This window comes from Zootoca vivipara, chromosome 1 (genome assembly GCF_963506605.1).
Source record: "Zootoca vivipara chromosome 1, rZooViv1.1, whole genome shotgun sequence".
In the NCBI taxonomy this organism is placed as follows: Eukaryota; Metazoa; Chordata; class Lepidosauria; order Squamata; family Lacertidae; genus Zootoca; species Zootoca vivipara.
Window position 1 is genome coordinate 122,936,122 of NC_083276.1, and position 122,221 is coordinate 123,058,342.

At 43.9% G+C, this 122,221-nt stretch overlaps 3 protein-coding genes across 4 annotated transcripts in view; 1 reads left to right on the top strand and 2 right to left on the bottom strand.

Moving 5' to 3' along the window:
* The window catches only part of HECW2 (HECT, C2 and WW domain containing E3 ubiquitin protein ligase 2), a 189,295-nt gene extending 183,862 nt beyond the window's left edge, over positions 1 to 5,433 (bottom strand). The window contains exon 1 of the mRNA XM_060273161.1: positions 4,453 to 5,433. The gene's annotated coding sequence lies outside the window, so the exon portion shown is untranslated. The remainder of the gene's footprint in view (positions 1 to 4,452) is intronic.
* Positions 5,434 to 47,942: 42,509 nt separating this feature from the next.
* Positions 47,943 to 87,736, top strand: CCDC150 (coiled-coil domain containing 150). Of its 2 annotated transcripts, XM_060281499.1 has the most exons (28): positions 47,943 to 48,030; positions 49,869 to 50,040; positions 51,783 to 52,003; positions 52,952 to 53,130; positions 54,783 to 54,851; positions 55,466 to 55,582; positions 57,433 to 57,562; positions 58,993 to 59,036; positions 59,327 to 59,419; positions 60,641 to 60,748; positions 63,244 to 63,368; positions 64,353 to 64,530; positions 66,176 to 66,244; positions 66,718 to 66,810; positions 69,179 to 69,262; positions 72,367 to 72,474; positions 73,123 to 73,185; positions 76,652 to 76,780; positions 78,315 to 78,484; positions 79,891 to 79,981; positions 80,314 to 80,483; positions 80,788 to 80,914; positions 82,272 to 82,466; positions 84,238 to 84,306; positions 84,400 to 84,561; positions 84,845 to 84,931; positions 85,859 to 85,984; positions 86,857 to 87,736. In XM_060281499.1, exons 2-28 carry the CDS (start codon positions 49,880 to 49,882, stop codon positions 86,959 to 86,961), a joined length of 3,273 nt encoding a protein of 1,090 aa, XP_060137482.1. In that variant the 5' UTR covers positions 47,943 to 48,030; positions 49,869 to 49,879; the 3' UTR covers positions 86,962 to 87,736. The 2 variants fall into 2 exon arrangements, with proteins under 2 accessions (XP_060137482.1, XP_060137480.1); XM_060281497.1 differs by lacking the exon at positions 47,943 to 48,030 and having other exon boundaries at positions 48,760 to 50,040.
* Positions 87,737 to 87,812: 76 nt separating this feature from the next.
* Positions 87,813 to 116,376, bottom strand: GTF3C3 (general transcription factor IIIC subunit 3). The gene is made up of 18 exons (XM_035136563.2): positions 116,184 to 116,376; positions 114,098 to 114,203; positions 112,476 to 112,663; positions 111,491 to 111,614; positions 109,645 to 109,836; positions 108,415 to 108,580; positions 107,558 to 107,705; positions 105,071 to 105,140; positions 103,877 to 103,980; positions 100,786 to 100,957; positions 99,035 to 99,237; positions 98,330 to 98,431; positions 97,730 to 97,865; positions 96,970 to 97,207; positions 96,622 to 96,812; positions 94,869 to 94,993; positions 91,616 to 91,768; positions 87,813 to 89,682 (listed from the first exon to the last, which is right to left on the bottom strand). The coding sequence occupies exons 1-18, from the start codon at positions 116,283 to 116,285 to the stop codon at positions 89,560 to 89,562; spliced, it is 2,643 nt and encodes an 880-aa protein (XP_034992454.2). The 5' UTR covers positions 116,286 to 116,376; the 3' UTR covers positions 87,813 to 89,559.
* Between the last annotated feature and the right edge of the window lie 5,845 nt (positions 116,377 to 122,221).

Sequence of the window (122,221 nt, forward strand, 5' to 3'; positions counted from 1 at the left end):
GAGGCAGTGAGAGATTTTACTTTCTTGGGCTCCTTGATCACTGCAGATGGTGACAGCAGTCCCGAAATTAAAAGACGCCTGCTTCTTGGGAGAAAAGCAATGACAAACCTAGACAGCATCTTAAAAAGCAGAGACATCACCTTGCCAACAAAGGTCCGTATAGTTAAAGCTATGGTTTTTCCCAGTAGTGATGTATGGAAGTGAGAGCTGGACCATAAAGAAGGTTGATTGCTGAAGAATTGATGCCTTTGAATTATGGTGCTGGAGGAGACTCTTGAGAGTCCCATGGACTGCAAGAAGATCAAACCTATCAATTCTGAAGGAAATCAGCCCTGAGTGCTCACTGGAAGGACAGATCCTTAAGCTGAGGCTCCAATACTTTGGCCACCTCATGAGAAGAGAAGACTCCCTGGAAAAGACCCTGATGTTGGGAAAGATTGAGGGCACAAGGAGAAGGGGACGACAGAGGACGAGATGGTTGGACAGTGTTCTCGAAGCTACGAACATGAGTTTGACCAAACTGCGGGAGGAAGTGGAAGACAGGAGTGCCTGGAGTGCTATGGTCCATGGGGTCACGAAGAGTCGGACACGACTGAACGACTAAACAACAACAACAAGGCGCCACAAGGCAATTTTTTTACTATGGTTGGTGATAACATAGTGAAAGGTTATTAAATTGAGAACAATGTAATATAAACATACGGAGAGAAGCATTGCTCACACTCTTCATTAGTCACAGTGCTGGGATGCAGTTTTGCCATGTGCACTGTTCTTTATTAAAGAGGTTTGCTGAAGTGTGCAAAGTTCACATGGAAGACTATGGCAATGAAACGGGTCAGCAAGCCCATTAGCTGTACCTGAACAGTTTGCATCACAAGAGTGGAGGTGCTGATCTCTATTAAAACTACCTAAGCTGACTGTGGAAAGATTTATATTACATTGCAAGAGTGAGCATTCTTGCCTCTGTTACAGCTGCCTGTAACCATACTAATTGGAGCAGAGATTATTGTGGATTTACACGTTATCACAGGGGTGAAAGCATTTTTGCTGACTTAACTACCTTTTTAAATTAATCACTGCCATTCATTCCCTATGAAGCTCGTAGTAATGGACTTCAGATTTAGATGGGTTGTAAGGGCTGTGGTCCTGCTGTAGAAATATTGTTCTAATGCAACACATATTTGCCTTTGCAATTAACGCCGTTGCTTTTTTTATAGTACAAAAAAATTGCATGCCTGAGAACTTTTTGTTTTAATTATCAGCATTTGCCTACCAGTGCTCTCGAAACATTTTTTCGTTCAACTTACAGATTGAGCAGTGGTAGAAGCAGACAAAACTGTTACAGAGTATGAGTCAAAACAACATTTCCCCCCTAAAATCCATGTTTTGTCCAAGCTTTTGTCACCAAGCTTAGCGTTCCATATAGTATTATGGCTCTTCCAGAAAAAAAACAAAAAACATTTCCATATTTGTAGTTAACAGTAAGAGACCTCCTGCAAAATTTAAATCACAATATCAAGGAAGAGCCTTTTCCACTGAATAATGCAAGCAGGGAAAATCTAAAACAATTTGGAACAAATTGCAAAAAAAGGGGGGTATCTGAATCAGGGACAGAAATTCCCCAGGCACCAGCCATATGTCTAATTACAACCACATGGATGATATACAGATGCCAGGTTGGCAACTGACTTCCCCATCTGGCTGCCCCCTCCAGCTTTCTTAAGCAGGTAAGCAGAAGAGCTTGTTTACTGTATTCATATCCCACTTTTCTCTCCAATGAGCATATGGTTCAATCCCCCTTATCCTACAACGACCCTGTGGAGTAGGTTAGGAGGCTGTGACTGGCCCAAGGTCACCCAGCGAGCTTCATGACTGAGTGGGGATTTGAACTCTGATCTCTCAGGTCCTAGTCAGACACTAATCACTAACACCACACTGGCTTCCTGGAACACTTCTGCTGCAGGGCATCTATATAAATTAAGTAGATAAATATGGGGAAAGCAAAATTTCCCTTAGAGAAGGATCTGAAATATTTTCCTTGAAGCTTGAATTTGTTTTATTCCGGATTGTTTTATCTGATCATGTTTTAATGTGTTGCAAACCTGAGATTTTTTTTCTCTTTAGAATATAAAGCGGCATAGGAATGAAATAAATAATAATGTACTAATAATAACTTTAATTGTAAAAAAATGAATTGCCTAGACATTCTGTTGCGATAACTGTAAGCTAAGGTGCCATGGGGGGGGGGGGGGGCAATTGGCTAATACAGTATATGAGTTTCCAACAATGATCTGATTTAAACGAAAAGGCAGAAGTCAATTACAACATGCCCATTCAGAGAGAGTCAACATGTTTGAAAAACTAAATTCTTTCATCAAAGGCAACCAAAATGTAGGTTCTGCTTCACCATTTAGTGAGTCAGTTGTTTACTAGAATGTAAGCCTGAAAATATATTGACTAGAAAAGGAGCAATTTGTTAAAAGCAGTGGGGGGAGCAACTCATCATTTGAAAGGCCAGCAAGAAAACCATCATCAGTTTCAATCACATTTACATTTTACTTCTCAAGTTTAAGGAGTACATTTTCTCTCCTAAAAGCAAAAGCACATTTTAAAATGATTTTTTATATAAAGCACTTGATCCCACTTGGCATTAGGGAATTAAGAGTCATTTCATTTATGTATTAAGTAAAAGATTTTTATACATTTGTCATTTCAATTATTATTTGTTCTTTTCTGCTTTCTTTCCTTGTGAAGCTGTTCAGAATGGAAAAGATGCACTGAAAATTAGTGGCACAGTCAACGTTCCAAGTAGCTTGTCAATGAAAAAAAGGCAAGCTAAACAGAAGGAACCACCAGAAATATGGTTAAATGTGTACAGAGCTTTTAAAGTAAAGCCCATACGGCCTAGGGAAGACAATTATGTATTGGGTGTTTTATAGAAAAAAATTTGTTGCAAAACTTAAAGCTTCTTAACATATTGACTAAAAGGGGGCATCAAAGAAGTCTATTTTCAATAAAGAAGCAAACCATTTAAATTGTCGCACAGAGGCTATCAACAGCACCCAGTTATATAACAGCCATCCCATCCAAAATGAAGTGTTAGTGACACCATTAACCTTCCCAAGGAAATACTTCCTTTCCTTTCTTTAAATATTTCCTGGTTTTTGTGTAAGGTTGGTTCAAAAGAGCCCAAAGAAATTAAGATCTCCAGCAAGCTAATTCTCCAGCAAAATGAGATAAGAACAAAGCTCAGAATCAAAATAAGCCAAATCCTAAACATTGCCAGCTGGTTCATATTTTTATATGGCAGCTATATTTAAGCAAAAAGGCAAGTAAGTCCCTGCACAGTACAAGGCCCTATACAAAAATCTAGTCATTTGTAGCCTCGCACCCAAGAATTTAACGAAGACATCAACCTGGTGTCAGAAGCAAAACATTGAAGAAAGGCAACTGAACTATACATAACGTATAAACTGAAAGGCTGCCTATGACTGGCTTATGTCCAATACAACACGCTCAGATGCTTTCAACTAAGCCAGTTGACAGAACGCACTCCTGAGCCACCTTTCTCCTTTTCCCTGCAAATTCCTTCTGAATTTGACTCCTCACCACCGGAAACCTCAAAAGCCAAATGCTTCCACAGATTCAGAGGCTGATTGAACTACGTCTGGGTTTCAGGAGTTTCCTGCCGTTTTTTCAGACCGTAATTCTAAGTCCCAGGGCAGCCAACCCCGGACTGGCCTCTCATAAGGAAATCCTTGTGTAATCGCCCTGTATGTGCGCACGCACACATGTGCGTGTGTGCATTAAGCACAGAGCGTGAGTTCTGTAGGAGACGATGGCCATAACGGTACAGAGGAACCTGACACACCTGCCATTATCCTGCATGCTGCGGGAAACCGCACACAGGAAAGGCCAGGTGACTTTGTGCCAGGGGTGCCAGCTTGATTAAAATATGGGGCAGGAGGGCAGGTAAGCCCCACCCCACATAACAACAGAGGTGTGGCACATGCACACCATTTGAATGGTAATGCCTGTCAACTTTAGGGGGCCCCACCCCCTCCAATATCTTATGGGGGGAAGGGCCCTCGGGCCCCTGGGAGTTGGCTCCAGGTATCCTCTGCCCAACAGTTCCCCCTTTCCATGGATGCAAAGGATGCCGCCAAGACTCTGGCTGCCTCGAGGAAATGACATAACAATGCCATGGGTGCGTGTGCGTATTCGTCCTCCTCCACCAGCAAAACTGACTCACGTTTGCATCCTGTATCTTCCCCTGTGGCCAAGATGCTGTGGGAAGGGCGAGCGCGCGCCTAGCGGCGCCCAGCAATCAAGCAACCCCCCACGCAAACAAAAGCAGCATCTTTCCCTCCATCCTCCTACCTGCCGTGGGAGGAGGAGCAGCAGCAGCAAATAAACCAGCACCCACCCCAGGCATCCTTCCATTCAACTCACCTCCAGCAACGCCGTCTGCAGCCGGGCACCTGCGCGAGGGGTGGAAGGAGAAACAAGGCCCCGGGGGGAGGGCGGAGAGGTTGCCAGCCGCCGCTGCTGCGCTCCGCTAGGCGAGGACTCGGCGCCCGCCTTGCTCTCCTCCATGCAGCGAGCGACACCTCTCTCTGGCGAAGGATGCTGAGGAGAGGAATGGAGGAAGGGAGAGGCTGCCCCAGTCCTGGAAGAGCAGCCCCCACCCTTTCGTCTTCCCTTCAACCTGAGGCGCTGCTGCTGCTGCTTCCTAATCCTTTTTTTTCCTGCCTCCCCTCTCTTCTCTCTCTCGCGCGCTCCCGGCAGCCGCCTCAAAGTCCCCTCAGCCTGCGCCTTCTCTGGCGCCTGGGCGCGGGCATCTTCCTTGTTGACGAGGCTCCTCCGTCCTGGAAAAGGCGGGAGAGAAAGGAGGGAGGGAGGGAGGGAAGGGAAGGCGAGAGACCCGCCTGTGCTCAAGGGAGCGGCAGGCCCAAGGAAGCAACCGCAGCAGCAGATTTCGACTCAGCGAAAGGCTGCGGGCGGCGAAGGCGAGAGCGCCAAAGCGCGACTCGGTGCCATGTTCTCCGGAGGCAGCGCCGAGGAGGAATGGAGAGAGACGGGTTGAGAGGCGCGCGCGGCGTTTAGCTGTCCAGGGAGGAAACGGGAGGGGCGCGTGGCCGTGGCGTTGCCTACGCTGAGGTGTGTGTGAGAGAGAGAGGCGAGACGGAGCTTTAAGGAGAACCGCAGCAGCTTGCGCAAACAGACGCTCTCCAAGCGCGAAAGCCGCCGCCGCCGCTACATTCCTTCCCCGTCGCCTCTGCCTTCTTGCTTCCCTCCCAGCTGCTGCTGCTGCTGCTGCCGCCTGTGGGTGGGGAGCTAACCCTAACCTCCACCTCTTTGCAGGGGCTGCGGAGGGAGAATTGTGGGTAATCCAGCTGCGCTCCTTCTCTCGCTCTCTTGGGGTCTCTCTGCCTCTCCTCGTCGAACCCGCCTACCCCCTCGGAAGCCACGGCGGACGCCGCCCCCTAGAGCAGCTGCCCGGGAGCGCGGCAAGGCGTCGGGGCTCCGCCAGGAGTCTCCCTCCGCTCCCTCCCATAAGCGGAGACCTTCCCGTGTGTGGCTGTTTCTTTCAATTGTTTTTGCGTGTGGAGACCTTTTAACCACCCCCAGAAATAAATTCAGGCAAGACTCAAATTTTAGGTTTGGTTCTTTTGGCAGAATTTAGGCCACAACTTTATTGATTACAATCAAGTGAGTGGTTGCATAGGCTCTGGTTCCACTAGCTCCCTGCACCCTTGCAGGTAGCGCTGACCCAGGGCTCCAACCATAGATCAGCCTTGGGTGAACACCTGAGACAGTGGCAAGCAGGAGCCCTGCTAGGCCTCCACCCAGATGTCCCCTGGACTCAGGCTCCGGGCACAACCCCTCACAGGGAAGACCAACCATGAGTCCATGGATTCCTTTTAGAGCAGTGGTCCTCAACCCCCGGGCCACGGACCGGTACCGGTCCGTGGATCAATTGGTACCGGGCCGCCCAAGGAACATTTAAATATAATTAAATTAAAATTATTAAATCAAAACAATCTAAATAAAATATAAACAATCAACGTTCCCCCCTCAGCGGGCCGTGGTAAAATGATCAAACATTGACTGGTCTGCGGCAATAAAAAGGTTGGGGAGCACTGTTTTAGAGGGATACCCAACGCATAGGGATAGCTAGGCATCCTGCCACCCCTATCCACCTGAACTAGAGCCTATCCACAACCTTACAAGTTGTGACGATTTGCTACACGGCAGGTGAAACCCAAATGGCACCAGCCAATCAGCGAAGTGGGGAAAAGTCCTGCCATGCCCCTGTCCAAAGACAGACGACCCACAACGGCATAGCAAGGGCAACCCCTAAATATAGGGAGAGGTGGGCGGGTGTTCCGATGCACTGGCCCAAAAGAGGAAGCTCAGGGACACGTGCATGGGCTTATATAGAGGTCCCTCGATTGCTTTGACTGGCGTCCCTCTGGCCCAATTGCACCCAGGATCGAGGGACCTCCAATAGGGTGTTGTGGCTATCCAAATGTTCCCACCCACAACACAGGGTCTGGTTGCCAGTCACACCACAACACGTGCCCTCTTCTTAGGAAGGATCCCTCCAACATTTCTCTGATGAAAATAGGGATGTCCTATATATCTCTTATACATTTTAGCAAGCCTACTCTGATGTAAATACCACCTGTAAATCATTTTCAAGTACCGGTAGTTCTTCAAGGTATAACGTGCTGCACAAGTGCTGGAGATGCAATGAGGTCTTTCATAGGTGGTGGACCTGTAAAAGGCTAATAGAGTATTGGGAAATAATTTATACAGTGGTTCCCCGGTTCTCAAATTTAATCCGTTCCGGAAGTCCCTTCCAAAACCAAAGCATTCCAAAACCAAGGCGCCCTTTCCATAGAAAGTAATACAAAATGGGTTACCGTAATTCGTTCCAGACTTTTAAAAACAACCCCTAAAACAACAATTTAACATGAATTTTACTCTCTAACGAGACCATGAAAGCAATAATCAATGTACTGTGCTATAAAATAAATAAGACAGTATTGTAGATGGTGAAAATTAAAATTAATTATTTTTCCTACTTGCTCTGATGCTAGTCATTGTTTGGAGGGGTGGACTTTTATCCATTTCCGCAGTCACACAATCAATCAATCAGCTGAACTGGGTTCCACACAGCCACAAAAACAAATTAACCAAAAAAGCTTCAAAAACAAAAACGCAAAATAGATAGCAAAACCAAAAGCACCAAATACAGTGGTACTTTGGTTCTCGAACTTAATCCGTTCCAAAAGTCCATTTGACTTCCGAAATGTTCGAAAACCAAGGTGCAGCTTTTGATTGGTGCAGGTGCCTCGGAAACAATAGCTGGCAGCCACATCGGACGTTCAGCTTTTGAAAAACGTTTGAAAACAGGAGCACTTCCGAGTTTTCGGTATTTGGGAACCAAGGCGTTTGAGAACCAATAACCAATAACCACTGTAGTTCTCCTTCAAGGAATAACATGCTGCATAAGTGCTGGAGATGCAGTTAGGTATTTCATATGTGACGGACCTGCAAAAGGGTAAGAGTATTGGGACATAATTTGTAATGAGTTGGAAAAAATGTTTCCAAAAAAAAAACCAGAGTCCTTTTTGTTGGGGATAATTCAGATGGCAATTCCCAGATTTCAAAAAAGGTTATTTATGTACGCCATTACAGCGGCCCGTGTTTTGGTAGCCGGAAAATGGAAAACGAGTAAAGTCCCGACTAAAAAAGAATGGCACCTTAAACTGATGGAATATGCGCAGCTTGCAGATCTAGCATATAGAATAAGAGAACAAGAAGAGCATTTATTTAAAGAAAATTGGAAAATGTTTATTGAATATATGGGGAGAACTGTGTACACTTGAAAACGTTGGCAGCTCTAAGAGATTCAACAGTGTGAATACGTTTTGATGGAAGTAATGGAATACTGAATGGTTTAGTTTATATAAAATATGCAGGGATTTATGCTATGCAAAATGAACCATGGAAAGAGAAGAATTATTATTATTTCCCATGACCCTGAAATTGAGTCTCATTCTCTCCTCACTGAGCTAATCCAGTGATTTTCGATATATATATAGATGTCTTCTAAAGGTTGTATACTTATCTCCTTGGCTCAAAGGTCACATAACTCTGTACCCTCTGATGGAAATATGGATATCCTACCATACATTTTTATGATGAAAATAGGGGTGTCCTTAGGAAAATCAGAACATTCTGGGATCAAATCAGACACCGGGACAGCTTCTGTAAATTCAGGACTGTCCCTTTATTATTAAACATTTTCTTGGGTTACAAAAGCACATACATCATCTCTATTTTCAGTTCTTAAAGTCCTTTCTAAAGCTGAGTTCTATTCTATCCCCAAGGTTATTGATGCATTTTAAATGGACAAAAAAAAGCTGAAATAATTGAACCCAGTGAGACTTTCTTCCAAATAGACATGCAGAGGGTGACACTTGTAGGATTTCTTAACAGTGAAATCTTAACTAATCTGAGTTATGTGACCCATAATACGAACTCTTGCTTAAGCAGTGCTTTATTTTGTCAGAAGGATGTCAACACAGACTGTGTACACATTACCCTTTTAAAGCGAAGTGGTCCTGTCCCCCCCCCCTCCACTGCACTTCAAATCGCATTTGCACATCGTTGAACACATCAGTACGGTTAGATGTGTTTTCCATGTGGCCTGTCCACACACACACACACACACACACAGGGAGTAGAGAGAATACATAGATATATTCATATGATGTACGTTTCAAATCGGAGTGAAAATGGTTTGGTGGGAAAATGCATCAAAACGCGGGATTTCTCATGAATGCAAGATAGATGTGGATTGTGGCTAACGTACATACAGTGGTACCTCGGTTTACAAACACAATTGGTTCCGGAAGTCTGTACTTAACCTGAAGCGTACTTAACCTGAAGCGAACTTTCCCATTGAAAGTAATGGAAAGTGGATTAATTCGTTCCAGACGGTCCGTGGAGTACTTAAACTGAAGAGTACTTAACCTGAAGCAAACTTTCCCATTGAAAGTAATGGAAAGTGGATTAATCTGTTCCAGGCGGGTCCGCGGAGTACTTGAACTGAAAATACTCAAACCGAGGCGTACTTAAACCGAGGTATCACTGTACATGGCTTCACAAACCAGCGGTGAGAGTATACTGGATACAGAGTAAACAGGTAAAAAGATAAAGGTAAAGGACCCCTGGATGGTTAAGTCCAGTCAAAGGCGACTATGGGGTTGCTGCGCTCATGTCGCTTTCAGGCCGAGGGAGCCGGCGTTTGTCCACAGACAGCTTTCTGGGTCATGTGGCCAGCAGTACTAAACCACTTCTGGCGCAACGGGACACCGTGACAGAAACCAGCATTCCTTACGATGGTTTCAGGGTACACACACGCACACCCCGAAAGTGGCTAGTGGTCATCACGGAACCTCATTTTACCACGTGGGTGGCGCAGGGCACCGTGGCGCCGGCCTGCCAGGAGGGCGCCGCGAGTTGCGCCTGCCCGCTGGCCGCCGGTCCGCCGGTCCACCGGTCCACCGCGCAGCTGCGCGCTGCGCCCACCCGCCCACCGCGCTGGGAGACGGGGCAGGAGGGCGCCGGAGAGATCACGCTGTGCCTGCCCGTCCGCCCACCGCGCTGGAAAACGGGGCGGGAGGGCGCCGGAGAGATCCGGTGCACCACGGCGCGAGGGGCGCTTAAGACGGCCCTGCCTTAACAGAAGAGGGGGTTGATCTTGGATCTCCCTTCTGAAACCTCAGGCCTGGCTGAACCCATGCTGCTGAACCCATGATTTGTTTTGTTGTGGGTTAGCATGACTGGCTGGTTATAAAGGTCTTAACATCCAGCTGGGTTTGGCTTATCGCCAAATACAGGGATTGGTGCTTTTGAGTGCAAAACAGAGCAATGAGGATAAATGGTTCGCCGTTTATTTTTTTATAAGTTATGGGCTGTACCCTTTAATAGCAGCTAAGCAAGGCTCTCCTGTCTGCCTCGACAGTGGGATCAGTCAAGGCCATGTCTAGCAGTCAGGAAGAAAGCACTTCTGTGATGGACAGGCTACAGACACACAGGGAAACTGTTGCCCAAGGGTTGACAGACTTGCGTCCCCAACAACACACCATATAAAACAGAGATGGCACTTCCTTCTGTTGTACCTCAGGCAGAAACAAGGAAAGGGGGAAAGAGCAATGTGGGTGACATTCACTGAATATTGCAATACTACCTGAGGTTGAAAAGATGAGAGTTGCAGGCATTCATGCCATTGTGGAGCCCAGCAATGTGCTCTCGGGAGGTGGTAATCCTATACGTGCTTACCTGGGATTAAGTTGCATTGAACTCAATGGGACTCACTTCTGAATAAACATGCATAGATTGTGATCAGAGTCGTAGCTCAACAACATGGCAGCGGCCGGAGACCATAAAGTTGGCTACCTCTGCTTAAAGTCTCGTTCTTGTTTTGATGTTGTTTCCGTTATTATGAGTCAACCTCTGAATGCAAACCCAGCTTTGGCCTTTCTATCACTATACAGTGCTCTAAACCATGGGTCTGCAAACTAAGGCCTGCGGGCTGGATCAGGCACAATTGCCTTCTGGATCCGGCCTGTGGACGGTCTGGGAATTGCCACGTGAATCGCCAGCATGCGCGTTCTTTCCCTCTCCCTCATACGGCGGTGGCAGCAGCCCCTCCTCCTGGCTTCTCCCCGCCCTGCCTAGAGAAGGAAGGGGGCTGGGCTTTGTTGGTGCCAGCAGCAGCAGCGCTCAAGCGGATGCCATTTTAAGCAGCCCCTCTCCAGAGCCCTCATTGTCCTGCCGCCACCGCCACCAGCCCCTGCCACTCGCAAGACACAGGTAAGCAGCCACCGGGGCTCGTGGTGCTCTTGCATCATTTTTTATTTTTTATTTTCAAAATATAGACCTGCCAACCACAAGGTCTGAGGGATAGTGGACCGGCCCCCTGGTGAAAAAGGTTGCTGACCCCTCCTCTAGACCCTCCCCTTATATATATAAAGATCATGTTGGAATTCTGGAAGCCAAGACTGAAGTTTGAGGCAAGCATTATTTGGTGAGAGAACCCTACCCTAGTGTCGTAGTCCTTTGGCCAGCCACGGCAGAGCTCGGTGGAGGAAGAAGCCAGCCAACCAGCCGAAGCTCAGGGTACTTGCCTGGAGGCAGAGTCCGTATACAAGGTCCAGTCCAGTCCTAAGTTCAGGAGTATCTCAGTTCACATAGTCTGACGATCTGGGGTCAAGAAAGATGAGAGTCCAAGGTCACAAGAAGCAAGAAGCAGCAAGGTCTGGCCAGGAATGACAGATGTTGTTTCCAACAACTGACTGAGGTTGGAAGCCCTGCTTAAGAAAGTTGGTTCTGCTCAGGAGCAAGAAGGCTGATCAGCAGCAGGTGGAGTCACTCTGGCTTCTGCTCCTTCAACTCTTGGCCCGTGACACCCAGCGAAGCTTTACCATCACACAACATGTAGCAAAGTAAAGGGTGGAAATATAGTCTGTAAAACCTTTAAAATGTGCCCTTCCAGTGAGCCCCCAAATATCCCCCTTTAAAAGCTATTTCCAAGCTATCATCTATATCAGTGGGTCCGCGAGCTATGCCAGAGGGGTCCGCAAGATGCTATTAGAATAAAAAATATATTAAATATATTTCATATGATAACAGATTTTTTGTTTTGGCCGCTTCCTGCATGAGAAGAGTCTAGCGCAAAACTAGAATTAGATAGAGGCAGTAGTTCTGCTGTATGCCGTTAGGTGGCGCTTTACAAACACTACTGTTTTGCAAAGAGGCAGCGCACGCATTCTACTAACACTCACCTCCCCAAGATGCTTTGCGCGCGTCGGCTTCATTTGTGCGCTACTGCACAGGTACCCTGTCTTCTCCATTCCCCTCCCTCCTCCCTGGCGTGCGCTGCCTCTTTGCAAAACAGTAGTGTTTGTAAAAAAAGCATTGTTTTTCACGGAAGCTACAGTTCGCGTAGTTAAAAATGGACCGTTGGTTAAAAAGTGGTTCGTTAAAACGACAAAGGCCTACAGATGAAGAGGAAGAACTGTAAAAAATGTATAAATATAAAATATAAAAAGACTCTTAATTTGGCTCTCACTTTTTAATTTTAGGATTAGGAATTAATGGGGGTCCTTGTCACAATAGCGGCTCGATGAGGGGTCCTCGAGAAAATTTTGTTGGGAACCCCTGATCTATATATAATCAATTTTGAACGAGAAAAATGGGGGAAAGGATTTTAAGATTAGGATATTCTCCTTTTACAAAACAGAATATAAAAATATGACATAGAAAAAAGAATAAGAACATCCTAAAAGTTAACAAAAAATGAGAAACTACACCCCACCCCCACCACTTGTGACTTCTAGCCCCTCCTATATAGGGTTTATATTACCCTATTGTATTGCATACCTCATTCTTTTATCATTTCCTTTTTTTTACTTTTTGCGCCCTTCATACATCTGCTACAAGATTCGCTTTTTCTACCTGCTTCTTTAAATATTGTTTAAATGATTTCCAATCCTTTCCCGCTCTCTCTTCACTTAACCCTTTCAATACCCCAACTTTTATTGCTAAATTTTGATATGTTGTTAATTTAATTAGCCAATCTTCTTTACTCGGAATTTTATCACTTTTCGCGAGGAATTGGAAAGGTGTGAAAATCATTAGATGTGGTTGATGGAAGTCTCAGGCTAAAATAGCCAAAATGTTGTATAAGATAAGATGAGATTATATAATAATAATAATAATAATAATAATAATAATAATAATTTATTATTTATACCCCGTATACCCCGCCCATCTGGCTGGGTTTCCCCAGCCCCTCTGGGCGGCTTCCTACCAAATATTAAAACTGTACAGCATTAAACATTAAAAACTTCCCTAAACAGGGCCGCCTTCAGTTGTCTTCTAAAAGTAAAATAGTTACTTATTACCTTGACATCTGCAGGGAGGGCGTTCCACAGGACGCGTGCCACTATATGTTCTGTTTGGAAAATATATGCAAAAACTAATAAAAATGTATATTAAAAAAGAACAGAAAATAACTTTACTACCCTATTCCAAATTTTGAAGAGAGAAAAAAAATGTACATGGAAGCTATATTTGTATGAAACCCTTAAAATATAAAGATTGTGTATGTGAAAAAAATATCAGTGCAAACAATATGCTTTTAACCAGTAATAAGTACACATTTCAAGATTTCTAGAGTCATTTTATGGATAGAAAAGGCACTAGGCCATTTGTGCTACTTGCTTCTGAGTTCACTTTGAGGAATTTCTCTCACACCTAAATGTATGTGGTACTCAGCTTCATCTGACAAATGCTGGAGAGCACAATAAATTTTATAACATCAAGTTCAGAGAGGGGTCATGTCAGGCCAGGATTGTGCCTGGGCATCAAGCACACAGGCTCCAGCATGGGGATAAGAACAGGCTAGATCATGGCAATAATTCATTTAAAAAACCAAAAATGAAAAGAGAATCTGTAATATTTTTTAGCTAATGAAAACAACTGCAAAAGATGGGTCTATTTGTATTATAATATGTTTGCCAGGGCAGAGACACCCAACTATAGTGAGATCTATCTCCACATGAAAAATGGCTATTGCCCAAAAGATAAGCTTCTAGGATTAGATCCTTTTAAGCTGTTTCTAGTTTTTGCGTGTGTGTTTTCAATGGACTAAATATGATTATTCAAGTACATTCAAATAAGATGCTGCCATCTGCTCTGTACGTACGATAATTGATATAGTCTGAGATAGAGTTCTACGGTATGGATAATCAAATACTGATTCATACCCGCTGCAGATCTTATTTCTCAGATTGCCATGTGGATCCTACAGCTGATGTTCACGGATGATGTACATGATAAATAGCTTAGAAATGGACTATTTCTACCCATACTGATGTGTCCTTATAACTAGAGGTGTGTCTGTGCTGGCTGCTTTTGCCAGGATAGTTTTGGTGGCCAACCAGTGTCTGCCATACACGCTACAGGAAACAGGCAAAAATACAGCCATACCTCGGAAGTCAAGCGCCTTGTGAATCGAACATTTTGGCTCCTGAACACCGCAAACCCAGAAGTGAGTGTTCCGGTTTGCGAACGTTCTTTGGAACCCAAACGTCCGGTGTGGGTTCCGTGGGTTCCGATTGGCTGCAGGTGCTTACTGCAGCCAATAGGAACCCGCGCCTTGGTTTCCAAACGTTTTGGAAGTTGAACGGACTCCTGGAATGGATTCCATTTGACTTCCGAGGTATGACTGTAAGGACAACATGGGGGGGGGGACACAAATTCCCCTCCCCACCCAAAGTTTGGGAAATTGACAAAGAGTTTATTTCTTATAAAAACAATAAAACCAGGAAGACAGCAAAAAATGTTGGGGGGAGAAGAAAAAGCCTTACCCCCCCCCCACTTTAAGAGTTAACTTGAAACTGGGAATGAAGATTCACTTACGAGAAAGTGTTTCTTTCAACTTGCTCTTTAAAGCAACAGAATGGCAGCTCTTCTGCCACGAGCTTCACAAATATGGACCCCGTTATGCCACTCAAAGTGGCAGATAGGGGAGCTTACTCATTAGCAATTCCTGTGCTACTGCTGGTGCATATGGATCAGACTGTAAGCATCATCAGATCAAGGAAGGGCCATCTCAAGAAAACTTTCCCTCCTGTTGTTGTTGTTTTTCTGGAAAAGAAACAAGGCAACTAGCTAGTGATTGCTGGAAAAAGAAGACGCCACCATGGGTGTAGCCAGTCGGCGGGCTGGGGGGGGGCAGCTGCCTCCCCTAAATCAAGTAAATAAATTAAAATACTTAACTAAAAGTAGACATAATCAGAATATTTGAAATTGAAATGCTCGCTGAGGTCACTGGGATGATGTCGTGGCGCATTCTAGCAGCTGGTGACATGACTGAACGGTAGCCGTGGCTTCCACAAACTGACCAAGTGTGACTTGGTTCTGGAAGCTTCTCATAGTTTCCAGCATTTTTCCCTGAGAGGGCGCACCTTCAGGGCCTGTCTAGAAACGACTGGAAGTTTCCCAGTGTCCTGTCCCTTCGCTCCATAAATTCTGGCTATGCCGATGGGCTACACTAGTGGGGTTTTCTTTTTGCTGTGGGTCAGAAAGCTCTTACATATATCATAGGTCGTTTCCTGTCATAGCTGGCTTGACTTACCAGTATAAATTATTTCATTGGAAGTGGAATACACAGCAGAGAGCCAGTGTGGTGTAGTGGTTAAGAGCGGTGGACTCGTAATCTAGGGAACCGGGTTCTTGTCTCCGCTCCTCCACACGCAGCTGCTGGGTGACCTTGGGCTAGTCACACTTCTCTGAAGTCTCTCTGCCCCACTCACCTCACAGAGTGTTTGTTGTGGGGGAGGAAGGGAAAAGGAGATTTGAGACTCCTTCGGGTAGTGATAAAGCGGGATATCAAATCCAAACTCTTCTCTTCTTCTTCTTCAGTGTGATAGAGCTAGTGGACATGGGCTGTGTACACATTTGCACTTACTCTGCATCCAGTGTGATGGTTTGGGAAGCTGTTTACATAAAAGGTAGCAGCACATCGATCCTGTAGTTCAGGCATGTCAAACATGCGGCCCTCCAGATGTTTTGGCCTACAACTCCCATGATCCCTAGCTAGCAGGACCAGTGGTTGGGGAAGATGGGAATTGTAGTCCAAAACATCTGGAGGGCCGCATGTTTGACATGCCTGCTGTAGTTCATTGTGAAATACTGTGTTTTGATGTGTTTCCCCCTCCTCACAAACCAGCTTCAATTCGAACTGAGAACATCTCAATTCGAGGCAGATTTAGGGCAGCATGACCGACTTCGCCACACCGGGTGCCAAGCTTACTTTTACACCACCTGTCCGTTACTCAGGCGAGGGAATGGCTTTTCAATAAAAGAATTGAGCAGAACAGAAGGCAAGAGAGGGAGGTGCACTGCTGAAATTTGAAAAACCCCTGCAGCTGATCAGGTAAAGACATCCCCACCTAGTCACTACACAATGGCAAAGACATGCACCTGTTTCGCAGCTTAATACAGTGTTACTGGGCTGAAGTCTGGCACTGGTCACCCTTTCCAAGCATTCAGTCAAGATAGAAGGAAAAGTTAAGAATGACAGCAGTCCAATTACTTCCTAACGCCCTGGGGTTTTCTTTCCCAAAGTGTGTTGCAGAAAGATTGCATGCAGGCAACAACTTTCAAGACCTAGCTTTGTTGAGGGGAGACATATGGAACTATTATTCAAAGGCATATGGAGATATATAGTAAAAAGAAAAAAGGAAAAAAGTTAAAGGACCCCTGGACAGTTAAGTCCAGTCAAAGGTGACTATGAGGTTGCTGCGCTCATCTCGCTTTCAGGCCAAGGGAGCCAGCGTTTGTCCACAGACAGCTTTTCAGGTTATGTGGCCAGCAGTACTAAACCTCTTCTGGCGCAACGGGACACCGTGAGGGAAAACCAGAGCGCACGGAAACGCCGATTATGTTTCCGCCACAGCTGTACCTATTTATCTACTTGCGCTGGCGTGCTTTTGAACTGCAAGGTTGGCAGGAGCTGGAACAGAGCAACGGGAGCTCACCCCGTAGTGGGGATTCAAACAATCGACCTTCTGATTGGCAAGCCCAAGAGGCTCAGTGCTTTAGACCACAGTGCCTCCAGAAGATGGGCGTCCTGGTTTTCTGCTGCAACACGTTGGAGGGTATGTAGGCGCTGCTGCAATGAATAATCAACTTCTTACAAATGCAGAAGGGGTGTGGATTCCTACTCATCCCAAGGGAAAAAAGTTGCAAATTGCACGCTGATCGGTTGCTGTTTCACTAAGCTGGCAACGGTCAGCCTTGTGAGCAGGCCTCCCTCCCTCTCCTTCCTCTACATCAGGGCTGCTTCTCAGCTGTTCAGCAGTTATCAGAGTTATGAGGGACACAGCTGGCTGTCACATAAGCCAGAGTTTCATAAAAGAAAGATGGAAGCAACTTGACAATTTCAAACACTTATGAGCAAGATGGTTCAAGAGCACAGGCTAAATATATTTCCTGAATGAGAATACACACAAATAGAAACTGAAGCTTTGTTACCTTTTATAAGAATGGCTCTGCACTTCCTTTTTGTCACATTCTTGTTTTCACAGGCACTCGGGACCAAATTACTCATGATATGGCAGATTTACAATTGTGTCTTCTGACATTTTGTATGTATATATCAAAACCAAACTGCAGTCTCTTGCAGAGCTATAAATTAAATTAGCATGCAGAATGAGAAGCGTGGTATTATTTAATTTGTAAACTCCTCCCGTCTGTATTTGATGCCCGAGTCCTATAAACAGTCGCCCTATAAACTCAGAAACAGGACCCATTGAGTTCAATAAGACTTCAATGGAAATACATATAGGATTTGTGGGATGTTCCATGTGTTAGCAGAAGTGGCTGCCTGTCCGCAGTCACTTAGGAACTAACTCCCTTATGGTATAGTTCCGCGTGTATATATAGTTTTGCAACCTAAGTCTGCCTCCAGGGATCCAACTGTGAACTGAATGACTGTGAGTAAACTACTTTTATATTGACTTTAATAAGACTGTCATGTCTATTCCTTTTAAGAGGGACAAGAAGGGATCTTACCAGGAATCTTATATAGAGAGGCTCAGACGAGCCTGCAACAAGCAAACCATTGTGCGTTTAAAGGGGGATGTTACTCTGCTAAGATATAGAACTTGCTAACGCAAATTAGGAAGGATATCATCAAACAATATATCCTCTCCTGCATCCCTGAACATTCCCACAGGATTGCAGCCTTTTTCATCTGAATAGAGAACATTAATGGGGGGTACGTTGTAATGTGGTATGCACAATTTTCACAATACTTATTTGATAAATGTATAACCCACATTTCACATTTCCAAGGCAGCTTTGTACTAGGATTACAGTCCTGGCCTCTCTCTCTCTCTCTCTCTCTCTCTCTCTCTCTCTCTCTCACACACACACACACACACACACACACACACAGACAGCACCCTAACACTTGTTTAATATAATGACTTCAGAGGAGCCAGTTTCACTGAAGAGTTCAAGGATGTGCCACTTCATATATTATCAGCATACAGAGAATGCAAGAAGCTATGTTCTCCTCCTTCCTGGGACAGAATGTCTTCAGCATGAGGGAGCTTTTAAATCCTCCATACTATTAATGGGAAGCTCTGATACATCACATTATTACAACAGCTTTCTGACCTTTCATGATCCCTTGAGGCACCCTAGGGCAAGTTGCAGTAATGATGTCCTTCAGTGTAAGAACTCTACTATCCATTTCTGGATATCGAAACTTTTATCATTAGGGGGACTGCATCTCTTGAGTGAGCTAAGAATCCATTTGAATAGGGAATATAAAGTTTCCTCTACAGATCTAGCTCCACAGATCATAACACCTTCCTTTCCTAGAGTTTGTTCACACTCCTCTAGCATCTTAACATCCTAACATCAGAAGGTGTCTTCACATGTACGCACAGGTACACACATCTTCCCGTTATTGGATTCATGACATTTGATTCATGGCACTTGATCTGCCACTCCCAAGTCATTAACTCATCTTTCATAGATAGATCTATGCTTTAGATTCAGCCAGTAATGTGTAACAATATAGAGCTGACCTGTTTTCAACGTGGCCTTAAGAGTATCGGGGAACCAGCCATATGATAGGAATCTGGGCATTCCAACAGTAGCATAGCGTGGGTTGTTGGTGCCTGGGGCAGGCAAGCTGCTGACGCCGGCGGAGTGCCCTTTCACTGGAGCCAAGTGGGGCTCCACTGCACTGCCTGCCTGCCCGCGCAGGAGGGAGCCTAGCCAGCCGACACAGTTATTGGCAGATGAATCACCCTAATGCCAGTGGAGAGGAACGCCGGGCTGGGGTTGCCCCTTGCCCACCTCCCTCCATGCCCGCTCACCATGGGCCTGGGTTCCTCTCAATTTTCTGCCCAGGGTCCCACCCGCCTGCTTCCGACGCTATGCCACTGCATCCCAAATTTAGGAATTCTGAGTCTCTAGTACTGCACATATTGTTGGAAGGTTGCCTCAGGCAAATAGGTCTGCTAATTCTTCTTATGACATATACATCAAAATGCACCTGCTTGCTACACGTTTTATAACCTAAGAAGCTAACCACAGTATTAAATCGAAATGTGACTTGGGTAATTTTGTGATCCTATGGGCTCGGTGAACATCTGTAATGCATGGCTGGCCTGTTTCTACTGGGTCAACCTTCCAGTGGGTTACTCTTGGTCCTCTGAATGTGTTTTCTTTGTAATATTATGACAGAAACTGGGCATGCCATGGTTAGGCTGAAGTCTACTTTTTTGGGGTGTTTGGAAAGGAATGATGTCTGGGTTTTCTGAAACCCTATTCCGAAACACTGTTTGTTGAGTTTTCCCCACCCAACTGCCTGGTCTCTTGATTCAGTTATGCTTATGGGAGAGAAACAGCAACATTTTTCTGCTGCTCTATTTTGAGCCTGCCATGTCTTTTCCATACCAGGAGTACTAAAAATACTTTTCGGTGTGACCTTTATTTTCGCTTGCCTGAGAAACAGAACAGACATATCATAATAGTCTCTGATGTTATCTTCACTAACTCCCGTTCCCAAACGGAAACGAGCAGAATGGCACTTTGTTATTTGGGTATCCTCAAATAAAAGTGAGCAATGGAAAGGGGTGCACACACACGAGGAAGTTGCAGTCTAGAATTGAGGCTAAGTTTCACTCCCCCCCCCCAACAAAATAACTTTTTGTGGTGCTTCCTAACTTTGGAAACTGCCTCTGACTGCTTCTGCAGCAGGGTACTACATCTAATAATTATTATAATATTTTATTATTTTATTATTTATTTATTTATTTATTTATATCCCACCCATCTGACTGGGTTTCCCCAGCCACTCTGGGCAGCTTACAGCATATATAAAAACATGAGAAAGCATCAAACAATAAAAAAACCTAGAATATCTTATGCAGGCAAAGAAACAAACCAATAAATCAATAGAAACCAACAATAGCAACAATAATAAACAGTTTGCAGTTATACCTAAATTAAACTAAACCCAACTAAACATTTATCCAACCCCAACCCGACAGAAATAAAACAGAGGAACCAAAATTAGAACTGTTGCCGCAACACAAGAGTTGTTCCAGCAATGTCTCAGTGGCCTCCCAGGAGCCTCTTTTGGCTGTTCAAGGTGAGTCTGGGCCCCGCCTCCTAGACCAGGTGGAAATGGGCCTTGCAGCAAGGAGCCGTCTTCCTTCCAGTGCTCACAGCAGCGGCAGCCTGGTTCCCCAGATCTTCTGGGAACAAAGATTATGTGGGATGTGAAACACATAGCAGTCAAGTACAACATTCCTAGAATGGACATGCTAGGAGAAGCTTTGTACCTGCCAGAATAAAACTTCCTGTTTCCTCCTGAGCTGGGACAAACTTCCTCTGCATGTGTCTAGAGTGTGTGTGTGGCCTAACCTGGGGAAGAGGAGCACACCATCTTCTTTTGCTCCTCTCTTCTCCATTTTGTCTTTTCCATGTGTAAGCAGAAGTGACTTCCTGTCTGCAGTCACTTGGGACTGATTCCCTTATGGGATAGTTCCACACATATATATATACCTTTGTAACCTAAGTCTGCCTTCAGGGATCTAAGTGTGAACTGAATGAATGTGAGTAAACTACTTTTATATTCACTTTAATAAGATTGTCGTGTATATTCTTTTTAAGAGGGACAAGAAGGAATCTTACCAGGAATCTTATATATAGTAGAGAGGTTTAGACGAACCTGCAACAAGCAAAGCGCTGTGCGTTTAAACGGGCATGTTTAAACTCTGCTAAGACACTGAACTTGCTAATGCAAGTTAGGAAGGATATCATTAAACAATATATCCTCTCCTGCCTCCCTGAACATTCCCACAGATTAAGCTTGTAGCCACCTCTTCTGACGCTGATGTTCCACTGACCTCTGAAACCGAAATTATGGTGCAGACCAACAAAACAGATAAAGATGTCCAGCCCCCACATTCTGGTTCTGATTCTCAAATGGCTGCTGTAGCTGACAAGCTCCATACAGAAGTGGGATGAGCAGTTCAGATCACTGGAGAGGGAAAAAACTCCACTTTAGCAACCTGTATGGAAGAAGCTAACAGAACGGTGAGGGAAACCCTAGAACTAGGGATCTGCCATACAGGCCGCATCAGATGTCTCATAAACATAGACACCCAGGTACATTTAGACAACCAGCAAACAGGAGGAGATAGTGAAATATTTGCATTAGAGGTGGGGCGACCTTTGAAGGTGACCCAGAAACTACAATTAATCCAGAATGCGGCAGCTAGACTGGTGACTGGTTGCCGAGACCATATAACACTGGTCCTGAAAGACCTACATTGGCTCCCAGTACATTTCCGAGCACAATTCAAAGTGTTGGTGCTGACCTTTGAAGCCCTAAACGGCCTCGGCCCAGTATACCTGAAGGAGCATCTCCACCCCTATCATTCAGCCCAGACACTGAGGTCCAGCTCCGAGGGCCTTCTGGCTGTTCCCTCCCTGTGAGAACTGAGGTTACATGGAAACAGGCAGAGGGCCTTCTCAGTAGTGGTGCCCTTCCTGTGGAAGTCAAGGAAATAAGCAACTATCTGACTTTTAGAAGATATCTGAAGGCAGCCCTGTATTTTTAATGTTTGATGTTTTATCGTGTTTTTAATTTCTGTTGGGAGCCACCCAGTCAGATGAGCGGGGTATAAATGATAAGTTGTTGTTGTTGTTGTTGTTCTTTGTTGTTCCTTTAATCCAGATGGGTTCTGCAACTTAAGGCAGAACTGGAAATATATACTTTTCCAGTCCTTAAGAGGCAATAGTAAAACCCTGTTACACAAAATACATCACAACTCTCTCTTTTCTTAGCACCATGTGCTTTGATCAGATATGCTGCTGTCTGGGTGAACCACATTAAAAAAACAAAAGCAGAAGGGGGGAACCTTCTGCAACTTTAATGTGTTATATTTCTGTTGGCACCATCTCTTTCGACTGAATGGCACCTTCTCAAACAAAACGGGGGAAAGAAACGGAGATCAATTTGCTCTTTACTGAAAGCCAAATGATGAACCTTGTTTCAACTGACAGAATTCATTGCAAAATCCTAGTTACAGGTAGGTAGCCGTGTTGGTCTGAGTCGAAGCAAAATAGAAAAATCCCTTCAGTAGCACCTTAAAGACCAACTAAGTTTTTATTTGGGTACCCAAATAAAAACTTAGTTGGTCTTTAAGGTGCTACTGAAGGAATTTTTCTATATTGCAAAATCCATAAGGGTGCTTTTTAAAAACGAGAGTCCTTTGCCAAATATTGTCACTGAATATCTAGCTCAAATTAGGATCGCACCTTCAAAAGTTTTGATTTGACCTAAATAGAAGTTGCTTTTTATACTCTTGGTATAGCGGTTTATTTAGGCTGCTATTAGACCTCTAGACTGCAGCTTCCTCAGGGACTGAAAGTATCGGTGGTTGTGGGGAGTAACCTGATATAGAAGAGGTACCAGCTAAAATGGGGATGTTCCACAGTCCCTATTTTGCACAAAGATAGATACACACACCATGTTGTGCAAGTACCAAATGAGTGCTGCTGATCCTTTAAATATTTTCTTCCAGTGCTTTGAGGCCTAGTGAAGAGGAACAGAAAAATGCATACCACACGCATGCAAAAACAAAACTGAAACCTTTTTCTTTTCTGGTGACAACAGCACCCCCTAAAGGAAGAAATGTATCTTGTTCTTGCATTGGAAGAGTTCAGTTTGTAACCTAGGACTTGCTTGCCCTCACAGAAATTAGAATAATCTGATACCATACATATTTTTTTAGAAATGATATATAAAATATTTGAACCCCTTATCTTAAAATATTTTATTCATCATGTTAAAATAAAACATTCCATAATCTATGTTTTATTTTTTTCAATTTTTTTTTTGGGGGGGGGGGGAAACAAGGCTTCAGGAAAAAAATGGGGAAAAACCGTTTTTTACCCGAATTTTCCTGGCGTTTTCCCGGGCCTTCACATCTCTATTCCTGGCCCCAACACTGAACAACAGCCCTGCAGTGCTTTCCTGCCAAGTAGGTTCTGTCACCAAGCACTTGAGGTTCACTGAGAGCCCTAGAAAAAATGGTGGGAAATGGGGTGAACAAAACATGGTCAGATTGGGGGGGTCCGGGAGCAGCACCCCTTATGCCTCCAGCCAATCCCTTTGCATTTTTGCAGAGGCTAAAAGCGTCTCCCTCCCGTTTGCACCTTCTCCCGAAAAAGAGAGGAAATTCCTGACTTTACCTCTTGTGGACTTGGAACTCCCAAGACTGTGAAACCCAAAGCAACCTAAGCCCAGGGGGATACCAATCACAAACACACTCCAATCATCAAACTGTGAAACTTTATTTGAATAAAGGGTAGGCAGGAAGGAAGAAAAGAGGTCAAACAGATTACAAGATAAAGCAAGGTACTGTATCTCGTAAAAATGGTCTAATCATGGTCTATTGACTAACAATATAACATTCAAAGCTCACTCAAAGCGCACAGGGCATGGTCAGTGTTCCAGTGTTATGGAAAATGCAGCCGATGAGTTATAAAATGCCAAATGATTTTTTAGTACAGAAACCTTTTCATTCAGCTGGAAAATCGTATTATAAAAATTGTATTCAAAGGATTATGCAAAGTTCAGGTAGTGAGCCCTTGTATCTCAACAGTGGTGCCGATTGAAAGGACAAGGTAGGTCCATCATTTGGGCAGTGAAAAGGGGGCATCAAAACTCAGCTCACTCACCACCAAGACCCCAGATTCACACCCTCTCCATATTATCTAGCATGACCGCTTGTGCACTAGTGCCTACAAATACGTCTGCCTACATACAAACACCAGACCACCACACAAACTCCATACATTTAAACTTGATTTTCCCCTTTATGAGTTTGTAGATGTTTAGTAAGTCCTGGCCCATCCCTAAAGCCCTTTCCACACTCCATACATTTAAATGGTTTCTCCCCTGTGTGAGTAAGTTTGTGTCTTCTGCAATTTGCCCTACAAGTGAAGCTCTTTCCACACTCCATACATTTAAATGGCTTCTCCCCAGTGTGGGTTCGATGATGTAAAGTAAGTGTGCGGTTATAACTGAAGCTCTTTCCACACTCCATACATTTAAATGGCTTCTCCCCAGTGTGAGTTCGATGATGTAAAGTAAGGTGTTCACTCCGATTAAAGCTCTTTCCACACTCCATACATTTAAATGATTTTTCACCTGTGTGAGTAAGTTCGTGTCTTCTGCAATTTGCCCTACAAGTGAAGCTCTTTCCACACTCCATACATTTAAATGGCTCCTCCCCAGTGTGAGTTTGATTATGTAAAGTAAGGTGTTCACTCCGATTAAAGCTCTTTCCACACTCCATACATTTAAATGATTTTTCACCTGTGTGAGTAAGTTTGTGTCTTCTGCAATTTGCCCTATTAGCGAAGCTCTTTCCACACTCCATACATTTAAATGGCTTCTCCCCAGTGTGAGTTCGTTGGTGCGAAGTAAGGAGTTCCTTCAGCCTAAAACATTTTCCACATTCCATACATTCAAAAGGCTTCTCTCCTCTGTGAATCCGTTGATGTACCCTTAGGTATGAACGATGATGGAAGCAAAATCCACATTCCACACATTTGAAAGCTATCTTCTTTACTCCCAATGAAACTACAGGTGGCCCTCTAGAGTTCCGACTGTCTTCTCCATCACCTGCATGGCGAGGGAAAGAAAATCTTGTTAGGCTTTCAAGGTAGACAAGAAACGTACCAAACACACAAGCCCATTTAGCACATCTCTTATTTTAACAGACTTTCCACCTCTTCCTGTCTATGTTCCAAGTTTTTAGGAAAGGAAATTCTGTCAGATTATAACAACAACACTCGCTGGTGTCTTCAAAGGTTCCAATTATTAGTGAAGCTCTTGCCGCACCCCTGTGTGAGTAACGTTTGTAAACTGACTGAAGCACTTTCCACACTCCATGAATTCAAGTGGTTTATCCCCTATTTGAGAAGGCGAGGGATCTCCTGGGGAGGGAGGTCCAGAGATTAACTATGCATTACGTCTGAGCTTTCCAACGTGAGTGTCACAGTTTGCTAGTAAAACTGAATTACCGTGTCGCAAAATGAGGCATGAGTAAAAACTGTTTCACCAACATGAAAAGTTTGGAAAGCTCTGCATCATGTTAAAAACTGCTTTCTTTTATTCATATTTTTGCAGTAGAAAACCATCTGAGGGTCACTTGAAGGCTGATAAACATGTTTTGAAATATATACACAAAAAAAGTAAAATGTCCAGTAGCACCTCAGAGACCAACTAAGCTTGTTCTTGGTATAAGCTTTCGTGTGCACGCACACTTCTTCAGATACCAACATGTTTTGGTTACGCAGGGAACTTCACCCCCAATCCGTCCTTTCCACTCGCCTGGGAGTTTTCCTTTGCCCACCTGGTACTCACCAGATCTCTCTGAGGGTCCTGGGAGAGACCGGTCAGAGGTTGTGGGGAGGGACGCAGAAGACAGACGGACCAGGTCAACCGTCCATCTTCCACCTTCCATCCCTGCTAGGTTTGTAGGGTCAGTCTCTCAAATCCTTCTGGAGGAACTCAGATGCTAAAACGAGCTTTAGATTCCTGGGAGGGAGGAAGAAGAGAGTCTCAGAGCTCTTGCAAGGATTTTGCAATTTCCATCATCATCATCCTGCCTTTTCCCCCCTGACAGGGGCTACAGCTGTCTTATAGCAATAATTCCCTTTCATTCCACTGATCTGTTGAAGAGGCTGTGCGTGGTCCCTTCCCTTCCACATTTTCCCTCCACAACAATCCTGCGAGGTAGGTTAAGATGGGACCTTGCAATTGTCTCAAGGTGATCATGGTAGTTTCCGGGGAAGCTGGGATTTGAACCTAATAACTGAGGGTGTAACTATGTGCATTGGGCAGGCAGGGTGCGGGCAATGCACAGCTCACACAATCATCCCCGATTATCGGAAGTGCCATGAAAAGCCGGGCAGTTATTTCCACTGCTGGTGGAAATGTACAAAGGTTTTAAGGTTTTGGAGTGAAATCTATGAAAAATTGGGAAAAGATGCTGAAAGTGACATTTGAGGGGAAAACCAGAGGCTTTCCTTTTAAGCATGACTCCCGATAATATCCCGGATGATAGGAAAAATATTTTTTTGTATGCATGTGCAGCAGCCAGGATGTTGATAGCTCAGAATTGGAAAGGGGAGAAAATCCCAACAGTTCAAGAATGTCAGATTAAATTAGTGGAGTTTATGAATCTAGCAAGGATGACGGCAGCAATCAGAAATATTTCAAAACAAAGATCCAAAGCTGAGTGGGAATATGTGGAAGATATTTGAAAAAAAAGGTATAACATCTGAGTTGGTGACTTGCTTGGATTGATATACACAAGGGGATATATATATATAAAAGAGTGAATTATTTTTATTTTCAATTTTTATTTGAGGAATAGCAAGTTATGTATAATGTTTAAGGGAAACAATATGCAAATGATGGGAAGTTAATTTTAAAGTGTTGCTTTTTCTTCTTTTTTCTTTTTGGTAGGTATGTTTGTACAGTATTTGTATTTCATGATTTGTGTTTTTGGTTTGTTCGTAGGCCTATATGTTTGTATTTTAAAACTTAAATAAATATTGTTAAAAAAAATTTTTAAAAAAAGAACTAGTGACCTCTTGAAATTTCCAGAGGGCACCAAACACTACAACCTGGTTTTTGTCTTTTTTCGTTGTGCGGGGGTTTCTGTGTGGCGTGGCCTGGAGTTGTGTTTAGAAGTCTGCTTTTCTACTTTTTCCAGAGAAAGCAACATTTCCTCCACAACACCACCTCCAACTCACTAAGCAGGGGGCAGGTGGCAGGGACTGGGCCGAAATGTTTTGGGCAGGCCCTGTCGGCATATTCCTCCTCTTTTTATGCGCAGGAGGGGAAATCTCTGTCCCTGCAGGGATTTTCCTGCTGGAGGGGATGGCTCTGCATGCGTGGGGGCCACCAGCCCCTGCTTCCACAGTAAAAGAGGGGAAACTCCCTCCTGAACCCCACCATGCAAGGAAGGCAAGAGTCGTGCCTGGCCTCCCATCCTGGACTCCACCCTCTCTTTGCAAAGCCCCCCCCCTCCTCTTTCTGTTTGCAGATACCCCATTGACTGTCTCACCGGAAATCCAGATAGCAGCAGCAACAGAAACTCTGGAAAAGTGCGCGGGGGGGGGGATCTCAGCCCACGTGGGGGAGCCAGGAAGAGGGACCCTAACACACCCTCCTCCGGACGCCTCCTTTGGAAGAGTATCCCCTACAGCGCACCACCTCCTTCCTTGAAACTTTGCATTCAATTCTGGAGAGGAAGTTTCTTTCACTTCCCCCATTAAAAAAGAGCTGACTTTCATTCTTCCCTTTCGGAACGTTTGCTTGGCTGCCCCCGACCCGTGCCCTGGGCTTCTCATCTTGGACTCCCCCCTCTCTTGCAAAGCCCCCTCCCTGCCCTTCCTTTCTCTTTGCACTCCCCCCATTGACTTTGCACTCACCAGAGATCCTTGCAGCAGCAGCAGCAGCGACCCTGTGTAGCGTGGGATGTTGCGCGTCCCCTCCCTTACAATGCACCGACCTGACCCCACCCACCCACTGCGCAGTCGCCTCCCGCTTCTAGCCTCTTTCCTTGCAACGCCCTCGATTCTATCTTATCTAGCTTTATATTGCTTAGGTATCTCTGGTTCCACTCTCGCCCCTTTCAATGCGTGCAGAGATGGGCTCCGCTCTCAGGCTGGCCAAAAGGGACCCAGCAAGCAAGGCGGCCAACAGACGAGAGAGAAGCTGCTGCTGGCTGGTCCCACAAGAGGGAGGTGCAAGAGAGGGGTGTGGTGTAGTGAGTGGAAACACCTGTTCTCTGCTCCTTCCGCAGACGCTCACCCAAAGCCGGTTCCTTTATTTTGGGTTGTGCGCGTCGGCTAATTCTTATTTATTCCTTTCATAAAATCAAGACTCCGTTATGTGGCAGGGGAAACTCTTCTAAGTGCTCTACCAAAACAAAAGCAGGTTAAAACGATAGAAACGGCACTAAGAAAGAATGTACCAGCAGCCTCCTTGGTAATCACAAGGCAGGGAGTTCCACAGGATAGATGCTGCCACATGAAACGGCAGTGTCCTTAGAAATGTGGCAGGGGTGTTAGGTGGCACGGGGGGGGGGGCAGCATAGATTCTGAAGCGGTTGTATGGAGCACAATCTCACAGCTCAACGGGTCCTCAAGTTGTTAAGGGCTTTATACCCAAAGTCGAATTCGACTGGACTGAACCATCCAGGGGTCCATTAGCTATACCTTTAAAAACACTCAAACATAAATACTGTAAATAAGACGTTTGCTTGGAATGTCACTGGCTATAGAGGCTCGTATTATGATTCTGCTGCCTGATTGATGTACTGTATCATAGAATTATAGAGTTGGGACCACGAGGGTCATCTAGTCCAACCCCCTGCAATGCAGATCCCCCCCAATGTGGCGCTCGAATCCATGACCCTGAGATTAAGAGTCCCATGCTCTACCAAAACAAAAAACAAAAATTCATTCCAGTAGCACCTTAGAGACCAACTAAGTTTGTCATTGGTATGAGCTTTCGTGTATCTGAAGAAGTGTGCAGGCACACGAAACTCATACCAATGACAAACTTAGTGGTCTCTAAGGTGCTATTGGAAGGATTTTTTTTAAAAAAAAATCGACTGCGGCAAACCAACACGGCTACCTTCCTGTAACATGCTCTACCTACTCAGCTATGTATGCCAGTTTATTCCATTCTACCCTTTTGTTGGTCCAATGTGTACTCTTTTGTTTATTCATTTATATCCTGCCTTTCCGCCAATCCACTCAGGGTGGTGTACACCCTCTGCTACATTTCACCCTCACAACAACCCTGCGAGGCACTTCAGGCTGAGAAGCGGTGACCTGCCCAAGGGCACCTAGTGGGCTTCATGGCCAAGTGGGGATTTGAACCCGGGTCTCCCGAGTCTTAGTTCAATATTCTAGCCAGTGCGCCATACTGCGGTAGGTTTGAGTGTGGGCAGTACGGTAGGGCACCTTATGGTATTTGACATTTTTTGTGGCATTCATACACTATTATAGAATTGGAGGGGGTTGAGATTTGATGATATATAAGGGTCTCTTTTGGGCCTGTGATTCTTCATTGGTGAGGAAAAATATGCAGCTAAATACAGCATGGAAATATAGGCGTTTAGACCTTTAAAATATGCCCTTGTGAGTTCCAATGCTTCGCTCTTCCCTTGGCATACAAAAGACCACATGTTTGGTAAGCTAAAAATGGTTTACTTACAAACTCTCCAATTGTGTGTATCTGAAGAAGTGTGCATGCACACGAAAGCTCATACCAATGACAAACTTAGTTGGTCTCTAAGGTGCTACTGGAAGGAATTTTTTAATTTTGTTTCAACTACTCCAGACCAACACAGCTACCTACGGTACCTGTAACTAAAACTCTCCAAAGTTCAGGTTCATGTGTTTTTCCATACATGTCCAAAAACACAGGCAGTAAAATTGGGCTTAGCTACACTGGTAAAAGTTCCTAAACTATAATAATATTGTGCAAGAGCTAGGTGAGCTTTTGTTTTTACACATTTAGCTTCTCAGGGAGACTGGGAGAGAACAGCAAGTCCGATTGCCTAGTTCAGGCACGTCCAACAGGTAGATCGTGATCTACCGGTAGATCACTGGGCATCTGTGGTAGATCACTGGTAGATCACTGGCTCCCCCCAAAGCAGCTCCCCTAAAAAAAAGCTCAACATTTTTGCCCTGCATCCCCAAAAATGTGGCTTCCTCCTCCCTAAAAGAAGGTCAACAACTTTGAACTGAACCCCAAAAAACAGGGCTTTCCTCCTCCCTAAAAAGCTCAACAACCTCGACCTGAACCCCCCAAGAGGGGGTAGATCACTGCCAGTTTTTAACTTTCTGAGTTGATCTTGGGAGTTGGCCACCCCTGGCCTAGTTCTTCCCAAGGTGAGGTAAACATCTTTCCACAAATTTAGAATTAGACAAATATTTTAGACTATCAACTCACACGTGTTATTAGTCCTGGTCTCTAAACTAATGCAGGGTGAGCCAACTCAATCATTCTTGTAATTCTACTCTCTCTTCAGCTCTGGCAACATGGCCAATGATCAGGGATGATAGACAAATCAGTGCTAGCTCTCCTGTGCATAGACCCACTGAAATTGATGTCGATTACTAAAAGGATAAATATTGGAAGAGAGACAAGCAGTCTGATACAAGCTATGTCTGAAACTGCATCTTTATTCTGCCTCAGTAGTTACATAAAAATGTAGCTATAGCTACCATAACTATGAGAGAACTACTGCTCTTTATTTTCACTTCCACAATAATCACTGCATGTAATTGGGGTGCATATGTGCTTTCAAGATCCCCAAGTACGGTAAGCCTGCTTCCTCCAAAAGCTGGAGAATCCTAGCCATATAGGGTGAAGCTCCTTGGTTTGCCTCCCTGCAAGCTCCCTGGTGTTTCAGAAGATATCCTAAACATTTTAATAGTTAGTGCTGTGTCTGTATACTTTCATGTCCTCTATTCCAGGGGTGGCCAACTCCTAAGAGACTGCGATCTACTAACAGAGTTAAAACTCCCTCTTTTGGGGTTCAGGTCAAAGTTGTTGAGCTTTTTTGGGGGGGAGGAGGTAAAATGTTGAGCTTTTTTTAGGGGAGCCACAGTTGTTCAGCTTCTTTGGGGGGAGCCAATGATATACCAGTGATCTACTGCAGACGTCCAATGATCTACCGGTAGATCACAATCAATCAATATCATCATTTATTGCATTAGCCGTATGGCCATAGCACAAGTACAGGCAGGCAACTGTCACACAACAATAAAACTACAACAAATACAATTAGAACATTAAATATAAAAACCAGGTAAATGCAACTGGTTGGGTGAAGGCGAAAGGAATGTGTGTTGGGTAAAAATATAACTGGAATTTACATAGGACTAGGGCCTGGCTGGTTGGCCAGGAAAGTGGCCCTGAGTTTAAGGGCCTGTAAAATATAGATAGCTACGTCACGTGAAACCAAGGGGTTGGCGTCCACCAGTAAAAACTTCAAGCGATCGATGTCCCGTAAGATGGTCATTGGGATTGAAAGGAGAAGCCTGGATCTTACAGGGTCATATAGGGAACAGTAAAAGAAACAGTGTATATAGTCTTCTATTATTCCCTCATTGCATGGGCAGAGTCGGAGGTTCGGTGGTATGTTGGAATCACAATCTACCTGTTGGACATGCCTGCAAAGCCCAACTTTGTGTCGGTTTAATATGGCTGAGTTCCTACTTGGAGAGCGGAGACCTTGCCTTGGTAATTATGCAGATTGACTACTGCAATGTGCTCTTCTACGGGCTGCTCTTAAAGACTAGAAACATCTGATGGTGCCAGAGGTGACAGCCTGCCTAGTCAGAGTGCCTCTATCAGCAAAAGATAAATGCTAGCTTCAGACACAATACAAATAGCTGCTTATTATCTATAATCCTCTGAGTGGCTTTCAATATGTACGTGTGTGTGTAAAATTTTAAAGAGCATTTCTCATGCCAAGGGATTGCTGCATATTATCATTCATACATCAGCAGCAGCATAAAGCAAATACAACATCCTTCCATTTTTATGTTTTATTGTTAATCCTTGGGCATGCAGCTATTGAAACACTGTTGAGAAAGAGCGTCATAAATATAGCCCAACCTTCTGATCTCTCCCCCACCTCCCTCTTCCCTGCCACAAATGTTCCCTGCTGCCTATCTCCCAAACCACAAATCACAAAGTCCAGATGCATCTCGAATAAATCCCAGCCGTTTCAAACCAGAAATACCAGATAATTTAATTAATCGGAATACAGCAGATTGGTTATCGGATTATGCAAAGCCCGAGACAGGGTGAAATGCCAAGGGGTGTCCAGAACTACTTTAGTGGAATCTAATGCCCACAGCTCTCATCAGCCTTGGTACTAATTGATGGAGCTGAAAGCTTTGTCTCTCTCTTTCTTTCTTTCTTTCTTTCTTTCTTTCTTTCTTTCTTTCTTTCTTTCTCTCTCTCTTTGGCGATCACACGTAGCCAAGTAAGATTGTCTTCCATAAACACGGTTTTAACAATGGGTCCGTAAGTGACTGTGGAGGCCAATTCTGGATCCACACGTCCTTCCACAGTGGGGACATTGGTTTCCAGGCAGGAGTTGATCATGGTGTGGATTTGCCAATCCTGAGATCGAGTTTCTTCAAAGCCCATGACACCTTTGGTAAAGGCTGTTCTCCAACTGGAGCACTCGCAGGCCAGTGTTTCCCAGTTAGATAGATGGCAGGCCAGCCTCAAAATATGGTAGCCGAAGCATTTCTGTCTGCTTCCCTTGTGACCTGAGTTTGACAATCCACGGACAACATGAATTTTGTTTGCATTTCATTCTGAATTCAAATGCTCTTTAATGGTATTTAATTCAAATGTTCTTTAAATAAGGGGAACGTGATGGTTTCCCCATGAAATAGACTATTCTAAAACGTCAACATATTGACTCTGCCAACTACTTTCCATGGAGTGAAAATGAAATGTACATACGGTATAACATTCAGGCAAGTCTTCCCACTCTAGAACACATTTTGTAATTTCAAGCGTGACTTTAGGAAGTTCGCAAATCTAATCAGCAGAAGCACTAGAGCCAACTTGTGCATTTGCCAACCAAGAAATCTAATTGTTTATTAGATACATTTATGCTTATGATATATTTGTATATCATGCTTTAAAAAAAATGTATAAAACCTCTTTATTCTATCCTTTTATTTTTAAAAGTTGAGTAAGCAATGTTTCTAAACCACTTGGATTGAAAACTTAAGTTGTGAGCTTTGCAGAGCAGAATGTATCAATTTTTATAAGAAATACAATGTCATACCTTGGTTTTCGAACAGCTTCGTTCCCGAACGTTTTGGCTCCCAAACATCGCAAACCCAGAAGCGACTGTTCCGGTTTGTGAACTACTTTTGAAAGTAGAACATCTGACAGGGCTTCGGCGGCTTCTGATTTCGCTCTGAACCTGCGATTTGGTTTTTGAATGTTTTGGAAGTCAAATGGACTTCTGGAACGGATTCCGTTCAACTTCCAAGGTACGACTGTAGTTCAAGCCTTGGCAACTGCTTGGTACCCAGGACAAAGCGGTTACATTTGTGTTTGCGTTTGTATGAGAGAGTACTTTTTGCTTACAGGAAGAAATGTGAGGTCCGGCATGTGCCCATCAAATTGGGCCTTTGGCACAGGGAATCTGTCCTGCCCCTTGTAACATAAATCCTGGCTACACCTGTGTCTAAACCAGCACCTTCCCCCCCCCCCCACAGCAGGTGATCAGATGCAGGCCATAAAGTAGGGTTCCCATAGTTCAAGAAGTAAAATTATTGAAAAGGCACTTCCTGGCTCTGTTGTTGGACAATTTGCTGATTTTCCGAAATTCTTACCAGATGTTATTTTCTGTGGGATGTGAAACACAAGAGCAGTCAAGTACAACATCCCTAGAGTGGACATAAAAGGGGATGTCTGGATCAGCCAGTTGGAACTTCCTGTTTCTCCTAGGCTGGGACAGACTCAGGGCCATTGTAAGCCCACCCAATGCCGTGGTGCAAAGGTCCCTCCGCCCCCCCCCCCCCGTTTCCCAGAGTTGCTGACATTTTTTAAGGGGGGGAACCCCAAAGTAAGTTGTACGCCACTTTCTCCCCTGCTCCATTTTATCCTCACAACACCCCTGTAAGGTAGGTCAGGCTGAGAGGGAGTGATTGGCAAAATCGCTTCCCAAAAGTGGCTTTCCACGTGAGAAAGGATTGAAAGTTAAGTGGGAAGATGTGAAATGCAGGAGGGACAGAGAGAGAGAGAGAGAGAGAAAGAGAGAGAGAGAGAGGAGGAGGAGGAGGAGGAGGAGGAGGAGGAGGAGGAGGAGGAAAGAGTCATCCTGTTGATTTGTTCACTTCAAAAACACAGCCCATTACTCAGGAAAAGAAACCCATGAATACCCGCAGGCACATTGTGAAGACTTTACACAGAGAGGAACCCCACGGTTTCCCCGCACATAACGTAACAGGCAGGGAGCCAGCTCAGATAGAAAGGCAGCAACTATTTTATTCCCCTTTTAGTGCCGCTTCCGTCACACCCCACCTCTCCTCCTTTGCGTTCCAGGGTTTGGGTCCTGAGTTGAGGGAGCTTTTGCTTCTCTCCTTCCAGGTCCCCAACCCAATGGGACTTCCTTATTATTATTATTATTAAAGGTTTTCTTGATTTACAGAAATATATGCAATGTCTCTCTTAACATTTTTACAAATTGGTTTCATTTGTTGAGTCATTGGGGAAAAAGAAGTAGATGGGGGGAAATGGGACTTCCTTTTGAGCTGACAAGTCTAGACTTGCCCAATAAACTGCATTCTTGGGAGTGGTGTTTGTTTGTTTGTTTGTTTGTGTGTGTGTGTGTGATATATACCCAGTGTTATTAATTGCTGTAGTCTACCTCCCTAAGTAGTAACACTCCTTTTAATCAGTTTTCTTTAAACAATTGTTAAAACCTATATTTATTGCCTATTTTTAGATTATTACTGTTTTCCTTTTATTGTTTTATGTATTGCATATTTATGTGTGCTGGTCAAGAACCGTAATAAATCAATCATATATATATATATATATATATATATATATATATATATATATATATATGAGAGATGTTACAATGGTGCAGGCACCTGTAGTTATGTAGTGCCACAATTTCTTACAAGGGAGTATGAAATTCCAATTTTCAGTACGTGTCCTTTGTGCTTAGGCAATTAATCTGCCTTGAATATAGAAAATATTAACCTTTAGGCGGCTTCAATCAGATTATCTGAGTGTTATTAAATCCAGCAGGTCTGCGTCAACATACTGCAAGATCCCTTTTGCGTTTGCAGTGCCGCCCCTGAAGTGACCCTTTAAATCCACTTGGTAGTCCAGCTGTAAGCGATCGTCTTTCAGGCAGAATGAAAGGCACACCCACCGATCCCACTTCCTTCCTTTCCCCTTCCCGCCCTCTCCGTTGTTTCCTCGTCTGCCACCTTCCCGTCCTCTCCCCTGCCTGCCTGCCTCCTCCAGCCGGGAGCGCAGGGCAATGGTGCGCCGAATGTCACCCCCCCCCCAGGGATGACACCCGGGGCGAACCGCCCCCACTGCCCCCTTCCTCCGCCACTGCTGGCAAGGCAACCTGAAAGGCATTGGGAGAAATGGTGCAGCCTGACACAGCCTAGCGGAAGGCCAACCCGAAAGGAAGAAAATGCAGAGGGTCTTGTTCCCACCTATTCCTTGCTCGCCTTCTGCAATAGGTAGACTCTCCCCAGGGAAGTTTAGAACATCAATTGGAAATACCAGTTATTTGTGCTTATTAGAATTACAGTAATTAACCATGCTAAAGATCTGCTTCTTGTATCATTGCTTATTGCATGCTTTTCTTATGGTACAGTTACTGACAGGGCATAGAGAGAGAAGAATGTAAAGGAACTGAAGGAGACCGAGGTCAGATAAGACTGGTTGGAGAAATGTAACAATATGATGGACCAGTAAAAGCTCTGCAGAGATAACATGGCAGATGCTCTATCCTGCACAGAATGAACTGAACTTGGCAAATGTTTGTTTGCTTGATTGTTTTACCAGTATACCTTTGTATTTATTTCAGTATGCAATGTAGTGTTAGGCACGTAGCTTGGGACACTTTCTAAAATAAGTCACTGGCCATTGTTTAGAGTATCCTTTTGGCTTTTAAATACTGGTCAGGAAAACAAATGATGTAAAAATAGATGAGTAACTTTTGATTAAAAGAAATAAAAATGGATTTGCATCTAAAAGTGGAAGAAATGAAGTACTTTAACCTTTTCACCAGACAATGTGGCAATATACATTATATTGTTGGTTTGAGAAGGCAGTTGGAATTATATGACATAGAAAATTATAAATTACAATTAGTTTCCATAGTCTACACACACACACAAGCCTGTAAAACAAAGACTGGTTTAAAACTTACAAATGAAAAACTCCACATGAACTGTAATTACATGAGCAGCATGGGTATTTCATTATATTTAGTTTATTTGTCAAAAGGGTTACAGTGTTTTAAATATGAAGATTTTTCCAAAAATGTTTAACTTTATAATGCCCTGAATTAAAGTACATCTTGGTGAATCTTGGGTTAAAAAAGGTGAATCACTTAAAATACACAACAAGCCATGTGCACTTCAAAAATATTCTAGTGCTTCAATTAAACAAGACTTAACAGAATGTATGGCTTTACAGTAACATCAATTTGTCAACATAATTGTAGCAAGAAATACTTAAAATCTCTATCTATACACTTACATTTTGATCTGGTTTAAACAATACAGAAAACAAATACCAACGGAAAATATGCTGTAAAATGTTGAACGCTCAAAAATCTTTAAAAATAATTTTTCAAAATCTAAACCCAAAACATTTAAAGGGCATTACAAATTATTTGTGAATGGGGGGGGGGCAGGAAGGAGAGCATGTAACCCGAGTGGAAGGACGACGGAAGGGGTTCAATTTTTACAAGATCTTTATTTTTTCCCTTTGTTGCTTTTTCTTTACTTGATCTTCCTTCGGAAGAAATCTGAAAGGCAAGCATGGACATGACTCAGAATGAATCCACCCGCATTTTTATTATTAGCATAGCATTCATAATGTTAATTGATCCACTATCTAGCACAGTTCGCTATGCAGGTGCTAACCGCTGATAGGCAACTTCAAGGCCCATCAGCCTTCAAGGAAATTTTCTTTCCTGAAAGTAAAGAAGGAAAATGAATGTGGTTCTTTCTCCTGCTAAATATAAACAATCTGAGTGCTAAAGAGTGGTTTCGCTCCGGGGAAGTGTGCCTGAGCCTTAAGTGAAACCCTGACTCAAGTGCAGCAGGACCAGAGGAGGAGCAAAGCAACTCCTGCTCTTCGCTCCAGGAAGCCCCACGTGGCGCCTTTGTGCTGAGACACGGCTTGACTTGGTGTTCTGGGCGCACTGGATCTGGCTGGGCAGAGGGCTCTCTATGCACAGAGTGCAGTCTTTGGGACAAAGCCAAAGGCACTGAAATAAAAATACTCACCTGAAATAAAATGCAGAAATCCCAATGATCAGTTTTGGGCTTCTTACATTGATGGAAATTCTGAAGAGAGTCCAAGTGCATTCGGAATAACTAAAGCTGACTTTGGGAGAGTCTGAAGCGAAATGGCAGAAAAGGCTTGAATTATTCACAAGTATGGAATGATTTAGCCGATAATGGAGGGAATCACCCTGGCTACATTTAATATAACCTGTTTGGTTTCTGAATTATTACCATTTGAGAGCAAAAATATGGAAAGATGGTAACTGTAAATAGCCCCCAAACATAGAATAACCTAAAGCTATGCAGCCGGAACAACTTACAACTTTTAACTTGAGACAGCTTGGGGTGACTGCAGTAAAGTGAAGGAAAACAGGGAGAGTAGGATTATCATTGGACATGTTCCAGGTCTCTGAAATCTGATTTTATTTGGACATTTTACATCTTTTATCCTATTGCTACCACCAGAATGGGTCATAACTTTAAATAAATGATTTTCAGAGCAGAGCAGAGCTAATTCTTAAAATACACTTCTATCCCAAGGCATGCCAGACCCTGCAGTTTGGATGGCCTTACTCATTAATAATAATAATAAAATGGTTTATTTTTGGCCATCTCACCCCTTGCTTTTTCCTGTAAGACCAATTGCAGCCATTAACAGTCGTCAGCAGGTTTACCACACCTATCAGCCAATCAATCACCCATGCTCACCACCCTTCAGAGTAATACCCCTCCCCACCCTCTCACTATATATAAGCGTCTGGTGACTTCTGTTTCAGTGTATCTGAAGAAGTGTGCATGCACGCGAAAGCTCATACCAATGACAAACTTAGTTGGTCTCTAAGGTGCTACTGGAAGGATTTTTTTTATATTTTGTTTCAAAAGCAGGAAAACTTACATGTGTGGCTGGTGGGGGAATCTTGATGGAGACACTTGATATCTTAACTGTCTTTTCACCTGTTATAGAAAATATGAGGAATTAACAGGTTTTTTTAATCAACATTCAGCTCTTCTGGACTCTATAGCAAATGCTTCTCGGCAGGGGCGTAGCGACGGGGGGTGCGGTAGGGGCGCTACGCCCTGGGTGCCACCACTAAGAGGGGTGACAAATCCCAGGCGGCACACTGGGCGTGCTCAGGCTCCGCTACCCAAAAGGTTTGCCTGCTGCCTCCCCCCAAGCTGTAGGGCGGCTGAGGAGGAGGAGTGACTCGTGGTGTGCTTAATTGGACATAGAAGGTCCAAGCATAGGAGAGGCTCGCCCCGGCCCCATGGGCCGATTGTCCCGGCCCCACCAGCAGATTGCCCTGCCCCCATGGGTGGCTCGCGCTCGCCCCACCCCGGCTGCATGACACGCCCCCGCACCAGGCACCCAAGTGGTTAGCTATGCTGCTGGGTTGGACTATAAGACCCTCATGGTCCCTTCCAACTTCACAATTCATGAAGCAGGCACAACAGTAGTCAGTACCTCCAATTCTCTGGGAATAGCTCAAAGTGGAAGGAGCCGCCTGCCTTAGGGACAGCGCAAAAACAAAACTATACCGTGATAAATCCCTGAAACGAGATATTGATAAAGTGAATAATAATAAAACTAAACTAATAATTGTTCAAAAACAACAACAAAATTTGCTTAAAAATATTTAGGCTGTAAAAGCTCTCCTAGTTGCTCTCCTAGAGCAGTCTTAGCAATGGCGTTATAACATCACAACTAGGAGAGCTTTTACAGCCCTCTACCTAATCTTTTTCAAATAGCTATGATAGTCATTATTTGAACTGTCTCATAGGATTAGCTAACCTTTGGTTTAAACAAAATTAGAGTCTTATTTTGGGGAATTTTACCCCAGACTGTGGTGTAACTTTCAGTTCTTTTCAGAGTCTACAGTTCCTGTCTAGTTTTTGATAAGAAAACCTCAGCCCCTAAATATTTTCCTTCCGAGGAAACAGATGAGAGATTTTCCAGTGAAACGAGTCACTCAGCCGGCACCTCGTCAAGGTTTACTTTATTTAGAGGTTTCTTTGAGAAATTTATGTTTTTTTTTTCTATATCAAGGTTTCTTTTGGGAGATTTAAGCAAATTTTGGTTTTTTGAACAATTATTAGTTTAGTTTTATTATTCACTTTATCAATATCTCGTTTCAGGGATTTATCACGGTATAGTTTTGTTTTTGCGCTGATTACATATTCCCGTGATTGTCTTTTTTTGCCATTTTGCCTTAGGGCTAGAGCATTTTGTTAACGCCAGATAAATACCATAGGAGTGGAAGTACGAACTCATATGATCATCCCGCTATTCATTCATTATGAAGCCAGGTCGACTTGTGCCTGAGCTGCACTACTTCAGCCCCATACAGCCTCCATTAGTATTTTCATCCCTCCTTTTCTGTCAATCTCCTCATTCAGTGGAGATGGGGGGGGGGAGGGAGGAGTCTTCCTTGGTAACTGTCATTCCTGTCAGTTCTGGAGAGTGTGTTCTGAGGTAAAGATGCGTTCTTACTTATGTTAGATGACTGAAACTCACACAGTCTGTATATTATAGTTACTGTGCTTCTCCGAAAATAAGCCATAGTGATAGGCAGTTTAACCTTGTAGGTTAAACTGTACCATACTTAATTAAAAAAAAGTAAGACATCCCCTCAAAATAAGCCACCGTGGTTGTTGTTTTTTTGAGGAAAAATAAATATAAGACGGTGTCTTATTTTTGGAGAAACATGTTTAGTTTATTAAAATAAAAGAAGAATTACTTCAAAACCTCTGAAGCGGAACTTCATCTGTTTATTGGTGCTCACAGCTAGAAGTTTGTGAGTCCGGATATATGATTTAAATCCATCAGCCTCTGCACTTAGAAAGCTACTATGTCAGGGAAAAGGCTAGAGTAGGACCCTTCTCCTTGAAATCTAGTGGTTTTTATGGCAGATCCTACCTGAAGTCTGAAACAGTACAGCTCCGGCACAAGTTTATGATAACTAGTCCTAGCTGCTAAGTAAAAAACATCCATCAGGCCAAACCCTCATAGCAGCATGTGAAATTCCCAAGACTTAAAAGAAGCACCAGCTTCGAGTTTGTTTGTTTGTTTGTTTGTTTTAAAAACGCTTATCTCAATTTATTCCACAGAAACAGACAAACACCACCTGGACAACATGACCAAATAGGCACCACATTGCCAATTCAGATGTGTCAGGCTTTGCGTACATGAGCAGTTACAGCAATTGCCAAGAAAAGTCTTTAAAGCTTCCTTGCATTTAAAGACAGGTGTAATGTCTCCATATTGTGGGTCCCATTTATTCTAAGGCTGGGGAAATAGAGGGAATACAGCAGGGGGCACTTTTACAAAATCAATGTGCTCAGAAGCATTTTGGGTTTTTAAAAAAACATTCCCCCCCCAAGTGCAGCCTCACGCCTCTAAGAGTCCTATAAATTGCTGTAATTGGTGAGAGCAAATTTAAATTGCAGGGCTGTGAGTTGGGAGTGCATTTGCTTCCCTTCTGCAGTCAAATGCTCTCCACTGAGCTATACCCCCTCATTTGCTTCCCTTCTGAAGGATCCCGTTTCCAATGAACAACTACACTGCCCACTCTGGCAGTCTCTCGGCTGGATTACTGCAATGCTATATGTATGGGGCTACCTTTGAAGACAGATCAGAAACAGCAGACGGTGCAGAATTCAGTGGTCAGGTTGCTAACTGGGGCAAGACAGTCCAAACATGTAACCCCAATTCTAGCATGACTGCCGTGGCAACCAATTACCGGTAGTTTCTGGTCCTTGGTGTGTTTTATTTGTGCATTTTATATAATTAAGAGCTGGGGGGGGGGGGCTTAACATAATTCTGACAGTGGAGGGAGATATGGGACCAAATAAGTAATTCTACTTACTTCCACAACTGGGTCGTAGACCTTCCTCCGTCTTGGCTCCATAGTCTCTACAGTTATAGAAAAAAAATGCTATGAAAAAGCTATTTACAGTAAAACGTTATAAAATTATAACCTATATTAATGATTCTGCAGTCACTTAAAAATAGGAAAACATGTGCCTGAGAGTTTGGCACCTACTTGGATACAGGCATTCTGATATAACAAAGCAGGGCCAAAACAAGGCTTTCTGTCACCTGGGTCAAAGACCCAGTTTGGCACCCCACCCTCCAGATGTGTGTTTGCAAATGTATACACACACACACACACACACACACACTTATTTGGAAAGGGCATAAAAAGTCAGCATTATATCATTTGAATACAAAGGACTGTATGATTAAAGGGGGAATGAGAATCCCTTCCAGTAAAAGCAAACTGTTTGTCAAAAGTAGAACATCCATGGGGGAAATACAAAATATGTGCTGATACAAAAATATAAAATTAAAGTGCCAGACTCTCAGGCACTTATTTTAAAATGAATACAGAATCATTTCAGAAAAAAAGGAAATGATTGCTGGCTAGGGTTCTATTTACAACTCTTAACACCCCTGTGTTAAAATGGATGCAGTGGTTGCCATTGCTAATTTGTTTCTGAGTCAAATTCAAGGTGCTCACACTAGTGTTCAAAGTCTGAAATGACTCGGGTCCCAAATATCTGACAGACAGCCTCCTTCCCTACAGACACTCTCAGGTGTTGAGATCAGCAGAGGGAGCCCTCTTGGCAGTTCCACTGTCCTCAGAAGCTCGGCAGGGTGGCCCAGCAGAGGACAGTCCCTAGGTTGTGGCACCCCCTCCCCACAGACGCAGGTCTGCCCCCCTTTCCATCTCAAGCTCAGTACCATGACCTACCTGGACAAGAACTCTGACGGAGTACAGTTGAAGAAAAAGATTGGCCCTTCTTTCTAAACTGATGCTGTATGATGTCATCGCATTCCACAGGTGTCCAGTGGTCCTTGTGTTCTAGATGTGGTTCTTGAGCGCTGCCATTTGATCTCGCAAGGACAGGGCTTAGGTGCTCATTCAGGTCAAAACACAAACGCACCACAATTCCTGTTCAGCAAAGCACATACCCTCACCCTTTTTGAACTGGGCAGCGACCTTCTCCTGTGCTGATGGGGACTTGAGTTCAGTCCGGGCCAGACCTGTTTTCCTTCCTATATATTTTTGGAAAACTAAGCCAGCCTTCCCCAACTGGGTGCCCTCCAGGTGTTGGGGACCACAAATCCCATAAGCCCCAGACTGCACAACAGAAAGGCAGCAGGTGGGGGGGGGGCTGATCTACAGAATAATAATAATAATAATAATAATAATAATAATAATAATAATAATATTTTTTATTTATACTCCGCCCTCCCCAACACCCCCCCTTCTGGGTGATTGTGCCCTGACTCTGGGAATCTGTTCGCCTGGGCCTTTGGAGGAGTTGCTTAGCCTACCCTGGGATTTCACCTGAATCTGTATTGACATTCCACTCCCTCCTATTAATGTCAAGCTACCATAGGTGATACATGGAGAAATATAGTCAGCCTATTGTAATTTGTAGCTTTTCCTCCCAGTTCCGATTGCTCTCTCCTGCCATCTAGAGAGCATATGTAAAGATCCACATTGAAAAATAATTTTCAACTCTTAACATTCACAGTACAGTGGTACCTTGGGTTACATATGCCTCCGGTTACAAACGCTTCGGGTTACAAACTCTGCTAACCCAGAAGTAGTTGCTCTGGGTTGCGAACTTTGCCCCAGGATGAGCACGGGGGTGCAGTGGCAGTGGGAGGCCCCATTAGTGAAAGTGCGCCTCGGGTTAAGAATGGACCTCTTGAACGAATTAAGTTCGTAACCTGAGGTACCACTGTGCTCGGTTTGACCAGGAACATGTTATATCCTCAAGAGAGACCAGCAGCAAAGGAGGTGAATGTATGTCAATAAGGAGACGTCTTCTGTCTCTTTCTCCTGAAATGGAGGGTTGGCTTTTTCGGAAGGCACAGCTCCTGCTCACAACAGTGTTGCAGTGACTGCAAGTGAGCAGTGCAGGGATGACCTCCAACCAGCATGGCTAGGAACAGGGCCAGCCCACACATGAGGCAAGGTGAGGCTACCGCCTCAGGTGGCAGAATCCACAGGGGCAGCAGATCCCATGATAGATATTTCTTCCCCCTCTCGTTCCTGATCTCTTGAGGAGGGGGACACACCATTTTGTGGTTCCCCTCAGGTGCCAAAAATGTCTTGGGAATGATCGCATACCCTCCAACATTTCTCTGAATTATTATTATTATTATTAATTGAATTTGCATACCACCTACCGTGTTTCCCCCTTTTTAAGACACCGTCTTATAACTTTTCCCCCCTCAAAAAATCACATGGTGTCTTATTTTCAGGGGATGTCTTAATTTTATTATGTTTTTATGGTACCTATGGTTCCGGGCAGTGGGGCGGCAGGCCTCCTCGGCATGGCCAGGAAGAGGCCAGGCCGCTGGCTCGGCGCTCCGCCCGGTGATGCCTTTGTTGTGGTTTTTTAAATCTTTCTCCCACCCCACCCCCTGCCAACCGCTCCGAGGTTCCTGCTGCTTTATTTTGGGGGGGGGGGCTTGTTTCGCGAAATAAACGCATGAGGATGAGGAGGGCTGAGGGATCCCGCCCGGCCTTAGGCAGGCCACCCGCGCGCCTTCCACCCACCGCATGAGGCCGGCCTCCGGGGAATGCGGGGCCCGGGCAAGGCAGCACCGAGAGCCCCCACGGCCGCTGGGAGACGTGACGCAGCCGCCGCCCGCGCAGCCATCACCCTCGCCGCTGCGTCCCTTTCATGCCTCTTGCTCAAAGCGAGGCGCGGCGTTCACTGCGTTTGGAAGGAGCCGGGTGCCCATGGATCATGCAGCAAGGGCCCTCCCGACTCCTTCCCAGGCGCCCCTTTCTCCTCCTCCTTGCCGGTTCCGGGCGGTGGGGTGGCAGGCAGGAAGAGGCCAGGCTGCTGCGGCGCTCTGAGCGTTCGGCGCTCTGCAAGGCGCTGCAGGGCGCTCCGAGCGCTCGGCGCGGCAGAGCGCTCCGCTCTGCAGCCGCCGGTACCGGGCGCTGGGGAGGCAGGCCTCCTCGCCGGGTGCTCTGGCGGCGCAGAAGGGGCCAGCAGTGCTCCCGCCGCCGCCTGTTGCCCTGGTGGCGCAACACCGCTCTGCCTTGGGCCATGCAGCCCACGACGCTCAGGCGGCGCGGAAGGGGCCAGCAGCGCTCCCGCCGCCGCCCGTCACTCCAGCCGTGCAGAAGCGCCCGCGGGCCTCCCGCCGCCGCTCAGCCTTGGGCCATGCAGCCCCCAGGGGCGAGCAGCGGCCTCGCCTCCGCCTGGCCCAGCAGCAGCAGCAACAGCAACAGCAGCGGGAGGACAAGGACAGCGCTGCTGCTGGGTCCCGCTGCCTCAAGGCGAGCGGCGCTGCTGCGTGAAGGCATGGCTTATTTTCAGGGGGTGTTTAATATTGAACAAATGCTTTAAAAGCCTGCTATGGCTTACTTTCTGACTACGGATTAAAAAAGGGGAAACACGGTATACCCTTGGGTCCCTATGAAAATAGGGACTTCCTATTTAATAAACAACAACAACAACAACAACAACAACAACAACAACAACTTTATTTATACCCCACCCATCTGACTTGGTTGCCCCCAGCCACTCTGGGTGGCTTCAAACATATATATAAACATAATAAAACATTTCTTAAAACTTCCCTGCGTTCAGATTTCTGCAGAAGGTTGTACACATTTTTTAAAAACTTCCCTGCATTCAGATTTCTTCAAAAGGTTGTACACTTTCTTATCTCCTTGTCTTAGAGATCCCATAACGCCATACCCCTCCAACATTTCTCCGATGTTCGGACGTCCTAAGGAAAAGCGGGACATTCTGGGATCAGATCAGAAACTGGGACGGCTTCTGTGAATCCAGGACTGTCCCTGGAAAATAGGGAGACTTGGATGTTCTGTGATAGGAGCTGTAGTCAAGTAGCACCTGCAGGGCTACAGGTTGCCCACCACTATTTGAAGGGTTGTCAGACAACAGTCAGATAACACATGAATTTGCTAATCTGCCTGTGCTTGGCTACCCAGAGCTCAAATACATGCCCTTTCAAACGCATGCATTTTGAGAGGATCCCTAACTTGGCAGAGAGAGAGAGAGAGAGAGAGAGAGAGAGAGAGGCAGGGGACCTGAAATACAGGACAAAACTAGAACACTACAAGATGTAGCATTTTACATGGAAATGCAGGACAATCGTGTATTATACAGGACAGGTGACAACCCTAATACTGGGATTAAGCCTGAACTGATTGCTAAAAGAAAGAGGAGATAAAAACGGGAAACATGATGGGAGATGTGTAAAAAAATCACAATCCCGTTGTGCCTTTTTCGATAATACAGTATATATTTTTTGATAATATTTTAATTGGTTTTCAATTGCATTCTAATAATAGCCTCATTATAACAATGACAAATTATATTACAATTACTAATGCCAATCATTCAAACACCAAATTACAGTATATAATTTAGGTGCCCCCCCATGTGCTAGAATTGATGATTTGATGATTTACTTTATTTCTGCATTCCAGAATCTGCTTAATTTCAATTACACTCCAGTCACAATAACAATCCCTTAAACAACAGCTGCAATATTGACAACTTCCATTTGTATTGACGCATTAAATAATGTGTCAAGTGAGGCGCTCAAACTGTATCCTTGTGTGTGACAACCTTTTTGTTTGTGATGTTTCTGCATCTTTTTTGAGTTGTGGGAATGAGCTTTCCCACAGCTGCAGTAAAACATTTAAAGAGTGTTGTCAAGCGCAATACGGTATACAAACGTGACACTAGATGGCGACAGTGAGCTATGGCAAATACAATTCCCCCCCCAAAAATGTGTTTGTTTTTAAAGCTTTTTAAAATATAGAACCATAGAAGTGTAGAGTTGGAAGGGCCATCTATAGTCCAACCCCCTGCAACGCAGGAATCTTTTAGCCAATGTGGCTCTCGAACTCACAACCCTGAGATGAACAGTCTCATCCTCTACCAACTGAGCAATCCCAGCCTCAAAGAAGGGCACTCTCTCTCTCTTGGGTATTGTAGCAGCTCACACCAAAAGCAAGCAAGATTAAAGCGTATGCAAGCTGCCTTCAGCCAAAAGCCAGGGCTGAACCATATACCCCCCATTGGCTGGAAATCTTACCCACGCAGGAGCATCCGTGGATCTAAGCATTTTCTCACTTCATTTAGCTGGAGTGTCCTCCATTTTAGGAGCAATCAATTTTATTACTACCTGCATTAATATAGAACACCCTAATATAACACAGTACCAAACCCCTTTGTTTGTGTCGCCTGTCTTAATTACACCTGTAGTACTCTTTCTATCCCTTCCTGTTTTAATAATAATAATACGTAATAATAATAATAATAATAATAATAATAATAAATTTTTATTTATACCCTGTCCTCCCCAGTCAAAACCAGGCTCAGGGCAGCTAACACCAATAAAATTACAATAAGACATAAAAGAAAAGAAAATAATTAATTAAAATACAGATTAAAATACAATTTTAAAATTTAAAATGCAGCCTCATTTTAAGTAGTCCATAAATCAAACCCATGAGGGAGGAAAACACAGGGGTCAGACTGAATCCAACCCAAAGGCCAGGTGAACAGCTCTGTCATGCAGGCCCTGCGGAAAGATGACAAATCCCACAGAGCCCTGGTCTCCTTGTGAAAGAGCGTTCCACCAAGTCGGGGCCAATACTGAAAAGGCCCTGGCCCTAGTTGAGACCAATCTAACCACCTTATGGCTCGGAATATCCAGAATGTTGTTATTTGTGGACCATAAGGTCCTCCGCAGGGCATACCAGGAGAGGTGGTCCCGTAGGTATAGGAATCACAATACCAGGCACCCCCAAACTTGGCCCTCCAGATGTTTTGGGACTACAACTCCCATCACCCCTAGCCAACAAGACCAGTGGTCAGGGATGATGGGAATTGTAGTCTCAAAACATCTGGAGGGCCTAGTTTGGGGATGCCTGCACAATACCGTACTGCTAACAGACCGAAATCTAAATACAGTACCTCATTTTCTGACCCAGGAGGAGGAGGAGACCCAATCCTTTACCAACAATTATTCTGATTCTTTGGTCACCCAGAAGTGTATATCTTGATTCGTCCTGGTTTTGGTATAATTTCCCACATTGTTACTTATTATGCGGGGGGGGGGGAGAGAACTATTCGGCTATATGGGTATAGTGTGAGCCAAGCATAGCCAAACTCGGGCCTCCAGATGTTTTGAGACTACAATTCCCATCATCCCTGACCACTGGTCCTGTTAGCTAGGGATGATGGGATTTGTAGTCCCAAAAATCTGGAGGCCCGAGTTTGGCTATGCCTGGTGTGAGCCATAATATCCATTGGGTTTCTAGGTTTTTGTTGTATGAGCCTACCACATATTTACCGTGGGAGACCTTCAGCTGTTGAGTTCCAGAGAAACACTTTCTGAAATCCAGCTAGAACTGCAGCGACAAAAAACCAAAAAAAACCCCGCGCAAACCCAGAAACGACCCATCCTGGTGCGCTTCTCTGCATTGAACTTGATCCTGCGCGCAGCTTTCCCCTTTACAGTACCCCCTTTAAGATCCTGCTACGTTGGTAAAGGGACTTCAAGTCCCATAATGCAGCGAAAGTGTCCGCCCCTTTGGGGCAAAGCATGTCGGTTTGAAGCCGGGGAGGAGCTCCATGGAAACATATTCCGCGCGCAGCAGCGCGGGGCGGAGAGGAGGAGGAGTCCGCGGCCGCTGCGCTCCGGAGGTAGCCGGGGAAGAGAGAGAGCCGGGGCGCTTCCCGCCGCCTCTAGTAGGAAGAGAGGTAAGTTGCAAAGAAGGAGGGAAGTGGACCCGGAGTGGGCAGGGCGAGGCGAGGAAAAGGAGGATCAGCTGCACATTTCGGGGCCGGTGCGATCAATAATCAGTAATCCATCAATTAGGCCAACTCGGACGCAGTTGTCGTCTATTGACCGTTGAGGGGCACTGTTTCTATACAGATTAGCTTTTGCTCTCTCTTAAAAAAACCCAGCTCTGGTGATGTTTTGCTTTTATATTTCCAAGAATCTTATCGCTTCTAATTTTTTTGGAAATGGAAGTTAGCAATTTTTTTTAATTTTTACCCCCTTCCAGGTTGGGGTGTGTGCAAGTAAGTTAGCCTCGCCTGGGACGCAAAATAGCCAGGCACCAGCACACTGGGTGCGCTGCTTAGGGGGTAATAATAATAATAATAAGGGTGATTTAATTAAGTGGTGGGGATTAGGGAAAGGTGGGTATATCTGTTTTGTTATCATCTGTATTGGCCTTTTGCAGCAAGTCTTGTGGATTTGAAAACGGCAAGCACTTGCAGTTCTTAAGTGACGGTTTTGTTGTTTTTGCATCTTGGCAATATCGGTTTTGTAAGCATGGGCGTAGCTAAGGGGGGGTGGGGGTCAGGGGGCAGCTGCACCCCCTCCCCAATCAAGTAACTAAATAAAAATACTTAACTGACCAATATTGTTGCAGGTAGCACGGTTCTGCCCCAGCCCCCACCCCCACATAAATCTTAGCTACACCCATGTTTTAAAGTTTAGATTAATAGTATTTTTTTGAAATGAAATTATTATATACACCAAAAGAATAGAGAGGGTCACTAGGGAGAGAGAGGGGTGGGTGGGTTGGAGTCTCGGGTGCAGGGAATGGTTGGAAGGAGGAAGAACACAGGGGGAAATGATACCGCTGGGATGGATTGAAAACGATATCGCTGCTTTAATCTTACTAATTTCAATTACACTCCAGTCGAGATAACAATCCCTTATACAACAACTGCAGTATTAACAACTTCCATTCTTATTGACGCATCAAATGATTTATGAAACCACAAGTGCGGCACACAATCTATAACCTTATTCTTCCTGTGTGTGGCAGTTATTCTGTCCGTGATGTTTCTTCCTGATATCGCTTCTGCCTGCAAACAGGGGCCAACCAGGTGACCCTGGAACCTTAAACGCAAAAGCATCAAGGTGATAGCAGCTGACTTCCACTCAGTTGTTTCTCCCTGGGATCTGTTTTGTAAGGAAAGTGTGAAGCTGCCTTTGAACACCAAGGATGTTTCAGCTGTATTGTCTGCTTTGACTTTAGGAGTGTCTCTCTCTCTCTCACTCACTTAGAGGCATTGCCACCTCCTTAACTGGTCCTTTCCAGTGGAAACACCTGGGATTGAAAGGAGGGGGGGGGGGAGCTGTCAGCAGGAAGAGTCTGCCACCAAGCCTGTCCCATTCCTCCGATAAATGGGAGGTGTGCTGTTTCTGAGGCAGGTGTTCCAAATCGCAGCCACTGATTTAAATTAATTGCGTGTTGTCGGAAGAAGTCTTTTCTTTGGTTTATTATGCTCCGTCTACTGCCAATCAGTTCTAGTGTTTGGCGAGACCATGCGTTTTGTGAGAGCGGAGACTGGGATTTTAAATAGAGAATTTTTAGCATCTTCGCCAAATTCAAAATTCCCAGGATTCTTAAGGGTAAGCCATGGCATAGATATTCCTCTGGGCCCTATTAGAGATGGAGTAAACTCTTTGACTCTGTTCTCTTTTTTGATGTTCAGCTTTTCTCTCTTTCCATTGACTGAGCAAGAGGTTTTAATGCCTCATAACTGCTGGATATCTATGGCTTTTATTATGTTTGCAGTTGGATGTTGAATGCTGAGTCCTATGATGGCAAGGCCAATAATCTTCCCAGTGAGTGTCCATTCAACAGCTCCTGAAACCTTTGTGGTGCTGAACCAGAGGATGAAAGTAGTTGAAGAGCAGACAAATGCGCTTTTGAAGGAACTGCATACGCTGGGCATTGATGGACAAAGGTATAGTCAAAATAAATGCTTTGAACCACAAATGTATGAATGTTTACATGGAAGTAAGTTCCACTGTTATTTCCAGGGATGTAAACACAGGACTGCAACCTTCTTTCTGCATTTTCCTTTATTTGTGTGATCTTCTCTCTCTCTCTGAACATCTGACTGGCCTTTGCTACCAGCACCCAAGTTATTAAGAAGTTGATGTATTCGGATTTTAATCAGTCTTCTGAATCAATACTGTATTGTTTTGAGTCGACGTAGTTGAGTTTCGTTGCAGGTGAAGGGCACCGAAGTGAATGAGGTATTGGCATAAAGATAAGACTTTTTTATTTATAGTCATGGGGGAAAAGAAAGTGCACCCTCTTTGAATTCTGTGGGTTTACATATTGGGACATAATGGCAATCATTTGTTCCTTAGCAGGTCTTAAAATTAGGTAAATGCAACCTCAGATGAACAACAACACATGACATATTATACCAGACATCCCCAAACTTCGGCCCGCCAGATGTTTTGGACTACAATTCCCATCATCCCTGACCACTGGTCCTCTTAGCTAGGGATCATGGGAGTTGTAGGCCAAAACATCTGGAGGGCCGCAGTTTGGGGATGCCTGTATCATACCATGTCATGGTTTATTTAACAGAAATAAAGCCAAGATGGAGAATTCATGTGTGAAAAAGTAAATACACCCTTACTATTTCCATAAGAATTAAGAGGCTAAGTAGCAGACAGGGGCTGCTAATCAAATGCCCTTGCTTAATTGATCATTGGCAAGTGTGGCCACCTGTGCTCCTGCTAACTAGGGATGATGGGAGTTGTAGTCCAGCAACAGTTGGGGATACAAGTTTGAGAAACGCTAATGCAGGGTTTCCCAAACTTGAGTCTCCAGCTGTTTTTTGGACTACAACTCCCATCATCCCTAGCTAGTAGGACCACGGGTCAGGGATGATGGCAATTGTAGTCCAAAAATGGCTGGAGACCCAAGTTTGGGAACTTGCCCTAGCGCAGTGGTGGTGCCCTACCAATGTTGCTGGACTACAACTCCCATCATCCCTGGCCATTGGCCATGCTGCCTGGTGCTGATGGGAGTTGGAATCCACGTATACCTGGAGGTGGAAGTTGGCTTGTTTCAAGAAACCATAGCTGAGGCTAACCACAGTTTTACCATGTTTGGATATAATAATAAACTGCTGTAATTAAAAACAGGAGAAAGCCTCTGATCTCCTCTTTGCGGCTGTGCTGGAAGTGGGAGGTGATGGCGAGGAAGCATTTGAGCCTGTGACACTTTTGCCTGTGATGCTAAACTGAAGTTGAGCTTTGCATCCAAATGAGGGAACTCTCTGTGCATGTTCATCTTCCATGGATTCCCTCTTGGTGAGAGTAGATTATCTTCTTTCAGGGCATGGGCATAGCCAGGATTTTTGTTGGGGAGGGACAGGACTTTTGTTGGGGGGGAGAACCAACCTGATTGGTCAGTTAGTTAAGTATTTCTATTGTTTTACTTGAAACACCCATGTTTCAGGGGTGATGAGTAACTGTAGTTTCCATCTATGGGATTTCCCACAGCTTATTTGTATGGCAAAAAGGGAAGGAGGTATATTCCCTGCACAATTTGCAGTGAGAAATGGGTTTTGCCTCTCAGCTGTGTTCCAGTTTGCAGCCACGCATGCAGATAATGTGCGCATAATACCGAGGATATATGCACATGTGGAATTGCAGCAACAAATGAGCATCTTGTTTCTTCCAGCATGGAACTCTTCCCTTCGAAACCCTCGGAGACCTCTGAAGGCCACCAGACCATCAGCCCCGTCCGTGCCAGAACGGCATTTGGCGGAGCAAAGGACACGCTGTGGCAGACGTGCGAAAGTCTCGTGAATCGGATGTGCCGGCTCGAAAGCGTTGTGCAGACCATGAAGCTGAGTATGTTCCGGCTGCAGACGGAAAAAGAGCTCAACCCAAAGCATGCAGGTAACTGTAGGGGGTGGGAACCAAAGGCTGGTGCATGCAATGGCGTTAGATTCGTGGGTAGGCAAACTAAGGCCCGGGGGCTGGATCCGGCCCAATCGCCTTCTAAATCCGGCCCGCGGACGGTCCGGGAATCAGCGTGTTTTTACATGAGTAGAATGTGCCCTTTTATTTAAAATACACCTCTGGGTTATTTGTGGGGCCTGCATGGTGTTTTTACATGAGTAGAATGTGTGCTTTTATTTAAAATGCATCTCTTTACGTTTTAGCGACTGTAACCCTGGTTTAAGGAGCCATTTGGCACCTAACATATTTCTGAGTTTTAATAATAATAATAAATAAATTGTTTATACACCGCCCATCTAGCTGGGTTTCCCCAGCCACTCTGGACGGCTTCCAACAGAAATATTAAAATACAATAATTTATTAAACATTAGAAGCTTCCCTAAACAGGGCTGCCTTCAGATGTCTTCTAAAAGTCAGATAGTTGTTTATTTCCTTGACATCTGATGGGAGGGTGTTTCACAGGGCGGGCGCCACTACCGAGAAGGCCCTCTGCCTGGTTCCCTGTAACCTCATGTCGCTCAGGGAGGGAACCGCCAGAAGGCCCTTTGAGGAGGAGACGCTCCTTCAGGTATCCTGGGCCGAGGCCGTTTAGGGCGTTAAAGGTCAGCACCAAGACTTGAATTGTGCTCGAAAGTGTACTGGAAGCCAATGTAGGTCTTTCAGGACCGGTGTTCTATGGTCTCGGCGGCCACTCCCACTGGCTGGTTCCAAACTGCAGACCACCAGTCCCCCACCTTTGCTCTGAACCATTTTTGGGTGTGGCATTGAAGCATACTTCACATTTCAAATCGGGCAAAGAAACCGGCAACGTGGTGTCTGCTCTCGGAAGCCTGAGAAGCCGGGCTCGGTGCAATGTGCCTCTGTTTCTGCCTTGCTGTCTTGCAGCCAATTTAGAGCAGCGCCTGAACGCAATACAGGAGGAGCACATCGGAGAAGTGAAGGTGCTTCAGATGGAGGGAAGAGTGCTGTGCCAGCAGCTGAGGGAGTCCCGGGAAGAGGAGGAAAAAGCCAGAGGCCAGGTTCAAAAGCTGAGCGCTGCTCTGGAAATTGCAACTGCCACGAAGGTACTGAAGCTTGTGATGATCTAGTCCAGGCTTCCTCAACCTCAGCCCTTCAGATTTTTTGACTACAATTCCCATCATCCCTGACCATTGGTCCTGCTAGCCAGGGATCATGGGAGTTGTAGGCCAAAAACATCTGGGGGGCCGAGGTTGAGGAAGCCTGATCTAGTCTGTTAACCAGGGTGGATTTGATTTAAATCAAATCAAATCGATTTAGATCATGATTTAAATTGCTAGTCAGTAAGCCTTGATTTTTTTATTTTTTTTTACTGAAAGACTTATTCTTGCTGGTATAATCTTAATATTTACAACTAGATGAAGGTTTCAATTTTGGAATAATGAATTTTCAGAGTAGCTTTGACAGTTATATCAAAAATTACTGATTTGGCTATGCTGTTAGAAATACATAGACAAATAATTATGAAATTATTGTGAGGTTTAATAAGTTAACTGTTTATATTTGGACAACTTTTCTGCTGTACTTTATCGGAAGGGGGAAAATAATCATTTCCTTAATAACAATTTAAACAATTTATTTAACTAAAAAAAGTAGCATCATAGCATTCTACAGTTGGAAGAGAGCCCAAGGATCATCTAGTCCAGGCACCCCCAAACTTCGGACCTCCAGATGTTTTGGACTACAATTCCCATCATCTCTCACCACTGGTCCTCTTAGCTAGGGATCATGGGAGTTGTAGACCAAAACATCTGGAGGCCCTCAGTTTGGGGATGCCTGATCTAGTCCAACTTCCTGCAATGCAGGAATCTCAACATGCGGTCTCCCATCCAGTATTGCAACCATACCAGACCCTGCTTAGCTTTGCAAATGTGCTAGCTGTTACTAGAAATTGCAGGTAGGCTTCCTCTCTTAATCAGCATTCTTGGTTTGGTCCTCTATCACACGACACCAGTCCCAATTATTAATCCTATTTTATTTTCCAGGGAGCTAGACTTTGTTCTAGTTCCAAATTGGGGGGCAGGGGCGTGAGGGAATAATAATAATAATAATTTATTATTTATACCCCGCCCATCTGACTGGGTTATCTCAGCCACTCTGGGCGGCTTCCAACAAAATATTAAAATACAATAGACTGTCAAACATTAAAAGCTTCCCTAAACAGGGCTGCCTTCAGATGTCTTCTAAAAGTCTGGTAGTTGTTTTTCTCTTTGACATCTGGTGGGAGGGCGTTCCACAGAGCGGGTGCCACTACCGAGAAGTCCCTCTGCCTGGTTCCCTGTAACTTGGCCTCTTGCAGCGAGGGAACCAACAGAAGACCCTCGGCACTGGACCTCAGTGTCCAGGCTGAACGACGGGGGTGGAGACGCTCCTTCAGGAATTGCCCTTAATGTTAAACATATGTATTATGATAAACTTATACTCAGACTTACATATATTTTACAAACTTGGGGGTAGAGGGAAATGTCATTTGATAACTGCATTCCCCGTTTCTAAGCTGTCTGATGGTGTGGCTTCAGACACCAGGCTCGGAGTTCTGCGAAAGTTGTTTACTGCCACATCAAGTGACAGAAAAGTTTGTTGGAAACGCAGATCAGTTGAAGAGCAATTGGGATGTGTTACAAAGAGCCCAGCTTTGGGGAAAAACAAAAACATTTGCACATCCAGCCCACCCATGCACTGCTGTTGGTTTTTGCAGAGAGATGTAACCGTTGCTGCAGATGAGTTGAGGGCAGCGAAAAATAAGATGAACCGTAAACTGCAAGAGGTAAGGGCAGAAGGGTATTTGGGTTACCATGGGGGGATGGGGAATGAAGAAGATGAGCTCCCTAACAATTCAAGAAGGCATGGCAGTTGAAACAAGGAAATAAATCTGCTGGCGATGCTCAGAAAATTCTCCATGAGGTGCCCCACTGCGTGGAGAGGTTGCATCCGTTTTGAAGGCCAGCGCGTGTTTTGTATATTTGAGATAAAACTGTTTCAAGCTATGGGCAGGTGTAGAATTTTTGCTAAGAGTGTTCTGCCGTCGTCTACATTGCGATAGGCAAATACAGCCGTACCTCGGATCCCAAACGCCTTGCGACTCAAATGTTTTGGTTCCCGAACGCCGCAAACCCGGAAGTGAGTGTTCCGGTTTGCAAACGTTCTTTGGAACCCAAACATCCGGCGCAACTTCTGCTGCTTCTGATTCGAACAGACATCCGGAACGGATTCTGTTTGACGATTGCATGCAGCGTGGCCCTCAGGCTCGCGTTTCCAGTGCTCCCTCCCAGTGCCAAGCAAGTTGCTTAGCCTAGAAAGAGAAGTTTAGAGGTCTCTCACTCTCGTAACCCTGGTTTGAAACAGAACTGGTTTTCCAAATGCCTGCTTTGTCGCTTGCAGCTGACAGAGAAGCTGTCCAAGGAGTCCGGCATGCGCCAGTCCTTGGAAGAATCCCAAGCAGTCTTGCTTTATCGGATGCATGAAATGGAAGCCACGGTGGAAAACGAAAGGAAGCAGGTGGGTGAAGCGTCCGTTCTCGTTTTAGGATTTCACCAGAACAATACAGTTTTGCAGGCTATCGACAGACTACTGTAGTTCAAAAAGTTACTACAGCATACTATTCATATTAATTGATCAATTAAATTTGCATGCTGCCCTATGCCTGTAGATCTCAGGGTGGTTTTATGTATAAAATCTTATAAAATACATAAGATATAGTAAGAATAGAAGCAAACCAACAGTCTCCCCTTCCGCAGCACATTTAAATATCACAATGCTCCTCCTCCTCCTCCTGCAGGGAGGCTTGGCTGGGGCCTTGATTTAGGTGCCAGGCAAAAAAAAGTTCCTCTTTAACCAAACCTTTAACCAAACCTTTGGCTGATTGACATCAAATGCCCTTTTAAAATGTGCTGTGGGGGGATTATTGGATTCTTCTTGTTTTTTATTACGTATTTTGCATTTTTAATATTGTGATTCTATGTAGTGAACCGCCCTGTGACTTGCAGGTATGGGGAGGTGTAAAAATTTATTTAATAATAATATAATAATACAGCAATTATTTGGCATAATAATAATAATAATAATAATACATATTTTAAAAAGGAAGGTCTACAACTTTTCTCCAGACCTACTGCATGACCATCCCCTGCTGTGCAGGCAAGAATATACCGGTATATACATTCTTGCATACCAGTAAACGGATTAATAATAATAAGAATAAATTTATTTATACCCTGCCCATCTGGCTGGGTTTCCCCAGCCACTCTGGGCGGCTCCCAACAGAATATTAAAAACACGAATAAAACATCAAACATTAAAAACTTCCCTACACAAGGCTGCCTTCAGATGTCTTCTAAAAGACAGATAGTTGTCTATTTCCTTGACATCTGATGGGAGGATGTTCCACAGGGCGGGCGCCACCACTGAGAAGGCCCTCTGCCTGGTTCCCTGTAACCTCACATCTATCAGCTGCATAGATGCTGCAATGTGACTACTGTGGGATTGGAACTTGGTAGGCTTCTTCTCACTGTAGCTACTCTGCCTGCTTCCCTGTAACCAAGATGGGTGGGGTATAAATAATAAATTAGTAGCAGTAGTATCAGTAGTCTATACTGGTAGGCACGCTTTGCAGGTTCATGCAAGGTTCTTTTCCAGCCCTTTTTGAAGTTGCTAGGGGTCTTTTGCATGTGAAAGATGGCCTCTGACACTGAATCACAACCCAAGATTCCCAGTGTTCTCTCCCTGAGCCTTAAGGGTGTGTTTGGGAGGGGAGATTAAGAGTGTGTGGTGATTTATTACCTGCCCTTCACCATAAGGTCCCAGGGCAGGTTACAGCATAAAAAAATAATATTAAAAACAACTTTAAACTTTTTGGTTGCCGAAATGGCAAAAACGACCAGAAGAATCAGAAATCAGGAAGACCAAAATTTTAATAAAGAATGGGGGAAATTTATAACTTAAGACCATTGTAAACAGTTAGAATTGTTAGCAGGATTGGAATAACACTTGTAGTTTAATGGTAAATTTTGGACATAATGGAGATGTAAAAGATTTGGATTATCATAAAAGATGCAGGAGGGAATAGCTAACAATAGGACCCACAAAGGGGAGGAGGGAAGTCCAGGAGATACTTTGGAATCCTGTTTGTTGTTGTTGTTGTTGTTGTTGTATGTTGGATATGTGACTGTAAAACTGAAATTTGAAAAACCAAATAAATAAAATTTTAAAAATAAAACTTTTCGGGTTGCAAACGGTACAGCTATAGGTTTTTCATTCTTCAGCTGTCTAGCTCAATGAAAGCCTTTGTTGGTGGTTATTTTTTTTTTTTTAAAGAAAATACTGAATGCATTATTTGGATGCCATTACAGGTTCACATTCTGCAGCAGGACTGTAACAGCCTCCGCCAAGATATTGAGATATCTCGGGAGAGGCTGCAAAGGGAGGAAGAGAGGGCTCTTCAGCTGGAACAGCAGTGTGCACGGCTTAAATTGGATCTAGGTATGCAAGTCGTTTTGGGTCTTTTTCATGCCTTGAGACCAGTCCACACTCCATGCGCTGCACCTGTAATAATTGGCAGTTTAATGTGTGAAGTGACTCGCTGAAAAGCATTGCAGTGTGCAAGCTCTGCCTGTGGTATTAAATCTGCAACTGCCTGTTCCCCAGGACTGTGAGACCAGCTCAGGTCTTAAGAATGGGCCTTTCCAGCCTGCTTGACGAAATAGGAAGTTATGTCTTAGCAGGTCTGGAGCCTAAACGTTTGGAGCCTATAAATGTTAATAATAATAAATTTATTATTTATACCCTGCCCACCTGGCTGGGTTTCTCCAGCCACTCTGGGCGGCTTCCAACAAAAGATTAAAAATACATTAAAACATCAGACATTAAAAAACTTCCCCAAACAGGGCTGCCTCCAGATGTCTTCTAAATGTCAGATACAGTAGTTGTTTATTTCCTTGACATCTGGTGGGAGGGCGTTCCACAGGGCAGGCGCCACTACAGAGAAGGCCCTCTGCCTGGTTCCCTCACTTCTTGCAGGGAGGGAACCGCCAGAAGGCCCTCGGAGCTGGACCTCAGTGTCCAGGCTGAATGATGGGGGGTGGAGACGCTCCTTCAGGTATACTGGACCGAGGGTGTTGAGGGCTTTAAAGGTCAGCACCAAACATTAACATTGGAGTGAAGTCACTGCAATAATAGTGGGATAGGCATTGGCAAATTGAATGAGAACAAATATATTTAGAGATGACACAAAACATAGCAAGTGGCTACGCCCCCGACTGCTAAGGATGTTGTAGTGACTGTTGGAGATGCTGAAAAGAGAGTTGATTGAGCTTTGAGGGAATTGTTTCTTTGCTGGCTGCATAGTTATTTGGACATTTCAACAACAAAAATTACAGATGATCGGTTTCATCGGCGGATTTTCATAAACACTTAGCAGGGCCAGGTAATCTTCCACATGATAAACCGCAGTACTATCAGAGAACGCAACAGAATTAGTCTCACCGGGTACATTTTATGAGTTTAAAGACCTATTTTTTCGAAAAATGAAAGACAAACTACCGCTTTGGCTTGTGTGACAGCGTTATCAGTCCACAGCCCAGCCCTGTAGATCTTACTCAGAAGGAATTCCCTCTGGGTCCAATGGAATGTATTTGCAAACAAGCCTGCATAAGGTTTCAGCAGCTAATCCTTTCTTAGGTTTACCATAAGAAAAGTCATCTATCTAATATTTGTCCTTGCTTGTCGGTCCAAAACAGTATTCTAGGAAAAGAGGAGCTTGGCGCAGCAGTTTCTGTAGCAGAGTTCTATATTTGGTATTTTGATTCGGAGGAAAAAAACAAAACCCAACAACATCTAAGTGATGATGGTTAACATTTTGATTAATAGCTTCAAAATCTGGTGACGCTTTCTTTCTGTGGGTTCTGTTCTAGAATCCCGAGAGAATACCATCTCCAGGCTCAGCGAAGAAGGGAAAGTAAGTTTAAAAACGGGAATTTGGCAGGATTCGCCCCCCCCTCCTTTTTTTAAATGTCTTGACCCTATATACAGTATATCTACAGTTCAGGTAAGTGCAGCTGATACAGCAAGGGCATGAGGCTAATAATTCAAGAGCTGTACTAATTTTAACTGGACTGCCCCATTACATGAAAAATGAGATGGAAAAACCAGATGCATTGACACACCTGGTTGAACTGCCTGCAATGCTTTGCCTGTTTGAAACGTTTCCCCCTAGGGAGTCCTTTCTTTCCTCTTCTTTTCCTTTAGACTGCACGACTGTCTCTGAGCAGGGAACATGAGGAGAACACGCAGCTGCGATCAGAAATAGCCTCTTTGCGAGAGGTGGCAGAAAAAGTGCAAGTAATGGGATTTTGTTTTATTTTTTTAAGGTAAGGTAAAGGTAAAGGGACCCCTGACCAATAGGTCCAGTCGTGACCGACTCTGGGGTTGCGCGCTCATCTCGCATTATTGGCCGAGGGAGCCGGCGTACAGCTTCCAGGTCATGTGGCCAGCATGACAAAGCCGCTTATGGCAAACCAGAGCAGCGCACGGAAACGCCGTTTACCTTCCCGCTGTAGCGGTTCCTATTTATCTACTTGCACTTTGACGTGCTTTCGAACTGCTAGGTTGGCAGGAGCTGGGACCAAGCAACGGGAGCTCACCCCGTCACAGGGATTCAAACCGCCAACCTTCTGATCAGCAAGCCCTAGGCTCAGTGGTTTAACCACAGCGCCACCTGGGTCCCTATTTTTTTTAAGGACTTTTTTTTAAAGGACTTGGTTCAAAATTACCGTATTTTCCCGTGTATAAGACTAGGTTTTTTCCCTTAAAAATAATGTCCCAAATTTGGGGGCGTCTTATACATGGATAGATCTTCCCCCATTTTCCTAAATCAGAGTCCCCCAAAATAGGGGGTGTCTTATATATGAGGGCCTCTTATAGACGAAAAATATGGTATACAGTGGTGCCTCGCTTAACGAATGTCCTGCTTAACGAAATTTCCGCTTAACGAAAGGTTTTTTCTAGTGGAGGTTGCCTCGCTAGATGAATTCGTTTTACAAAAAATTCGTCTAGCGAATCGCAGTTTCCCATAGGAATGCATTGAAATTCAATTAATGTGTTCCTATGAGAAAAAATTCAAAAAAATTCAATGCATTCCTATGGGATTCGCTAGAACGAATTAAATTCGTCTAGCGAGGCACCACTGTATGTAGCAGAAAAGAGAGATTGCTTTGCCAAGGTCTGGATAAATTTTGCATGTGCCATTTTGTATATGTGTGGAATATGGGTGCTGTAGAACTACAAACACGGTAGAGGCTGGGGAACAGTCCCCCAGGAATGTCTGGTTGAGGTTTTTCCTTGAGGGCAAATGTGGTGCTACCCCTACAACCTCCTATTTAGTCCCAGTTTTGCCCTTGTTGAACTCGGCAGCGAGGAGGATGGGGACAAAATCAGAAGAAGTTGAATCCTGCCTGGCATTGGCTGTACGACCTAGTGACCTAAGGCCCATAGAATTTCCCCCCTTAAGGAAGAAAGCTGGGAATAATGAATTGATAGAGACTTCTTGTGTCCCTCCTCAAGGTGCTTAATGAGCAGCTGACCCAACAGTGTGCAGAAATGAACGACACCCTTCGAAGCGTTACCATGGGGAACGCTCAACTCATCTCGGATCACCAGGCCGCCCTGAAGGTTTGGAGCCATTTTCACGCACATTTCAGAAACCGTCCTATTAATCTGCAATGTGTATGCCATTCACCATTTCCTTAGGTTGACGACAGGGTTATCTGGGTTGGGTTCGATCTCTGAGCGCGTTACAAAGGCAGGAACAAAGAATTGTGGGAGGCAAGCCCATTCTCCTCTGTCGTTGTCCCCCCCAACAGACTTTTGTACCCACTAACATTTTGTAATATGTGAAGTGGGCTTCGTGTAACGCGGTGTTTCCTCAAACTTAGGTTGCCTGAAGTTGTCAGACTACAACTCCCATCATCCCTAGCTAGCAGAACCAGTGGTTGGGGATGATGGGAGTTGTAGTCCGACAACAGCTGGGGACCCATGTTTGAGAAACACGGATATAGCAGGATCAGAAGAACCTGCCGTTCCCTGTTTTGTGCATATGGAAAGGGGTCTGTTCCAGATAGTTACCCACAATTTATTCACCCAGGTGGAGAACCGGTGGTTTGTGTGACTTCTCCATCCAGCCCATAGAATTGCCCTCACCTGTGCAGGTTTTAACTTTGGAGGGGAAAGCTTTGTATTAGAATCAGCTTGGCTTTTTTTAAGCATAATTGTGGCACGGGGTGTTTAGAGAGGTTGCGCCTAGGGAGAGAAAACGTAATCGTCTCCAGCTTCAGCCTCCATGAAGATGTTCAGAGAGAGAGAGCAATTAGGTTTCCGGAAAAGCTAGCCTGCTTCTGCATTTGTCTGTGTGAGGACGATGACTTGAGTGAGGGAAGTGGCTATGGCCATTTTGACCCCACTCAACACTTAGCACAGGGATACCAACCTGCGGCCCATGGGCCAGAAGCAGCCCACGGAGGCTGTTTAACTGGTCCACGAGCCACCTCCGAACCAAGCTGCCCATTTGGTGAGTCCCTGCGCGCTGCGCTAAACTGACACAGCGTGGCGCGGGGACTCTCTTCCACGGCTCCGGAAATTGCTTCTGCGCATGCCCAGACGCTGAAAATCATTTCTGCGCAGGCGCGATTTCCAGCATCTGGGCATGCGCAGGGGCAATTTCCGGCGTTGCGCTGCACTGGTCCGGCCCACGGAGGATCTTACCATGCTTGGTAAGCCTTGCCGACCCCTGATTAGCATGTGGCTCCCAGAGGATCAGCCAAGAGAGAATGAATCCCTCCAATCGAAAAAAGGTTGCCCACTTCTGCCCTAAGCCTGTAGCAGGTTTTCCCAATCTTGGGTCTCCGGCTGTTTTTGGACTGTGATTCCCATCATCCCTGACCACTGGTGCTGCTAGCTAGGGCTGATGGGAGCTGTAGTCCAACGATAGCTGGAGACCCAAGTTTAGGAAACGTTGGTCTGTAGGATTGTAAGCTCCAGAGGTCCTTTTGCACCAGGTGATTTTGAACCACAGTGATTTGCTCTCACAATCGCAGGAGGGAGCCATGCTGAAAATGTCCTTTCTAAGACCAGCCCTTCTGTTTTAGAAACAGAACTGGATATAAAGGCATAGTAAATGAATGTTAAATGTGTAACACGGTAGTCAGCTCTTGTTTATTATTGTTGTTGTTATTACTGCTATTCGTTTCACTTCTAAACCGCTTTATTTTTAAGAAGAAGAAAATCTCAAAGTGGTTTACAACTCATTAAAACATCAAACAAAGTCCAGAATGAAACATTACTGAAGAAAGTCAAGTGCAAAGTATACATTCAAAGCAATGTAATTAACAGGAAACTAAAATATTATCTTGAATATTTCAAAATAAAACATTGCAAAGGAGGTCAGCTACAGAATGCACTTTTAACACAGCAGAGTTTGCACACACAAAAAAAAAACCAAAACAGCCCTAAACATATCAAAAGAAACCATTACTGAAGGAAATCCAATATAAAATGCATGTATAAAATGCATGTTTGAGACAGCATACCATACTTTTCCATGTATAAGACGAGGTTTTTTGACTGTAAAATAATCCGTCTTATACACGGATAGTGCATACTGGGGACGGGTGATTGGTTGCAGCCGTGAGCAGGAGCTTGTCAGTGGCGGTTTGGTGTGTGATTGGTGGCAAATCCCCCCCCCCCAAAGCTCAACAACTCTGGGCCAACTCCCCCTATTTTCTTAAATTGGAGTCCCCAAAAATAGGGGTAGCCTTATACACGTGGGTGTGTTATACATGGAAAAATGTGGTAATTAGCAAGAGAATAAAAAATTAAAAGCATAGAACATAATCTGCTGCTGTTGCTACAGGCAACAGCTGTGGAAGCTCAAGCTCAATAGCCTGGGTCTCCACTAAGAAGCAGCCACGGTGTTCTGGCCCTCTTCACCAGCTGCAGCTTTTGTAGCTGGAGTCAGTCTGGGCCCTGCCCTCTCAGGCCAGGTGGGAAAATGCCTGCAAAGCAATGAGCAAGCTCTTCCAGCTCTTCACGGCCAAGATTTTCAGGCTGAAAATGTTGGGGATTCATTTTATCATTATATGCGCCTTCATAATTCCTCCTTTCCTTTTTAGGTGGAGCAGGATAAAATCAGTCAGAAGCTGCAAGAGCAGGACTTGATTCTGGATGCTGCCCGGGCCAGTATTACGGCGGAACTGCAGATTGTGCAGAATGAAAACGCTCGGCTCCAGAGAGAGATGTGAGAGCTAAAGTATTGCTTTCCTTTCCTATGTGTGGCCTGGCTTCCTTTTATGCCATATCCCCTCCTCTCTTTTTTTAAACATCTTAATACAAGCTCTACTTCAGTCTTAGATGTAAGGCGTCTCATTCTGTGGCATATACCTGCTGTCCGAAATGTGAGGCCTTTGGCTGCTTTTGAAGGTCGCAGAAGTAATAATAATAATAATTATTATTATTATTATTATTTATACCCCACCCTTAGGGTATAAATAATAATAAATTTAGAGATTTTTTTTTAACAAACAACAAAAACATACAAAAATACAAAACACAAAAAATACAAAATACAAGAAATACAAAAACAAAAATTCTAACTTATAACCCTTATTTCTAATCTATTGACTTCCTCATTCCACCTCCTTCTGCGTTTCTTTACATATCATACTTAGTAAACTCTAAATCTTATATAACCTCTAATTATTACTTTAATATTACCTTATTTCTCTATCCTTTTACACTCAATCTATATCTTACCTCTTAATTAAATTATAATTATCTTCTAACAATACTTATTTCATACCATTATATTCTCTACAACCTCTTTGTATCTCCCTCACTTCCATTGGTTCTAATCTATTATACGCTTGTTCTTTAAATAAAATTTTAAATTTCTTCCAATCTTCTTCCACTGCTACTTCAATCCGATCCCGGAGTCTCCCGGTCAACTCAGACAGTTCCATAAATTCTATGAGCTTCTTCTGCCAATCATATACCCCAGCCACTCTGGGCGGCTCCCAACAGAATATGAAAAGCACAATAAAACGTCAAACATTAAAAACTTCCCGATCCTGGGCTACCTTCAGATGTCTTCTAAAAGTTGTGTCATTATTTATCTCCTTGACATCTTATGGGAGGGCGTCCCTACCGAGAAGGCCCTCTGCCTGGTTTCCAGGTCACCTCCAAAGGTTTGTAATGGATTTGTACTTGCTGCTTTGCTCCTCAGAGAAGCCTTGCGTGCAGAACGCGCTGCCTGCGGGCATGAAGCATCCGAACTCCAGGAGACCACAACCGCTCAAAAGGAGCTCCTGGAGTCCACCGTTGCCAGGATCGGAAGCGAACTGGAGGCAGCTCTGCAGGAGAGGGACTCTCTGCTGAAGGAGAAGGAGAGGCTGGAGGAACAGGTACCACACACACATTTCCCATGTTCTTATTTTTAAAATATTGGGTTGCATCCTAGTGTTAAGGTCTACCCAGAGTAAATCCACTGAATTTAATGGGCATGCCTGACTTAGGTCTGTTTAATATTGTGGGCCCACTCTTGGTTGGAGACAAGCCATTATATTAAATGTCAGTTTAGGCATTAAACACTCTTCAGAGAAATGTGTGGCCTTCCCCCAACAGCAGCCTACAAGGACCAAGATGTACCGCTTAGTGTACCACAGAGTGCTATGGTTTATAACAGAGAGGGGGACATTTCTGTACGAACTCAATTTTGTGCAGCCTGTCGCTGAAAGCAGCACAGAGAACTGGTATATTTAGCATACATATCAGGTTATGAACTGTCAATGGTATCTGGGAGTTGCCCCACCCCTGGGAAAAGAAGATCGACATGAATTTGACAGGTCATTAAAGATACATGAACCGTGTGTTTCATTTGCACAAATGTCTCTGTTGCTGGCCATTAATATACCTTTCCTTGTTACTGTCCTTTCTTAACTAAAAAGTAGCTTTTTGCCAAATATACCTGTCAGGGGTTCTTGCGACTACTCTAGAGTAACGATGTTCCGCATGCTTGTCTTTAAACAGTTTTTATTAGTGCAGTCTATTTACAGTGAGACAGGTGTGTAAAACATGTCTGCTCATTCCGATGCAGAATCCGGCACTGCCCCCCACGTGATCTTCTCCAACATAGGAGTCTTGGGACAGTGAATCTCCTCCCTTTCTTTCTCCTCCATAATTCCGGAACCGGAGGAAAGGGTCTACGCTCCATGCTTTCATTTTCTCCCTTCTCCCCCTTTCTTTCCTCCGTCCTGTGTTGCCGGGGCTCTCCCATGCTGCTGGAGCCCTGGCCCTCTCTCTCCACTTACTCACTAGCCTCCTCAGAGCCCTCGCTTCCATCGCTGCTTGGGGAGGAGCTACTTCTGATGCAAGGGGGCGGTTCTCTGTACTTTCTCCCCTTACAATACCCTTTCATCATAGCTGTTTTGAAGGGTTAGGAAGATTTCTCCATTAGTATCTTTAAAAAAAGAAAAGTTGCTTTTAATTTTTTTTAAATTACATGAGCTATTGATTGCCCACATGGGACCCATAGATGTGTCTGCAGAGGCCTTCCCTGACAACCCCGCAGGGTCATTCCCCCCCCCCCCCAAACACACACACCTCCGCCTTAAATTATGCTGGAAATAAGCATTCTGTATTAGCCAGTAGAGTTAGGTTACTGTGTGCATTTGGTTGTGGAATGTATGGTGTGCACATGACAATTTTTCTTGCTAACCTTTTTGGGTCTGCAAGGCATATTGGTAAAGAACCCTTGATGGGAGGGCAACATATTTAATTTCACCAATTTGAGATTATTTTGTAAAAGTTCAAGGGGAGCCCGTTGTCCTCCAGGGAGGAAGTGCAGGCAAATGGATCACATGTGAAGATCAATAGTGGGATAAAACGAAACATAAGGAGCAGTGCCGGTACAAAGTTAGAAGCTGGCAGGCTGGGGTTTAGTAAGTTTATTTTCTCTCTCTCAAATACCCAGGGAGGTAAAATAGAACAGCTTGGTTCTTTCTTTGGTGAGATTGATGATGGAGCTGTTTTTTTAATCCTTGGTGGCAGATGCAGAAAACAATACATGAAATAACGGAAGAGAACAAAAGATTGGAAGCGGAACTAACAGAACACAAGGTACGATGGTCATTCATACCACGGCTGCCGACAAGACAGGTTTACACTCTGTTGGTATTGGGGATGCATCAGAATTAAGTGGATTGTAGCTGGTCGGTTCTGGATCCAGTACGGTTCTTCTAAATGAATTCAGTCAGAATAAGTGAAGTTAAAATGAATTCAAAGCCATATGAGGCCTCACTTGGCTTGGGGCATCAACAGCCTTTGTTGGTGGTGTACCAGCAGCTGGGAGGCGGGTGGCGCTGTGGTCTAAACCACTGAGCCTCTTGGGCTTGCCGATCAGAAGGTTGGCAGTTCGAATCCCTGCCACGGGGTGAGCTCTCGTTGCTCTGTCCCAGCTCCTGCCAATCTAGCAGTTCAAAAGCACGCCAGTGTGAGTAGATAAGACTTTTTTTGTGAGCTGCCTTGAATTTGCCTGGTGAAATAAAGAAGCAAGCAAATAATAATGGCAATTTCCCTTCTTCTTTTTCAAGTTGGAAATCGGTCCTCTCAAAGATACCGTGAAGGTGTTGGAAGAAGAAAACAAGAAATTAATGGAGCGGGAAGCTGCCTTGGAACACCAACATGTAATTTTCAGTCTCGGCAGAAATAATTTCATAATATTAGAACGAGGTTCTCCCTTTAAAAAAAAGTAATCTGTAAAAAGAACAAATAATAAGCGACACAGAACCAAAATGCTAAGAGTTTTGCAGTTTCTTTGGGAAATCAGTCTTTAATATCCATGTTCAATACATCTTTAATTAGTTGAGGGGGGGATAGCCAATGTTGTGGCCCCAGATGATGTTGGACTACAACTCCCATCATCCCTGACCATTGACCATACTGGCTGGGGTTGATGGGAATTGTAGTTCCACAACATCTGCAAGGCACACCCCACACTGCCTACTCCTGAGCTAAGGCAAATGTCCTGTTTCATTTGACTTGCTTCTCTTATTTCAAGTGTCCCACCATGATGCTATACCACAGTGAAGATCTTGGTTTCTCCATCTGTCCAGCAAGAGAATCAGAACCTGAGATCTGAGGGCTCTTACCAGTGGTCCTTTAGATGGCTCTTGACCAGCCTGCACACAAATTATTGAACAATGCTACAGTTAGGAAACGGATTCCCTTTTAGAAAGGGAAAGGGAACGACCCAGTAATGGTTGCTGCTGTTGCACACCACAGCCCCGGCCTCTTCTCCCATTCCTTCTAAATGAGCAATGCAGACATCAGTGGCTGTAGCATGAAAACAAAACAGGGGGCTTTATGTTGTTAAGAGGTGGAGCAGATAGTCCACTGTTGCATTCAAGTGGAATCAACATTTCTGGTGGAAATAAATCCCTGGGCTTCTCTTGAATGGGCCGTTTGGCTCTCCACCCCATGTGTTTGACCTCCCTATTGCGCAGACTGTATGTTCTGGTTTCCTCCTGCCTATATTTCAAAAAGGCTTCCTGACCTTGAAATCCCCTGGAGAGTCTCCGGTTTCCGCCTGCAGGAATGGCGGACCTGTTTTCCATCTCTCTGACCTTCGTAAGGAATTTGGCGGTTGCTAGGGGAGTAAATGGCAACCCCCTACCCTCTCCGGGGGTTACGGAGAGGGGCCGCTGGCCCGCGATGCCCCCAGACCCACTCCGACTGTTTTTGGAGTGGGGGGAGCTTGGGCTGAGCACTTACGAGGGCCAGGACTCCCGGACGCTAATCTGCATGGCGGGGATTTCCATGGTTAAAGAAGATAATTAGGCTTAAATCTATGGACATACTTCAGAAGGAGGGGAAGAAGCGCTGTTTACTGCTGAGAAATTTATGCTGCTGAGGGAGAGGAGTCAAAAGACTGTACTGCATCTGGAAGAAGGATTGATGGGGACGGAGCGATAAGGGAAGTGAGTTTTTATTTTTTTTTCTTCATATTGTTGCCTCGTACCTTCCCGGACGCGATGTCCTGGCTTGTTTGGAGTGAAAGAGAAGCAAAAGACTGTGTGAGTTGAACTTTATAATTGTTGTTACTGAGCATATTTTTTAAAGATGTGGAGTTGCCGATGAGAAAAGCCCCCCCCTAGTCGGACGGAAGAAGTTCTGGACGCGTTCGGAGGATTTATGAGCTGTGACGCACTTTAAATTGGAGCAGCGACCTGAAGCTAAGTTCAGCTATAGGGCAAGGAGATCCATTAATTTACCAAGAGTTTATGGTTTGATGTTTGGGTCTCCTGCCTGAAAAAGCTGTAAATTCTATAATGATCGTAAATCTTCATGGCTATGAGAGAAAACGAAAGTGATTTGAGCTTTTTAAGATGGCGCTACTTCGAGCTGCTTCGACGCAACAGGGAGCTCCATTAAGAAGATTTATGGGGAGGCTGGACTGATTAACTCACACAGGAGAAAGAACATCTGTGAAACTTTGTTTGATATTTATCTCAGCAGCTGGGAAACAATCGGATGAAAGTGGAATACATCTATGTGACTGTAAGGGGAAGATCTGGATTATTATGAACTTGGAGGACGATTTGAACTTTAGAAAAAAGACGGCAGTGGACAGTGGCGAGGAATTCCCAATTTCTTGAAGCATGGGAACCCAAATAAAAAATTCTTTAGATGATTTGGCATAACATTCGGTTTGATTGATATATATATGTGTATAATTTGAAATATTGAATGTGATATAATTGGTTTTAATTGGAAAATTAATAAAAATATTTTTAAAAAAAAAAGAAATCCCCTGGAGAGTCAAGTCATACTGAGGCTCAACATTCCTATTGATTGAGTCGGAGAGTGTGATCGCTGTATCTCTCCTCCTTTTGGCTACTTACATACACAACTGAAAGCTCCTGAAACACATGTTTTTGTTCTTCCATTCAAGGAGAGAGAAAAATACTGGGCCTGGCTAAGCAAAGACAAGATGCTTTTTGAGTGTGTGTGTGTGAGTGAATGAGAATGACATCTGCTTTTGTTTCCCCCCAGCATGCCCAACAGCAAGTACAGCAAGTTCTGGAAGAGCTGGCGGACACCAAAAATAAACTGGCTTACGAGAAAGGGAAACTTGAGGTATGTCAGCCTTGTGGAGTAAGGCCGGCCACTGGCTGTTTGCCTTCTCTGTTCTTCCCCGCTGATAGACCTTTGCTCTTTTCAGTGCTGCTGTTTCCTGGGTGGGGATGAACAACTGTCTCAGCCCCGCTCCCACCCAGCTTAAAAGGACCCAAGAGTAGAATGCATCAGAATACTAGAGCTTTAGTCTTTTGGTGTTAACACAGCCCGAGTTGTGGTAGTGCTGATCATGGAGCCATCCTTTTGTCTCTTGAAAGGCTGCTGAGTGAAGACTACGCAGAAGAGCAGCAAAGTCCTGGGGCCAACTGTGGTTTTATTGCTGAGGGCCACTTGGCTGTTTCGTTTTAGTTCCCAGCCTTTTGTACCTTTATCAGGGCTTTTTTTCAGCCAGAACTCACCGGAACTCGGTTCCGGCACCTCTCAGGTGGGCACCATCGCCATTCTAAGAGAACAAGGGTGGTGTTCAGGTTGAGTTCCAGCACCTCTTTTTCTAGAAAAATGGCACTGTTTAGTATGAATGATTATTATTATTAAAATTTATATGTTGCCCTTCTTCATAAGATCACAGGGTGGTTCACAGAATGAAATACAGGATGTTGTTGTTGTTGTTCAGTTGTCTTAGTCGTGTTCGACTCTCCATGACCCCATGAACCCGAGCATGCCTTGGAAACTCTCACTTTCTTCTCAAAGCTTCTCCTTTTTTATGTCCATGGAGTTTTCTTGGCAAAATACTGGAGTGGTTTGCCAGTTCCTTCTCCAGGTGGGTCACATTTAGTCTAAATTCTCGGCTATGGCCTGTCCGTCTTGGGTAGCCCTGCACGGCACATAGCTCATAGCTTCTTGGAGTTATTCAAGCCCCTTCACCACGACAAGGCAGTGATCCATGAAGGGGAAATACAGGATTTGAACAAGTAAATAATTAAAACCCAAACAGCAATAATTTGCAGAGAGGCAACTCGCAAGTGCATGATTAAAAAGGCTCTTCATCCAAGCAAAATGGCAGATTGTACCCCTGAGGTAGCTTTGTATTGTTACGAGATAAAATTATTATTTTTTTAAGAAAGGAAAAGGAAAGAAGGCTCCATCATGCTGAATGCATTTGAGCTTGTTAATCGGGGGGGGGGGGGGAGCTGTGGCTCTCGATGGTGGTGGACTACAACTCCCATCATCTCTGCCCATTGGCCATGCCAGCTGTGGTTGATGGGAAGTGGTGTTAAACAGCACCTGGAGGCTCCTTGGCCCTGCTTCAAAGCGTTACAAGAGTACCATGTGAACTACTTTTCGGCAAGGTGGTGCTTCTATGGTAAGAAACGGAGAAACTGGTCCTTCTGCTGTGGTTTTTCATACTTGTTTAACATTGGAGCAGCATCTGGAGATGGATCAATGGGAACATTCCCTCCAGGGCACCCCTGAAGCTTTCAAAGGGAGCCTGAAATTTGATTTTGGCTCCAGCCAGACTGCACTGGACTTCTGCTATGTTGTTGTCTTTTCAGTTCCAAGTGTGCCTATAAACAACAAAGCAACCAGATTTTCTTTCTTTTGCCAACTTATTTTGATCGATATTCCATAATTTTAAACAAATTGTCACCAAATCAATACAAATTCAAAAGTTGGGCTTTCCCCCCCCCCCAGATGTCTGCTCTGTTTTCCTCCCTCCTTTGCTGCTTCCAAAAAAATAACTTTTTTCCAACTATCATTTCAAAATAAATTCATCCCTTCTCCCTACACATCACCTGTTCAGTTACCAGTTTCTGCTATGGCTTTTTATGCATTGTTATAACCTCTCCTCAAAATAGTCGAGTCTGGAGTAAACCCCTTCTGTCTATCTGTAATAGTTGTTCATAAATTTTCAAACATTTCCTTCTGATACCTCTTGAGTAACACTTTGAAAAACAGATCTTGCTTCCTCCCAGACAACATATACACATTCATCCTTAACATGGCCTTGAATATTGCTGTCTGACACCTGGCCCCAGTAATCAACAACTTGGCCTCACTGGTTTGGCATGCAGAGGGTGAAAATGAAACCCCTAGGGGTGTGTTGTTGTTGTTGTTGTTGTTGTTATTTGTATAAATATATACAAGGGACCCAGGTGGCAGAGTCTAGGGCTTGCTGATCAGAAGGTCAGCGGTTCGAATCCCTGCAACGGGGTGAGCTCCCGTTGCTCGGTCCCAGCTCCTGCCCACCTAGCAGTTCGAAAGTACATCAAAGTGTACTTCCAGCTTCCAGCGGAAAGCTAAACGGCGTTTCCGTGCGCTGCTCTGGTTTGCCAGAAGCAGCTCTGTCATGCTGGCCACATGACCCGGAAGCTGTCTGCGGACAAACGCCGGCTCCCTCGGCCTATAGAGCGAGATAAGCGCCGCAACCCCAGAGTCAGACACGACTGGACCTGGACCCTTTACCTTTACGTTTATATAATATACATCCCCCCCCCCTCATGCTGCCAATCTCCCAGCATCAGAAATTAACAGGTAGGCTTTACAGAGGCAGAAGGAAGGGGAAAAGTCTTACGGTAATTTAAACCAGGCATAGGCAAACTCCAGTCCTCCAGATTTTTTGAGACTACAACTCCCATCATCCCTGACCACTGGCCCTGTTAGCTAGGGATGATGGGAATTGTAGGTCCAAAACATCTGGAGGGCCAGAGTTTGCCTATGCCTGATTTAAACGATGCCTTGCATTTGGAGTCTATATGACTATTTAGACAGGAAGACGAGGATGGAGACAGAAATAAATGACCAGGAGGATGAACCTAGCTAGGAAGCACACATTATCAAGGTCATGGGGAGCTGCCAAGTATCGCATCAGACCCCATTCACTTGGAATCATGTCTCATTCCTTTAAATGGGTCTTAGCTTTCACGTATGTATGTTTAGGAGAGCATTCGCAAAATAGCTTTTCTCAGTTGAAAACAAGGCACCTGCACAAACTCACAGAAAAATAGCTGTAAGCGGTCAGTGTGGGTTCTATTTAAATAGCACCCGAATTGTGCCTTCATTGGACCTCTTTTTCTCCAGGTTTGGCAAACGCCAGTGCTGTTTCCAGATTGCAGGTGCGTATTTTAGAAGGCTCTGGAACATGTGTCGTCTTTTGTTTATCACAGACTAGAGTGAAGCAGCTGGAAGAAAAGATGCAGCCTCTCCAGGACACACGTTCAGAAAACAGTCGGCTTCGCAAGCTGAACACCGCCTTGGAGACAAAGTGTAATCAGGTACCAGTTATATTGACCTACAGCGTGGGTTGCCAGTCTTTCTGTGTTGCCAGTCTTTCTGGGTTGAAGGACAAGCTGGGGAAAATCTTCTTTGTGCCATGACATAATTAGATTCTGTACTCAGAAAGCGCAAAGATCTCTGCTTGCGCAACAGAGCTTCCCACTCTCCTCCTCCTCCTCCTCCTCCCTCTGTGTGCCCCTGAAATCTGTTCTAGGGGTTCCCCCAACCATTTGGAGCAGATTTGGGAAGGTTGCAGGATGCATTCAGGAGAAGGGGTGGGGAGTCCCACTGTGCTAGTGGAAATCCTTGCACTGATAGTAGAATACTGCAATTATACTTGGTGCATATTTACATAGTATCTGCATTAGTGAAACAGCAATATTTTGGATTTCCTTGCATTTGGAAGCAGAGTGCTATAAGTCTTAATCAAGCTTTCGGAGCATAGGTCAGGTATTGTTATTCTGTTTTGCAGCTACTCTGCACTAGCATTAGGACTGGAAAACAATAATTCGGTTTTTCCAAAAGAAACTACCTAAATTCTGGTGTTAATGGATGCATGGAATGCAGAGAACTCAGAAGAAATTGCTGGTGGAAATGAGCTGTCTTTGAAGAGCCTCGTTTCAGCTTTTTATTGCTCCACTTTTCAGATGAATGCCGAACTTGCCTCCATTAGGATCAACACACAGAGGATGGAAGCAAAGCTAAAACAGGTACTGGAACAATGGCAATGCCTTTCAGTTAACACCCTCATGTTTTGGACAGCAAAGAATCCACAGCAAAGGACTCTATTCTTTCTGACAAATAATCAGAATAAGAATAAACGGTGGCTGTTCAGATAAACGTTCTGCCGTTGTAAGGCCTGCCTGACTGCTTTCGAAATGCACGACCTACGCTGGGACTTTATATTCGGCCTCACCTGAATATATGATTTCTCGGTACGGCTAGTAAGTGAAGAAATATTGCAGGGGGAAGGGGAGAAACTCGGCCAAGAAAGATGGAAGGCTTTCCACCTTGTCCTTGCTCCAAGTCCACTCTCATATCCTGCACAATTGCCTCTGGGCCAAAGAGATGGATTGAGGGTCCATCACTTTCTATAGCTCCCAAAGCCATAGGGAAGGCTTGGCCTCGCTTGGGGATTCCCAGAGTTGTCACGAGGACTGGAGCACTTGAATGCGAGGCACTACTGTCTCCAGGATGGCTGTGGCGCCAAAAGTTAGCTTGTTCTGACACACACACAACCTCCTGCCCAGAAGATGTTTCACACTTTAGAGTGTGTGAGTGTGTGTGTGTATAAAATGATTTTTATTAAATTTTCTGTTTTACAATTTAGAATACTTATTTAAACAACCTTAAAATATCAATGACTTCCCTTCTCTTTCCATGGTTCATTTTGCACAGCAATAAATCCCTGCATATTTTACATAAACTAAACCATTCAGTATTCCATTGTTTCTTCCATCAAAACTTATATACACTGTTGAATTTATCTTAAAGCTGCCAATGTTTTCAAGTGTACACAATTATCCCCCAGCACTTCAGATGTATATTCGTGGGACGCATGTTATTTTTGTAATTTTAAGTTTCTCAAAACTGCTTTTAAACATTGTGCAATGTCGCGTCGTAATTGTTGCGATCCATCCTGGGACCTTAGGGCAAAGTGGTGGATAATAAATTGTAGTCGTCGCCATCATCATTATCTCAGGTTTTGTGCTGGCTTGAAGGGAAGCAAGTGGAAAGAAAGCGTTTGATTAGCAGACTTGACAAAATCGACTCCTAGGCAGGCTGTCCCACATTTAGTTCCTGTGTGGCTGCTCAGGATGAAGGCAATATGTCTGCACAATCTTCAGTTCATACATAATATTTAAATAAACATAGACAGTGGTAGGTCCCTGGCGCCCCCTCCCCCACCCCCATTTTGAAAACCTCAATATCTGAAAGTAGAGACACTTTCGCTTACGTTCTGTTAATATGTATGTGCGTACGTTAAATTTTAAGAAGAAACTCTGTGTGAGATTAATCATTCAAACGTACCTTGTCCCTATGTAAGGATTACAGAGGGTGATTTTCAAAGCTAGTCCTACTCACAATAGACCTATTGAAGCTAATGAGCACAACTAACTTAGGTTCATTAATTTCAGTGAGTCTGCTCCACATAGGACTTGGTTAATGCGACCCAGGAAAATTGTAAGGTACGAGCCATTGTTGTTGTAATCAGGTGAGTGGTGTTGATACAAGATCAGGAGAAGAGCATCTATGCTCTCAAGGAGTTTAAACCAAACATACAATGAAAAAGACATTAGGTGTAAAGGTAGTTTTAAAAACACAGAATCAGGAGTGGAATTCAGGTCTACTTACCGGTCTGTGCAACTCCTCCCCCTAATTTGACTGGAAGAAACCTGATTGGTGAGCTGTTCTACCCTGTTTGGGTCACACTTTGAGCTCAGAGGTTAGGCCTCATGACATCACAATTAGAGCAGGGTGATGTCTTGGTGACATCAGAGAGAACACATGTTGATTTATCTTTGAATAGGAGGGGTTGTTGAGCATTTAAACTTCAAACAGCCACCAAGAAGCGCAGATTTAAAATGGCTTCCTTTAGACTCCCTCAGTGACGCAACAACTCTTATAAATTGACTCGTCGTTGGGCTGAGAGGCAGGATTTGCAAATGGAGCCCTCGCCAACCATTAAGTTGCTAGACATTAGGGGCATTTGTTTTTGTCTCGCGTTGCCTTCTCCAGTTGTTTCGTTTCTCCTGCTCGGGCAGCTAGTGCTATAGTAAAAATGCCTCTCCAAAAAAGAAAGTCATCCGAGAATTGCTGGCCGCAGAAATCCAATGAGCGTTTTCGATCATGCCTGGCCTGTGAGACCAAGGGACTTCGTAGGCGACCTTCTACTGCCTGCTCCCCTGAGCGCAGAGTTCGTTTCATGACAGATCTGCCTGGAAGAGAGGCTGCCTCGGAGTGCGGGGATTGTCCCCCTGCGTCTCCGAGGGTTCTCTTCAGGGCTATAAAGTCCATGAAAGAAAAGCTGGACACTAAAAAAAATACCAGTGACTTAGAAACTGAGTGGGATAGAGCCAGTGAGGGGACAGATCTTCAGAGGGTGAGTGCCAAGCCTGAAAATTGTGAAGATGGAGAGGTTTGCATAAAATGTAGCCGGACCTAATAACTGAGGCTGTGCACACAATTCCCGTTTCCTCTGCATTCAGTGTTTCCCCGGTGCTTTGGGAAGCGATGTACCTACCCTATTGTTACTTACGAAATACTGTGTTTTGATGGATGGGCTCCCCCCATCTCCCCAAACCAGGTCCGATCCAAATTGAGAAACCTGGCCGTATGTTAAAAGGTGGTAATGTACTGTGTGCGCCTTAGATCTTAATATGAACTGGGGAAATGGAGGTCCTGGAAAATTGGGACGCGGGTGGCACTGTGGTCTAAACCACTGAGCCTCTTGGGCTTGCCGATCAGAAGGTCGGCAGTTCGAATCCCCGCGACGGAATGAGCTCCCGTTGCTCTGTCCCAGCTTCTGCCAACCTAGCAATTCGAAAGCATGCCAGTGCAAGTACATACGGTAAATAGGTTTCCCTGCGGCGGGAGAGTAAACGGCATTTCCGTGCGCTCTGGTTTCCGTCACGGTGTCCCGTTGTGCCAGAAGAGGCTTAGTCATGCTGGCCACATGACCCGGAAAGCTGTCCGTGGACAAACGCCGGCTCCCTTGGCCTATGGAGCGAGATGAGCACTGCAGCCCCATAGTTGTCTTCGACTGGACTTAACCATCCAGGGGTCCTTTTCCTTTACCTTTTTTTCTGGAAAACCTCTGAGCAAATAGCTTGTCAAACCCCTCACAACGATTGTGGCACACAGGTAGGAGAATGGGCTAGTCAGTATTTAGAGTTGCCATATTTCAAAAAGTAAAAACCAGGGCATGTGATTCTTCGACTGACTTGTCTAAGATCCAGGACGAAGCAGTGCCTTTCAGAAATTACTGGGCGTGTGGCAGCCCTATCAGTGTTTTAAATGGGCCTGGTCAGGCCATTTGTCCTGTACTTTTATCTACAGGGCTGAAAAGACCAGGATGCCCAAATGCTGTGAAAATCTTTTCTGTACTCTTTGAACCAGTTCCTGGCACTTAAGAAGCACATTTCTCTTCCCCCCCCTCCTCTGTTTTTGTAAAAGACACAGTCTGCCCTTGTCTGCAGAGAGGACGATTTTTCTGTGACCGTCAAAACCCGAGATGAAGCGCTGAGAGAGAACCAGAAGCTCAAAGGGCAAATAAGTGCAACTGAAGAAAGAGAGAAACACAAGGTAGCAAATGTTGTTTGGGTGCTTTAGCTTTGTCCAAACTTTGTTGCAGCAAACCTACCACAATGTGTGTTTTGGAATTTCTCCTCTGCATCACCTGTCCGTCCAGTCCTGAGATACGGATGCCTTTCAAGTGCTAATTCCCCAAATAGAAACCTTGTTTTATTTTTGAGAAAGAATCATTATTGGAGATTGGAATCAGTTGGCCCCATCTAAAAAGTAAAAAATCAACATGGTGTAAGAGGAAACAATCACACTCAGGGCCAGTTTAGAGAAAAGATGGACTGGATTAACGATCCTCTTTGTTTTAAATCATTTTTTAAAATTATGATTCTGTCACTCCTTGTATTGGTTTGCTGGTCTCATTGATGCTCTTGTGTTAGTTCTTAATACTGTAGTTTAGATATTGATGTTTGCTATTTAGGAAAAAAGTTTTTAATAGTTTAGATATTGATGTTTGCTATTTGAAAATTGTTTTATATTTGTTGTGAGTTGCCTTGAGAAAAGAATGTCTTGAAAGGCAGGATAGAAATCTATGGAAAGAATGTATGAAATGAATCGGCCGTTGAGGTCTGATCCCCCCCCCCTCCCCCGGCGTGGTACCAAGGTACAAAATTGGGGGCACAAACGATAATTTGAGGGGAAGCGGTGCTGTCAATGTTGTTAGAGCCAAGTGGGTCTCCTTTTTGGTGTCTGGGTGGGAGAATACCTTGGCAAACTCTGTGCGAGCTTGTTGGAGCTTCTTGAAGGAAGAATGGGATATAAGTCTAATCCAGTTTTTAAAAATTAAACCTCTCTGTATAAAACGGGGAAGGAGGAGAAAATCTGATCAATTTGTATGTTTTCCCATGAAACATTTGACAAACAGACAGCATGCAGATGCCAATCTCATTGTCATTGATTTTGGCTGTTTTCAGGATAGGCATTTTATAAATGCTTATTATCAGGGATGAAGGAGATTGAGGTGACGTTCTCAGAGCCCAAAGTACAGTGATCCCTCGGAGGTCGAATGGAATCCATTCCGGAAGTCCGTTTGCCTTCCGAAACATTTGACTCCAAATCACGGCTTGATTGGCTGCAGGAAGCTCCTGCAGCCAATCAGAAGCTGCGGAAGTTGCGTCGGACGTTTGGGTTCCAAAGAACATTCGCAAACCGGAACACTCACTTCCAGGTTTGTGGCATTTGGGGGACAAAACGTTCGACTCGCCAGGCGTTTGGGATCCAAGGTACGATTGTAAAGGTGCAATTTGCTGAGCACGCAAAGCTGCATTTATACAGAATCACACAACTGGTCCATCTTGCCTACTCTGTTTTTGTCTGGCAGGGTTTGGCCTTTGTCTGGCCATCCAGTGTTTCAATGGTCTTGCCAGGGATACCTGATATATCCTTGAAGTGGAAATGTCAGGAACAGAACCTGGGACCTTCAGCAAGCAAAGCAGGCCCTCTGCCCACCGAGCTGTCGTTTCTGTCCCAATACCGTCCCAAATAATCGTGATTGAGACCCCCTGCTCTTTCCCATCCCCCTTTTGTACTTTAGATGACGAATCTGCGACGCAAGCTGGAAGAGTCGAAGCAAGACAATGCCAAAGTGACAGCTATGTTGGAGAATGTGTTGGGCTCTCATAACAAAATGCAGGTGGCTCTGGAGAAGATTCAGACTGAGCTGGGACGCAAGGATTCCGAGGTGGCTGACCTGAAGAAGGACAGGTAACTTGGCTGCCTGCTTTGTATGGCATTCCAGGTACATGGTGGAACAAAGCTTAAAGCAAAACACACATTTAGTGGGAACTTAAAAAAAAAACACTGAGTTGGATAATATAAGGGGGGGAGATGATAATTGCAGATAATATAAGGAATCATTTCAGGGGGGAATCATTTCAGACTATCTGCTTTTTTATGAATGGTCTTCCCTGAAACATTGGGTAATTTATGGTCTGCATTTAAAAATAAGAAACTGGCGGCATAGTTGGTTGAAATTGTGAGAGAGTTACTTAATGTCAGATAGATCAAGATCAAATGAGGGAATGATGATAACCATTGACTAGGCTGAAAATGAATGGAAGAAAGACAAAGGACCTGGAAGGGGTCTCTCAATTTGTTGTTGTTGTTTAGTCGTTTAGTCGTGTCCGACTCTTCGTGACCCCATGGACCATAGCACGCCAGGCACTCCTGTCTTCCACTGCCTCCCGCAGTTTGGTCAAACTCATGTTCGTAGCTTCGAGAACACTGTCCAACCATCTCGTCCTCTGTCGTCCCCTTCTCCTAGTGCCCTCCATCTTTCCCAACATCAGGGTCTTTTCCAAGGATTCTTCTCTTCTCATGAGGTGGCCAAAGTATTGGAGCCTCAGCTTCACGATCTGTCCTTCCAGGGAGCACTCAGGGCTGATTTCCTTAAGAATGGATAGGTTTGATCTTCTAGCAGTCCATCAATACATTTGTAGAAAAGAAAAGGGAAAGGAAAAGAAAAGAAAAAAGAAAAGAAAAGGTGGAACAGTTAACTTGAATGCTGTTTGTACTGATGCCATTGGAAAAACCAGGAGTAATTAATATGGATGCTTTATGTAAAATGGAAGCAAAGCGGTACAAGCTATTGCTTATCTAAATGACAATTTATTAAACCATAACCTAGTGCTATGTGTGAACCCTGCCCAGCAGCCTAACATGTTTGTTCAGCACCATGAAACCACAGTCTGATGCCATGATGTGTTGCTGACGTATGAACCATGGTTTGCTATAACCACGGCTTGGTGTTACGGTGTTGGTCATAGCCTTTGGTGTGTCACCCCACCTCGGAAGCTCGGCAAACTACAAAGGCATGAGGAAGGAGCAGCTGGAAAACAATGCAAACTTTGAAGAAACAAGCTATGGTTTGATGGATCGTCTGTGGGACAACTCATGGTTAAAATATTGGTTTGCTAAGCAAGCCACGGCTTAGCATTATGTGCAAACCAAACCATTGTCTGAGAATATTCGAGGAGTCTTTCAACTGTGTATGCCTCAAGAGCAGAGTGGAATTAATTTTTTTGGATGGAAGAAAACATGGAGGAAGCTTCCCTATTGCCCTTTGCCTTTGTGTGTTCTCTCGTGCATCGTCTCTTTGCTTCCTTTTGCAGGACCCAAAGCCAGCAAAGAATTCTGATGCTAGAGGCAGAGCTGGAGGAATGTCACAGCAAAATGACCTTGCAATCTCAACACAGCTTTAAGGTAAAAAACCAGCATCTTCCAGTGGCTATAATAGACTAAAACCAACAATACATTCAGCATAGATGGCCTGTCTGGAAGGTTTGCATCTTGCATAACAGGAACAAAGTTCTTTTGTCTGTAAATAATTGGTGTAATTAGTCTGAGCAAAATGTGTATTTGGCAACTGACCATTCGTTTTACTGGGTTTTTTCCCATCCATGAAGCCATTCCCAGATTAAGATTCATAGGGACAGCGGCATAAGTTGTTTAATCATCTGAATAAAATTGTTGCTTCACAACTGTATGTTTCATAAATAGAATCATTGCTACCCTGTGTTTTCTCCCCCTAAAAGATGGAAACTCTTTGTAAAATTCTGGAGGCCTCCAAAGCAGACAACAAGAAACTTGCCCAAAATTTAGAGCAGACTCTGCAGACCAACAGTGCTCTGCAAAGCCAGCTTATGCTTATTCGAGATGAACTGGAAAGCAAAGAAGCAGAGTGCCAAGAACTAATAGAATGCAGGTAAGACTTAGCTAGGCAAGAGATTTTGCCTTTCCAATCTGAACAGTTGAATTCCAGATCTGATTTTCAAGGCAGTAGAAACTTGCTACCTGCTGAGCTATAAGCTTGGCAAGGCAGGGCCTACAATGTGCAGAGGGGGGGTCCGCAGCTTTGAAATTTGTCTGAGGAACCCAGAGTCTCGGTGGGGAATGAATTGTAAAGGGAAGAAAAAACACACATTTGGGAAGCTGCATGTTTTCAGACTTTACTTTCCTGAAAAAGTGAGTGGCCTCCTGTTAATCTACTTTCCTCTGCCTTGCTAAAGGGACCAGTTAATTGAGGAAACCAAGGTGGAAGTAAAGTTGTATGCAGATCGCCTTGAGACTCTGAAGAAACAGTTTCAGAGTGAACGGGAAGTAACCAAGAAGGCTGCTCAAAAGGAATCGGCTGAGGTGTGAGGAGGTGGAATAGTTGTTTTTCTCGGTGGTCATGGTTGCACGTAAATGCTGAGGTGAAAATCCTGGCTTCATAAGCCAGGATATGTATGGGCTCCCTTTCGGCAAGTAGCTGAACAATCCAGGATTCAGCACTTAGCCATTGCTTCCTGTTACATATGAACCTGGAAAACTATGGTTAATGGCTTCCAACCAAGCCAACTTTAAATCATGGATCATTCCCCCCCACCCTCACATTCAACTTTTGACACTCTCTCAATATGTTGTACCTCTTCCTTCACTCTTCTTTCCACCTTCTTCCCCAAATTGGTGGTTTTCTTTGTGTGTTCTCTTTGCAACTCTCCTAGAATTGTTCTTCCTTTTATTCTTCCTTTAATTATTATTTTTTTTTACAAAATACAAACATGCCGGGAAGGAAATAGAATGAATTTTCTTTATATTAAAGAAACTGAATATTTTCCAATATATAAGAGTTTCCAACTCTCAATAAATTAATGTGCTTAGCTGAGACCAGTATTACTATAAGAAGTTAATTTCAGCGCAGGTGCCATGGTCCTGATTTTCCTTTCCCCTTTTGCTAACTTCCTTTAAGCCTAGTTTGCACATAATGCTAAACTGTTGTTTCTTAAGCCATGGCTGAGCATTTGTTAAGCTGTGGCTGCTTGGCAGTCTTCACACACAACTGGTTTGTTGACTGTCAACAAAATCATAATCCGAAGCCATAGCTTGCTTCATGAGGCTGCAGCTGGCTAAAAACCACGGGAACATAGATAGCAGCTTTAGACCAAGTCAGACTTTTTGTCCATCTAGCTCAGGGTTCCTCAAACTTGGGTCTCCAGCTGGTTTTGGACTACATTTCCCATAATCCCTGACCACTGGTCCTGCTAGCTAGGGATGATGGGAGTTATAGTCCAAAAACAGCTGGAGACCAAAGTTTGGGAAACCCTGATCTAACTTGCCTGGAGTTTTACCCAAGGACTTGTCTGACTCTAAAGAAGTAATAATAGTCCTAGAGCTAGGAGTGATGAACCTGAGGCCCAGGTATCAAACATGGCTGTCCAAGCCCCCTTCCCCCCCCCCCGGCCACTCTCCCTAGGCAACACCTCTTCACCCAAGTCCCGCTTCCTCTGGCCACACCCATGTTTGCTTCTGTCCCTACTCATGTGGCCCCTGGACTGAAAATATCCCCCCTAACCCAACAAGCCCTGGACAAATTGCCTTCAGGTAGTAAACCAAGATCTGGAAAGCTCTTGGGGTTATGGGAGCAGAACAGTTGTTTAGAAGTGAGTGTTGAGCACCCTTTTTTCTTCTTCTTGAAGTGAGCATGAACTTGCCCTTTCTTGGTGCCCTGTAGCTGAAGAAAGCCCTCGAGGAGGCCTGCACTAAATCTGGAGAAATGTCACGCCTTAACAGGGAACTGCGGGCAAAGGTAGCCGAGCAGGAGGCAGCTCTGGCCAGTCAGAAGGAGAAGCTGAAGAGACAGAAAGCATTAATCACGCAGTACTTCAATGCCAGGACTAACAATGCGCAAAATGCAGGCAAGATAAAGGTGAGCCGGTGTGCAGTGTGTGTGTGTTTCATGCAAATGATTTTAACACAGCCTGCAATCTACCATTTTGAAAGTTGCCCTCTCCACTCCTCAGTAGCAACCGGATACCAGATAGATAATTGGAGACTTCAAAGGGACCTGCTCATTGTGTTCCACTTAGCTGAGTTTCTATTGCAGCTGCAAACCAACTGGCTCTTGCAGAAGTAGAGTAGCGCTATACAGTGCTAAATTGCATTGATATGTAATCTATTAAGTTTCCTTTGCATTTTCAGCACAGATAAAAGCTGGCAAGTCAGGTGTTTTCTATTGGATCATTGTCAGGGAGGCAGGAGTTTGGCTTTTTCAGTTATACAGTCATACCTCGGTTTACGTCCGCTGTGGTTTGAGTACTCAGCGGACCCAGAAGTGTTTACTTCCGGGTTTCGTGGCGCACGGGTGTGCAGAAGCGAACTGCACAGCGTACACATGCGCAGAAGCACTCTATTGGCGCTTTGCACATTCGCGGAAGAAGCACTCCGTTAAGTACTGCTTGGGGAGCGAATGGCTCCCCGGAACCAATTGTGTCCTTAAACTGAGGTACCACTGTACATGCTGTTTGGAAACAGGCAAAACGTGTGTGCTCCGCATCCATAGAAGGTGGTTTGATAGGGCCAATTGTGACTGGATTAAAAAATTGCTGTATTAAATAACAGAACATGGATCATCGTTACAGTACAGACCACTGTTTCCTGCGTCTCTCACCAGGTACCACTTGTCAAATGATTTTGAGGGAGTAGGAAAATTTAAGGATAAGTTGCATCTATGGGTGGGTGCCATATTGATATATCGTCCCAAACCAGTTTGAAGGCCGTACAGTGGTACCTCGGCTTAAGAACTTAATTCGTTCTGGAGGTCCGTTCTTAACCTGAAACTGTTCTTAACCCGAGGTACCACTTTAGCTAATGGGGCCTCCCGCTGCCACCGCACCGCCACCACACGATTTCTGTTCTCATCCTGAAGCAAAGTTCTTAACCTGAGGTACTATTTCTGGGTTAGCGGAGTCTGTAACCTGAAGCATCTGTAACCCGAGGTACCACTGTATTGTGATATTAGTTTCATAGTTTTTGACCTGGCAATGTATCGCGAAATATGATGTGTGTTAGGGCTGGGTGATATATTGCCCCAAACCAGTTTGAAGTCTATATCATGATACTGGTTTTATAATTTTTGTGAATCAAGATGTGTGTGTGTGTTTTACAAAAATCACAATGTGGGAAAAACGGTGAAGCCAGCCAATGCCTCTACATTGCGCCATCCTTATTTCACACATTGTGATATATCAGTATATCACAATGTTTAGTTGTTGATATATCACAAAGCTGAAAACCAGATATTGCCCAGCCCTAGGTGCAACGAGGAATTTGCTTAGGGCCCTCAATGCTAGCACTTAAAATTACTGGGACTTTAGTTGACTGTCCCCTAGATCAGCCTTTGCTTCACGATCCTTTTTGCTGCCCAACACCCTGCCCTGGTTTTTATGTCCGAGGGGAAGCAAGGCAACAGCTGTGCAACATCGCTTTATTTTGGAGGGCAGTGCTATAGTCTCTCCCTCCTTGGCTTACTATTTGTGGGCACAATCCAGTGAGATTTAACTATGCTTCCTGTTGTTGAATTGCATCAGAACAAAACTTCAGGAGAGAGGCAGGCGCCGCTTAATAATAACTGCATTCTGTCACGGAAGCAAGGCATTTTCTCGGGATGTTCCCCTATCGCTTTTGTGATTTATTTCCAGGAGATTGAAACGGAATTGAGGCAAATGGAAGAGATGAAGCAGCAGTACCAGAAGAAAAACCACGAGCAGGTAGAATCTCTTCTCTGTGCAGCAGGTGGGAGTGGAGACCAGATTGAAATGCGTGCATGGGGTCGCGGGATCTGATGTCTTTTCATGCTGTAGTCCCTTAGGATCAAAGAATTTGTCGCTGAGTTAACAAAGATGCAAGGCGAGATGCAGCAGCTAGCCAGAAATCAGCAAGTGATGGAAACTGAAAACAGAAACCTTGAGAACCAGCTGGTCGCAGAACAGAAGCAAAGGCAGCGGATTCAGGAAGAGTGTCAGGTAATGGTGCCATGGCCCCACCGAGCTAAAGGGTTGTGGCTGCTGAACACACTTTGGCATTTGTCTCCATGGCAGTGGCTGCTCAGGCATCCATCAGTGGCTCTCTTCCCCAGCCCCAAGCTCTGTACATCGTAAGATAGCCCATAGCAAAGAGGTCCATAGAAGTGAGCTTCTGTTTTCCAGGTTGGGTGTGGGGCATCAGTTAAGAATCTAGACTTAAGAACCATCTGCTCTGCAGAAGAATGGCAAGCTATTTCATTCTGACTTTTCCGTAACATTCAAGGCTTTGGAAGACACAGTCAGGCACTTGAAGAAATGCAAAGAGGAAACCGAACAGAAATTGAAAGAAGCCAGCAAAGAATCGGAACATGTAAGTATCGAAGCAGAGGGGGAGAGGAATTGTCATGTCAGTATAACACGACAGTATCGCAGCTGAGCAGTGAGAGGTGTCACCGTATCAAAGAAAAAGAGAGTTCAATGTGATAGACTTCTGAGCATGCGAGGAGAATTCACATGAAATATACACACACTTGTATGAATGTTGTTGCAAATCAGCTGGAGGTGACACATTCTTAAGAGCTGTGCCTCAGATTACAGCACTGCAGTTAAATCCTTACTGTGCAAAGGATGGGTGCACAATTTCTTGTATTCTAGGCTACTCTACATACAACTATATTAAATTTACCCAGTCATGCCTAACCTTAACATTACAAAATACTAGTTACGCATTTGAGTGCTAACATATGTGCACTCTGATTTTAACAAAACCTCTTTAATGGTCTTGCTTTCATAAATGATTATATTATTGTTTTGTTAACTAAGTTGCAAGCAAGACATTTAAGAGGCTGAGCTTTGTAGGTACAATAAGAGGGATCCTTAAAAGATGATAAGCATTTATTTTGCTTTATAATAATACAATAATACAAAACGGGGTCTGATCCTGTTGGGGAGTACGATATATGTCTGATCCTTATCAGATTTGTACCAATGACTGGGAACAAGGAAGGCACCTCATGATGAATTAACCTGATGGATTAGTCCAGGCATCCCCCGACTTCGACCCTCCAGATGTTTTGGACTACAATTCCCATCTTCCCCAACCACTGGTCCTGTTAGCTAGGGATCATGGGAGTTGTAGGCCGAAACATCTGGAGGGCCGCAGTTTGGGGATGCCTGGATAGCCTGTACAGAAATACGTTCAAAGATTTCAAACCTTTTGACAAGGTGATTTGTTTCAAAGGATGCCTGGACCATGAGGTTGGAATGTAACTGAGTTTGAATGCCTTCCCTGCTGCAGATAACTGCTAACCTTGAGGAAGCTCACCACTGGTTCAAGTCAAAGTTTGATAGTCTGCAGCGTGAGCTGGTGAAAAACAGGCCGAAGAACCTTGGAGAATACTTATGTGAGGAGCATGAGAAAGAGGTCAGTAAGGGAGTGCCTTCCGCAAACAAAAAAGGTGTCATGACACAGGCTCGCTAATGGTTTGTTTCCTTGTTTGTGCTGCTGCTGAGAGCAGTAGTACACTGGGAGTGCCTGTAAAAAATCAGTTGTATGCGCTATGAAGATGGTTGCAATCAATCTGTATGCCTGTGCCAAGAGACCTCAAGATTTGTTCATTTTTAAAATGGCAGTGTGAAGAATTCATGTGAGAGAGCCCTTATTTTTCCAACAGGTGAAGCTTTCTTAAATGTGGAGGTGGGCTGCCAATGTTCTTCGTTTCATGTGCTTTCCAGAGGCATAGAGCATCCATGAGGAAGGAAGTTGGTACCTTAATTGGAAGAATAATAATAACAAATGGAAAGGATTGTGGGTGTTGAAGCTTTTATCAACTTTCTTCCTCAAACCCAGGCATCCCCAAACTGCGGCCCTCCAGATGTTTTGGCCTACAACTCCCATGATCCCTAGCTAACAGGACCAGTGGTTGGGGAAGATAGGAATTGTAGTCCAAAACATCTGGAGGGACGAAGTTTGGGGATGCCTGCTCAAACCCTTCGGCCTTCATCCTCCATGAGACAGTCCCTCATTCAAAACTCACCTCTGTTCTGAACTTAAGAACAGATTATCTGGCTCTTCCAGATATTTATTGCTGGACTGACTTTTTTTCTGATAGATTCACTAAACTAGTAAGCAGATGCCTTCATCTTAGAGGTTTGTGTGTGTTTTAGGCTTAGCCAAGAGTTACGACCTGGCCCTATCAATCTAAAAGGCTGATCTGCTCCCCTTACAGAACATGCAAGAGAAAATATTAATGTGAGTTACTTGCAGCTCTGACTAAGCATCCTATGTGTCTACAGGGAAGGCTGACCAAGCTTCCTTCTCAGGCATGCCTGAAGCGCTGGGAGACCAAGAACCACCTGCAGTTCATCAAGAGGAAATATCTAAGTGAGCTGAACAAGTGAAGGGCTGCTTTTCCAGGAGGTTCCAGGCTGCAAGGTATAATCCTGTACCTGTGAACACCACTTCTCAGGCTGCCAGTGGTGCTATACCTAGGCAGAGCCTAAGGCTGGACCTAATATGTGAGCATCCACCTACTTCCTGAAGCTAGCAGAGGAAGAACTCCTGTGTGAACTAGCTGTGCTCTATAGGGATGAAGAAAAAGTCATTTTAAAAAAGTGTATATATTATATATACACACAAACTTGACTGGCAGCTAGGAATCCTCTAAATCTTTGGGTTCAACTTTCTGATTCTTATAATGCCTCTGGGGAACTTTCAAACTGTTTTATTAAAAAAACTGTTTCTACAGCTCCCCAGCCTGCTAAATGCTTCCCCCTGGGGTCTTTAAATCCCTGCAATTGCATCTCTACACGGAGTGAGGGGCAAGTTTGTGCCAAATATATGCACAACAAGCCCAGAGGGTGTAACTGCTACAGGATAGGCTTCTCTGTAGGTAAAAGCCTTGGGGACTTTTGGAAAAATAGCAGATCTGAATCCTAAAACGGGGCAGTGTCGTAGATTATTCAAACGCACCAATGCTGGTTTCCGAAATGTCTGTCTTCCTTCATCAGCGTTCCATGGACTTGTGCTTGCTCAAAGCTACCCTTCAACATACATCTTCTCCTCCTGTAAAAATGCAGTGCTTGCTGAAAATGCTTTCCCTCTGACAATAACAGCCCGTACCTATATCTTGCAGGGGGAAGCAAATATGTCATCAGGATGGTGGGTTCGAACTCCCATCAGCCTCAGGCAGCATGGACGACAGGGCAGGAATAATGGGAGCTGTAGCCTAAAACATCTGAACAGCACTATGTTGGCCATTCCTGCTATGTATTGAACCTTATCCTCTTCCCTAAGTCTCAAGAGGTTGCGGGTGCCTTGCTCTGCTCATTAATTATTAGGTAAGGAAAACCCAAAGGCACAAAACAATCCAGTATATCATTGGTGATGAAATATTATGCAAACAGTGATTACTCTATTCTAGAATCGTTAAAGTGGAAGGGGGCAGGTGACAAATTCACACAGCTAGGAACAGTTGCGTGGGCCTGCAAAAGGAAGCTTGGGTACCGAGCAAAACTGGCCTCAGAGCCTCCCTAAATCATGGGCAACAATGTACTGTACTTCTGGTACCTTTCCTCTTGTTTGACCGCTACCATGTAATATATAAATCTGATCTGTGTGTGTAGGGAGGAGGTGTGTGTATTTAAAAATTAAAGCATACTATTTGTTTTCTACAACAGTCTGTGTTTCTCTCCCTGTTGAACAACCTCTTCTTCCTCTTTAAGCTGTAATACACGAAAATGAGGTGCGCTCACCTGTAGGACGACATGTTGCATATACGATAAGTAGTGACAGTAATGTATACATTTAATCAAACAAGCGTTAACTCCTTTCTGGAACCACATTCTTTTTAAAACAAGTGTCAAGCAGCCAATAATGCATTTATAAGATTGCATATACAGTATACATACATATACATATATATATATATGCGCAAAGGACAAGGTAAAGGGAATAGAGCTTGTGACAGGATAGTTTAAGACTGCAGTCCTGTGCACAGGAGTGGTTGTGGATGCCCTTAATAATAATATTTATTTGCCACTCATCTGACTGGGTTGCCCCAGCCACTCTGGGCAGCTTCCAGCAAACTGAAACACAATGAAACATCAACTACTAAAAAACTTCTATATACAGGGCTGCCTTGTTGATTGTATTTCTGAAGGGTAACTAGAACGACACTTCTGTGCAGTATACTGGCAATCAAGCGTGGATTGGTAGAGTTAGCATCCTACAGCACAATCCTGTTTATGTCTGCTCAGAAATAAGTCGCAATGGGTCTTACTTCAAGGTGAGCAGGTATAGCTTTAGTTCAAACCATCTCTCTCTCTCGCTCCGGTTTCAGAAAGCAAAAAAATGGTTAGATTTCACAAACAAGTTCACATGGGTGCAAACAAACAATACAGTAACTTACGAATCTCCTTAGTAATGAACTGTTGGACAAACACGCACGTGGAAAAAGGATCCAAAGGTTTCGCTAGGTTCATCGATTATGGGGTATTCCAGACACAGAGGACTAATGTATATTAAATATCCTTGAAAGCAGGCACCTGATCTATTCCCACTGAAGAGGTAGGAGCCTTTTTGCTGGTGAGTTATCCAACACATTTCATTTACTCAATTGTACATTCCCAATTGTACATTCTGAGCAAAATGTCCCAAGTTCTGTGTGCTTGGCTATTAGGATGTGCGACTTACTCAGTTCACAATTTGTATGTTAAAAAACACTGCACATTCCAGAACTCCTGTTAGGTTGGGGTCAGTGTCACGCCTTAGATCTGCTTAATCCTTAGCAGGGATCCTCTTCGTAAAAACCTGCACCGTCTACTTGGCTGCTTCACGTTCAGCCAATCCGGAGAAATCTTTAAGCAGAGGTTGCCAGGTGTCACAAAGCCTCAGATCCATGAAAGGCAGCGGCATATTACCAGGTTCCCATCCCCTCAAAAGCAGGGAAAGTAATCCATCGTATTTCATTCAATTCCTTTTCAATGCTAGCTTTCACCTCACACAATTCCGTACGTGTACAGCATTTTCCGAGCCATTCTAATATTTCCACTGCTCTGGTAGATGAGCGATAAATTGAAGGCAACATCCCTTCGCAAGTCTGTTTGGTCGGCTTCTATTCCCTAGTTGAAGGAAGAAAAACAACTTGCCTGAACAAGTGCAACAAAAGGGGTACTTGTCACATATTGCATACATGATAATACAGCAGTTTCATCACAGCCATTCCAGCCTGCCAAAGCTCTCAAATCCTCTTTCAGAATGCAAGTGCTAGTAGGCAGCTCTCTTAACACAGATTTTGAATCTGTCACACTTCTCCAAAAATTATAAAGCGGTACACGGGCAAACCCTGAGATGACTTTAAAAACTTATGTCAAGATGGTCAAACGGTTGTTGTTATTTATTAATTATTATTATTAAAGCCCAACAACAGAGCTGAGTCTTTGTGTGGAGGATGAAGGAAGTTTGGAAGCAGCAACCTGCTAGGGAAATGGAAGGACAGGAAAGCCATTTTTCATAGGAAACACCAACTGTTCCTTTCCTTCCAGCAGCAGTAACATAAAGGCCTCCTCAGATGGGACTAGTGGGCTACTCATCTCAAAGCAGTGCAACATGCAAACTGAAGCTCGGCAGCTTCCATGAGATGCAAAAGTCAACTTTTCAATGGATACAAGAGTAGATTTCCTGTCTGTGGAGGGCGGTATTGTCTTAAGTCTTGCATAAACGTACGAGGAATTAACAGTGATCGGAATTATGTGCCATTTTAGGAGGCGGGTTTGCCATTTTAAAAGCCAATGCTGCCGGGGGGGGGGGGAATAGAGCTGGAATTTGCCTGCATTTGCTTTGTATGGTCATAATTTTCAAATACGATTGGGTAACTAGGCGCAGTCATGAAAGGCATCAAGGGGTACAATTTATCGATAACCGATTTTGAATGGAGTCCCTTGGGCACAAAACTCAACCTTGCTGTATCTTGGGGTTGGCGGTGTTAGCATTTTTAGCTGCCTGGGGAGCGTAAGCACACTTCCTAGAAAAGCTTTACTGTTGGTGTTTTGCACTACTTGTCCTGCTTTTTCAGCAAGAAACATTCCAGCTACCCACCCAAACTTATGTTTTATGCTTCTAATCTGTTTATTTTGCAAATCTTTAACACCTGTTATTAAAAGCGGTACCACTTTAGTATAATGAGTTGAAAAAGATGTTTAGATATACTTTCCCAAAAGAACCGGAAGCATTTTTGTTAGGAATAATAGGAGGAGAGATTAGAAAAGAAGATCAAGTATTGTTTATGTATGCGACAACCGCGGCTAGGACTTTGTTAGCCCAAAAATGGAAACTACAGGAATTACCAACAATTGAGGAGTGGCAGATTAAAATGATGGATTATGCTGAACTCGCTAGGTTGACTTGCAAGAGTCGCGACCAAGGGGAGACAAGGTTTCAAAAAGACTGGAGTAAATATGTGGATTATATGGAGAAAAACTGTAGATCTTTAAAAACACTTGCAGGATTGAAATAAATCCTACGAATTGATTAAAAAAGTCAAAAAGGAACTGCAAAAATGGAGTCAACAAGAAACCCGCATGAAGGGAGGGGGGGAAGTCGTAGCTCGGCAGAGCAAGATGTAAGATGAAAATTTAAGATGTCTTGTATAAAAGATTGTTTTTTTATTATTTTAATTGGATAAATTGGAAAATGGAATAAAATTTATTATAAAAATAAATAAATAAAAGCGGTACCACTTTGGATTACCTCCCTTGGCCTTCCACAATGTCAGAAAATGGAGCATAGCATGCTAAAACCATTACAGTCATACCTTGGTTTAAGTACGCCTTGGTTTGAGTATTTTCAGTTTAAGTACTCCGCGGACCCGTCTGGAATGGATTAATCCACTTTCCATTACTTTCAATGGGAAAGTTCGCTTCAGGTTAAGTACAGACTTCCGGAACCAATTGTGTTTGTAAACCGAGGTACCACTGTAATGGAGAACCCTGCACTTTGCAAGCATGGTTCAAATGTCTGTTTCAATTGCAATGGGCTAAGATTTCCATACATTACCTCTAGGACCAGAGGGGGAAGCTCCAGTGCCTTCTGGTAATAGTGAATTGCCAAATGTACCAATCCCAACTGATGAAGGCCACGGCCTAAATTGTAAAAAGATTCTTGACAGGAACCACGGAGGCTCAGATATTGCTGGAGGAATGAGAAGCCCTGTATACAAGGTGGGAGAGGGAGAAAGGTCTTGTGTGAAAACCAGAAATTCTAAGGAACAAGAAGCATTAAGTCAAATGTAGAGCTGTCTTTGCCCCCAATAAGGTTTCTTGCCCCAGCTTCGAATACAGTCATACCTTGGAAGTCAAACGGAATCCGTTCCAGAAGTCTCTTCGACTTCCAAAGTGTTTGGAAACCAAAGCACGACTTCTGATTGGCTGCAGGAAGCTCCTGCAGCCATTCGGAAGCCCTGTCGGATGTTCGGCTTCCAGAAACAGTCCACAAACCAAAACAGTCACTTATGGGTTTGCGGCGTTCGGGAGCCAAAATGTTCGGGAACTAAGCTGTTCCAAAACCAAGGTACAACTGTACTTGGAATGAGAGTGGAATTTTAAAACCAGCCATTGCCATATTTATTTAATTCTTGGACAACATTTTTAATCTGAAAGAGTCAAGAGCAGGTTGCAATGGCAGTCAAAAGGATTCCCATGGCCATTCTCTCTGGATGAGCAAGATGGCTGTTTTTTAAGTCCACCATTCTCCTAACTCTCAAAACTAGGACTTGGTCAGATGCTAGCATATAGTACAAGGATGTGGAGTTGAAAAAAACGGAGATTGACTTTGGCCCTAGGAAGAGAAAACACAAGCCCCCACCGCTCCTCACCCTGGATCCTGCCCATTGTTATCTGCTGTATCTGTATCCCACCTTACATTGCATTCTGATCATTTTGTTTGCTTACTGAGTCTTTTGGAAAAAACCTACAAAGCAGCAATTCCAATACATATGTTTCTTCTCTCTGCATCCTGCCACAAATCTTAATACGTAACTGTACTTGCAGTCCCAATTTGTTTGAGAAAACAAAGCAAAAAAAAAAAAAAACCCAACCCGGCAAGACGTTATTTCTTATGACGTAGGAGAATAAAACCCATGGAAGAGTTCTTTAAAACCAAAGTGATAATTACCAGGCCAAATTCACTTGACAATGCTTCATCTGGTACGCAGGCTGAGACCCTACCTGCCTGCAAACTGTCTCGCCAGAGTGGTGCATGCTCTAGTTATCTCTCGCTTGGACTACTGCAATGCGCTCTACATGGGGCTACCTTTGAAGGTGACCCGGAAACTACAACTAACCCAGAATGTGGCAGCTAGACTGGTGACTGGGAGCGGCCACCGAGACCACATAACACCGGTCCTGAAAGACCTACATTGGCTCCCAGTACGTTTCCGAGCACAATTCAAAGTGTTGGTGCTGACCTTTAAAGCCCTAAACGGCCTCGGTCCAGTATACCTGAAGGAGCATCTCCTCCCCCATCATTCTGCCCAGACACTGAGGTCCAGCGCCAAGGGCCTTCTGGCAGTTTCCTCGCTACGAGAAGCCAAGTTACAGGGAACCAGGCAGAGGGCCTTCTCAGTAGTGGCACCCACCCTGTGGAATGCCCTCCCACCAGAGGTCAAAGAGAACAACAATTACCAGACCTTTAGAAGGCATCTTAAGGCAGCCCTGTTTAGGGAAGCTTTTAATGTTTGATGGATTTCTGTATTTTAATGTTTTGTTGGAAGCCGCCCAGAGTGGCTGGGGGAACCCGGCCAGATGGGCGGGGTATAAATAATAAATTTTATTATTATTATTATTATTATTATTATTATTATTATTATTATTATTGAGTTCAGTCTCCCTTCTTTTTTAACATGCCCATTTTCTCTTAAGAATCTCAGCATATCCCTGTAACCAAGGAAGCCAAGAGTGACTATCTTGTTCCCCATGAGCACTGTGAATAGTGCTCATTCTGCTAGAAGAATTACATCCAAAATGGAATTGATCACTGTATTTCAGACTTTAATCCAGAAGGGTGGGCCACGTCCAAAAGCAAGAGACCAACGGAGCAAACAGAATTGGATTAGAGAAAACACAAGGAAAAATACACACTCTTCTACCAAGGTGACAGACAAGCAGTAGAACAGACTTGCACAGCAACATTTAGAATCCTTTGCTCATACCAGCAAGATTTCAGAGTGAGGATTTAGTGGCCAGAGTTAAAGGGCAGCATTAGCTTGATATAATGTACAGTATTCTGTTCTATCAGCTATTCCACTCAGAGAAGACTAAAAATCCAAAGAGGTAAATAGTTTTCAAGCTGTATAAAGGTAGAATACAATCCAGTCAAGGCATAGACGTTTTCATTCTTGTTAGCTGGAATGGGAGAGTTAAGCTCACATTCATCAAATCGTCTCCCCTAAAAAATCAGTAGGACTTAAAAAGTTTCACTGGGGCTGGATTGCATTCTATCTATATATATGTTAACTTAGTCTTTATGGAGTAAGCTAGGTTTCTGTTGACATATTCAAGACTGTGTACCTATCAGTCCTAAGTATTCTGTACTCGGAAGTAAATCCCACTGCGTTCAATGAGATTCATTCCCAAGGAAGTGAAAATAGAACTGCAGCCTTAATTTTAGGGCATATAGGAGTTATAAAATCAATGTAAGGGAAGAAAATTCTGCTTTGGTTTTGATTGGGGAAAAGGCAAAATAAAATTATTATGTAGATAGGAAAAATGAAGCCCACAGTGGTTGGTTTTTAGTACTTCCAGTACAATTTGTGTGCTAAGAGGCCTATGGTTGCAAAAGTCTATTTGCTAAATCCCAGCAGAAAATACATTCTGGGTGCTCATAGCTGTGGTAGAAAAATGGTATAGAGGTGAAACAACACAAAATGCCCACGATGTACTTAATCCATATATTCTCCAGAGCAAACCAAATATTGAAACAGAGAGAATAGCCATACGTGTGTGTAAAACTAACAAAATGATCAATAATGACTTCAAAGTAAGCTGCATTTATGCTTTATCAGACACCAATGAGGGGAAACCATAAGACCCATTTCAACCCTTGCCGCTCAACATGCTAAATAATAATAACAATTATTATTATTATTATTTATTTATACCCCACCCATATGGTTGGGTTTCCTCAGCCACTCTTGGCGGCTCCCAACAGAATATTAAAAACACAATAAACCATCATAGCATGAGAACATGCTATGCAACCATGTGCTACAAAAGAGGAAGAGCGGGATAAAAACCCAAAAAAATAAACTCACCTGTACTATAAGCGTGTGCCTTTTTAACACATACTTCTGAGAGGCCATGTGGATGAAAGTCAGGCCTATACAAAGGCTATAGAGAGGCTCGGTGGGATTACTGCGGAAAGCTTGTACGTACTGCCCTAGGAGGAAACAGCGAATGGCTTTGAAATACTGTTTATTAAAACCATGTGCTTAACAAAAAGCCTTTCAGATACTTCCATAACGAACACAGCTCACTGAAGTTGCCTTTGGCTGCCCCCCTATTCACCAGGAACCCCTGACCTTCAGGGGAACTTTTTCAGCAGGGCTCCTACTAGGGAGGAGGTGGAGGTGGCAAAGGGAATGGAACAGCTCTGTAATCCAACCCATGGATTTCTTACATATGTGGATTACACTTTTTTTCAAGCATCAGATGCAGTGGAATCTCTACTTTACACAGGGGTTCTGTTTCCGGCCCCCAATTCTGCCTCCACACCTGCCCCCTTTTGGAGCCCAAAACAACACACCTTGTCATCAGTGGGAGTGCATGTGCTGATCACACAGAAGCGGGGAGACGCCTGCATTCTGCTTACTGTTCAACTTGCACAGCTCGTGAGTTACGAAGAGTAACAGCAAACTCCTTTTCATTCCTGACCATAAATTGCTGTTGGTTTTTTTACTTTTTAAAAGCTCCCTATAGATTCTTCACAAATGTTCACACACATATAGGCTCTGCTTTACATTACGTCCATTAACAATTATTTAGCTAAATGATGAAAGCAAACCAGCATCACCTTTCATCTCTACCGTGTTTCTCCGAAAATAAGACACCGTCTTATATTTATTTTTCCTCAAAAATTCACACTAGGGCTTATTTTCAGGGGATGTCCTATTTTTTTCCTCCTGCCGCGGCCAGCATTGCCGCTGCGCCTATCACTATGGCTTATTTTTGGGGTATGGCTTATATTCCTTGAATGCTTAAAAATCCTGCTATGACTTATTTTATGACTACGTCTTAAAATAGGGGAAACGGGACTCAGAGGGGTAGCTGTGCTCGTCTGTTGCAACAAAAGCAAGCAGCCTTGTGTGGCACTTTAAAAGGCTAACAGATTAATTATGGCAAAAGCTATTTTGGTTCAGTGTCTTGTTTATCAGATATCTGCCTAACAGGCAATTGGTTTTGACAATGCTCATCAGATCTGAGTGGATAAGAGCTTCATGAGCACATTCACAGACATGCAGCCTTCTGCAGAGCTTCCAGTGTCCTAATTAGGGACATTATCTAAGCCCACTCTCTCAAGCATTGATTCTCAAACCTGGGTTCCCAGCTCTTGTTGGACTAGAAAATAGGTAGGCAAATTAAGGCCCGGGGGCCAGATCCGGCCCAATCGCCTTCTAAATTCGGCCCGTGGGACAGTCCAGGAATCAGCGTGTTTTTACATGAGTAAAATGTGTGCTTTTATTTAAAATACATCTCTGTGTTATTTGTGGGGCATAGGAATTCATTCTTTTTTAAAAATATAGTCCGGCCCCCCACAAGGTCAGAGGGACAGTGGACCGCCCCCCTGCTGAAAAAGTTTGCTGACTCCTGGACTAGAACTTCGATCAACCCTGACCACTGGTCCTGCTAGCTAGGGATGGATGATGGGAGTTGTAGTCCAACCATGTCTGGGGAACCAAGTTTGAGAAACACTGCATTCTAAAGGAAGGGTTGAGATGTTCAACATCAAACACTTTCATCAGAGGTTGCATTTGTGAGGTTTATCAAGCAATACTAATGGTCTCTTACCAAGAGCGTGCTTAAAGCTACCAGACACGAAGGCATTGTGGCCATTCAAGACACAGAGCGCATGATTGTCGGGGTTCTTCAGCATCAATCGAAGGCAGAAACGGTGATGCCGCACATCCTGCGAGTGCATGGTGATTTGGTTGAAGATATTCCAAAGCTGAGGTTTGTTGACGTGTTCCATGACCATTATCCTATGGAGGAAGCAAACACCAGTTAGACTCACTCAGAGACCAAAGGAATCGTACTTTAATCACTAAAGGCAAGAGTCTGGTTCAGATGCATGCCAGACAGGCAGTGCTATTTGCGCAGTCAACCTCCAGCCCAATGAAGCCCTTTGGAGCAACTCACCTGATGTAATTGTAAGCTTTTCGGAAATTCTTGTCCAGGATTGCAGCCGAGAGACCAAAGTATTCCAGTTCTTTACGCTTCTGCCTGTCGTCATAGAACGAATAGTATTCCAGCGAAGAGTCCACTAGGAGTTCTGCCTCTTTGTAGCGAGAAAGATCGCACAAAGCGTAGATTGCCTTCAGAAGGAGGCTCCACCAGTCGTCTTTCGTCAGCACGCTTGTAAGCACCACAAATATTGCTGTAATAGAATTATAAGCAATATCTTAATCCATTCTGAACATCAAGAGCTCATCCTTCAGTATGACAATTCTCAGGGTGGAAAACCAAAATAAAACCTAAGGCGATAAAAGCTGCAAATAAAACTATCTGAAGGGGACAAGCCTGCTGTTGGCAGAAATAATCTCTATAGGCAATTGTTTCCATAACGTGCTTGTCACTAAGAAGAAAACCTTCACAATGGCATCCAACCCAGTTGACAGAACTACCAGGTAGTTATCCATTCTTGCAATTGAAGAGCAGAAATATACACCTGACAAAGATGCACAATTTAAGAGATGTAGGTCTCCACAACGACACAGAATCAGAACATTACAGGACAGGAATATTCTAGGCCTCATATACTAGAGGTCAGATTCCCTACCTTTACCATTCAAGGAGGAGGAGGCAAGAGGAGATTTTATCACGCCAAAAATGCCTTCTAGGACAAGACAAGCCTCTTCTTTAAAAACGAAAACACATACAAACACACACTGCTGGTTACCTTTTGCATCACAGTTAGTAGTTTCCTGATCGTCGTTATCGGATATTTTATCCCTCGACACTTTAATTAGATAAAGGTGCCTTTCGCCAGACTTGGAACTGGATATTAAACACACCTGAGCTCGGTTCATAGCAACCTGGAAGACAGTCAAGAAGAATCAAAATATGTAGATGTTGAGCACATTGGAATCTAGGAATAGCCATTGCTGCAGTCAATTTCATGGTTAGGTACAGACCATCGTTGTTTTAACTTGTGAAAGTATTCCAAACTCAAGCTGAAAAGCGCCAGTATTTCTGCTGGTGCAGAATACATAAGGTTTATGTAAAATAAATAAAACTGGTGTAATGGAACAAGATAGCACTGTCAACAGCTGAACATTATCCACAGGTTCCTGTTGCATGAAACCAAAGAAACTGGGCCCAAACAAGGGGCAATGTCTATAAGGCGGTCACCAAACACAGCACAAGTTCTTTTAAAAATAATACTGTAATAGCAATTTCCCAGTTGTCATCATGTCCATATATATATATCATGCACTTAGCAGGGGGTGTTTTAGACTAGGTGTGCTGTTTGAAGGAGGAGATGGAATAATTCGCTTACCTTTAACAGCATGGCTAACATGGTGAGCAAGGAATCAACGTAGCCATATGTGTTGCCTTGAGAGTACAGCAGCGTTGAACGATGAAGCAGCAGTTTCAGTTCCTGAGCGCCACATGGAGAAAGTTAGATCGCACAAAGTCCTCTCTTCCATTTATTAGTACTTTACAAACGTTAATAATAGACTACTGGCATTAGAAGGAAGTCTGTCCCCTCCCCCGTCCCCCCAATGACTGAGGGACCAGAAAGAGAAGGATCTTTTTACTTGCAACAGCCAAATGTATTTATCCATATGGTAAAGAAAATTACAGCACAGCATCTTCCAAATAATTTAAACGCAGAAGAGCAATGTAAACCACAAAGCTCATAATATTTGCTACTATTAAAAGGATTTATTTACTAGGGAAAATTTATAATTTACTTAGGAGACCACTGTAAGCAGATGTACTGTAATGAAAACAGCAGGATTTTAATCTCGCTTGTTTGTTTTTTAAATAAACTTTTTATCGAGGATTTTCTTGGTTTACAAAGGTAATGCAGTGTCTCATAATTTTTCCATTGTTACACATCAATCTTGCTTGTTGAGACATTAGGAAGAAGAGAGGGGGGAAGAGGGGGGCGGGATGGGGGAGTTTTCCTTGATATATGCAATAATAAATAAAGTAAGAGACAGGCAGGCAGGTGGGCAAAGGACAGGCGAACGCTTACTTGCTGAGCGGCGTTGGCATCTTGTGCCAGGGTGTCTGGGTCATACATGGGCTCGAGTGCTTCCAGGGCTTTCTCAGGCCGGCCCAATTGCTGCTGGAGGGTAGAGAGAGATATCCTGGCATCCAGGTGCAAAGGGGCGAGGTCGACAACTTTGCCATAGCTCTCCGCCGCACGATCGATGTAGCCCAAAGCTTTCAAGCACTCTGGAAAGAAAGGCAAAGAATTGCTGCCCCACTTAGCCCAGCCAGATGGGTGGGGTACAGATAGTAAATTACTACTACTACTACTACTACTACTACTACTACTACTGATGTTTGGTTTTATTTTTATTTTGCTTTTAATCTGTCTTTAGCTTTTTTATAGTTTATTTATGATTACGTATTGCAATTTCCACATTCACATATACGCTCTCACTGTTAGCATTGTCCCTTATGAAAATACATTCAACGACAGCCCTTATTCCCCTTCCCTGGTTCTTTTAATTTTCCCACTACTCCTGCATATTCTTATGCATCCATTTAATTCAATTTCTCCCCTTATTCTCCCTTTATTTACATTACACTGTTGAATTTATCTTAGTCCTGCTAGCTTGTTTTCACTTGTTTACACTTATTTTCCAAATACTCCACAAATATTTCCCACTCCTCTTTATATACTTGATCTTCTTGCTCTCTTATTTTATTTTGTTAGACCTGCTAGTTCTACATACTCTATCATTTTAATTTGCCAATCCTCCTTATTGGGGTCCTCACTCACCCGCCATTTTTGGGCTAGCAAAATATAAGAATATTTTGGGCTAGCAAACATATAAGAATATTTTTTTCTGAGATATGGGTACTTCTGACGTCTGCAGCATTCCCAAAAGGAATGCCTCTGGTTTTGGGGAAAATGTTTTTTAAAAAACATTTTTGTCATCTCGTTATATATCCTTTCCCAATACTCTTTAACTATTTTGCATGCCCACCACATATGAAAAAATGTTTCTTTTGTTTCCTTACATTCCCAACATACATCAGATTTGCACATCTTAGCTTGTTTTTTAGCTTCTATTATTTTACTTTCTGGTTTTATGTTTTTATACTGCTCGAAACAGCTATGATGCATTTTTAGGGGACCAGTGGCATATAAATATAAGGATTAATAAATACATAAAATCTAATCATTATAAGGCATTAAAAGGAATGCTCCTAAAGAAATTGCTTTTTTGCAAGAGACTCTTAAATCTATCCTGGTCGGGGTCTTTCAGCCTCACTGTGAATCTTGCCACCTTACCTTCCAAGTCCCGGACTGCAGAATCCGGGACCGGCAGCCGTGTGATACCGGAAGTTGTGTCGACGTAACTTCCAGTGTCGCTTTGCCCTTCTATGGGCACCAAAAATGGTCGCTGCCAGCTTCAAACGTAGCTTCTACGCATGACCGGAAGTGCGTCGACGCGACTTCCAGTGTCGGCGGCGGCCATTTTTGGTGCCCATAGAAGGGCAAATCAGAAAACAAAAATGGCCGCTGGCAGGAGAAAATAACGGAGAAAAACGGGAGACGAAGTGATACGGGGGACCACCGGGAAAAGGTAAGTAAAAACGGGGGTTTCCCGGGGGAAACGTGGTACTTGGCAGCTATGCTTGCCACCCCTGAAATCAGCACCCCTAGTATTAGGGTCCCAAAAAAACCCCAACCACCTTATCTTCCACTAAGAAATGCAGCCCATCTAGTGTGTCAGAAGAGCTTTCTAGCAATTTCAGCAGCGTTGTTACCTGCGTGACGGAGCCAAACAACCGCCAAATTGTATCTTTCTGAGCACACCAGGGAACTCAGAAGGGGGAGTGCAGAATTGTACTCTCCGACATCAAGGAATGCTTCTGCAACATCGAGATACAAATCTCCCATGTCCTCAGGGTTCTGCTCCACTAGTGTGGTCAATAGGAGCTGGCAGAACAACAACAACAAAAATCAAGCACAAAAATTTTTAAATGAAAACATTAATCGTAAACAGATGCAAAAAAATATAATGAAATGATCGATTAACTGAATTTCTAGAACATTTTGTAAAGTAATCTTGCTTTAGTCCAGGCATCCCCAAACTTTGGCCCTCCAGATGTTTTGGACTACAATTCCCACCATCCCTGACCACTGGTCCTGTTAGGTAGGGATCATGGGAGTTGTAGGCCAAAACATCTGGAGGGCCGCAGTTTGGGGATGCCTGCTTTAGTCAATACATCTCTCCGCGGACAAATTGAAAACATTAAATCCAAACCATGTATTGCAGCATCCCATTCCCCTGAAGACCAACTAATTTCAAAAAATGTCATGAAAGGACCCTAACTACTTAAGGGAGGACTGGGGAAGTTTTGTTGCTCCAGATGCTACAGGACTACAACTCCCATCATTCCTAACCATTACCATGAAAGCAGGGCTAATGGGAACTGGAGTCCAACAACATCGGAAGAGACAAAGGTTCCACAGCCCTGATTTAGGGCAGGCATAGGCAAACTCTGCCCTCCAGATGTTTTGGGACTACAACTCCCATCATCCCTGACCACTGGTCCTGTTAGCTAGGGGTGACTCCCAAAACATCTGGAGCTCAGAGTTTGCCTATGCCTGATTTAGGGTATGGCAAGATGCACACTACAGAGATTTTCCATAAGCAGGATGATGGATTCCTGCAGGATCCGACCCATCAGATGGACAAAAACGCCCATGTGGCGAAAACGATCCAGTGTAACTTTTTTTGAAATACATCCTTCAGGCCTTTCCCAAGAACCCTTGTAGAGGAAGCCATGATACTGGAAGAGGGGGATTCGAGCCAGGGGACCTATGCCCACCCACAAATGTTGTTGGACACAAAGTCCCTTCACCCCCAGACATCATGGCCAAAGGTCAAGAGGTTCGGAGGGTGGCAAAATGAGAACGGGGCCTTCTCTGTAGCGGCCCCCCGTCTGTGGAATGCTCTTCCCAGGGAAGTTTGCCTGGCACCTTCATTATACACCTTTAGGCGCCAGGCAAAAACATTCCTCTTTAACCAGGCCTTTGGCTGACCTGATTTACATCCTATGCCCTTTTAAAATGTGCTGGGAGGGGGCTATTGGGTTGTTTTTATTTTTATTATGTATTTCATGGTTTTATATCTTGATTTTATTCTATGAACTGCCTGAGACTCCCGAGTATAGGGCGGTATATAAATTCAAATAATAATAATAATAATAATAATAATAATAATAATAATAATAATAATAATAATAATAATAGCTGGATTCCAACAACAACAAGTGGATCAGAGGTGGAATGATATTCTTCTTTTTAAAAATTTAATAAAGATTATTTTATATTTAAAAAAGAAAAAAAAAGAAAAAGGTTGACTAGCTGGACTAGGAATGAGCTATAGCACATATGGTGCAAATATTCCCGATGTCGACTGTACGCTTACCGGTATACCATTCTAGAACAAAAATGCCCATGTGGCGAAAACGATCCAGTGTAACTTTTTTTGAAATACATCCTTCAGGCCTTTCCAAAGAAAGAAGCCATGATACTGGAAGAGGGGGATTTGAGCCAGGGGACCTATGCCCCCCCCCGCACAAATGTTGTTGGACACAAGGTCCCTTCACTCCCAGACATCATGGCCAAAGGTCAAGAGGTTCGGAGGGTGGCAACATGAGAACGGGGCCTTCTCTGCAGTGGCCCCCCCATCTGTGGAATGCTCTTCCCAGGGAATGATATTCTTCTTTTTAAAAATTTAATAAAGATTATTTTATATTTAAAAAAGAAAAAAAGAAAAAGGTTGAAGGATAGGCTTTGACCACATTTCTATGGCTTAGACTTGTATAGCTGGACTAGGAATGAGCCATAGCACATATGGTGCAAATATTCCCGATGTCGACTGTACGCTTACTGGTATACCATTCTAGAACACTCATGCTAATCTCCCTTGACATAACAAAGCTATAAAGGCTATGCATTATTATAGCTCATGGACAGAACCTCCCCGGCTCCCGCCTTAAAAAAAAAATCCCTTTAAAAATCATTTTTTAAAAATCCAATTCATGAGCTCAAATGGACTTTAGACCTCTCGTCTTTTTAAAAAAGTTACAGCCCCAGAATGCCCCATGACAAAGTGCTGGCAAAGCAGAGGGAAGTTAGAAAAACAATTTGTGATTTGGCAAGAGCATAACCTTTATAATAATAATAATAATAATAATAATAATAATAATAATAATAATAATTTTATTTATACCCTGCCCTTCCCAGTCAAGACCGGGCTCAGGGTAGCTAGCAACAAAAATATCAACGCAGGTATAAAAGAAACAATTCAATTAAAATGCAGATTAATACAATGTTAAAATTCAATTTTAAAATTAAAAATCTACAAGTAAAATAAAACCATTATAAGATAAAACTTTAGGGGAGGGTAACCCCGGGGTCAGACTGCGTCAGTCCAAAGGCCAAGCGGAACAGCTCTGTCTTGCAGGCCCTACGAAAAGATGACAAATCCCGCAGGGCCCTAGTCTCCTGAGACAGAGCGTTCCACCAGGTCGGGGCCAGTACTGAGAAGGCCCTGGTCCTGGTCGAGGCCAGCCTAACCACCTTGTGACTCGGGATCTCCAGTATGTTATTATTTGTGGACCTTAATGTCCTCTGCGGGTCATACCGGGAAAGGCGGTCCCGTAGGAAACATTAAAACGAGAAACTGTCCACAGAGTTAGGACAATTTGCCCAAGCTGCTTCTTGGATCCCAGATCATATTTTTATAGAAACAAAAAAAAACCCTGTCTTTACTGTAACTTCACTGGAATCACACTGACTCCCAAGAAAACCTCTCTGTTTTTCTTCATTCGCTTTTGGACTTACATTGAGAGGCTCCAAGATGTTCAGGTGCACCAAGCATACCATAAGTTTCACCGTGATGTCTATGGGAACACCTTCAGGTATGGAGCAGGTAACCTTTTCTGAAACTAGAAGATAACAGCAGGTTTTTTTCCCCCCTAACCAGCATGGCATCATTTACAAGTGGGACCTACAAAACGTTGCTGGATGGAGTGCTTCTGTTTAGGGTTCCAGCCAGGTTATATTTCTAGATTACTCCAATCCTTCACTTGGGAGCTTTTACTGCAACCAAACAGTATACAGTATACACTTTAACAAATAAGCAATTTAAAAATGATTTTGCTCTTAGAGTATATAACAGAGGGCAAAGTCCAGTTAAAACACTGATTCGGGATGGAGAGGAGGGGGAGAAACAGTTGAAATTTGTTATTAATAACATGGTTATTAACTGGATTTCCTATCTATCCTGCACCATCAGGTCCCATGGCAGCTGAAAGTCAGTATCCCAATTGCTCCTTAAGGCAAGGTTTTGTATCTGAAGGCAGTGCAGGAGCAGATCTCACATTTAGCTGGTAACCTGTGACACCTGTTTTGCAGCAACTGAGTTAGTTAATGGAAAATATTAGAAATTGAAGGACACTGGAATCCATAAGGATAGCTAAGTCACTGAAGGCACTTGAAATAAAATTTCCAAATGAAACAAACAGTTCCTTTCCTGCAAATGCTATAAGCGTCTGGTCTACTGCTCCATAAACAGGATGTCTCAATAACATAATTGGGCTTGCAATTCAATTTCCATCCCCCCTACCATATATGCACTCAAATAATAACAATGCTTCATCTAGCACAGGCACCCCCAGACTTCGGCCCTCCAGATGTTTCAGACTACAATTCCCATCTTCCCCAACCACTGGTCCTGTTAGCTAGGGATCATGGGTGTTGTAGGCCAAAACATCTGGAGGGCCGCAGTTTGGGGGTGCCTGATCTAGCAGATGGAAAGAGTGGCCAGGGGCATCACTGGCTCCAGTACAGATGTGTTGCCAAGTCGTTCATTTCCAAGGCATTTAAAAATAAAGGCAAAATGTAAACCGACACAATGCCACCAAGAATCTAGTGACATTATCTTCCAAGTCACATCAGAAAACCAGAATACTTGGGGAGATTATGTACCACTGGTGCAGCTCACTGCAGAAGTAACCAATAACCTTAGTAGTGTACCTTGATTTTCTGAAGAATCGTTTGGTCCCTCTCTCTTCTCCAGGACAATTCCTGAAAAATCTGTAATGGCCTAAAAAAACAAAAAGCAATTATTGACATTGGGGGGGGGGGAAGAGACCCAGCTTTCCTGGGGCGGCGGGAAGCATTTTTAGGACAGGGGGAAACTTTTTAAAATAAGGCAACCGGAAATTTGCCTGGACAAGGATAGTGAGCTTGGGGAATGGTCCCCCCCCCAGGAATAAACGAGACAGCCCTATCCTAGTTGCCACCCGCCCCTCACCTTCCCTCTGATAAGTGATGCCACTGTTGGGAGCATGGCCCCGTGGCGCTGCCCCACGATGCCTACCACTGCTAGAGACAACCAATGGCAGAGTCCTGTCACAGGACTATACCAATTCAGAATGTAAGTGGAGGAGTCATTGTTTGAAATGACCACATAATCAAGAAAAGCTGGATGTTAGAGCTATGCAATCTTGCCCTTCTCTGCCCCCCCACAAAGGCCTGAGATTCCAGGAGAAACATAGCAGTAAGGAGGCTTCTACCTTGCATTTCCTTGAACATCTTAGATGGTTCTTAGATCCCTGCTCAGGCTCAATATAACTAAAGGACCGCAACCTTCCCTAAGCTCAGCCAAGAACGCTGTGCCAACGATGGAGAAAATAGAGATTTTGTAAAACTGTTATCGTTTTGACAATTCCATTTTCTTTGGAGCCTATCGCCTAGCTCAGGCACCCCCAAACTGCGGCCCTCCAGGTGTTTTGGCCTACAACTCCCATGATCCCTAGCTAACAGGACCAGTGGTCAGGGATGGTGGGAATTGTAGCCCAAAACATCTGGAGGGCCGAAGTTTGGGGTTGCCTGGCCTAGCTAAACTGAAGAGGCCTGCGTCTGCCTATCTTTTACAGTACAGAATTAGCTGCTTTTAGATGGTGTATGCGGCGAATGTCCGCCACAGAACTCTGAAAAGAATAAACTGTTATAATCTATGGTGGCCACTGTATGCATGAAAAGAGAATCAGCCAGGCATGGTCATTGTGATTTATCTTGGAATTGTTTTGTAGACAGGTGAAAAGGGATATAGGGAGACGTTTAATGAACAGGAAAATTAGTCACGAGTCTTAATAAAGGAAGACATTGAAAAATGATTATATGTAATCACATGGTATTATGATGAGGGCTGATCTGAAGAGCCAAATGATTTTGATTGGTTCAGGATGATGACACGGAGATGCAACTGTTAAGATTGGTGAACAGAAATCATGTGTGCAATCTGGAAGTGTATAAGAAACACTGCTTGGGATGTGGTTCTCTGCAGCCTTCTGCCATATTTTTGAGGCTGCCCCAGAGTGCATTAGCATGTCAATAAAGGCCTGTCTTTTCACTTGGAGCCTGCCTCTTTTCCTTTGGGGTTTCTGGGAGAGATACCTCCGGTCTAGCAACCCTTTTTAACATTTCTCCCAACACCAGCAAGGGCACAAAGTTAAGCACTCCTCTTGACTGCTGTACAACTCCTTCACCTGCGGAATTACGAAAGCTCAAGAATATTCTGGAAGCGTCGCAACCACCATTTGTTTAGCCTGCTTGTAACGGTCAGGAGTTAAGGCAGTACAGGAGGTTACAATAGTAAATGGGTTTTATTCTGGACACATTGCGTTAATTGTTTAACGTATTGCTTGCTACCCGGCATCTTGGAGGATGGCGAGTGTCAGGTACATACACATCATATGCATAAAGCACTATTATACTGCTTCAACCATCACGGAGAATCCTGGGAACTGTAGTTTGTTATGGGCGCTGACCTCACAGAACTACAATTCCCAGCATGCTTAACAAATTATAGCACTGCGGATTCTCCACAACTGTTGTATAATAGTGCTTTAAAGGTATGCTGTGGGTGTGATCCAAGACCCTAAAAAGGAATGCAAGGCCAACAATTTTCTGGAGCCATGCAAGGATGAGTCTGGCCATTACCTGTATGACTGGTACCTGGGAGGCCCACCAATAATAATAATAATAATAATAATAATAATAATAATAATAATATATTATTTATACCCCGCCCATCTGGCTGGGTTTCCCCAGCCACTCTGGGCGGCTTCCAGCAGAAGCATAAAATAATCGATTAAAAATTAAAAGCCTCCCTAAACAGGGCTGCCTTCAGATGTCTTCTAAAAATCTGGTAGCTGTTTTTCTCTTTGACATCTGATGGGAGGGTGTTCCACAGAGCCCTCTGCCTGGTTCCCTGCAACTTGGCTTCTCGCAACGAGGGAACCGCCAGAAGCCCCCCGGCACTGGACCTCGGTGTCCGGGCAGAACGATGGGGGTGGAGACACTCCTTCAGGTATACTGAACCGAGGCCACCTAGCTGCCTTGGACCCCATGACACAAGTAAGGTGGGGTATAAATGCAAGGACAGATATAATTTTTTCCACTTCCAATGTGCCTAACACAGCTAGCCCTTACAGGAAATTAATTTAACGTGCTTACGGCCAAGGCTTTGTCATACTGTTTGTTAGAGATATACAGCTCGGCAGCTATATTGACATCTTCCATGGATACGAGGTTCTGGTGTTTACCAAAGGCTTCTTCCATTATCTCAATAGCAGCAGTGATGTCACTGGCTTCATAATAGCTCCTGTGGGAAACGGCAGTAAGGTAATAGAGTTAAATCCAGGTAATAATTTGCTTTAAAAATTAAAAGAAAACATATAAAGCCATTAGAGAATTTTCTAGGCAAGCCGTAAAGCAAATGCCCCCCAGTCCATAACACCTATCATGTGTTCATGCAAAGTATATGGAAGTAATGTTAAAATGTGTCCATCTTTACCATTTGTGTCCCTAACATTTCACCAGTTGCTGCAAATTTCCATCTAATGGTTATGACTCCAGCAATATCCATTTCTTTTTGTGTGGGATTAGCTTTCTATATAAAGCCATCTCCCTTAAAGCTCATTTCTATAAAACTGTCCCCACGCCAAAGGATCAGGGCATGGTTTTAGGGCACACAGCCCAGTCAGCTAAGCCGGCCCAACTCTGGTCACAGTGCCTGGCTGAGAGACAATCAGGGAATCTCATGTAATCCTCGGGTTCCATTGTGCGATATATCTGACATGTAAATAATAAAGAGAATCATTCTGCTCTAACACCCTTGCACCCTCTTGTCATTTATACATTATCAAATGCTATTTTCTTCCTTAACCTCTTTCCTGCCTTCCTGGTGTGTCTCAATCCCAAAAACTGGGGTCGCCCTTGTTTGCCTCAAGGAACACAAACATTCTTGGGACAGCAGCAGCGATGCAACATTTCGCCTCGGCACGCTGTAAAATGTTTGACTAAACGCTTACTTTGCCATATCCCTAGCCAGATGCATAAAGCGATCCCCATCGAAAGGAGTTAGAAGATTTAAAATGCGTCTGTAGCCATCCATCGCCAGTTTATGTTCTCCCAGCTGCTCATAGAGGCTCGATCGCTCCCACAAGTAACGCACATTGGTAGGGTCATACTTCAGAGCTATAAAAATAAGAAGAGGCATTATTATACAGTATTCAATAATGTTATAATAATGATAATACCAAAGCAACAAAACAATAGTTATAACAACAATAACAACAAGCACCCTGCCATGACAAACAGGCACAAGATCAGATTTTTACAGCCCGAAGAATCTGTTTTCATTATACACTAAGTGGAAACACCAATTTTCAGAAGTGCTATATCTCTGTGTATCAAATGCTGTGGAGCTCACAAAGGCACCTGGACTTGTCTCCATTGGAAACAGAATTCTAGGTTTGGCAGACAGATTTGTCTGATCCAGCAAAAGACGCTCTTAGGCTCCAGTGCAATTTATGGCAGGTGGTTTTTCTTTCTCACACACGTAATATTGCATCTCTTTGCATCACTGTAATCATCTTTCTCGCAGTATTTTTTTATTTAAAAAATAGAAATAAAGGTTTATAGAAGACTGCTGACCCACTAGAACACGGTCAAGTTTATTTTTTAAAATAATTTTGATTAAAGATTTTCTTGATTTACAAAAGTACGTGCATTGTCTCCTATTTCAGGTTTTAGAGTCTTTTCTACAGATCAGTTATATTTGTTGTGAGACATTATTGTTGCATACAGTATAACGTTGGGGAAGATTCTTGAAAATATGAAGTTGCTATCAAGGATTAGCTCTCATGGGTCATTTTATCAGAACACCAAGAGGAATGATTTGATGATAAGTCTTGTTACTTCTTAGCTAAACCAGCTAAGCTGTTAAATTAGCTTGCATATAAATACATTGGGTGTGGTTTACCCCTTGGAAAAGGACTTGCTTGTGAGACATGGCTCCCCACCCCACCCCACTTGTGCTTTCCCCCCAAACACAGACACACAACCCGAAATCTGATTCCAGAGGGATTGGGAGAATCATCCAAAGTCTGCCAGTGAAAATGGGTTCAACAATACTGCCAACAACCAAATTCTAGCAGCTAATAAACTTACTGTTGTAAGTAATGCAAAACAATCAATAGATAGGAGAAAAGAAAATGCAACTAAAGGATGTTCTATTTCTTAAAAATCCATTACTTTACCTTTTCCATAGCAGAAGATAGCCTGCTTAATATTGTCCTGTTCAAGAGACATTTCAGCTAGCCTAACCCACTCTTCAGTGTCGCTGGGGTTTAAGTGAGCAGCAATCAATTCAAACTGCAACGATTTCTCCATGTCTCCTTGGTCTTCATAAATCATGGCAAGAGTTGAGAATGGTTCATAAGCAAGAGGCGCTGCTCAGATCAAAAACAGAAACACGTTAACATTTTAAAGAAACTCATCTCTCTGTATAACATTAGCACATACAACCAGGGCTGAGCATATTCTGCCATAGCTCAAGCATTCCTTGTCTACTAATTTGTTTCTCAATGTGATTCAACGTGCTGGTCTTCACCTGTAAGCCAAGGTGTGAGACTCAGAAAGTATCGGAAGGTATTAAACAGGCATCCCCAAACTTCGGCCTCCAGATGTTTTGGACTACAATTCCCATCATCCCTGACCACTGGTCCTCTTAGCTAGGGATCATGGGAGTTGTAGGCCAAAACATCTGAAGGGCCACAGTTTGGGGATGCCTGGTCTTATATATACCTGCCAAATTGTTAAGATTATCACCTGAGGAGTTAAGTGCTGTTACACTCAGGTGCTGTTTTGCAGCCTTTCCTCTTCTGGATGCCCAGCCTTGACAGAAAGTGGTAAATTACCTGTGGTGACTATTTCCCAATTCTGTTTGCTTACATTATTATATCTTCTTCTTTTTTGCACCAGATGAAAATATTTTGTTTACCTTATCTCAGAGCAACATTTGAATTTGCTGCTTTGTGCTTCCTTTTGAAATGTTTTAAAGTTATCGGTTTCTTCAGATTTTGTTTAGATTGTGATATTGTTTCAAATAAGTGTTGTTAACTACCTGAAGACCATATGGTTGAAAGGTCGGATAAAGATGTTTTTAATAATAAGTAGTTCCCAGGTGGGCCTACTGATTGGTGCATTATAAGATGGCAAGACAACCTAAGTCAGTTCCTGTTTCTTATCCTATATGACTGAAGAACATACATAAGAAGAAATCTGTGTAGTCAATTTAAAAAATTGTAAGGTTGTGCAGAACCCCCCCCCCCCCAAAAAAAAACATGCACACACACCAACCAGAGGTTTTAAACTCAGTTTCTTCTTAAGGCAATCTCTGGGAAAGGTATCCAATTAAATATAGGAAGCTATAGTCAGAAAAAAAAATTGAAAATCCTAGATTATCTATAGGTGCTCACAGCATGCTACTGACGATCTCCTTGGATCCTAACCAATATAATTAGTTACAGGTAGGTAGCCGTGTTGGTCTGAGTCGAAGCAAAATAAAAAAATTCCTTCAGTAGCACCTTAAAGACCAACTAAGTTTTTATTTTGGTATGAGCTTTCGTGTGCATGCACACTTCGTCAGATACACTGAAACACTGATTCACTGAAACACTCAGTGATTCTGTTTCAGTGTATCTGACGAAGTGTGCATGCACATGCAAGCTCATACCAAAATAAAAACTTAGTTGGTCTTTAAGGTGCTACTGAATGAATCAATATGATTAGGTAAGCCAATACAATATATGCTAAACAAAGAAAGGTGCTCAATCACAGTACAGTAGTACCTTGGTTTACAAACATAATCCGAACATGTTCTGCTTCCAAGGCAAAGTTCACAAACCGAAACACCTACTTCCAGGTTTGCAGCGTTCTTAATCCAAGTTGTTCATAAACTAAGCTGTTCTTAAACCAAGTTACCACTGTATCTCATATACATTGCACTTTCTATATTAAATTTATTTCATTGGTCCTTTCAAGTTGTCGCCAGTTCAAAAACATCACTCAACACACACAATCACACACACCAAATCACAATACCTTGTCTTATGATTTCCATGCACATCAGAATGGCTTCTTCATGCTCCCCTCGAGCAAACCTGATGTTCGCTTCACCCATGAGGCCTCTAAGGGCACGGGGCAATTTACTGCGAGGACGTTTTTCCTAGTAAAAAAATTAACAGCTGTTTATTTCAATAAGGCCACTAGACACTAGAGTTCAGCATGCATTATGCTGCAACTTGCAATGGTATGTAAGTTATTCTTTTCCTAATAGGAATGGCACAAGAACCAAGAGTATCCCTTAAATTGATTAAATTCTGGTATTTTGGTCTGACGCCATAAATTACTCAGAAAATGAAACAAAAATTTAGGGTGATTCTCCCCGCCACCAGCCCCACCTTAATCAGACTCCTGCAATCAGCATTCAGTTCTTAAATCGTGAACATATCAGGCTCAGGAGAGATGTTATAGGCCTATGATAAAATCTCCACTGGGAAATTAATATTAGATACTGTGGCCTGACCACACCTGAGTCATACGCAACAATTAGTAACTTCAGAAAAAAAATGAGAATTCCCCTCAGAATACGCAACAAATTCAATGGAGCTGAAATGACTATCAGAATACAGTGGTACCTCTACTTACAAATAACTCTACTTACGAATGTTTCTACTTATGAATGGGGCTCTGTCCGCCATCTTGAATGCGGTTTAGATAGGATTTTTTCTACTTACGAATTTTTAGATAGGGTTGCTCTGACTTACGATTTTTTTCTCCCAATGCATTCCTATGGGATTCGACTCACAAATTGTTTCGACTTACAAATGTGCATTCGGAACGCATTAAATTCGTAAGTAGAGGTACCACTGTACATGTTCAGTAGGACAAAAATATATACAACAGTTGTATGAGAAGCCCCCTTTCATCTCTTGAGGACATTTCTCACTGAAAGTGTAACTTTCTCCACTGCATTTCAGCAATAGCAAAGTCCCCTAGAGAGGTTCTTCAGTCTTAAAACACTTGCCTTCATCATTTTCTTCGTCTCTCTGTTAAGCACCATCTCCAGGGCAAAAACATCTCCTGCTGTAGGCTGTTCAGAGGTCTCTTCGTCTTCATCCTCTTCTTCCTCATCCTCTTCTTCCTCTTCATTCTCTCCCATCATAGAAGCAAAAACTCGATGGACGGATTTACTGACTCCATCCGATGTCTCTTCTGGTTGGGAGAGAGAAAGGGTTACAATGTTCTCCAAGGAGAAACAGTGCAAGATTACCTCCTCCTCTCAGCAATCTTTCCCTATTTAAAAGCATTTTCTTGTATTGTTTTTAAAAAGTTGTACAAATTGACTGCAACTGACACTTCCTGCAATCTGCTGCCATCAATTCCACAGACTCATGGGAGCTATTGGAAGTGCCTGTATTTGGGGAAATTGCCACATTGCATTTGTGTGTAGGTCTTCAACTACCACGCCAGGACTAGGAATATGGGTAGTAGTTGGGAAGGAATTGCTCCCTTTGCTTGAAAAATATTGTTTGTATACAGCCTGAGCCATTAAGACCTTTTCAATAATTACAGTGGGATCCGTAGGCCCACCGATATATTTTCTAAGTCTGTGAAAATAATGGAGAAGCCAATTACTAGAAACAGTGATTGACCCAACAAATATCTATTTCATGAAACGTACCGTACTTTTCAGTGTATAAGACTAGGGTGTTTTTTTTTACTGAAAAATTATGTTTAAAATACGGGGTCGTCTTATACAAGGGTAGTGCCTAGGGGGGACGTGGGATTGGTTGATGCCGCGAGCCGGAGATGGTCTGCAGCATGTGTCTGCAGCGAGGGGCAGGCAATAGGCTGCTTCTGCCGGCGAGGTGACAGACGTTAGGAGGCGCGTGTTAGTGTCAGCCAGGCAGGTGATTTTTGGCAATCCCCACCCCCCAAAAAAGCTCAACAAATCTCTGCAATCTTCAGCAAAAAAAGCTCAACAACTCCAGGTAATCTCTCCCCATTTTCTTAATTTTTAGTCCCCAAAAATAGGGGGCGTATTATACATGGAAAAGTACAGTAGCATGATCTTTTGCGATTCAATCTCCAAACAATCTGGTTCTATGGATCATTTTGGCTATAGTCAATAACAAGTAACACCTTCTTCACCAGTAGCTGAAGACAACTTGGCACCTGAAAGCAAGCCTAAGAAGACCTACCCCCACTCCAGTCTTATAAGAAAATCAGTGAATAGTCTGGAAGCATCAAATGCTGTGGCGTTGTTGGTTAAGGGTTCACGCAGAAGTATTCTCTACTACACACTGAACAGCAGAGATTGAACCTGGGTCCTTTTGTATACAAAGCATGTACCAGCAAACATTGTTTCTCTCACACAAATCATTATAGGGAAGCCAAGAACAAACCTTGACTTTGGATCATGATTTGCTTGGAGATAAATAAACCATAAGCACTGACTGGTACATTAGTCTAAGCAAGCTGCTCCTTGGTTTGTTTTCCTGCTTGCCTGAAAAGGAGAAGCAAAGCGGGAGAGCTTGCACCCAGACTAATTTGCTTAACAATGCTTAATGTTACACCTAAAAGCTACCACTGAGTGGGTATGGCATCTTTAAATCTTTCGAGTTAAATATTTCGTTTAACATGTACCTTCTGCTTCATTGTGACCCTGAGGTCCAATAGATGGTCCTTGTGCAGATGTAGAAGGAGCATCCGGATCGTCTACATTTTCTTCAGTAAGTGCAGTTTCTCCGTCCTGTAAAAATCAGCAAAATGTGATGAAGAGAAAATATGAACTTTATAACATTACTGTCAATATGGAATGCAGTTCCAAAACAATTTACCTGCACGGGTGATGGGACTGATTTTGGGCAATTAGACTTTGGTTTGCTGTTGTACAATTGAATCAGGGACTGTTATTCAAAATTAAACTGAAACTCGTTTATCAAAGGTTTACATTGCACACACTGGAATAAATTGTTCCATTAAAATTGTGAACAAAAATTTGTAGTGAACTACTTCCTGGAAATATATATGGGTAAGACAAACACATTCCCCTTTTCCACCTCTTTCATGGTATAGTTGCTGGGGGGGGGGTTGCTCCCCAAAATAAATCATATAAGCTCACCTATCACTAGTCTTTAAAACGGTTGTATGAATGTAGCCCTACAAATTGTTAAACACACATTATTCTACTCCACTGTATAGCATTAAAAACTTGTACGCTCAGTGCTTTTCTTCTGGGGGGACGCAGAGGGACGCATACCCCTAAACATTTTGTGAATCCAAGTTTGGCCCCATTGAGGGGCAGTATTTCAACATGAGAAGGAAAATGAAAGTACCCCTATTTTTTTTAGAAAAAAGCACTGTGTACACTAGTCTAGCTAGTTGCCTAAACCCATGTGAAAAAAATAACATGAGACTTGCCACACAAGACAAAACCCATATGCTTGAGATCCAGTCCATTATCTTGGATACACACATAAATTAGTAAGCATCTTGCCTCCCCTCTTAACCAAAAGTTTTTGATCCCAGAATACTATATTTGCTTCTGGATAGTGTGTTGTGTATTTTGTCTTTTCAGCATATTGAATGATTGCTATTCATATGTATCTCTGTATGGGGAATATCTAGTTACTTTTCATTCCTGCCCCTGCAAGCAGACCGGTTCAACTACCACTTTTCATCTACTTTAAAAATTACAACTACATTGACCACTTATGCTGGGGAAAACTGGAGGCTCATTTTCTGCTAGACTCAGTTGCAACAAACAAAACAGCACAATCCATTACCCCATGTATTGCACTTAATACAAAGCATCATAAACAGTGCCTTTTTTCAAGGTTTCCCTACTATTCAGTTACATTATCCTAAAAAGCCAGGACTCAACAGCTATCATTTTGCTTGCAGTCAGATAAATAAGGTACTTCAAATTAAATCACCCAATTGGGGTGGGTAGCTGGGCAAAAAGCAGGTGGTTGTAATCAAGTCACTTAATGCAATCAGAGCTGTGAGTGAGTGTATTTTTCTAATCCTTTCAATGTGTGTTCCTAGCAGATGAAGTGGGATTTGAAAACCACTCTGTAATTGCCAGTATAAAAACAGGAGTCATTATCCCAAAGTACAAGTGTGCAACTTTGTATCTGTAATGCAGATAATTTTAAAAAATTATGACGGGTACAATGCATTTAGGACCCAGGTGGCGCTGTGGTTAAACCACTGAGCCTAGGGCTTGCTGATCAGAAGGTCGGCGGTTCGAATCCCTGTGACGGGGTGAGCTCCCGTTGCTTGGTCCCAGCTCCTGCCAACCTAGCAGTTCGAAAGCACGTCAAAATGCAAGTAGATAAATAGGAACCGCTACAGCGGGAAGGTAAACGGCGTTTCCATGTGTTGCTCTGGTTTGCCAGAAGCGACTTTGTCATGCTGGCCACATGACCTGGAAGCTATACGCCGGCTCCCTCGGCCAATAATGCGAGATGAGCGCGCAACCCCAGAGTCAGTCACGACTGGACCTAATGGTCAGGGGTCCCTTTACCTTTACCTTACAATGCATTTCAGGCACACTGCAAAAATACACTTGTTTTAACTTGGTTCAGCTATCCTTCTGAAAATGAAAATGTTCAGGGAGGGGACTCGGGGATAGAAGCGAGGAGTCCATCCCGCCAAAAAAAGAGAAAACCACCCCAACCAAAACACGAGAAGAGAGCGCTATGAAGGTAATGGACCCAAATCTCACCTTCCTTTCTCGGCTTTTGCGCTCTTCCCTGCGCCTCTCAAACTCCTCGAATGAGATTTTCCCTTCCAGGTACTCGATAAGTTCGGGACTGAACCCCGACATTTTTGCAGCTGGGGCGGGGGAAGCAACAAATCCAGAAAACCTTGTTTCTGCAAAGAGCGAGTAGGCTGGAAGGAGGTATTAATGCGAAGGACCAAACGGTCCGGCACTTAAAATAGTCCGGGCTGAAACAAGGAAGAACGCCGGAAGCGTGAAGGACGGCGGCGACTGTCCGCGCATGCGCTGCTACTGCACGTGAAGGCTGTCGTTTCACGCAGTTCTGTAAACCTGCGCTAGAAAGAGAGAAAAGGCAACTTTTCTCTGCCCTGGGAGGATAGGAACGTCAGTAGCATATCGTGATCAACGTTTATATTACTGAAGCTTGATGTTGGGAAGAGAATGGCCACCTTTTTCCCCTGGGCAGAAATGACCTGACCTGGGCAGAAATGTCACACGCCACGGTTTCGTTTATATAAAATATGCAAGGATTTATGTTATGCAAAATGAATCATGGAAAGAGAAGGAGAGTAGCTGGGGAAACCCAGCCAGATGGGCGGGTATTAATAAACAACAACAACAACAACAACAACAACAACAACAACAACAACAACAACAACAACAACAACATTTTAAGGTTGCTTAAATGAAAGTTCTAAAATGTAAAACAGAAAATTTAATTAAAAATTGTACAGTACAACCAAGCACAGAGGTGTATCTAGGAGTTGTTTTGGCGTCTTGTCCCGTGTGTGTGTGTGTGTGTGTGTGTGTGTGTGTGTGTCTTTTTCACAGGAACTTGAAGGAGCCTAGTGGGGGCCATGACCATTATAAGAGAACAAGGGTTTGTGGTGAGTTTCAGCACCTCTCTTTTCTATAAAACAAGAACTGGTAACAACTGTATTAGAACTGGCTACTTTTTACACAGCCCAAGTCCTCGAAGCATCTGGAGTGAAGGCAAAAAAATTGAGCATACCTTTGTGCCACAGTGCAAGGCCAGGAAGCTTCTCCCACGCAATGGAGTCAACTTCTAGGGATCAAGGGGGCTTCACACCTCCCATAAAATATTTGAGGGGCTGCCCCCCCCCAAAAAAAAGTTGATGGGCACTGCCATTCAAATGGTGTGCATGCATGGTGTCATGTGATCATGACCTCCCACCCCCCACCTCAATATTTTATTCAAGTTGGCACCCCTGCTCTCATTTTAAGAGTTGTGTCACCACACACAAAATTTCATGGAATTGTAAAACTCAACAATTTGGCTTGTGCTTGCGGAGAAGCAGTGCTCTATTTGCAGACTTCTCGGGGTACGAACGGCACCCTGGAACGGATCGTGTCTGCAACTAGAGGTACCACTGTAAATAAATAAATAAATAAATAAAAGTGCCAGGGGGTAAGTGTGGGTAGTTATAACAAAAATCTGGTTTATTTTTTATTTTATTTTATTTTTATTTTTTTGGTCCTCTTGGCAAAATTGACATACAGGATTTGACCTGCCTGTTTGCTCGTATGACTTACACTCTTACCTAGCTAGCCACCACACAGGAAATAAAGTCACTAAAGACAGTGTTGCTTTTGCAGAGGTTAGTAACAAAAGCACGGGACAGGTGGTACATTGAGGAGGAGATGTATTTTCATGTGCACCTGCCGTGCATAGCTTTGTGTTTGTTTCTGTGTGTAGTTGATGTGCTCTTACTGTTATCTCAAGGAAGATGTATCACAGAGGAGTCATTTCTGTTTTCTGAGCGACACACACAGCAATACAACAACACTTGGGGGGAAAAACAGGGCTGTGGTTGTTTGTGAGGGACACTAAATTCCTGTAAGAAATGGCCGGAAGTGTGGTTGTGGGCACCAGGGAGAAAGACAGAAAGTGCTGCACGACACATATGTAGTACATAAATGTCTTAAAGTAAGAGTCTTATATAAATTAATGTAATGTCAGAGGAACAATGGCCGCGGTTGCTAGGTTGCTAAGGTCATTGTGACACACCCTGCACAGCAATGCCTCATGAGCATGTCAGGTGAGCAAAGGTGATTTGGCAGGGGAGAAGTTTCACGCTCTTGTTGGCCTTTTGTGACCACTTCTAACCTTTCTATATTGAGACAGAGTGTGTGTGTGTGTGACTGAGTGTGTGAGGGAGGGAAATGTAAGTTGGATTTCTTAGCTGATTCTGCCTTCTGCTTCCAGCTTTGTCTAGTGCTGTCTGAGGGGAGCTCCTTTCTCCCCAGGCAATGCAGGTTCTGTGCACAGCACAGCATAGCTAGCGATAGCAAATAGTCAATAACCATGAGTACCACCACAGTGTCTTCCAGATATCCTTAGACTCCAACTCCCATCATCCCCAGCCAGCACAACCAGGGATTATGGGAGTTGTAGTCCAACAATGTATTAGCTTCCCCCTGCCCTGATCTAGACCTTCAAGCACTTCCTTCACAAAGATAGCCATTATTATTTGCCTATGATAGCAAGCACATGTGGTCCCATTTCAGTCCAGGCGTGTCGAGCAGGAGGATAGTGCCAGCCCTATCTTCTCCCACTCTGTTTTAGGCTGTCAAAGCTGCAGAAGCTGTTTTCAAAGAGCGACTCCAAACAAAATCTGGGGAAAGGAGGAAGTGGCAGCCAAGATGCTGAAGCTTCATCGAAAGCCAAGCCCTGGGACCGGAGGTTTGAACATTTCTGTAGCAATAAGGAAAGCAGTGTGGGCAAAGTTGGGTTCTCTTCCCTTCCCAAGCTGAAACAGTTCCATCTGTCCAGGAGAAAGAAATCTATCTCGCTGAGCAATTGGGATAAATTAAGCACGTTCTGGAGCTGCTGCGGAACCCAAAAGGTCTGGTCCCAAGAATGTAAGATTCTGGAAACTAAGCAAGAGACAAGGAGCTTGTCCACTGTTTTAGGTGAGGAGGTGCCCAGGGTTCTTGAGAGGGATTCTGCACGGGAGGAGAGGGTTGGAGGAGAAATGGAATTACCTAATTCACACTTTCTGAAACAATATGTGAACTGGAACACAACCATCTTTTGAAATTCACACTGAATTTTGCAGCAAAGTGTATAAAAATGCACGTACTAGGATAAAATGTGTATACAAATGTATATATTAGTGGAGATAAGATACAAGTTACTATTGGAGATAAGATACAAGTTACTATTGTGTTGCAGTAACTTGCTTTAAAAATATGTGTCTAAAGTCATATCTTGATTGTCGCCTTGGAACTTGTACGTTTTAGCTCCCAAGCGATCGAAAACCAGAAGTGAGGGTTCCGATTTTCAAACGATTTTCGGAAGCTGAACATCTGGTGCGGCTTCTGCAGCTTCTGATTGGCTGCAGGATGCTCCTGCAGCCAATCGGAAGCCGCGTCTTGGTTTTCAAACAGTTCCGGAACTCAAATGGACTCCCAAAAAAGCATTCTGTTCAAGAACCAAGGTACGACTGTATTAGGATAAATTTGCACTATAATGTTAATGAATTTCCCTGAGGACTTAGAAAAAAAATGCAAACTGGTGTGGAAATTTGGGGAACTGAATTTAGAATTGGAAAAATGAGAAGCTGAGAGAAACTGAAATGGATTCACCCATCCCTAAGGTGGGCAAGGTGGAGGATTTTATGAAGATGCCAGAGGCTCAGGGTGTTGTCAAGAATGTGCAAATTATTAAACAAGAAGAAGCTAAATCTCTCTTTCAAGAAGGTAGGAGATACTAATACACCTTCCTGTTCTCTGTTTACCCCTCTCATTTCCTAGATTCAGCCTCAACAAGCCTCAACCACTTATCCACCTCCACTGTCTTTTCATCTACTTCCGGGTCAGATGTGAATGACAGCATTGAACTAGATGGTGATGCCGTCAACATCATCCTCAAGCGCATGGAGGAGGCAGACAAGGTACAAAACCCCTCAGCACATGATGCTTCCTGCACATGGTACTTCTATAGTACTACTAATGTGCTTGCTTGGGAAACGTGATTCTACAGATGTCTGAAGCCTATTTCTGTCTTCACGCAGTGAGTTATTCACAAACAGCAGCTGCTTGGGAGAATTAAGTTGGATGCTAGTAGCCAGGCCGTTGTCAGGTCTGGTAGAGCTGGCCCAGAAACAAGCGCGTTTTGGCTAAATGAACACAAACACATCACCAGTAATGTAGAGTCTTGGGCAGGCATAGGCAAACTCAGCCCTCCAGATGTTTTGGGACTACAACTCCCACTATCCTGTTAGCCACTATCCGTAGCTAACAGGACCAGTGGTCAGGGATGATGGGAATTGTAGTCCCAAAACATCTGGGGGGCCAAGTTTGCCCATGCCTGGTCTTGGGTCTCGGTAGTGGAGCATGTGCACAAGGTTCCTGGGAAAGAAAACGGAGCCGAGATCTGAGGACTTAACCAGGAAAGGAGTACTTGCGAAAAAGAAATAGTATACAATATTACATTCCCCTTACTGAAGGTTCTCCCAGAAGGGAAGGAATGAAACAGCCACACCCAGAGAGGATGAGAATAGGGGGTTTGGGTGAGAAGTGACCAGAAATATTGGGCAGGAGGGAGGGCGAGTGAAAGAGAGAGCTTTTCCCTAGCCCTGAGTTTGCCAAGATGCACAGAGGGACAGGGGCAGGCTTAGACCATGTGGGAAGGTCAGGAGTCCCAGGCAGAGTAGGGCGTTCACCATGCAGGAGAAAATAAATCTCACCACAGTAGGAGTTCCACTGGGCAGAAACATAGGAAGATACCGGCCCGGCCCACCCATAAGCCAAGATGAGGTGACTGCCTCAGGTGGCAGGATCCACAGGGGTAGCAGATCTGCCCTCCCAAGTAATGCACCGTGACACAGACTTATTTTCTTTCTCGTGGATGGTTGTGTAGCTATAATCATAAAAAAGGAATGAGCTGTTTTTGCTACAAGGTGGAAACGTGAGATCCCAGAGTTACCCTCTTTTGAGCTCATCACTTTTCTAGCTCTGTAGTGTCTCTGAGCAGTTGTGAAATAGGCGGGTTAATTCTGCGGTTCAGTTCTCATTCCGAGCCAACCAGGAAGGGTGCCTAGGACATTTCAAAAAAGGTTCGATAATGCCCTCTCCTAACAGCCCCGGTTCTCTCTCAACATACAGAGCAAACAGGATGAGAACGGGGACATCAGTTTCCTCAGCGCCATCTCCGCTTTATGCATAGCTACACAGCATAAACGACGGAACAAACTGAAACTTCTGTACACCAAAGACAATTTAACAGAGGCTGTCGTGGTAAGTGAGGTGCGGCATCAGAAATCCAGTAAGCTAGCCAGCGGATGAGAGGCACGAGGTCTGGATTTGGGGTTAGTTCTGTGGAAATAAACCTGGCCAGTGCGGAAGGACTATGAAACCACTTGGAATAGGGTCACTAAATCCACTTGAAAACACCCCACCCTACGAGCATGCAGTTGTAATTCCTTACCCAAGGTGTTATGCAGAGGACCCCCTTGCTAAGCTTCCTTGGGACTTCCTTGTCTCTCTATTTGTATTTGTCTCTGTGTCTGAAACCCATGTTTCAGCAACAAGTCCTTCAGGGGTAATAGGTGGCTGGGGAAAATTGAGTTGGCAGCTTAGGAAACCTCTCCTCTGTGCAGCTCTTGGCTCTATTCCTGACAGAGGACAAGACAGTTTATCGGCATGGCAGAGCTGGCCCAGTCTTTGTTTGGACAGTGAAGCATTGCCCTCAAGTTCTGAAGGTGGGAAAACAAAGCTAGCTGAGACTTCAGGACTTAATTCCCCAAAAGAAGCTTCTATTCAAAGAAGAACAAGACAAAGCACGGCCATGTTTCTGAACACCATCCCAGAAAGGAGGGGTGGAAAATGAAGGGTGGGTGGGGGACAAAATGATGTGTGTGAGAGAGGGTTGGGGCGGGGGTTGCTGTACACTATTTCCTTTTGCTTCTAAGTTGCCTTGAGAATAATTTGATGGAAAGATGGGGTATAAGTTATTAAAATAAAATTGAAAAGGGGGAGCCTACAGTGACTCTAAGGCTATTCAGCAGCATTCCTGC

Excerpts from the sequence above, each read along its gene's own strand:
- CCDC150 (XM_060281499.1), top strand. The coding sequence starts at position 49,880 with ATGCTGAGTCCTATGATGGCAAGGCCAATAATCTTCCCAGTGAGTGTC. Across the intron at positions 60,749-63,243 it reads ATCACCAGGCCGCCCTGAAG|GTGGAGCAGGATAAAATCAG; the intron begins GTTTGGAGCCAT and ends TTTCCTTTTTAG. Across the intron at positions 78,485-79,890 it reads GCTGACCTGAAGAAGGACAG|GACCCAAAGCCAGCAAAGAA; the intron begins GTAACTTGGCTG and ends TTCCTTTTGCAG.
- GTF3C3 (XM_035136563.2), bottom strand. The coding sequence starts at position 116,285 with ATGTCGGGGTTCAGTCCCGAACTTATCGAGTACCTGGAAGGGAAAATC. Across the intron at positions 111,615-112,475 it reads AGACGAAGAAAATGATGAAG|GAAAAACGTCCTCGCAGTAA; the intron begins GCAAGTGTTTTA and ends TTTTTTTACTAG. Across the intron at positions 97,866-98,329 it reads TGTTAGCCATGCTGTTAAAG|GTTGCTATGAACCGAGCTCA; the intron begins GTAAGCGAATTA and ends ACTGTCTTCCAG.